Genomic DNA, 136963 nt, shown 5'->3' on the forward strand with positions numbered 1-136963 from the left:
TGAGTACATTCTTCCAATAATTGATTTCAGCATTGTATTGAGAAATCAATCCATTATCCACTCGAGCAATAGTTTTGCTTCTTGAGACATACTTCATCATTGATTGCTTGTGTAGTGAACTATTCTCATGCTCCATTAAAAAGTTACTAATATGTTTCCAATCTTTATATCCATTAGAAGAACTGTTGCCTATAGTAATAGTATAGTTAAAAATACGACAGCAATAACAATATACAGATTTCTTCAACGGCGAATATATGAGCCAACTTCTTTCTACACACTCTCCATTCGTCAATTTGCGGGTGAAAACATTTCTAGTCAAGCTTCTAGTTTTTGTTTTACCACATACATCTGAAAAACTTGTAAAAGTTTCGGAGAAGTCACTATTTTTATTCTGGAAAAACTCTGGTCCTTTGAGTATCCAAATATCGCGTTTTTCTTCAGTTAAAATATCATCACAGTAAGTACCAGGGTCGTGAGATATATTTTCTATAATATGTGTATTTGTAGTAAAATTTGGAGTTGATGAACTCAAAACACTAGTTGTATCATTAAAAGTGGGTCCAATTTCTGGACTTTCAAATTTAGAGGTACCTTGATAAAACGAGGTCGAAAACTCATTCTGCCTGTTAGTTTCCTCGAGTGTAAAAAATGAAGTAAGCTTAGGCAATTTGTTAATTTTTTCTTTTTGGATCGCAAGTCTTTTTCTTTTTTCTGAACCACTCAAATATGTCCTTTTTGACATAATTAAATGAGACTACAACTCTATTACAGACACTAATAAAATGTTATATTTTATATTTTTATTATAGTTAAATAAACAAAACGAAACGGACAAACGGCGCACTTGTACTGACAGCCAGTTTTATTGTGTATTTACTGAAAACGTTCAAAATAAAATTCCTATTCAATTCACTGCTTTGACATAATTAAGATAAGATAAATAATCTAGTACATAAACATAATGCGGGCGGGTGGAAACTGATATAGATTATTGGCACTGCAGTAATTGATTTATATATTATATAAAACTTGTTGTAGTTTCTTGCATTTGTGTGGGTAACCCCTCCCGCTCCCGACCGAAACAAACTCCGCGAGTCGTTGCCGATAACCGTCGTAATCGTATAGGATCGGTAACGGCGAAAACATTACAATTTAAAATTGTAATTTCGATTTGGCCGGGGGCCCCATTTGGATGGGGGCCCTGGGCACGTGCCCCACGTGCCCATAGGGTAAAGACGGAACTTTTAACCCCTCCACTACCACTTGAGCATGCCACTGGTGAGTGAAACACACAAAAATGTAGTGAAATAAATATGTCTGTTTAGTAAAATTAATATTGAGTGTTACAATAATAATAATAGCAAGTAGGAGCGACACCACGGCAGCTATAGCACTGTTGCATGCGGGTTCTTTCTAGATAAACACTAGTTTATATGAGCTACTCTCAATAACAATGAATAATAATTAATAACTATTAAGTAACAACACAAAATATTGTTTACTGTGTAGTGTGTACTGTGTGTATCTGTGTAGATAATAATGAAAATGTAGTTTGACAAAAAACCATTAAAATATAAAACAAATGTGAAGGTATAAAATTACTCATTTTAGGTATTATATAAATGTTTAAATTGAATAACACACTTTTAAATTTCATACTACACACAATTTTAAGCCTCGTTCACACGGTGACACTAATGAGTATGACACTAATGATAATGTGTGTCGTGACACTAGTGTCGTATATCTAATTTCGTTGATATTACGACACTGGTGTCATGCAACTGTCACCGTGTGAACGAGGCTTTAGGGATTTGCGATGATTGTGAACTACATATACTACCTATAATAGTATAATACTATATTTTAGTTATTGGCTATTCTATACACTTTACAATACCAAAAATATTTAAACATATAGGCTTAAAAAGTTATATACCAGCAATAGTCTTCCGACTCATATCAGAATCTAACCTCGATACGAGTCAGTACATAACTACAACATTTTGATTTATATCAATTTTTTTTCTCTTCAAAATCTTGGATTTTATACACTAAAAAAATTGTCATCCTCATAAGTTATAACAATATTCATTTTTTTATTCAATATAATTTTTGAGATCAACAACATATTATAAAAATATAATTATTTTTTAAGAAAAAAAAAATTGAAACTAAATTAATATTCATGTCTTTTTCTTTGTCATTGATATAATTTAATCTTCTTTGGTAGCTACCATTGGAAATCGTACGACACGTAACTCTGTGCCATAATCACATACAATACTGTCCGATAGTGTTAACAATTGAGTAACTACATTGCAATCAGAGTCTCCTAAGCTAAACACTTTCACTGGTTCTCCTGTTTGCACATCCATAATAACTATAGAACCCTGAAATCATAAAAAAAAAATGATTTGCATAAAATGTTCAACTTTTTGAAAAAATCACATTAATACCTGTTTAGAAGTAATAAGTAAATTATGTGTTAACATCGCCAAATCATAACAGTAGACATTACTCTGCATATAAAAAATTTAATAATGAAAATAAATCTCAAAGCATTATCAAAAATAAAATATCTCACAATTTGAATACTATTAAGTTGGTGACCATGAAACCTATCCCATACACAAATTTTATCATCTTGACCAATGCTAATAACATAGCTAGCTGAACATGTTATTCCTAAGACTCCTCCATCATGACTTTGAACTGTATACATGCATGTACCTAGAAGTTAAATAAACTAATAAGTAATAATTACAAATATCAAGTATATTATTAAATATTATTTATTATTTACAAACCAGTAACTAAATCCCATACACATAACATTCCATCTTGACTACCGGATGCAGCCATGTGAGGATTTACTTGATCAATAAATAAACACGTTATTGGCCCATAATGGCCATGCAAGGTATATAGTAACTGTCTATCTTCAATTCTAAATACCTAAAATATGTAAATAATTAATATAAAATATTCTTAAATATTCCTCATTAACTCTAATGTATGCCATTAAATAAATAAATAATGATTGTTTTTTAATGATTCAATAATAAAAGGGCACTGTTAGTTGTCTTAACAATTGTTTATTAAAAAAACTATGACTAATGAATGTCAATATATTTAAAAATTATTTTCATTTATACTTATTTTCTTATTTAAAAGAGCACACAAAACTAAATAAAACTACACAAAAATATTTTCTTCAAATTATTAAAAATGATTTGGTCAAGAGGTAGGTAAATTTTGTGTTAGAGAGCAAATTTTACATATACAAGATAGACAAATGGTGTGCCCTGCCTATGACGTGGCATCATTTTTCAATTCCTTATTGCTCAATGAACAGTGCTAGTAAAAATGTTAAACCAGTACTATTTTTCTTATAGTTGAAAATCCTTTCAAATTAAAAAAAAACTTATTTTTCATGTTTTGTACTCCTTTAACTTATTTTAACATCTTATATTTGATTTTACCAACCTTAAGCATATGATCTTGGCTACCAGTAACAATGTAAGCTCCATTAGTTTCAAGGACAGTAACTGGTTGATTATGTGCCTTTAAAGCTTCTATATGAAGACAACGTACAGTATCGTTAGATGTTTTTAAAGTGTGAAGAGATGAACCTATACTTCTCGTTCGTACATGTTCTACAGTAATAAATAAATATTGTTTAATTATAATTAATTTAAAAAAAATATAATATTTATTCTAATATATTTACTTCTAAGCGAGAAATTAGTTTTAGGTTTCTCTATAGATTCTCTCAAGGTTGATTCACTAAAAATATCAAGCTTGAAGAATTCTAGAGACCCATTCAACCTTACAGCTACTACATATTTATTGATCAATTTAATTGCTGTAAATCCATCATTTATGTCTCCTTGCCACATACACTAAAATTTTTTTTTAAATAAAAAATCATAATTTTTAATAATTTAACATTTAATGTCAAACTTTAAGTATCCCCTTGTACATATCCCAAAACTGCAATGAACCATCAGCACATCCCAGAACAACAACATTTTCGTTACAATCAACACACCATATCTGGGAGTTAACACAGATCTCATTTTCAGAAATCTTTTTGGATCGATTTTCCCATTCATTTTGGTCTGAATTAATAGTATGTCTTGCTTTGTTCTTATCTTGACTTATCATATCATAATTAGTGTTTTCAATAGAGATCACATTTTTACACCTTGCACATAATCTGAAGACAGTTTGTTAGATATGTATTACAATTCATTTTATCAAATAAAATTAAGTCTTACTGTTCTACATTTTTAAAAGACTCTTGAAAACCATAACTAGACATAGAATTAGAATCAGAATTTTTAGAATCATTTAAGAAGTCGTCAGATAAACTTAATTCTTCTGTATCTTCATCATTAGCATTGTCCAGATTAGACCTTAAACAAAAACAATTAATATAACGATATTTTTTTTGTTTTAACAGTAAGTTTATACTTTAAATCAGAGGTCATCAAATAGGCGGTATGAGACTTGTGGACAAAATGTATTCCTTAAATTATAATTTTTAATGGTTAACTAAATTAGGTTTTCATTTTGAATTAATTTTTTTAGGTTAAATATGTACATTGAATTTTGATGTCCTTTAAAATCCTTAATGTGACCAGTCAAAGGTTGTTAGTTGGTAACCTCTGTTTTAAAATGGTATAATATCCAGTTCAAACATTTCAAGTTTAATCTAGAGCCAGATTTAGACATGTGGCTGCACCCTTAGGAATAATATATTATGGAGGGATCCCAAATAAATGATCTGAACTATATATCATTTGAAAATCAAATGAAATTTATTATTGTCTGTATACTGTAACTGTAGACATACTACATACTAACTACTTGGTAATTTTAGTATTTTACTAAATAAATTATGAAAATAATCAAATTGCATAAGTAATATCAGATTTGTGGAAAATGACTACAAACGTAATAATAGGCAATAATTATAGTTTATACTAAAACTTATGTTAACTAGTAAACGAATCTAATAGTTTTTGACAAAGAATTTTTCATTTACAATTTTGACACACGATTCCCGTTCCACAAATGTTTATTTAGAAACACATTTTGTAATAGTATAGTGATGATGTAGGGAGCAAAAACTTGTCTTTTTAGTTCTTGAATCAAAGTACACCACTAATTGTTATATTTTTATTTAACAATAATTATGCGTAATATAGAAGTGAACTATCATATGTTTGGTGAAAATTTAATTTTAAATGAAAAAATAAGTTCCATATTACTTGACACTTTTTTTTTAGATTTAATAAAATTATATTTACACTATTAGCTAGAACAGCTCAATAATAAAATAAGATAATATTTAAATATGTTCAAATATAAATGAAATACATTTTTCTGTATTTTATCATTAAATAATTACAAAACTGTAAGACCTAGGCTGCAGCCCTTTCAGCACCCTTCACCCTAAATCCATTTAATAACAAACTATACCTTTAAGTATTACATTTTTAAAGGTTGTTATGACTTATGAGAATTAATAAATAAGTTAATGTCTTAAGCTCTAACGATTTTAGTTAAATCGGTGTTCCTATACTACCAATAAAATATTTTATGTCAGTTTAAACTTTTGAATTTTTGATAGAAAACAATGAGTTGATTCTTAGTTAGTTTTCATTAAAATAAAATCAAAAATATTAGTATAAAAAAATAAAGATAAAATTGCCTGACTGTTTTTTTACGAAATTTACCTATCAATGGTACTAATCAATTCACCGGTTAATGCATTCCAAACATTAATACAACCAGCAAGGCATGTACTAACAATAATATTTCCATAGGTAGCAATACATTCAATTGATTGTGTGTGCCCTTTAAATTCAATTGGAACTGCTTCTAATATAACCTGAATAAGAATTTAAATCTACAAAACTTAAATAAAATGAAATTAAACTATATTACAAACTATACATACTTGTATACCAGAGTCATGTTGTATATAACTCACATCATGGCTCCAACCAGCTCTCCATTCAGCATAGTTACGACTACAGACACATCGGTACAACATTATCAATGTGTAGACTAGCACTAATATGCTAATTAAACATAGAACAGCAATCAATATTAATTCTGATGGTGAAGTAGGTATAAAAGGTTCAGATGATTGATCAATAACATTGATGTCTTTTCTACTTTCCAGTGGCGCTACTATATGAGTATCTAAAATAAATTATAATTCAACATTTAACAACAACTTTTTTTAGTCCAAACAGATATGATCAAAGTAGGAATATGAGCATACCAACAAAATCAAAAGGGTCAAGAGCAGCAGCAAAAGACTTCCAATGGGATGGAAAAGATTTTTCCGCATCATTTAGAGATTCACGCAATGACATTGCTTCCTCTGGTGTCACAGAATGAGCCACGTGTATAGGTTGTAATACAGACACATAGGATCCAGCGACACTCATATTATACATGCCCAATAAAAATTGCCAGTTATACCAAGAGAGTCTTGGCCAATGGGGCCATTTTTCTGCATTTAGAAGTTGCACATAATATGGTAAATCATGTTCTTGAGATTGATTAGCCTAACATTGAAATTACAAAATTAGTAATAAGACATAATATCAACAAAAATAATGATGATTATTTAATTATTGATAAAACACCTTTAGGTTAGACTCATATTCTTGTTTTACAGTATATCTAGCTTTGTTTTCAATTATAACAGCTCGTCGACCCTCTTCCCATGCAAGAGGAAAATGTATATTAGATCGTTCTTGAATATATGGTTTCTCAGTAGTTACAGATTTTCTTAGATCAAAAAATTCTTGCACAGTTTCTGTGTTATATATAATACCAGATATCCAAAACACCATAACCATCATTAACACTCGCTGAACAATTCTTGTAGCTGCCCAAAGGTATAGGAATCTCAAACGTTTAGATATTGGTTTGCGTCGGGGATCTTCTAAAGAAGCCATAATTTGCAAACCATTCAAGCGTGGATGAGAAGCAGATTTTAACATCACACCACTTCGACTTGAATGTTTTAATGCTGGAGGATTAGATTTTTGCATTTTATTGGCCAAATTAGCAAATGAAAACGGGTAATATGTCTTTTGGTAAGTAGAGTCATCTACCGATTTCATATTTAATGATATGAGAGCAAGAAAAAAGAACATTTGAAAAAAGTAGTCACATAACAAACCTACTATGGCAAATATACAAAATTCCTGGAAATGTTATTCAAAATTAGATATAAATTAAAATATTGAAGTATAAAATTACATTACTTGAATTGATGAAACAAAAGTCAATAATCCACCAGTTAAAATAGTAACTTCAATTAAAAGATTTTGAGTTATGGCCCATCCTTCTTTACTTAAACCTTGGGCCAATCGTATTTTTACATCTAAATTTGGTGCTGTCGAACCAACTGATTTTATTATGATCAACATATTTTCTAGACCAACAACAATAACTAAATAAGGAAAAACCTAAATAGTCATATAAAAATAATATTTTAAAGTAAAACAATTTAAATTAAATTAGTATAACAATATAAATTAAATTACCATTTGACTTTGAATATTTATAGTAAAATCTAATCCAAATAAAAAACAAAGCCCCATAGTTGTTAAAAGAGTAGATACAACTGTAAAAACAGCTCCAAAACTAATCCCAACCTATAATAAAAAAATGGTTTGATTTAAATAAAATTAAATATATTGTAAAATAAATAAATATTATACCTTAGAGACAAATATGTCCATTTTTTTAATAGAGTAATAAATGTACCCAAATAAAAGCATATAACACGAGAGTAAAAAAAATATTGTTTCATAATTTATTTCTCCAGGATAGTAAATATGTAAAGTTGAAGTGTCTGAAAGAATTTGATTTGATTTAACATGCACGGGGTAAATTTGTTTCAAATGAGTTTTCAATCCTTGTATATACCTATGTTTAAAAAAAGGTTTATTTTATTTTAAAATACAATAATTTAAATGTTATTACTTATTAGATAGTTACTACCTACAGAAATCATAATAATTTTGTAATAAATTGGTTGTAATAATAAAAATTAAAAATTATTTTTAATTACATTTTTAAGGTTATACCTTATAGCTATTAATAATTTGTTTTAAAATTAAGTAATATATTATTAAAAAGATGATTTACGGTGGTACAAGTTGTTTCATAAATATTGTAATAGCAAATTGGACAACTCTTTGTCGAGGATGTACAGAATATCTCCTAATTCCGGTTTCTTTAAGAGGCATACCAAATAACAGTTCTGGAATACTAATTTTTATATGAGATGGGCTCTGAAAAACAAAAGGTGTTATACAAAAATGGGTTATAAAATATAATATAAATTAATGTAAATATATACCTGATAAGTAAAAATGGTTTTTTCAATGCTGCTATCAGTGCGGAACTCTTCTAAATCTTGATGCCACAAATTACTTGGTGATACAAGTAAACAACTGAACTCTGGCAATGTCTTTACATCAGAATTAATGTTTTCTATGTGTAGACAGACATCGTTTAAAGAAATTCTAATGAATAAAACATATTTTATTTTACAAATATAAGAATAATATTCAAAAATTATTTCAAATGAGTACTTGTTATCTAATTGATAATTTCTAATGATATCAACTAATTTGAATGATTCAGCTAAAGGGCCTCTGAAGGCATCTGACAAAACTAAATTATCCAACCATGGGGTTACCATTGATCTCATAACTATCTATAGAGAACCACAAATATAATTTGAAAATAAATATTTCAAATTTAAATAGTAGCTTATGAGACTAGGTTATTTAAAATAGGTTACTTGTTGAATATACACACTGGGTTGTCCATTAAACCATCGATTTGTAACATTATCTGGCTTATAAGAAGGTGTAATGGTTGATTGTACTACATTGCTGAACAAAGGTAATCCAAACAGTGATAAACTAAAACAATGTATTTTATTACACAAATTAAAATATTATTAGTACTTATATGAAATAGTATTTCAAATTTTGATAAATTAAGTTTAACATTAAAAATACTGTGGAATTAATAAAAATTTAACAAAAATCAACACCTAAAGCGTCTATAATCATCAATTCTTTTTACAATAAAAATATTGTTTAAGTTCAACTTATTTCATATATAAATATGATTAACATGATATATATATATGATTAATAATTATACTATAAATTAAATGAATAGGTAATTCATACTTATAAAATTATCAATTATTATAACTTGTTATTACTGTGAATAAAGGAAGATTATCCATTTTAGTTGAGAAAAGAAATGTTGAACAATTACCTGCATACAACAACAATTACAGTAGAAATTGTTAATGAAATGACGGGATGAGATGCACAGAACAGGCCATAGGAGTAATATAACTGTGACACTTTGTCTGGTAGACGTCTGGGCACAGCCAATTTTGTCCAATTTGGGTCTCCCATTTTTTGTAAGGATTCTGCAAAATGTGTTTTGGTGATTTAAAAAACACTCAAGAAGTGGGCAATTAAAAAAAAACAAATATTGCCATACAATGTTCACGTGCACATTTTATATAGATGGTTAAGACAACTGAAGACTGAGCTCTGAGCACAGTTAGTAGCAGCTAGTCGACATTGATTGTTTATTAAACAGTTGAGAGGATAAAATGCGTTATATTGTGTTCTATCCTGACCATCTCGTACAAGCTGTAGCAATTGGTGACGTTACTTGGCATGTGTTATCCAATCACTATAATATAAAAAATATATCAAATACGAACATTAATCCACCGAGGATAAAAATGAAACGTCGACGTTAAACAAATATAAGCCAAACATACTCGTTTGTTATCTGTAAAAAAATAAGAAATAATAATAGAGAAAAAACAATAGAAATTCAAATCTCGGTCTTTAGAGTTTAGACTCTACAACAGTCTTGAAACATATTACTTTATGTCTATAGAGTAGCAACGTTAACATTTTAACAATAAATTAATTTTATATATCAATTACAAGCGTATGAGTATGATATAAAAAAAAAATAATATAATAATAATGAATAACCAATGTCCAATACAATTTACCATAGGGCATAGAAGACATGCCGTCACCAACCATTAGAACGACGACGTGATACTCATAGATAAGTATAATACTGATATATATATATATATTGATAACAGACATTTCTTACAACGGATTATGCGTAGCTCAGTCCACCAGCTGACCCCAGTGCCACGGGAGAACTGGGGTATCAGTGTATCACCCGGTGCTACTGTAGATATAACCAAATACAACTACTGACTCTGTACAGTGGATAATGAACTTGTTGCTTGCTGTTACGAGTTTACGACTGTACTAGTTTTTTTCCAAGTGATTAGTGATTAGTGATTAGTGATCACTAGGTTATAAGTCAACGGGAGACAGCTACTTGGTGACTGGAGTATGCAGTTTCTCAGATGCTGTAGTTCCACTGTGACTATATCATCCTACTCTGTAGGCTGAACGAAATACTCAAATCATAGTCAGGAGCATAGATAAAATATCTATTTTATAGGTCTATGATATAAATCCAACTTTGCCTATGATCACTTATTGGTCAGGAACGCAGTTTAAACACAGAGGTGAAACATATTCTGCGGTTTAAACCCGGAGCAAAATAATCAAGTCGCTGCCTATTGTTCCAAACTATATTTATTCCAAATTGCATTTGTACGAACTGAATTTTATTACGCAATATATTTTTCAAGTTAAAAACAAAATATGTTTATTAGAACATTTGGAACAACTGTTATTTGAAATACATTGGTTAAAAGTATTAGTTTAACCATGGCTAAATAATGATAGAGTCATGACCATGCACCACATGGTTAGAACAATCAATCATAGGAATACAAATACTGAAATACATGTTATAATTATATCACTTGTAAATGATAAAGTTTAAAGAATAAAAAAAGATTATATCACCAGGACTGTAGCCAGGATTTTTGTTTGTTGGGAGGGGGAACAATATTTTATTGCTAGGGACAGGGTTCAACCGGCTATAGTACGCAAGTTCGATATTTCGGAGGGGGGCTCAAGGCACTGAATGCCCTAAAGCCCCTCCTCCCTCAAAAGCTACGACCTACGGAACCGTATAACACCGACTATATGTCTACATTATGAAAAGACTATTTTCATAAAGTCTGTGGTTTTATAGGTAGGTACTTTTATCATGCAGTTGGTCAGCAACAGAGACTCAGGCAGCCAGGCAACGAACCCCAACGAAACGATGCCAGACAGGCTCTGCGAGTTTCTAATATCTGAAAAATAGCAGTCTCTGAAGGCATCAAACAGCCCAGTATAGCCTACCTATATACTGTATACTTTTAAAGTTTGTGTTTATGATCTCTGAACAATCAGCGGACAACGAGCTTAGATGAAGCAGATTATCACATGTACCTACTCACAAATAGTTTAAGAATTAACGAAAATAAAGTTTTTGGTCCATATTATGTTTTAACAAACATTTCACATTTTCACACCGACCACCTCAGGCCTCAGCTAAGTAGCTTAAGTGTTATAATGGGTTATTGACATACCTACCATAATTGCTATTGGGCTCGGAGTGATCCATCCCTCATGATATTTAACAACCCATTTCCCCATAATTGTAAGGTACGGATAGGCTTTCTCACTCTCAAACTTGGGATATCCGTGTTGGTTGATTCTTTGGGTCTCAGCCGTTGGAATCGACCTAGCTGCCTATTTTTTATATTAATTCATTGAAGATATTGAAATTAAGGAGCAGTTAATACTGAAAAATATTGAATTATTAGATTCACAATGCAGTGTCACCACGGAGAAGTATGCGTTGTTTCATGCAGTAAACATGTATTTTCCATTTGATACAAACTACAATTAATGCAATATAAAATAAACTAACATTGGAATGAATATTTTGGAACAATGAGCCTTGAACAAAAAAATTTGTAAGGGCTAGTGGCATAAATAGATTGTGGAACAATTGGTCGTTGGGACAAATGTACATTTTGAATATTAATTAAAATTTGAACAAATTGACTTCGGAACAACTGTATAGGTATTTTGTGGAAGGTAGTGAATACTGAATACTGAATAGTGAATAATGATCCACCCAATTCTATTAGGCCATTCGTATCATTCGGACAATCGTACCCAATACCCATTATCACCACCAAGTAATCTAATGCCGTGATCGCCACTCATCGACTCGTATTATTCTGTATTCATTATTATTATTATTATTGCCGAAGTAATAATAAGGTATTTAGCGTTAGTAAAAAAAAAAAGTAACATAAGTAATAATAGTAATAATAATTTTCTTTACGGTAGTACGGTTGCCAAAACCCATTAGTTTTAGTTTTTGTGCGATATTTCTGTGTTCTGTCCACAAACAATAGAACACAGTGCCGTGTTTTCGTTTTTGTAACCCAATCGTTTTTCAATTTGTATTCGGAAAGATTTAGGTAGTTATTTTATTTGTGTTTTCATTTATAGAACATTACACTGACGAATTCACGGGGCGTAACACTAACGTAAACATACAATTTTCGTTGCAGGAATGTCCGACGGGGACATGATCAAAGACGGCGTGGATAAGTTGGCGATTCACGACGACGATGAAATCGATTCTAACTACAAGCCGCCACCAGAAAAATCTATTGAAGAGCTCTTGAATGCTGACAAAGAAGACGCGAGCTTGCAAAAATACAAAGAAAAATTACTGGGTGATGCTAACAGTGGGAAAATCATTTTTGGTAACTATAATTAATTGCAATTATTGGGAAGTGTATTGTATCTAGGTAATTAATAACACATTATTACAGTAATATATTTTAATAATGAATGTTTTAAAACAAATTTTATTGCAAAGTATTCCGCTTTATATACTTGTATAATAGTTCATATTTTTGGATTCATTTTTAAATTTAATCTAGGTTATTCCTTTAAAAATAAGTTTATACTTATTTCAATACCTTCATTTTGTCTTGAAATAAATAATTGTTATAAGTATATTAGAAATTTCTGTGGGTAACTACAATATAAAATAAATATTTTTACCAAATTATATTGCTATTTAAACTTAGTATAGTTTGAAATTGTTTTATTTAATTTAAAATAAATATATTAGAACAATAAGATCTACAATATAAAATTTATTTTTTTTAAACTCCAACAGTTTCTTTTATACAATTTATATTTCAATTCTTAATTATTGATGTAATATAGCAGTTATTTAACTTGTATTTAATTAAAATTTAACCCTGTACTAGTCGCCTAGTTATGTATTTTTTGATTAGTTGCAATAGTCCTATTAGTATTATGTCCCAGTCAGTATTATAGAATTTACCATTTAATTTACAAAACTCTGGGATACATAATATGTAACTCATGCAACTGATGAAGGGTTAATACTTTAATAGGTGTAAACATGCTAAGTTGAATTAAATTTTATTTCTAGATGAAAATAATCCAAATAAAGTGATCGTCAAAAAATTGGCATTATGTGTTGCTGATAGACCAGACATGGAACTTGATTTGTCCGGAGATTTAACAAATTTAAAAAAACAGGTTATTATTTTATTTTAAATTTTAAACCATTTACCATTTTTGTAGCATTTTACAAATATAATTACATTTTAGGTGTTCATAATAAAAGAAGGAATATCATACAAAATTAGAATAGATTTTATAGTACAACGAGAAATTGTTCATGGTCTGAAATATGTTCAAAAGACTTATCGTCTAGGTGTACCAGGTAATATTGTTAAATTGGCTTGATATAATAGTACTTAAAATACCAGAGATCACTAGTAAATACTTTTCGAGAGACACTTTAGAAATTCAGGTTTTGGGAGCCAGGGGGCCATACAAATTATATGTTTAGGTTTATTCAAAGAAAGTTAAAGTAAAATTAATAAAAAACATCATTTATTAATTTACCCTCAGATAAAAAAATGTCCTCTTTTTGGGATGAATAAAGGTCATCTACAGGCTGCATGTTACCTCCTTGACACCATTTGGTACCTTTACTATGTACAAAACAATTGATAATTTTAATTCATGTTTAAAAACTGTATGTTAAATGTTCAACTTAAATATTTATATGATTCATTATTATTTTAAAAAAAGTATATTTTTTATTTAAATTTTGTTCAATTGAAATTGTAACTGAATTAAGAGTAAACAATTAGAATTTAAAGGATACTAAAATATCTGATTAAATAAATGTTTAAAAAAAAAGTACCATTATTAATGATGTAGTGTATACAAAATATGTTGATACATATAAAATTGAATTTTTTTATGCAAATAGAAATTTTAACTGAATTCCAGTACATGTCAATAATTATCAGTATTATAACTAGCAGTTTAGATATCCAACACTACTGAAGTACATGCCGTATAATATCCAATTACTTTTATTACTATTCAAATATAGTCATAGTTATAGTATTTGAATAAACTATCAAAATGTATAATGACATTGCTTCAAGAGAATTATTAATTATATTTGTAATGTTACATTTTTTTTGTTTCACTTTATTAGATATGATTATTTTATTATTATCTAAGTGTGGTATTCTGCATAATAATGATATTATCCCTATGCCTTATTAGTTATCATTTGGATATAAAAAAAATGCTCAAATTTATTTTAATTTTAAATGTTTCCATTGAAATAGGTATATTATTAAAATTATATTTTTTTAAAATCAGCACATTCACCATTTGGGAGGGGTTTATAAGTATAACTATTGTACATATATTTTTTAACAATAACGTCACAAATCAATGTAGCCATGTATTCATTATAAACAAAAATTTAAGGTTCATTTTAACATGTCATAGATGGTGAAAAAATGTATTTTATTGTTTATAATTTCTAGTTATTTATATAATTATCAGTTATTATTTTTATTAATTTAGACTACAGGCATAAAGAACTATAATCAAAATTTTAAATTATTGATCAGTTATTAATATGTTATTTGTAGATTAATTTATTTTTCCAGATTAGTTAGTTTTGTACTTATTAGTTATTGTGACTATCTGATTAAAAAAAAAACCAATCCTCTTTGTTTTTCCAAAAGGTAGCAGATTTTGAGTATGAGTACCTTCCATAGTTTTAGCCTTTTAGGGTCAACAAAATGGGTTGTTCACCAATAAATTTACCTGTACTGAAGAGTTTTAAAATATTTGTTTACCAAAATACAATTTTGCATCATAATTGGATATTTGGATCCACAAACTTGAGTATTAGGTATGAGATCATGTTCTTGGAAGATCATAACATCTTTTTCGCTGTATTGTTAATCTCGGAGCAGTATAGTAGACACTAAATAGGAAATTTGGAATTTAGTACATCATAATAAAATTGACATGTTTAATTTTTAGTCTCATGTAGTCAAAGTGAGTCGGTAACCAATAAATTCCATTTATTCTTTAATTTCCAATAGTAACATCTATAACTGGGGGAAACTGTTTCGAATTTTAAAATGGCCCTGCTGAGAAATTCACGATTTAAAAATTTAGTATTTATTTATGGTTAATTTTTATTTGTTTTGCTGCAAAATAGTTTGAGGTAAACTAATCAACATTTTCATTAATAATTTATACAATTGATAATATGGTAACTTTTTTTTAGTTGACAAAATGACTCACATGGTTGGATCGTATCCACCAAAGATGGAAATTCAGAGTTATACAACACCTGCTGAAGATGCTCCTAGTGGCATGATGGCACGCGGCTCATATACGGTCCATTCTTTATTTACGGATGATGACAAAAAGGAACATTTAAAATGGGAATGGGTATTTGAGATTAAAAAAGACTGGAAGGATAACTAATTTACAGGGAATTTACAATATCAGTTATAAATTAAAATCATAAATTTATAACAATTTAATTACATAAACAAATGATTAATAAATTTATTTTCATTCATCTTTTTCTTAGATTTATAGATAATTTTAATTTTAATAAAAATCCAATTTTTATTCGTATTATTACTACTATTATTTTTGTAATCTTCGATAATTGAACATTGCATGGTTATTTATAAATATATATATCTGTAATTTTATATATGTATGCATAAATACTATTTTGTTTAGACTACTACGTCTTACTATGGTGCCAAAGTTTTAATTTGATCAAAATTCTTTCTACTTGCTCTGGTCTCTAATAAGATTTTCATTCAATTATGTTTACTTAATATTTATAGGGACCATGAGATTTTTATCGAACAATATAATATTTTAGTTTTTATTTTAACATCACTAAAAAATTAAATATTGTATTTTTGTGAAAGGAAAATTAATTTTTTATTGTAATTTTTTTTATACCTCATCGTAAATAATTATATTCAATTACATTCATAAGTTTCTAAGTGTTATGTAATAGATCAAATAATAAATCATTATTGAAATATAAACATTTTTTTATTGTTTTCAAATTGCAAGCTAATACTAGTTATAAATTATATAAATAATAGTTGTGATTACATTGTCTCTGAAAATAGATTAAATTGTAGGAGGAAATATGTAATTTCTAAAGACATAATTATTTTTTTAATCAAGCGGAATTAATGTTTTTAAATTTCTTCTACTATTAGTATAAATTAATTTAACTGGTTTTATTTTCATCTTATTAATAAAATAATAAATATGTCAAAATCAATGTTTTAAAAAAAATATTTATGTATCATTGAAATGAAACAATATATTTTATTATTAGTGGCGACGTCTATCTCGATCTCTTCTGTCATGTTTGTGGGTTCGACTGCGACTACGACTACGTGAACGATGTCTACTGTGGCGGCTACGTGACCTGTCGATGTGTAAATAAACCATTATTTATAATTTCTTAGTATAAAAACAAAAAAGTACCTAGACCGTCGGTGACGTTCATTTCGATCACCACTTCTAGACCGGTGACTTCTTTTGTCATCTCGTTTACAACGCTCTTGTTCATCAAATTTACGCCGAGCTTCATGTCTTTCTTCATAATTTTTCTATTATAAGGAATTAAATAATTTATTTTTACATTTTAAATTTGTTAATAATTATATTGTCTCACTTCAAGTTCTGATAGTTTTTCTCTTATTTTAATAAAACCTAAATGTAATTTTCCTCCAAAATGGTCAGCTAATCTTCGATCGTTATCATGAATACCTAAATAAGCTGAACATACATCACACACTCTTAATTTTTGCTGTTGATAACTGCTAACAGGCATAGAATTTCTATAAGTATCTTCTGCTTCTGATTTTTTTTTACGTAGATCTTCAATCTTTTATCAAAGAAATGTATTTATATATATTAATCTTGTATCAAAGTAATGTATTTATATATATATTAATATTTTATAAAAAAAAGTTATATCTAACATACTTCTCCCATCAACTTGAGACTTTCATCAACTAAACCTTGGGCACCCAATTCTTCAGCTTTGGCCAATGTTTGTCCTATCTTCTCAGCTAACTCATGAACAGCATTGGCTTTTTCAGCTACTTCAGCAGTAAGTTCTTCCTGAGTTTCTAATAGTCGTTTTCGAGCTGCTTCAGTCCTGCGGTCACAATCACTAATAAACGCTTGTAAATGTTCAGTAGCCTAGAGAAAAATAATAGAGGATTAGTTATTTTTAATTGATACTCATTTATCTAAAAATGATAAATTACTTCATCAACTTACATCCACATCATAATAATGATCAAACTTCTGTTGAGCTTTTTCAAAATCTGCTCTTAATGCATTATCGTGTATTTTTGGACACTCTCCAATGTCCATGCGCTGAAATAATATAAAAATTTAATAATATAATACATCAAATAACCTAATATGGGAATTAAGGATTTACATGGAAAAATATCAGGTTGACCTGGAAACATGAAAATATACACAATATAGGGAAAATAGCATTATATTAATTAATGACTTACGTATCGAGTACTTAACAACCTCAAAACTTACACTTGCTCACTCTAAGAAGATACATGGCCTGAATGAATTATGTTAAATAAATATAAATAATATAACATAACATTAAGCAACAAAATATAATTAATGTATTGTAACAGATAGCTCTGTCGTTGTCTCAAAATTTTTTGACTTACAGACAGACGACCATTTACAATTTGCTCACCGACATTGAAGCATTGATGGCGAGCATCTTCCCCATCTTTGTATCATTGTCTTGAAACGAATCAAAACACAATTCGTTTTTGACTATTCCTAGAGAGGGTGACAATAATCAGGATTAAGAGTAAAACATTCGCATTCAAATAGACGTAAATTAACTGAGTTGATGTACGTACTGTCTTCGATGAAGCTACATTTTCAGAATAATTTCGGTAGATAATACCGATTGATAACTTAGAGATAATAATTAACTACTCACAAAAGATTTGTCGATATCATGGTAGGCTTTGTAGATAAGTTCTTTTTAAGAGTAGTGAACAATATAGAAGTCAAAGAAAATTTACCCTACAATTAATTAAAAAAAAAAAATTATACTAAGGCTATGAATGAATTCCCTAAGTTTATTTTACCTATATATTATTTACAAATGCAAAATTAATGTTATGTATTAAAGAATGTCTAATTGAAATTTAAATATTTTACTGGTAAATATATTATATTTATGAAGAAAAAAGAGTTAAGCATTTTTATGTTTTAATTATTTGGTACTAGGAAGCAGATTTTTTGAACTTTAAAAGTATTCAAGTATGTAAGTAAATTCAGAAATAATTATTTTAAGTAAACAATTTTCATTAAAAATTCTAGTTTAAAACTCGAACATACCTTACAGTATTTGAGTAAATTGAATAGTTGTTGATAAAATTGTGATTATGGATGAACAAATACGTTTACAAAAAAATAACAGTAATAAAATTCTTGTTTGACTTATTGTCAAAAAAATAACTAACTACCTAAACTATAGTTATGATTTTTGAGCATGTATTCTTAAAATTATAAATGGTTAAAAACATCATCCGTGAAATTTATCAACAAAAAAAATAAACATTTCTTCACAAACATTTATTAATAATTATAAAATATAGATGATATCAATGGTTCGAGATCTGAATTGATACTTTCTTATCTTAGTAACTATGTACGGATAGCTAAATACCATTTAAGATATTATAATTTATGGACATATTTAGGAAATTTGTGTTCATCTATATTAATTTATTTTGAAATTCTATGAAAATTTCTAGAAAACCCTTCAATCTGCACTAGCTTACGAAATATATAGTTAAAACCATAAAATTAACTCTTAAACATTCAAAGTATGCACTAAAAGTTTCATATTTTCAATCTTTAAGGTAAGTTTTGAGCATACATTAACATAATGTATGGAATCTGCTTCCTAATTATTACAAAGTATTAATTTGAAATTAACAACTAAAAATAAAAAATCTCATTGAGAATATATCAAATAAGTTGTTCAAGTTTAATTGAACATTTTAAAATATAGGTTTTTATTAGTATAGGTAATAATGTAATATTAACTTAAAATTAGTACTATAGTTACATAATAATAATATCCTTAGTCATTATAAATAGTTTCATTATTATTATTATTATTATTATTAGGTTATTATTGATTGGATTATTAATAAGAAAATATAAATTAACAATATCTTAAATCCCATAAAACAAATAAATAAATGAAACATTGTTTGTTTTAAGTCATATATAACAATTAATATTATTCAATTAACTCAAAAATAATTGTTTATAAACTTAACATTTTTAAATTTACATACGATTAATATGTTATTGAGGAAAAATAAGAAATTATTAATTTTAGTCAGCAATATTCTACATAATATCTATTATCTACCTATATACAATTGTATGAACATATTTTAAACAATATTCATGTTTTTTTCTCCCTAATAAAGAATATGTAAACATAATTAAAACCCAAAAATTATTTACTCACGTTTTCTGGAAGTATTGAGTTAATTTATTATGACAAACTTAATTATTTCTATATAATAAATACTATAAGCTTTTACATAAAAACGAACACTACACATGTTAATTATAAGGTAATGAATACAATACAAATTAACGAACATAATATATAGAAATACTCACAATAATAGATGATTTGTCAAGACTTTGATAATACTACCTACTTGTTATATTAAGTTAAGTATAACTGTGTTTAAATACAATTTAACTGTTACCAAAATGTTTAATCTGATAAGTGATATGAATAATAATATTAAAAATTACCTATCAAATTAAATCCGAGAAACAAATAATTAAAATTGTTGTAACTGCACCTAAACCAATTTATTTAATAATATGCCAATTTTACAAACACATATTTATTTTAATAATGTTTTATATCTAGTTTAATTTTTATAGTTGACTCATAAAAAATGTATATATTACTTTAGTAGGCACCTAAAACGTTTTTTATTTATTTAAACCTGACAAGCATAAATTAAAATATAATACATTATCAATACTTAATTAAAAAGATAGTTGGGATTGCAAAATTAGTTATTCTATACTAAAAATGTATTATTAATATTATAGGTAAAATTATATAAATATGATATTTGTAACAAACTAAAAATATAGATAGACACATGGCAAAGTTAATAAGTTTTATCCTAGAATCAAAGTACTTAAAGAAACAAATATATTACATAGAATATCACAAATATTATTTAAGTAGCTTATGGCGACAGAAACTTTTTATAGTTTATAAAATGTTTAATAAAAAAAATGTCACTAAAAAAAGTTTAAAAGAAAATATTGAACTAATTTAGTTCAGACCGATCAATACTACTGGTACAATATTAGTAATACATCCTATATATGTAAGTAAAAAATGATGCATATACAATAAAATAGTCAGTGCTCATAATACAATTTTGCAAAAAATATGTAGTGTTTAGTTATAATATCCATTTTAATCAAGTTAATACTAGTAAAATGTAAAAACTAAAGCGATTGATTTAATAAAAATATATTGAAATTGGATATAGTATTGTGGATGAGTATATTTTGCATTTCTAATAAACAATAATACATTAATAAATAGCACAAATAAAATAACTGGATGGACATGCAATAATTAGTTCTGATTTTAAAAATATGTCTCAATTTATTTAATGCATTTCAAAATGTTTTTATATAGTAATTATATTATGTGACATATGTTGTAATTAGAGCACTGTAGGTACATAAGATGATTCTAGGATATTTTATCTATGTGTATAATATTATACATGAAATATTTTAATTTAATTAGGTACAACAATAATTGTGTTAAAAAAAATATTAGTATGAAATCATTTACAAAAAGTATTAATAATTTAAAGTTATTTTAGTGCACATAGTATACATTATATAAAAGAGAAAAAATGTCTTTTTATCAGAATTAACACTAATAGTAACAAAATGTTGTTGTATATTAACAAATACTATACCCCAAACGTTAACTATTGTAAGTTACTAAGAATAACGATTTTATTTGAGAGAGAAAACAAATATTGCTGTAAAAATATATTGTTCTCTGTTTTAATTTAAGCATATGTACGATGAACCTAGGATCATGCTTTTGAATTTATATAGTTTTAGAATAATGTTTGAATACACTTATTTTTATCATATTATTAATATTATAATTTATTTTTGACCAAAATGGGCTTTTGTTACGCTCCCTCGGTATTACAAAATGCATTTCATATATCCTCTGATATATCCTGATAGGTAATATTTATATTTTTATTGAATATTGGAGAGAACAATATTAACAGCTCAAAAATAATCAATTATTGAATTAAAATTAGTAGAATAAATAGTATGTCTATACTTACAGTAGATGCCAATATGTCATGAGGACAGCAATACAATAAGAAACTTTTACAGACTTTTGGATCATTGAACTGCACTTGGTATCTACTTGTTTCCCCTGTAATCATTATTATTAAGTATAGAAATATGAATTAGAATGATTTGAGGTTTTGAAGTTACCGTTTCTGCCAGTGCCCATGAGCTGGTCCAACATGGCTCTCATTTGGTCGTGCGCGGACATAGTTCACAGGACGCCGTACCAGAGGTCTAGATTAGTATTTTAAATTGTCAAAAAAAATAATTAACAGATATGTACCGGATACAGACTTAGGAGGTGAATTAAAATGGCGGTGTCAATTAAGTGAGAACTTTGAATTTGTAATTTGTACTGACGTGTTTAAGGTAAGGTAGAAACAAGTAACGATACTTGGGATTTGGGAATTTAACGTGTTAACACACTATAATTTACGATTTTGTGATGGTAAATAATCATCAATCATCAGTGGAAATTACACGATTGTTAAAAAATGTTTGACTTACAGTGTGACCAACAGATAATCCGTGGTACTACAATGTAACATGGTGCAATACTTACCATAACTAAAAAAGAGCGGGCGTTCAAAATATTTTAAAGGATAAGACTATAAACATAATAACAAATGATACGGATTGCCAATGTAGAACCATCTTTCTCTTCTTCATAACTTAACAAATATTTACTCTCTTGTCTATTTTCTTATTTGATATTGATTAGTTATTTAAAAATTAAAACTTTAAGTGATAAGTCTTTATGACTGAATGTATGTAAATGTTACTATTACCATTGTAATAATGTAATGTAACCATTGGGGCCATTGGGCCCCGCCATAATAGATATAAATCCACAATAATACACGGTGAATGTATATTATGTCTCACTAAACTCAGGAGTCAGGAGTCTTGTTTTTAGTGGTAAGTGTCCCGAAGACTGATTAAGTCTAATTGTTTTGACAATAATTTTAGAAAACAGCTAAACACGCAAATACACCTACGTTTGGTTTCCCGATTAAAGTATCATCGTTATGATTACAAAATGTTCAGACAATTTATTTAAATTTTACAGTTAATTCATTGTCACTAGTATTTATTTTAAATTTATTTGACAACAAGCTTCTTATTATAGGCATTACAATAAATATGATCACTTTTTTATCAGCACAAAAAACAGATGTAGCTAATTCTAATGGTTTCAAAAGTAATATAAATCTCTGCATTTTTCCCAGTCATTTTCGAAAAACTTTGGTTTTTTGGTCATTTTTTTTGTAAAATATAATTGATCTGCCATCATAACAACTATTACTGACCGTACTTATATATTCGAATATTACGGATATTCGGATATCATAATATTACTGTTGATCGTGAATATTCGAATTTTGTTATTTAGATTATCCGGATATCATATACCGATTACCTATCCGAATATTTAAAAAATCCGAGTATATGTTTCAACACTAATAAACGTCATACGACGAAGTACTGCCCATCCGTTGTTGTAAGCTTAATTATTGTAATATTCGTCGCAAACCAGAGTATATACTGATGACATACACTGCTCGACTTGGAAAGTTGGAAAAATAAAATAGAGGGGGGGGGGTAAAATCTGTTTACTTTAAAAAAAAAACGTTCCCATCACTTCTTAAACGTCACTGAGTTGTGGGAACTATGCCCTCTTACTCCCTAATACCCCTAATTAAATCATATCAACAATATTTATAAATAATCAATTTAAAAATAAAATAAAAATAAATATAATAAGTAATTAGTAACTACCTACTGTACATATTGTATTGTAGTTATAATTTATAAATAATATTAAACTAAAAGTGATAGTAAAAGTAAATAAATGAATAGTTTAGTAATAATTAGTTAATATTAACTAACTTATGGATCTCCGGTTTGTCATAACCGGAGATCATGATGGTATCTCTCGCATTTTGATAAAAATTCAGAATAATGTCCAGTGAGTTCCCCTTAAAAATAATAGTACAAGGGGTACTTCAAGTACTCTAAAACTTGAAAAATTAGTTGAAGTACTCCGTTCCACTGCACAACTAACATGTACTTTCTTTTAGATTAAATATATCTATTCAAATTGATAAGTACGATTTTTTCTAAGTATACACAAACACCTATTTATTTTAGATTCTGGGAGGCACCGATAACATTAAATAATATTACAATACCAACCTCTAATACAACAAAATACCTCGGTGTAAATTTCGATAAAAAATTGAACTGTTCACACCATATCCGCTGTACAAAACTCAAAATAAACACCCGCCTATGCTTACTTAGACAAATCTTGCACTCAAAGTCTAAACTAGCACTTCACACAAAACTTAACCTCTATAAACTCCTTCTAAAGCCAATCTGGACTTACGGTATTCAGATTTGGGGATCCGCCAAAAAATCAAACTTGAAGAAAATCCAAATATCCCAAAATAAAATTTTCCGCCTAATCACTAACGCTCCATTCTATGTGACAAATCAAACTTTACACTCCGACCTAAAAATGAAAACAATAGCACAAACTGCTACAAATTCCTATACTCGTTACCACAACTCTCTAAAAAACCCTTCCAAACAACCTAGCAAAAGATTTGGCTTTACCTATCCCAGGAAACCCCCCCAAAAGGCTGAAAAGAAAATGGTGCAGCGACCTTCTTTTTAATTAATCCCCTACACTTGTATATATATATGTATTTAGCATAATGCCCTAAGGAGTGTCGTCAGTTAGTGGGCGGCTTCTCCAACTCAAATCTTCATGTCAATTTATTCGTATTATCATTTACGCTTATTGTGCTAAATTGTATAGATTGTGTAATTCAAATAAAGAAAAAAAAAAAGATTCTGGGTGGAGCGATGAATGTATTGGACTTTACAATGATATGGTGTTTTTTTGTGTCTGTCATCACGGTTTCTTGCAGTAAAAGTGCTTCGATTTTCTTCAACGGCAACTTTTCTAGTAGGAAAGTGAATCTAGTTTGTGCATTCAAGAGGTCAATAATTTAAAATTCCCAATAGTTTTCAAAAACAACAGGAAAAAGAAACAAAAAATTAAGAAAAAACGGGAATTTTTAAGCAAAACCATTATTCGAAAAAATTGATTTTGGTTTTTAATGCAACTCTAACAAAAATGACCGTAGGGCGTAGATACATGCCTCACGATTTTTTTTAATAAGCATTTTAAGTTCAAATTTTGAATTTAACATGATGTTGTGGTTAAGAATGTACAATTTTTTCAATTTTTATAGCTAAAGATTGAAAATTTAAAACAAGGTTCCGCTTTAGGAGTTTTTTTCATAACCAAGAAATCTAAAAAAAATATGAATACAGTTTTTTTTTACAGACATTTTAAGTTCAAATTTGGACAAAATGACATATTAACACAAATAATAATGATTATCATTTTTATCATTTTATTGTAATTCGGTTCCAAAACAGTCTAATTTTACATTGGTATATTTGATATTTTTCCAACATCACTGATAATTTAAGAATAATATTTATTCAACTTACCGGCTACCATATTAATAATAAGTAATAACAATACAAAATATCCTAAACTGACATACTGTCTCCGCTGAGAATCGTTTTTCGTATACAATGATTTGATATCATTGAATTCAAATTTAATACCATCCATTACAGCGATCTCTTAGACACCTAATGTACAGCACAGTGACATCCACTTTCTCGCTTTTTGGTTTTTCTAAGTTAATATTACATTATAATATGATATTCCTATAAAAACCATATAAATATATTATTATCTATTGAGTAGATAATCGTTAAAATATCATATTATAATGATACGTTCATAATATTATTTAATACTTCCCGCACATATTTTATTTTATAGACATAATTTTTGACTTAGGAGTTCTACACATAATTACAAAATATAACTATACAAAATTAATTTTATTATAATATATACATATACATAATATATATAATATATATTTAAATTTATACTTATTGTATAAAACTTATACTTATAAGTTATAAGTAAAAACAATAATACAAATACCTATAATAGGTTACATACAATATTTGTTTAATTGTTTGTTGATTGAGAATTATAATTTCTATAAAGACTATTATATTATACTTCGAACCAAATTTGTAAGAAAAAAAAATTGGAAGTGTAATAAATTATATTTTTTAAAGCAGTTGATACTGTTGTATTGAGCGACTATGTTGTATGTTGTACATGTAATCAGTTTTTCAACGTCGTGCCAAAATGCGATGTGAAAAAGTGGTCACATGTTTATAGTTTTTCATAATTTATATTGACAAAAGTAATAAAAATAATAATAATTAAAATAATAATAATAATAATAATAATAATAATAATTCTAAATCGTTTTGGCCTATTGATGATGATGGTTTATTCGCTACCGTCGTCAATCCGACTACTCCTGATTCCAGACTTTCCCGTCCATGGATATATGTCTGGACATGGCTGACATGTGCGCATATACCTGACGCCTGACTTGTGCCACAGGTTGCACACTTTTGGATTGTTGCACTTCTTTGGCCTCTCCTTTAAGATAATAAAAATAAAAAGTTTTAAGAATAAAATCTATAGATAATTTTTTAATTTGTAGTAGACATTATAATGTATTACAAGTTAATTTAACACATAAGTAAGTCTATAGTGCTCTAAGTCATGTATAAGTATTAAGTAGTAGCAAGAAGATAACACTTATATTATAAATCATAGACTACAGATACACCGAATAGTTCGTTAATAGTTTTTTCCCCATTCATCGAATAATACACGTTGAATGTAGAATAAGTACACGACGAATGTAGAATATAATCAAGTTTTATTAATTTAGTTTAGGATATATAAAATAAAAAATAAAGTATTTCACACTTACCGATAAGTCACAGTGGAACGGTGTGAATGACTGTAATCTTGAGATTGATGTGGGATCTCTCACCCATTGGATGGCTTGCCAATTGGTGACGATCCAAACTTCAGGCATGCTCACGATATTGTCTAAAAATTTGATGAAACCCTCTTTGTGATGAGGTTGAGTAAACCAAGCCGCATGATAAAACAGTCCAAATGGAGCCCTATAACACGAAATTAATAATGTATCATGTATATTTAAATTATAATCTTACGTTGGCCAAAAACTCTCCATACGAAAGAATAATATTTTAAATAAAACAGGTGTTCCCCTTTTGGTTCAAAATTAAGTGCATGTCCCCCAACAATACAAAAACAAAAAAATTATATTTTTTTAATGTAATTATTTAGCACGTAGTTAGTATGTATTTGCATGACTAAACCCCTTCTTCGCTCAATCATTCCCATTTCGAAGCGAAATATTTGGATTTCTAACTTTTTTCCTTCGCTATTATAAGAATGCGGACTTAGTGGTATAAACGGAATTTTTTCAAATTGGTTTTCAGATTTTAGTGAAACGTTGTAACGTCCATTATAATCCAGTTTTTAAGATAACTTTACCTGTTACTAGTGAAATGTCTGTCAAAGTTCTTCATTAACATTTTTTGTACTCCATCTGCATCTGATGGATTACTACAAGCGTCTCCCATTGAACATCTGCCTCCGTTCAAATCTTGCCACATAACCATAGGGACTTCCCATACTCCTATATCATGAAGTTGTTTGTTATTTAATTGTAATTTGTACTCTATAATTGTATTTTACCTGGGTACGATCTGGTTGGACATGGTGGTATCATACAGTCATGGAACAATTTATAATCAAGTGTATATGGCCAGCTAGGAGGTTTGTTTTCGTAAATTGGCATTGAAGAATCATAAGTAAAGTTACTGTCATACAACATTTTGAACATTTTATTGCCTCCCACCTATAATTAAATTTCAACATGACAAACGTCCACTTATGTAACTTAAACGTATAATAATAATTTTGTTTCAACATACAGCTAAAAATGGTGCTCTCATTCCTCGAATGTCTTCTTGTCTGACTCCACCGTAAGCGGACAGTATTTCTCTTTGCCCAACAATTTCTTTTGTCCATTTCTTTTGCGAAAATTGTTCACCAAAACTATGAGAAACTGAATGCGAGGCGATCTCGTGACCACCAGCATATAGATTTTGTACTTGGCTGTAATCTGTCCACTCATGCGATACGTAAAAAGTAGCACTTATCGGACAGCCATTGGGATTTACTCTGCCTTTTTCAAATAAATCGGTGTAAAGTCCTTTGTTTAGATCGTTAACTGAATCATCAAAAGTTAATAAGACAATCTGCGGAGTTTCTTCTGGTGCAATATCGCCTATTAAATATTTTATACCATGAATAGTGTAATTTTTATACAGGCAATCATTTCCAGGTGTGAAACTTACCGGGTATTTCTTTGCCTCCACAACTACAGTCTGGTAATTGGCAAACGTCCTTTCGACATTTCGCAGCAGTTTTATCGGGTTGCGGAGTTGGATAGATTGGATCAGGCCTGTAATTCAATTTTAGAATGTAAATATTAAATTTTGATCGTTCATTTGTATCAAATATATTACCGAGATGGTGCGTATTTGTAAACATCTACAAATTCCGAAGCCTTACTGACAATGGATGTAGATGGCTTTAATGTCGGTCTTGTTCTCCTGTTATGATTATATTCGTTAAATGATGATTGTGTACAAAGTGTATAATTTAATAGTAAAGATAAATTACAGTAAAATTTAACTTACCCAACTGCAGGAGTTCCTCTATCGATATCATTACTGCTTGCTGTCGTATATGTTGCACCTCCACGCACTCTGCCTCTATTAAATACAAAAACATGTATTTAAAACTATCAAACGCTTTTTAATTAAATTACAATTAGTGGCCATATATGAGGCACTATGTTCGTAATTTTAGTAGTGACTGATATATACAGTTAAATGCGTCAAAGCTCACGAATGCAAACATTTTTTAAAAACATTTTTATCAAAAAGCATTTATAGAGTGCAGAGTTATTTGATTATTACAAAAACATGGAGTGCAACAAAAAACCATAATGAATAGGAAATTCAGAAAAAAACGAAAAGCTTATAATTCCCTCCACCATTCAAAACTTGCTTTTGCAATTTGCAGCATGAAAGTTTTGACATTTTATACATTTATTATTTAAAGTCAATACGAGTCATTGAATATCAGTAAATTTATCAACTTGATTTCAAATTTAGTTATTCACATTAAAATAATAATTTGATGAGTAATTTTAAAATTGGTGCCAGTACAAATATTGCCAAAACTAAAACTATAATTAATATGACACATAACTATAGTATACAATATATTATAAATATTAATTACCTAAGTTAATTTAATCTACGATTTAGATAGTGGGTAATCGTGGGTAAAACTATAGGAAACTACTTCAAAATTCACTAGGTATTAAACAAAAATTTGAAAAAAAATATAAAAACAAAAAAGATAATCAGACTTTATTATCAGCTGATTATCAGCTTTTTAACTAGATATTTAAAAAAAACTTGATTATTTAACCAGTTATCCGATAGCGGGTTCGACAAGTAAAAATAGTGTAGTATAGCCATACAAAATTTTTGTTGGAATGATACAATTTATATTATAATACCTTACCCAGGTTTTTTGCAGTGTGCAAAATGTGTACATGTATAATTAGAGTTATTGAGAAAGGTATTATCACTGTTAAAACCCAGTTTAATTTTTATTCATTTTATCATTTCAATATTATTCAATGTTTAAATTGTAGGTATGTTGTAATTTATTTTAAATTTAAGAATTAAAGTATGTTTTATTTATACAATAGAATACGTGTAGATACGTAATAAGGAATTTTTGATATTTTCTTTTACTTTTTAATTGATATCGAGAAAAGAATAATTTGTTAGTTAATACCTACGCTATACGCCTATACAAGAAAACAACGAATCACCTCATTTATTTAAATTATTATAGCTGAATACATGTCATGTTTTCAAGATATGCTAGTTAAGTGGTTAAGTGACATAAAATTCATAAATTAAAAACACAACTGTCACGGATAAAAGAACAGTTGACAATAAAACTATAAAATAAATCATTGCTTTTACTCAAATTTACGTTACACCAATAATATTTTTTAATCGTACCTAATAACGTTATATATATTTTATACACATCATTATGCATTGATAGTTGTTCGAGGGTATAAAAACATATTTTTAACATTTTTATAGTAGCTAGCAAAGCTAAATATTTGAATTTATGAATTATTTCTGATAATATCTGATATGTATTGACCCTCAATAATCCTCCATACCTTGATGGTTTTTCGTTGCACTCTCGGCATTCTGTTACTGTTTTGCTTGTGGGTGCTGGCACCGTGACTGGCTGAATACTCGGACCGCTCTTGACTCTTGAATAATCATTAGTATTTTTTAATTCTGACGACCTTAGTGGGGCTTTAGTGGTTGAGGACGTTGTACTAGTTTTCTCTACTGAATTATCATCGATATAGCCTGTTCCCTCATTTTCAACTACAACATCGTACTCTTGATCGAAATCCACCGATCGAGTAGTAGTTGTCGATGTTGTTGTAGTTGTACTTGGTGTGGTGGAAGTAGTAGTTGGAGCTTGGGTGGTTCTGACTTTGAACGGTGTAGTCTTAACAGTACCACGATGTGTGGTTACATCATATTGTGTGGTGTTGTAAGGATCTACGATTATTCTAAAGTCTGGAGGGGTAGGTTTAGATTTCTGGGTAGTGGAAGTGGTTGTCCAGAAATAGCTGCCTTGAGGCGACGGGGGTCGTAAAAACAATGAAGGGGTTGATGGGTAGGAGAGCATTGTTGAAAGAGTAGTTGGAGGTAATGTAGATGGCGTGGATGTTGATATGGGAAATGTAAACCTTGAGGGGGTAGAAGTCTGCACGGGGAACTTAAACTTTGAGCGGTCCGGTACGAAAGGACTTACACCGACGACTGTTGACCTGATTAAAATTATATGTACAATATTAAGAGTAGGTATGTACAAATAAAATTAGAAGTAAAGTTGGTAAGTTTAGTCATTGTATGTTATGTAAATAAGGCAGTGAAAAAGAAAATAATTTTGTTATGAGATAGTTTTTAATAGTTATGATGAATCTGCATTCAAAGATCATTAGGTCAATATCATTGAAGTTTAGACTTGTTTAAAAAAATATAAAATCCATTCCAATTTAAAACCGCATTATCATATGTACAATTTTTTTTTAGTCATTACATTAACATTATTTTTACATTTAATTTACATAAACACTATATAGTACAAAGACATCATACGCCCACTAATTTATGCATTGTATAAATTATTTTAATAATAATAAATCCACACGGCCTTATTTACATGTCGTTGCAGTTCTGTGGTTTTATATATCTTAAAATAATAATAATTTGTTTAGCCACTTATCTAACCAAAAATATAATTACCTAACCATAAGCGAAATTAAAATGAAAAAAAATGGTTTCTCACCTGTAGGTTGCTTTGGTCTGTTGCTCTCGTTGAGCTTCTTCTTCAGTGATCTGTAAACAATTCAATCAGTCGTCACATAAACATTAAGAATAATTATTTTGAAATATTGGAGTAAGATTAAGTTTATTTTAAGTAGTAGATATAAGTGTATAATGTTAATTTACTTGTGGTTATTAATCTTTTTAATAATGTACCATGACATTATATAATAGTACTTAATAGTTATACATAAATTAATACTTGCCTTAAGGTTATACTCTGGTACATATGTATTTGCTTGGTATCTTTGTGTAGGTTGTTGCAAAGGTGCCGCAATTCTAAATGTATCTTGTTGAGGTTGAGACTGAAGCTGAAGTTGTAGCTGAGACTGAAGCTGTGGTTGATGCTGAGGTTTTAATCTATTATTATTGTTGTTTACTGACGACAGGGTAAACTGACCATAATCTATAAATAATTTTTTTAAATAGTGATGATAATAACTGAACCTCAAAAATCAATTAATAAAATATAATATAATTTATGAGAAACATTAACTAACTCACCAACATCTTTGTAGATTTCAGAATCATCATCATAATTACTATAGAAAGCAGGATCATATTGTGTTCCATTACGGTTGCTAGTGGAAATGATGGTTTTAGCAGTGGTCATTGGTTGAACAGTCTGTTCAACCGCATAGGACGGAACAGAAATCTGTTGGGGTCTACAATTCATATTGAAATTAGTTTTTAATATGACACGCCTTCTATTGTAAGTGTCACAGGTTTAAATTGTAATAATTATACTACGATAATTTGTAAAGATAGAAGTTTTAGTAAAGGTATACGTTGAATTAGGCGTCCTTTATTATTAAAAATCATCAAAAAATATTTTACCTTTAAATTTGTCTACTTACGTGATATATTTTATTAAAGAACGCCTAAAATGTGTTCATGTTAAGTCATAGTAAAAGTCTCACCTTTTTAGAATGTTTGGTCGGATAGTTGGTCTTGGCTTATATTTAGCCGATACAGTTGTTGTGTCAGTCTTAGTTGGCAATTTGTATTTATTATTTTGTTTGTCAACTAAATTTAAATCAACTGTAGTTTCATGAATAGCCATTTGCATAACTTGTTGGTCTTGGGGTTTATTTTTGTCCTTTACCCGAGTGTAAGCTTCTGCAGCTGAATCATAAGGCTTTGGTCTATGTGGTATTTGAGTAGATTCCAAATTATGTGGCTTATGTAAATCGTTAGTTTTTGAAACGTTTTTTAGTACAGTATTTTTAGATATACTTTCTGAAGGTTCATCTCCTTCTCCTTTGAATTTCATATCATCTATATTAGTTAATTTTTGAGGTATTTTGGGTTTCTTTGGCGTTTGATCATATTCTTCTTCGTCGTCATAGTAATACTCATCATCTTGTAAGTCATCTCCTTCACTATATTCTTCTACATCTTCAAGTCTACTTTCTTGACTATTTTCTTCATCATCTTCTTCTTCATCGGCATTGCCTTTATTCTTGTCTACGTCTGTTTCCCCATTGTTATTTTTATTTTTTATCTTTGTGAAATTTGCCGGTTGGTAATTATGAACTACTGCTAAAGGATGATGAAGGTTGGGATTAATTCCTTTAGGTTTGGGAATAGGTTTTGGCTTAGGTTTTGGTTTAGGTAAAGGCTTTTGCTCTTCTTCTTTAGAATCAGGAGATTCTTCTTGGCTTTCTTCTTCTTCATTAACATTTTCATTTATATTTTCATTATCATTTTCATTTTCATTTTCATTTTCATTTTCATTTTCATTTTCATTTTCATTTACATTTTCGTATTCATTTTCTTGACTTTCATTTTCTTCATTTTTGTATTTAATATTATTATTCTGAGTACATTTTTTACCTTTACATCTCACTCTAGTTACTAACTGTTCAAATTGTTCATCAGCATTTAGTGGTTGTGGGTTTTCTTCTTCATATTCATCTTGGTTCTGATTCTCTCGATTATCATGATTCTCTGGATAATCCCCTTTATCTTCAATTTCTTCATTTGTCCCTGGGTTTTCGTCGTCTACCTGGTCATAAACGTCGTCATTTTCTTGATAATGTTGGCGATAAGGGGGCACTCGATATCGTGAAGTAGGACATGGGATCATAAGTCCCGGGTATATTTTTGATTCGTACAGGCATCGCTTACGTTGTCTCGAGTTGTCTGTGTTAGTTATAGGTACATATGACGAAGGTCTAGGAACGATCCGGTAGTCTTTTGGTAATTTGCGCAAAGCATAATTTGTTGTTGACATCGTCATCTCAGTTGGTCTTGGTCTTGTCATTCCGCTGTAGCTAATGTTTAATAAAAACAACGGTGTCATCATACAAATTACACAGTATCAAGTTGTTCCTTTCACCATTACTATCAATATTCAATATTATTTTATGTAATATTGATGGTAATTGGTATTAACAGTGCTTAAGTTGGTTCTACAAAGTGTGATAGTCGTTACCTCTGTCGGGTCTGTCGTTTAAGACGTTGTCTACCATTGTTTTTGCTCGTATCGTTTCTGTTGCAACATGCGTATATATTATGTACAAACAAAATGTTTAGTATTAAAAGTTCTGTAAGTGTTCATTAGTTGTAAGTATATATATAATTATATAATAATCACTAACCTGTAATTTTGATTTGGGATTTGAAATTGTTTGTTTTTTTCTACACCTGCAAATTGCTAAAATATAAAAATACACGTGTAGTCATTAACTAAAATCTATAAATCTGTGAAATGTCATTAGAACTTTAACGATTAATAAGCAGTGATTTATTTTAATTTGTTACCGGTATAATATTTCTATGTTTAGAAATTCCATCTCTGTCTCTAGCTACTTGACCCAATGTGGAAGGTTGACCTCTATATACTCTTTGTTGTCTATCACTGTCATCTTCAATTGCTCTGAAGTCTTCTTCTTCATATAATTGTTGTTGTTTCACAAGTTGTTCATTGACTTGTTGGTCTTGAACTTGATGGCGTTGGTTAAATATAGATGGAGTCGCTCTCTGAGGTTGCGCTGACGGATGCCTTTGACGATCAGACGATCGAGCCAAAGCTAGTGCGTTTTCTTGGTTATCAGATTGGGTAGCTGTAACCTCAGCTCCACATCCTACATTTCGAGGCCAATCGCATGTTTGCAGCTCGTGACTATAATAAAATACAAGATTTGTATATTTGATTACTATTGTTAAAGGTGTTTTGAATTAGTTTTAAGAATATGATTATAAAAGACAAGATAATATGACTTTTTCAATATTTTACCCGGTAATTCATTACTTCATTATTTTACTTTATTAACAGTTGGGGATATTATGTTGGTGTTATAAAACATATTACTATGGACATGCGATTCTCAACATTTTTATAACTACGTACTAACTACACAGTTTGAACATTGCCACGCATCACATGACCAAAGAACCCTTTATTTTGCTTAGGTATTAAAAATGTATACGTTAAAAACACGTACTAAATTTTATTTTATTAGGTTGGTACCTATTATTATTATGATAGTAATAAGCATTTAATGTGCAAAAAAAAAATGAAATATGTACGAAAATTCTTAAATTTCTTAGAGCACCACAAATTGAGAACCGCTGCTATAGATTATAGAATACACAAAATGTTTTAAAATAATTATAGGCATAGGAACACCGAAAATGAAATCTAATGGAATTTTTCGAAATAATTTTAATATTCATCGACCGAAATATCAACATTTTGTACAAAACAATTTTCAAATATGTTTCTAGTTTCCAAAAACGTTTAACTCTATATTATGGTTGTACCCAAATGGCTAAATGACTATATTATAGTATTACATTACATGTTATATAGAATATAATTGTATAATGTATGAAAATAAATGAAAGGAAACAAATATAATATAATACTATGTAGACATATACATATGTCACGGATGACGTGATTTTTCAAAAGAAGCAGTATGAAGTGATAGAAATAATACAATCAAAAGAAATAATATTATTATGTAATTTTTAATGCAATATCCTATGTATAATGAAATATTACAGAAGTCTAATAACTTTTGAATTATTATGGGTCGTTAAATTTTATTTATTTTTAATTGAAATCTATAATCCGATCATAAACGAGAGCAGCAACATAATCACGTCATAACATTCATGTAAAATACGCGCAACCGTTGTCGTGTGTCGTGTGTCGTGTGTCCTATATAGTACCCCTATAACCGAGGCCAGGTGTCGTTAATTGAAAAGAACTTCACACACACACGCAATCTGATATGATTTTTTAAATAATATCGAGTTTGGTTAATGAACAAATGGTATTTAAAACTAAAAATAAAAACATTGCGTCACATAATATAATATGCCTGATGTGTGATGTGTGAAAGTGGTATATCACATTTATACATTCGTATCTGATACAATAAAAGTGTTGCGAAATAGCAACTATAATTTTTGGGATTCTGGAACCTGGGAGTGTAAATAGCATAATATTAAATACAAATATAAGTGCCTACTGCTGAATTGTTGTATTATAATTAAATCTTACCTGTACATCAAACCTCCAGTACATGACTCTAAAAGAGCACCTCCGAATACGCAAACATAATACTGGGAACAATCATTCGGATGTGGATAGTATCCGAATTCTTCTGGGCATTTGAATCCTTCACCTTGTTGCTTTTGTTCTTGACATAATCCTATAAAAACAAGTTGATTAAGCAACATAATTTTTTTTTCTGCATAACATAATTTATATTATGGTTATAATCATAGAGATAAAATATTGTTTTAAATGTAATTTTATTGTGAAAATCATATCTTTAATTATTGAGTATCAAGCGACTAAAAAATATTAAAAAAACTACAACCAATAAATAATAATATTATCATTTATCAGTATAAGTTCAAGCAACACACGTGCAGTATGATATTTTAATACTCTTGTTTAATTATTATTTCTCAACACCCTTATAATTTTATTTATTTTTAAATGATCCAAAACAATAGCTTTAATAATATTATTCCGGTTTGAGTCGATGGTTGATGATTTAAAGCAATTTATTATGATATTTGCTACTACGGATCTGTGATCTCGTGTAACTTGTTTTTTAGTGTAGCAACCACTTAAAAATAACGTTGTTTCATTAATTTATCTTATGATAACCTTACGAAATGTAGTATAAGTTTATTATTAAGAACAGAAATAACCTTTTTTAAATTAGTACCCAAAACATAGGTATTAAAATTCTCTCATATGAATTTCTTACTTTTCATAAGACTATAGACAATGTATAAAATATAAATAGATATTTATACGGTTAAATTATTAAAAAAATACATTATACATCTAAAAAATCAAATTTACCGTCGATCTACAATAAATAATCAACATTTCCTCCAAAAATTATAAAATATTAAAACTCACAACACTATATTTGAGATAATACATTGAATATTTGATAATATTGATTGTGAAAAATTCAAAATTGTGTGTAAATACTAAATGTAATCATAAACTAGCGATACGAATGAAATTCGTGACTCATGAGACACTTCGACGATGTTTACGACCTGTATGGGATCTAGGTTTTTTTATTTGTAAAAGGCAAAGTAGGCATCCATCGTGTGTGTGTGAGGTTGTGTGTATAATAGTTTTTCATAGACGATAGGCCGAACGTTGTGGAAAACAGTCACTATAGTCCGTTATACATTATTATGATAATAAAATAACTGTGGTTGACGTTTATATAGTGCTCCAGCAGCCTGCAGTGGAACGCGATTAAATCAGTTACAAAACTAGGTACTACCTATATATACCTAGTCGAAAATAGCAATTTATTGTCCTCTGGTGCAGTCGACTATATAGGCACACAGTGTTTAGCATATTATACGCGTGTTGTGTCGCCTGTGGGAGTAGACAGCGTAGAACATAATAATAATAATATAACGTTTACATACATCGCGCGTTATCATTGTTGTGTGTAGCCGACGTGTAGGAACAGTGTAGGTATATACATATTTATATCTAAACGCACTCTTGCGCGTGTGTGTATGTGTTTGTGTGTGTGTGTGTGTGTGTGTGTGTGTGTGTGTGTGTGTGTGTGTGTTGTACGACGTGTGCCGTAAAAAATATGTATATAATATTATGTATAAATATAATGTATTTATGTATATACTATAATATGTGATAAAAGTACCATACGCCGCCAGTACGAAAAAAAACTGGTCCAGAGAACTAATGTCAAAACTCGAAGGCGAGGTCGCTATAGAGTATAGACATAGGTATGTATATATAATATAATATTATACACAAGCGGGTGTGGTCGGCCTGGATTATCTTACGTCACACTCGCGCGCGATACTCTGATATTCACGCAAACCGCGATCATTATTAATATAACTGAGAAAAACACTAACTAATAACAATATTATATTAGCGTTTGTTACTTTATTATTCATAATTTGATCGTTTTTTTTTTAAAAGTGTATGAATTTGGGGACGGTAATTTATGGTCATTGTTATTATTTTTTTTCCCACTCGTTTCAATACAGTAGTAGCTAATTGTTCATTAACCCAGGTGAACAGCAATAATAACGAGAAAGACAACGAAAAATCGTAACGATAAATGATAATGTCGGAGATAGTTTGTCCTCGATAAATTCTTTAAATGGCGGAAAAGGTTGTGATTTTTTATAGGGCTCACGAAACCCAGGTCAATATTTCTCCACTGTTCTGTTATAAAACGAATTCGATTATCTATCATGTGAATGTGAAATGTGTAGTAATGCGTTACAGTTTTATAAGATCTAATTTAAAAATATATATATTTTAATTAGTTATGAAGGTCAAAACAGTACTTAAATAAAATGTCCCTATTATTTTATTATGCCCTATGACTTTGTATATCTGAACAAAAATAATCATAGAATATCACAATATTTCATAAAGTTAATAATGGATTGAATAAAAACGAATTTCATTTTATACGTACCTAATAATATGATATTATTAAACTTTACTATTTTTAGTTGATACCTGCTAATAGACGACGTGAATACGAGACTCGGGTACACATATATTTTTCGACCTTGTAGAATTAAACTATAATTTCAATTATTGTCTAAATTATACTTATGTTTAGTCATTATTGCAGTAGAACCAGAAAAACAAGAAATGTCCATAACTCATGGAGTAATTGGGACAAATCATTATTTGAAAAACTCACAAGAGTATAAATTAAAGATTCAATCGATTAAAAAAATGTTCTTATAAACATATTAAAAATGTAGTTTTCTCAAATATTTACATTCAATTTGTTGTATTTTATTTCATATCGTGGTAAAGAAATATCTTTACAACTAAATTAAATATTCTTTGATAAAATCGATTTTGTAAAAATGTATTCTAATAATTTCTTAGTTTCTATATTATCTAATAGAACCTTTTCTTTATTTTAAAAGAACTGTTAACTGGCTTCACGACTACTACAAGCAAAATATATATTATAATATAATATAAATATTGTGTCGGGGGGAATGGACGGCTTGGCACGTTCTTAAGGTACCCGGGTGGTCACCCATCCGTGAGTACCAGAAAAGTTTGGCGTGACTTAATAATGACGCAACGCGTCACTTTCATGATCAGCCGCGCCTCATCGGCCCTCAACTTTTACTTTTTCTATAATAAAATTCGACATTTATCGTACAATATGATAACTTGGTAATTACTATTTATGTTTATATGATGTTGGTACATGGTACAAAAAAACTATTACTAACTTATTTATTTTATTTGTACCATAAGAAATGTATTTTATTCCCTAATAATTATTTTTACCATTTGTATTATGTATAAGTACATACATTTATTAACTATACAATACACTCATATAAAGTAAGTTTCGTTCTTTCCTACGTTAATTATTAATCAAGAAGTACTTACATGTGTTAACAATATCGAGAATTAATAGTATGTTACCAGCATTATGCAAGTAGGTACTATAGTCGTATCTAAAAAGAAAATAATAGTTTACTATAAAATAATATTGTAAATAGTGCGCAATATATTGTCCAGCTATCCTATCCTAGTTTGGCTTTATCGTCACAGCTGATCGTTGGTTAAAATGTCAGTTATCATTAAAAGAAATCAACAGAGTTCGAAAAAAATGTACAAAAACGATCAAGGTTTGCCTAGAATTTGCATTTAAATGTTATATTACGTAAAAGACTAGCTATTATTGTATATTATATTGTTTTTCATTATTATTTTCCAACGAAAACAACGGATCTTCAGAACATAGATCGTTACTATCGATATTATTTTTCAAGGATAAATCCTCCGTCGGTCGTCCCTAAAACTAAAGTAGGATGTATGTGTACAATATAAATATACTATACGTATATACGGTCCCCGAAACCCGATAGATTCTTTGGGCGATGGTCATATAATGAGTAATAACATGCTATAAATTTTTACTTTCACTGAATTATATTTATTTGAGTTGGCTAGCGTCCACTGGGTTGTGAAATTGTGTTTAAGTGCCGCGTAATATAGGGAGTTGCACATCGCAGACGATACATTGCACTTTTTTTCACATTAAAATACAAAACAGTGAATAACTCAAACCATATCGACTTCATCAAAATAAATAAATAGCAATAAGTACACTACGTCGGTTATGCAAAAATAAAAATTGATGCATGCATTAAAAATTAATTTTTAATTATGCGTTGAGATAATATCTAGGTACTAGGTACATCATACACACACAAATACTAATGATTAGTACCTATATTTATTTATTTATCTAAAATTGACGTGTGTAAAAATCCTATGACAAAAGTAAAAAGGTAAGTTGTTAACACTGGAATTAAAAAAGCTAAAGGTAAATCTACAATAATTTTATTCGCCAAAAACTCGAAAAATTGCAAATCATTTTTTAGTTAAAAATTCATATTTAAGATTAAAAAATGTAATACACAGTTTCTTAGAAGTTTATTTTAATGTAATTTAAAAAAAAAAAATTAGTATATAGCGATACAGGTACATTTTGTTATGAGTGATTGAATTTTAAAATTGTCATCCCTCTTTTGGTTTGTGCTCTTTCGCTACTTTAGTGATTCAACATATTTCACTTTATTTTAAACCACAATCTAGATTTCCACCTAAAAATTATATTTGTATTATATGAAATTATGACTTGTCGGCGAATTAGAACTTTTTCCATCATTACCGGAGACCGGTTTGCGCGTCGGCGAAAATAGTAGTCAGCTAATTGGGTGTCGGCAGATCGCGCCTCAACTATACACACCTATATAGTAACTACTATTCAAATAGATACTTCAAAAACAAATCAAATAATGCATTTTAAGATGGCCATTATTATTTGCAACTTGCAACTAGCAAGTAACTACTCGACAATTATCATCACACAAGCAGGGCCTGATTTAGGCATTTTGTGGCCTTAGGCTAAGTGTATAGCACATTGGACAAATAGGTATATTATGCTCTTTTTAAAATGTTTTTATGTTATCTAACAGTGAGTGCGTTAAGATTAAAAAATATTATATTTTTTATTTTGGTTGTACCAAATTAGTTGTAAATTACTCGAGGTGTGTTATAAATTGTAATTTACTCGTATTAGAAATCTGGTTCTATAAAGATTAGCATCAGGAAATTACTATAAACTTGGTAATTTAAACTAATAGTTTAGAATCCTTATATAATCCCTAAAAATGTAATTACGTTTGGGCATTAAATAATAATTTATTATTAATTTCGTCGCCTAAAATTAATGAAAACAAATAGATAGATTTTAGGTATCTTAGGATCTTGTATTTTTCTTGGTTTTAATTTCGAGTTATTAAATCGCTTGATTATTGAATAATCTTACAGAAGCAATTTATCTTACCAAAATACCGAATTATATTATTGAATGCAAAACAGAAGCATATCGTGATGATAATATTATTGTTCGGTGGGACGTTCAAACGTGAACAAGTTAGTCTGCTAGCGCGGTTTCAAGTCCGCGACTTGCGGCTGGAAGATGGAACAATATTGAATATATTATGTGCTCGGTTCGAATCCGTGAAGATTATCTGCTGCGGACTGAGGTCCCGACCTCGGCCGGTTATTTTCTCGCTGTAATTAAATACCACCTAGGCACGTCAAGACTTGGGTAGGTACAATGTCTTAAAAATGGGCTGTGAACGAATAGAAAAATAGAATATCATATAAAATATTATATTCACGATCACTGTGAGTGCTGAGCGTCGTGGCACGGAGAGGTAACTCCTTCTGTCCCGTATGATATTAATATTGAATATGCATACACGTGTATAATATTATAAACCGTAGTTCGTAATAATAAATATTGCGCAACGGTCTGTCCGTGTCGTGTGGGTCGATCTACTTTTCATCAGACTAGCTTTTCGTACAGGTACACATACATAATATAAGTACATGATTTAATGAATATAATACCTCGCTATACACAGCGTATTCTACGGATGGCGAGTGTAATAATAATAATAATAATAATAATAATAATAATAATAATAATAATAATCTTATATATATATATGTATAATGTTACGTTTTTTTTTTTCATTATTATTTAATTTTTATTTCTCTTTTTGCTTTCTTTTCATTATCTCTCTTTGGATCGTCGTGACTGTACCGCCATACCGCCACTTCTATTGTCTCGTTGTAGGCGTGTGTCTAATGTGCAAACGACGCGGACGCGCGCGCCATACGCGATAATATAATATAAATATATTACTAAATTACCCCGCGGCCCGCGCTGCCTGCAAAACGCACGTAACGCCATCGTCATTAGATACATATTATTATGAATTTATACCTATTATAGCCGTATAAGTGTAATGTATACAATCGTGTGATGTCAATATGTCATACGTCAAAATCTGTCACGAATCTCGCGGTTATTTTATCGATAAAAATAAAGCAGACAAATATGGTACGCAGTTCAAGATACGATCGCGCATACCGCAGCTACATTGCTTTACATACACTTCAATTTTTATTTTTTAACACAAAACCTCTAGCAATGGGTAATAATTAATAGGTATAGTAAGCTGGCGTGTACGATGGAAAGTAGACTCCACGGCGATTAATTTAATATTTTTATACTTGCTTTTTTTACTGAGCTATATAGAGGCGTCGACCACAGTTAAATATAACGCTTTAATTATGTATTTGTTATTCCGTTTTTATTCGTATTATTAAATATTACCCCATCGGAGAAACACTGAAGGTTTAAATTTTTTACTTGGATAATATTGTGCAACTTACTAAATGGCGTTCGTAAACGCTGAACATATTCTTAACTACCTACATAATACACTTGTGGTGCATTACTGTGGACAATACAAGAGGCATAATATGCATACGATTTTTATAAATATATTTTCCGGAAACCTTTCAAATGTTCAGCAATAATTTCGAAACATCTTTATTTACATTTTACACTGATATAGATTTAAATCATTGTTGCATGCTGTTGAAACGATTATACGTAATTTTCTTTTAGTCAGTCATTGATATACCTATTATAATATTCAAAATTTAAATAATTCGATAGTTTATGACATTGCCTTACGCACGTTATAGTGCGCTATAAAAAGTTATAGAATTTAGAATTATGTATTAATATATTATAATATCAGTACGTATAGTATGTTAAATATTGATGGTTTATGTATTATGAATAAATGAAAGAATAATTACCTAATCTAATTTTTTTTTAAATTGATATACCTATAATATAATCGTTTTTTGGATACTTTTTTAATCTGATTTAAATAGAGTTTAGTGATTAAAATTGCGCCAAACACGAATATAATATTATAATCTATAATAAGATATACAATTATACATTGTGAAGGTAGGTACCATAAAACATGATTTAAACTCCAATCAAATGATAAAATGTAATAATTATATACCTACTATAATGGACAATGTGTTTATTGGTTATTTTATACTTATTATATATTATATATGTACTATAGATATAATTAAAAATTATTCTATAAAACATTTATGTAATGAATTTTCTAAAATAAAAAGAAACTGAACACATGTTAGTCCAGAAAAGGTTGCGGATCTTAAACTGTCAACTGTCAAGATATTTTATCTCGTCTTACCAGTATATAATAATCGTTTTGACACATTTTTTTCGGAAGTAAATCGAAACAACAAAATCTAAAAAGCACGATATTAGCACCGTGTTATAGTAATGCATGTATAAAGAATCCAATACCATACAACGGCCTACCTATACAGCAAACATATTTTACACTTCCGCCGTTCTGTCAGTATAATATAATATTGTTATATAATATAAATCTATAAAATATGTTCGTCCCAAATTACCGTCTGACCCGTAACAGTAGATCCGCGTTAAAAGAATAATATTATAATATATTCGTTTATAGAAAGTGAAATTAATTATTCGCAACCCGAAAGATATAGACAGTACATTTTAGCAGTTGCAGTGTGCGTTTAGAATGTGATTACTGATTACAATAAGAGCTGTGGCGGCTGAACCGCAATGACGCGACCTTGGCACGTGCGCGGGGGAGACACAAACTGATCGACCGATTTCACGGTGGATGATTAATACGTTGTTATAATCTATACCAAAAGTAATAGTATTATGTATGTATACATTTATATTTATGTTATATTTCGATTTACTGCAATGAAAACGAGCGACGCGCTTTAGTAGAATTTGCGCTTTTGGAGCGTGTAACCTATTGTTATATATACATATTCGTAACACTACTGTCGTTGTTAACATTGTGCACCGGATATTATACTTGTATTATGTTTGATTTCCTTGAACCACTAAAATATTTTGTCAATCTAAATAATGTATAACAATATAAGAAATAAATGTTTATATTAGGTCATAATACTGCACAGTACGACAATACCTACCACAGTTTTGCACCGTGAAAACTCTTAGAAATCTGAACATCCTATAAACCGATATTTGGGTATTAATTCGAAACCTAGACCTTAAGATAGTTTAAAATTACATTTTCTTGCATGACTACTGACATGGGCCATATTAACCCGTATATTACCTAAAAATATTATCATATTGGTTATAATAAGCAGTAAGCACTCCATTGTTTAAAATTTTAAATTGCGACATTTGAGCATCTGAACTCTGAATTCCTATAAAGTACCTGCAGAAATCCGAATAAATAACATTTAGGTGTAATATCTCATAATAATATATTGAATATTCACATATATAAGTACCTAGGTACCATTGTATAGTATTACACATTTACACCAATGACCAATATTATTAATGGCTATTACAGCTTTGTTAGGTAGTAGGTACATAATAGCTAATATTATCATCTGCGATTATATGACTTAATACGTGTAGGTATTTTACATAATTTATACCTAGATAATTGTCACTATAGAAAACGTTTGCTGACACATTTGTTTTGCTTGCATCTAAATTCCAAATACACTATAATAACTTGTGTGAATAATGTTGAATTCATGAGGCGAACCTTTACAGTGGTATACATAATATATATCCTAAAAAATGCTGCAGCACACGTTTAAATACATACCTATATTATATTAGTCCTCGTTCATAATCCATTTGTAGGTTATTGGTTTTTTTTTTTGTCACAGTGTTTTTATTTATCACCTTTACCTATACATGTATATTAATAATAATGCAACGTCAGTATGGTTGTATATAAGAATACAAAAACCAGATTTGTATGCGTATTTTAAATGATCGTCGGTGGATTACGCAATTCACATTTTTAACATGAAATTCGGTTTGGTATAGGTATACCTATACTATAATATATATAAGTATACATATAGCCCACATAATATATATCACGCCAAACTCATTAGACCCTGTCCGAATCTGACTTCCTGTACATGGAACTCATGGAAGCGTCTTCGGCGGTGTGTAAAATAAATGTTTTATATAGTATTTATGGCTTATAATAGATGTATTTTATACATGTTTAATATATCATATTATATTATATATTATATTTTGGTCCAGAAAATGTATGGAAAGGCATGACCACCAATCACCATCATTAGTCATTATATATAATCGTTATTATTGTACTGATTTCGTTTGACATTTGGCCGACCTGCAATAACCATCATCATATATACATATATTATAATATATAGGTACCTCGATTCCGCTTTTAGCATTTAGAATTTAGATACTACTAACTATCACTTCCGTACCCACGATGTAGGTATATATATATTGATTGATGATGACTGATGAGGATCTATAAATATATACCACTGTGGTAGAGTTCTGAAGTATTTATAACTATATTATATAAGGCTAAACAAAAATATTAATTGTCTAATACAATTTTTATAAAATGAACCTACTTATCTATATACATATACGCAGGTATGCTATATGCACAGAGACACGTGAGATCGTATAGTCTTGTGAGTCGAGGGTTCGAACTTTCTGGTTTATTCTCAATTTATAATTGGTTATACTATAGTAGTATAGTTACAATAGTTTACATATTTTATACAACGCGCTCATTTAAAATATTTGTAATAAGTTGTTTATATAATATTAGCAGTATAGTATGATATATAGCTATTATTTAAAACTATAATATTATAGTGAATTTATTATATGTACATATTATTTATTACGGGATATTCCATCATCATTCATCACAGTTTGCAATAATACATGTAGTGAATAAATAGGCTACTGACTAGTGACTATATAGGTTAGATATATTCGTGATGTATACCTACTGTATATAGTAAATACCTACTTTTGATTTTAAAAAACCTTATTCCTTACACATTATAGGTACCCTATATTATATAATTATCCACCACGTATACCTATATAGTATCATAGTATATTTTATAAAATACTATATTTATGAATTCGTATACTTATTAACAGTAATAATAATTGAAGCGTGATAGTGAAATATGACCGCGTTAAAATGAGAAAAATGGTCGGACTCGAGCGTGCGTTAAAGTCTCCAAGCTATGGTATATACTTAATAATATTATAATAATATCGTAATATGTATGCACATACGCGCGAGTATATACCTACCACCATATTGTTTACAAGCAAACACTCCTATAGGAATGAATTATTATTACACTCGGATATTATGGTATAATATTGCATTATATTATTATGATACATTTATACAGCGTATTGTACAGCGTGAGACGTAATTTTAACCAAAAATAATAAAATTTATATTAATCAACAGCTGCATGTAATAATCACTATATGTGCACTGTGTTATATACCTATTGTACATATACACATATATATGTTTATCATGTACTTACCTTATACCTATATAATATGGTGGTTATTATATGATTACGTATTATATTTATAAATGATATATATATATATATATATAGAGAGAGAGAGAGAACTGAGTGTGGGTGGTTGAGAGTCAAATGATTGATCGCTCGATAAGTGAATTATACCAAGGTCGGAAGGAAAGTTGTATTGAACTGCAGCATAAAGTGAGACTAGTTGTACGTATATGGGTCAAATCAGTGTTGGCCGCAGGAAATAAACATAATAATATGTGTACCACCTATATGTATACTTGATTTAACTAGAAGCCAGCAAGAGACATTTCACGTATACCATCACTGTCGTTTTCATCGCTCAAATTAATGTTTGTGTTTTTATTCGAATAATATATAGTAAATACGTAATATGGAATTATACATATCATATATAATACAACTTATAAGTATGAATGATATGTAAAATAATGTACTTATAACGTGTAGAAATGAATCTTGATTATTGATATAGTTATGCCTTATGCGCACGGGCGTGATAGCATACATAATAGTACCTAGTCTAAACGTTTTGAATAGTTGTTGCAACCGTTACAAATGTTAACAAAATGTAGAAAAGAGAATATATTAGATATCTACTATAATATTGAAATAAGATTTTGCAACGAATTATTCCTATAATCACATGTTATTTGTTCGATTAAGTTTAGACAAGTAAGCAGCTAGGGAAATGAACACACTAAGTATTTAAGAATGTACTATATTTACCAAGGAGCATCGATTTAAACTTAAATCACATAGGAGAATCAGTATATAAAACTTTATTTAATAATAAAACAATCCACGCGTGTTAATATATAGGTATGTGTCAGGTGTGTTTGACTTATCGTAGTTATTATATACATATTTTTAAAAGCACCTCTATTTGACGGAGTAGCTGTGGTATATGGTCCATATCGCACGCGTATACTATGTAATATATTATATTTGAAGACCTCTGCCTGGCTCTGTGAATTATTATAAACCGTGCTGCAACAAATTCATTATATGCGCAGTGATCAGTTCGACCGCTGACGGTCATCGATAACAATCGTGTTGAATATATAATATACATAATAGCTAAGTAGGTATATTGTATTTATTATATGTAATTTTTTAGCTTAGTTTTTGGAACAAACATGTGAAATTAATGTAGGACACCTGCTCTATATTATACATATACGGTATATATATAGTATATACCATATACGCAGTTACTGGTGCAGCAGTGACCATCGCCGCGGGCGTTAATTATCTCGTAAAATAATAATGATATATATATTATATATTATAATATGCGTATATGGAGGAGGTCTGTCCGCTCAGCACGTTTGTCATTGTGGAAATCCACCTGTAAAAACAATGCGGCGGCAACACGTCGTCAAATATCGGTCGGGGCGACGACTCCGAAGGTCGTGTGCGACCTCGACGATTAACCCATTGTCGCGTGCGCTTTCGTCGTCGTCGTCGTAGAGAGACCGATATCGCACCGATCTCACGCGGCCTAGTAGAATAATAATAATAATAATAACATGACAACCTACCTACTGTTATTATTATTACATGCGTAATAGGTAACAAATGAGTATATTGAAAACGTTCGCGTCATTGCAAGTGGCGACCGCCGGATCAGGGTTATTCGAAGGGGTTGAGCGGGCACGCGCTCGCATAAATTATATATTGTTGGATTATTTTTGTTTTTTTTGTTTTTGTTTAGCGGCCGGTTTATAACTACTAATTGATCACGTATCTGGGTCAGATTTAATAATAATATTATTAATATTATTATTAGTATCATTATAAATATATTGCAATAATGCTCTGGGAGACAAGAGAGACAGAGACGTACAGAATTCGTTCACGGCGCATCTTGCAGTATAGGTACCTATAGGCGGTATTATAGGTATATGATATAATAATATTATAATTTATAAGACATCATGCATACTATATTATAAAATACAGTATATAATATACAGATTATAATGCACGCAGACTGCGTCATAATAATATACAAATGCATATATATTATTATAACAGGTACGATGATGGGTAATAAGCGTTGCATATAGTGCATATACATATTTACGTCATATATTATGAATTATAATATATTACTTATATATATATATATTATATAGCCAGGTAGGTATACAGTATCCAGCTATATACATAATATTATTATATACGTTGGCAAGGTGAACCGCGTCTCGAGGGGCGGGTGTATACGTGTTCGCGTATTTTATAACATTATTGGTACCTATACGTATTACCTATTACACTATGTATCCGTATATTTATATATAAACCTCTATACTCGTAATACGCGCGCGCGACCAGTACCCTATTTAGGTATACCGGTCGTCAGAACACGTATACACCCGACATAATAATAATGAGTATAATAACGTACGTTTTACTATATATATATATATATAATATGTTTGATTATATATGTAGGCACAATCATTTTAACACTATAATATATCTATGTACCTATTATATATTATGTTGATTTGGGATTACTATATACGCGCGTGAGCTTGTGATCGGTATTATATTCGGCACGGACGACGGCCGCGGTCGCTTATTATAAACTTGTTGTACTGCCTATATAATTATTATTCGCTCGTGAGGTGTATATGTTGTGAATAACATAATATTATAATGTATCCAGGGCGATTATTTTAACAGTTTAACGTGCTACACTCAATGCAGTCCGACGGGCGACGAGAACGCGCCAATTCTGCGCATCCATATGATGCGACACCCTGCCGTAGTGCAACAGGTCTTGATGGCTGGGTGTCACGTAAGGATTGCGCAGAAGAACCGATTTTATTCGGGCCACGGCACGTTCTCTCGTTGAACCAGTATAATAGCTGTGTATTACCACGTGTGAAATTACAATCAGTTTTAAATGAGTCAAAGATTGGTGAGATGAACAAATCGATTTTTAATTAATTTGTGGTTTTCATCATTATATTGAAAGGGGGAGTATTATTACTTACATCATAATAAGTTACCTACTTTTTTGTTTAGATGTAATGTTTTTTAGATCGAGTACACTACACGAGTTGGAATATGGAATTAAAAACGATTTAAGAATTCAGGACAGTCAATATTTCTGATAAAAATATTGTGTACACCAAGTATAGACTTCATTAACCAAATGACTTTGTTCCAGTGTTTCGAAGATTAGAATAGATAAAAGGGGAGAGAACGAAGAATTCGGTTCTCTGGGTCGGAACATTTAAATGAGGAAGAATCGTAAGAATCTTTTTAAATTTAAGACTGATTGGGTATTGAGACTATATTATTGAGCCATAATCACAAACAGAACGTACCAAAGAACAATATATCATATGGTTTTTAATGCATGTTTAAAGTTAGCACGATTTCGATGAATGAAACCTAAGGTTTTGTTTGATCTGTTAGAAATGATGGTGATGAATTAATGTAACAGTCAAATTTAAGAACAAAAAAATAGTATAAAGGTTCTAAATTATAGTCCCCATAGTTCGATATAGTATTTCACCACAAGGCATAGATATCGTAATAATCATATTTTGAAACCACTCGAGCTTTGGAAAATGTCATTAGCTGGCATTTATTAATATTAAGAATAAAAGTATGATTAGTACACCAATCATAGAGAGTACTTGGATCAAATTGAATTAAATCGGTATCGCCTTGACAGTTGACTAGACGAAAACCGTTGATATCATTGTACAGCAAAAACATTAGTTTAGTGAAATTTTGAAAAAGTTATGTCATTAATCAAGATAAGAAAAAACAACATAGGTGCTAAATGCCTAAATAGAATGCTTGAGCAACTCGCGATGTTTGTTAATTTTTTCCCCGGCCGAAGTCGGGTACAATACAGACAATAATATTATTATTATACGGACAACATATTTATAATAATATATTTTTTTAACGGTCGACTGATCGGAGGATATAACGTTATCGTAATTCGTAATAACAACAACAACAACAACGGTCGAAACAATAACGATGTGGCAATAATATCACTAGTAGGTATATAATACAAATATATACCTATACTGCACACAGCCACATATAGGTCTTAGCTTTCTGCGCACAGTATATTATAATATAATATAATTGTGTTGTATATGGGTATATACCTAGGTACTGTGCGTGGGCCACTGCCGCGGTTCATTCCGCTGTCTGCGTGCAGTCGAGGTTAAACGATTAGCAGCATTCTTGAAATGCTCAGCCGAGTGTTGTTTCCCATCGGCGCGGCGGCGGCGGCGGTGTCGCACGCGCGCGGTCGCCTATTACTGCGCGGTTTACTGTGTGTGAACGCGAGCGGATTTCTTTGGTTTTCGACACGGTCGATTTACCGCCGTCGAACGACATCTCGTAACGATATTATAATAATATTATGCCGAAGCCCAACAGTCGTTCTGCCGATTCCGCAACGTTTCCCGTACACCAATAATAATAATAATAATAATAATAATTACAGTTTTAAATTATTATTATTATTATTATTATTATTTTTATTTTTACATTGCAAGGGTTTATCGTTTATACCTATACACGACTATAATATGTAACGTTGTAGACGCCGTAGATTTTAATATCGCCGATATTGTCGTGTCTACCATAATTGCGAGACTAAAATGTAAGTAATACGTTTTATACAAACATATTAGACGTATAAATTAAACAAACAACTCGCATTATAGTTCGGTACGCATATATTATTTATGTGGGACATCAGAGAAAACAAAAAAAAATCTTGACCATCTGTACGATGGGACTTACTAGACGAACAAAATATATCAAACATCATTAATTTCTTAAAACATTCAAAATTGTAAAACCTTATCAGTCCAGCCTATATACTATCATACATTTTTTTCTCGTTTTTATATGTATACTTGGCTATAAACATATAATCTTTAGATTTGTGGCCTTAAAATTAATGAAAAACAGATAAACATCTATATATAATTGCTATGGCATTCTTTGAGTACCTAGGCATATTGCAGGATTTCACACATTTCTTTGGAAACTGGAAAGTTAAAAAGATTTTATTAATGCTACTGAGTTACAATTCGTAATATATAAACGAGTTTCATATTTTGGAAATAAAAAAAACAATTTTTATTTTTGCATATTTTTCATTTTGATTTTGAATTTTATGTCTAAGGTATACGTATACTTTTGTTTTACTCATGACGTTATATTTAATTTTTTTTTTATTACTGAAAAATATTTACAAAAAATAATAAATACTTAATAAATGGTGAGTGTGTGCAAGTAAATAGTAATTACAAGTTACAATACTTGATTTAATTGTGTGGTTAGTGTGGTCTACTTAACCTTACCAAGGTTTAGGTTAGGTTAGTGGTTGGTCTAAAGGTGGTGTCCATTGACAGTTTGACACTACTCGATGGTTCCAAACTCCAGCATTTTTAATTTAGCATTAGTCAAAAATTATAATATTGTACTTCTTGGAAAAATATGAACGCACTCAGTAAGCATTTATAGACTTATAGTTTACACGTTAAGAAAATTTAATTAAGTGCACTTGTATTGATTTTAAATAGACTAAATAGTTTTGTCATTTAGTACAGTCACTACCTATATTACTAGAAAGTTTAAGTGTCTACTTGATATACCTATTTCTATTTTAAGGTGTTATTATTGCCTCGTGGGCAGTTATTGTTATATAGGTATTGTATTTATTACATAAAATGTATTAGGCTAATAAATTGTTCGTTTATCTGTTCCGAACGAACATTTAATTAGCTTATGCTCGTAATTTTGAAAACAATAGTTGTTTACATTTTTATTCAAGGTGACCAGAGACAATTCAATTTTGTTTTTGTCCCCATTACAATAGATTTGTCAATGACAGCTTTATTCCAGTTTTTTCAATCTTATGATCATTTTAATTATTGATACATTTAGCTTATATAATAATAATACTGTTAGTAAGCAAATACACGTACAGTTGTATTTTTGAATTTTTTGAGCACTGTGTATGATTAAAAAAATTCTGATTTCTGATTAAATAACTTTTGGGTTATATTTGTACCGAACAAACATTTAGAATCAAATATTAATACAAATTGTCGGCGATCAATTAATTTTTGTGTAAACATCAGTACTTCGTTATTGAAATAATAAATTGTGCACTACATCAATATGGACTGTTAAGTACACTGACAGTGCAAATTCCTTGGCGCTCGGAGGCATTAAAAATAGAATCCTTGGAAATTAACTGTTAACACAATTATGCATTGTACAGCAATATATAAATGTAATGCAGTAACAGTATTATTTGTGTACATTATGTTCAACAAATTACACTTATTATAACTTGTAACTCAAAGCACAAAGACCGCAGGGACTGTTTTGCAACTCCACTCGTAGAGAACAAGTGGTCATAAACCATACGTTACACTATCTTACCTACTATCACGAAATATGTCTAAACGCTCCGGTGTGTCAATATTTACTGACTTTATATTATTTTCGTTTCACTTGAGGGTTCAATAATTGTGAAATTCCAAAATAAATAATGATGTACAACATATTACTACGTATATATTATGTTATTACATAGATATGCAATTAAATTAAATTTTTACTTTTATGAACAATTAGCTTACGAAGGTTTTCTGATGCGTTCAAATGTGAGATCACGTATTCACGTTTGTCTAATAAAAATAGGTAGGACTTTCCTAGGTCAGGAAAAAAATTGAATTGGCTATAATAAAAAGGCAATACTAATCGGTACAACTAGGTATACTAATTATTACTAGTAGATATTAGCCGACATTATGAAAATTAAATCGATTTTCTCTTTGGCAAAGATATAGGTACTTATGTATAATATTATTAAGCCAGCGAAGCGTAATAATAATTAAAAATCGTACATGTTGATATAAATCATATAATACATTTACAGGAAGAGTATTTTAGCCAACAGATATTTGTTATACAGGTATACAATATACCTACATAGGTAGGTAACCATAATATATTGTACGGTTAAAATAACAAACGAATCGTGGGACGAAATACTAATTGGGCGCATGAAATTGAAATAAAAAAAAAAATGTGAGCTTAATGGTTTCAATTCACGACGCGGTTTGGCAAAGAAGTCACGTGGTGAAAGCGCACGCCAGTCTGTGTGTGCGTCCGTCCGTCCATCTGTCCGTCTACGTCTTTGGTCTGTGTTAGTGTGTGTGCTATCGGATTTCTCATCGGTTATGTAAAGCGAACGTCTCGTGATCCGTTTTCAACAATTATATTATTAATACGACGCAATTATATTTGCGAACCACTCGAAAACCCAATCTCTTACATACGTACCTATATATTGTTATTATTTTTGCTTCCTCGCTTTGATTGTCTTAGATCATCCTCTGAATACGTAGGTACTACTTTAGTTCCGTAACTTCGTTTTTTTTATAGGTATCCTAGCTCCATGCCACATTGTCATATGAATTTGATTCGATTTAACTATTGAAACGTTTGAAACTATTATAATATTATACTATATTATATTGGTCAGCGCTTAAATGCTTGATTTAATAAACATACAAGCGTGTTGTGGATGTGCTTCCATCATCGTCATATTATACGTCGAGCTGAGTGGCTGTGGCAGATGTATCACGTTATTACGTAACAATTGAATCGGGTTTTTTGCAGACGGGCCAAGTACATAATATTATGGGACAGAGGTCATATTTATGAATATTTTCGAGTTTTCGACTAATTTATTGCTGAGAGTGGAAAATTAATTTATGAATCAAATACTTCGATCGTATTCCATAAATACACAGATACACTCTATTATCATTTAAATTTGAAATCTTCATAATTCGTAGAAAATAATATTATGCACCAGGATGATATGTGTTAAAAATAATAAGATTTATAAATATTAACTTTCCAATATATTATATACGTCTGCTAAAAACTGCAATATTATTTGATTATATATTTCACATTTCGGTCATTTCAAAACTTCGATTATACACCAGTGATGATATTAAAAAAAAATAAATACTATTCAATAGATTGATCTATGTCATTAAATCATTAAATTAAATTACATTTCATAAACTATCAACATACACATACGACATACACACACACACATTTCTCATACATATATATATATAGGTAGGTAGGCAGGTACATATTATATTATAATAATATGGTCATTAGATATTTAATTTTGATTTAAAAGATAGTACCATTGAGTACATATACAATATATTATACTTAATGATAGTAACTACCTATGCTAAATGTACGCTCACTGTACAGTTTATTTAAATTAAGTTTCTCTAAACAATGCACGTTTGACTGTAATTTCCTACAGAGAAAATTTGTTGCTTATACCTAACACAATGTTTTATAATAGATCTACAGATAACGATGATCTATAATCGGAAATAGTTTTAATATATTCATATTTTAGATTCATTTATTCCTACAGGTATAGCACTCGAAAACCGACTCATAATCTTTTAGAAATGTATTTGTAAATGTATTTGAATTAAAGGAAGGTTGCATTGTTTTGGACGATTTGATTATCATTAAAAATTATCGTTATCAATAGCCAATAGGTACACATAAGAAATTAATTTTGAATATGCACAAAATGTGTAATAATTAGAAAACTACTCGTTTGAATTTTGATTTCAATACATCAAAATTCTCAAAAAAATCATCCGCATATGTTCCATTTGAAAAACAAACGTTTGCATGGCCACAGGACACTCCTTAGGTGGTACAAAAAATTTCAAGAATATGAAAATATGGTCTTTGGGTATATTTAAAGATTCAAAAAATCATATTAAAGAAAAAAGGGGGTGAGCATACTTGTTAGATCACTGTATATATATATATATATAGGTACCAAATTTCCTTAGTCAATGTATACTGTACAGTGGTGTAACTTATTCAAGCTGAACCTATTATATATTATAATTATAATATGTACTATATTATAGTGATTACTGATGAGCTATTTCATAAAAAAAAAATCTTTATAAACCAAAGATTATTTTAATTTTGTTGATATTATATAGTTCTATATTATAATATAATATACTATGCAGTAAGCGTATATAGCGTTACGAACGTCTGGCTAGTGAAAACGATTTATCAATAATAACAACATAGGCACTATTATTATATAAAACACTGTACCTACAATATATAGTTTGTAGAAAGTGTGTTTTTGAAAATTTAAATGAAATCCTAAACTTTGTTTTTGTTTAATTGGAATGGCGATAATTATATGTAGATACACGGGAATTAAATTAATGCATGACTATATTTCAATTTTATATTCAACGTTGATATATTACAATGATAAATATTTTATTTTTATTTTATCGAGAATATTTTAATTCCTTAAAATAGAGAACGACACGTCAATATAGTTGGTGTGAGTAAAGGAGAGGTAGGAGCAGACGCTTGCGGAGGTGAAGGACTAGGATAGCTTACCCATATAGTTGCTTAAAGAGGACGAAGAAGATATTTTATCTTAATTATTTTTTAATGGAATTGTGTAATTTTATTCCAACTATAACCTTTATGCAGGCTATCTCGGTCATTAATTCATATCAATACATTGCACATCAAATTTGTAATTTACATACCTAGAACTCTAGAAGTATTAAAAATATTTTTTGTTTGTTACAATTTCTTAGATCCAGTTAGGCCTCATATACATGAACTACATAGGTTATAATGTTATATAACTCAAATAATAAATTAATAAATTAAATATTTATCAAAATGTTGCTATATTCGTTAATAGAAGAATTGTAAGGGTATTGTAATGGTTTCCACTTCTTATAACTTCTAAGTAAAACAATCTAATATATTTTGGTTTTGTCCACATAGTGAATACTTGACAGTTACGAAAGTACATAGGCTCGATTCTGAGGGAGCTCTAGTGTCCCCCCCCCCCTCAAAATAAAAACAAAACAAAACCTCTTTAGAGGCACCCTCAAAATTTTTTGTCAACTATACGTACAGGTTATACTTACAGTTTTAGTTGTAAAATGTAATTTTCCGTATCATGGAGTTTAATTTCCCTGTCCCATCCTTTCCAGCCTGTTTATCTCAGTTGCACCTATACATGCGAAATGCGTGAGTATATGCTCATGCCTTATCGAAAAGTTCTGCGCTGTCCTTGGCATTCGTTTGTCGATTCCAAAACCAATTAACGCATAATATACGTCTGTTATTGTATAATAGTGATACCTTTTTCTGATATTTTTTTACCACGCGCACGGTATAGATTGCTGTTTTAAATTAGTGGAATACAATGACTGCGTATAATGTTATAGTAAAAATGCGGTAGGTCCTCGGCAAAAGATATACATTAATATAATTTTTGAATGACAGGGCAACAAACACATCACGCGAGTTCTTCATCGCCGTAGCCGTCACCGTCGTCTATGTCATTTCGATTTATATTATTATTGTAACTATACCTATTCAATTTGTCATTGATATTATGGCAGTGCTATTTTTTTCATCTTCGTATAAGTCTTATTTTCTTTTTAATCATAACAGGCGATGTAACGATTTCCATTACCGTCAATTCAAGTTGCATTCTGACGCACGGCTACAACATAATATCGTATGTATATATATGTATTTATTGTACGTCCTAGACTCAGTTTGACACATGTTCTCGCCTATTATATTATTATTCATTGTAATATATCGTATACATATTAATATACCTATATATATTATGTACACCCATATCCACGCGTGTCAGCCGATCGGACATCTTCACGCGTGTGCCGACACACAATGATCGATAGAATAGTCATAGATTAGTCATAATAACAATAATAATAATATGACGATTGACGAGCAGTGGCGAATTAGACCGTGTGAAAACGCACCAATAATCGGCTTTTAATTATCGCTGATCGTCGATCGATCTGCGCATCGACAATCGCGTTGTGCTGTTGAATAATATGCTATAATAATAAAACTATGTAGTACACCGTCGTATTGTTATTCGTTATAATATGCCATCTACAATAATATTATTCGTATTATAATATCAATTCACGTGTACAAGAAATAATAATATCATTGAGTATATATTGTACTCAATGGTAATATGTATATGCTGTGCGCTCATTGTTTGAGGACTCGAACTGACGATGCCGCCTTAGTCGTCGACGTAGAAGCAATAATAATATTAGGCGTATGTATTAGTCTAAATTGGCGTATGGAGGTAGCTGCCAAGTGTTACAATAATACGTATCATAGTATTATATACAGGTCACATGCAATGGGAATACTAGGTATAGTACAATATAGTCTTATATTGAAGTAGGTTTATCGCATATTATAATTAATACATATTATATACTATAGTATAGTATAGGTACATAATATTATATTGTATAGCACCTATGAAAAATACACCTATACCAGCTACCTTTTGGCCTAGATATACGATGAGAACCATCGATACATCACGCATAGGTACGAATCGTTATTTTTTAGTTTTACATTTGCATGGCATTTTAAATATAGGTACTTCAATATTAATTATTTTCAAAAATCCAAAAAACATCTTTAGTCTGATTTAAAAATATTATCTAGATCACATTATAATCACGGGTTGGGTTATATCATCATTGAGTTCGATGATTTTTTTTCTATATGAATTAAACAGAACATTAGTATTATTTTCCATAAATTATAATATTTAAAAGCGAATAATATGATTACGTTAACACGTACAACAAAACCCGTGTTATAACTTATTTGAGTACTTATACGGTGTTTCTTCATGTAATTATTGTTAGTATTGCGTAAAATTTAAGATTTTAATTTCCCACCAATTATAATTTATTATCTACAGACCGACAAATTACTTCATTATTATTCTTTACACCACTACGTAACCTGAACATGGTCAGGTACTTCTAATGGTATTAATGTTTACAACATTTGCGAACTATTTTTCATTGAATAATATGTAGTTTATATTTTTTTGTGGAATACATTTTATATCGATATTGCTAGTTCGTAAATCATACTACATTAACTTGCGACGTGATTTTGAAATAACAACTCGTTTGTCTTAAAAAAAATGTTACCAGCACGTTACGTTTTGTGTATTCACACCAACTATAAAACGTTATATGAACATATGGTTAAGTAATAGGTCAAAAATCATTCACTGAACGGTGTTAAAATATGTTAACACTATATAATATAAAATTAAACATATCAAAGTAGCACATTACTAATACTAGTGAAGCTAATAATAGTTAATACTGGTATAATTGAAAATGTTATTTAAAAAAAATAATTAATAAACAACACTCGATAGTCGATGTAATATTATATTACAGTCTCAGTCGCAAGCAATATAGTTCATTGAACAGTTACCAGAACTTATTTCTAATTGTTAAAGTAGGTATATATTTATCGTTTCATTGTATTGAAGCATTTCAAAGATATTGTTATACATGCGGATAAAGGGAAACTTAATTGATATTTTAATGACAAGACATATTAATCATTTTTATTTGTTGATGATTATAGTCAATAGTCATGTTACATTTGTTGCGTTTGTATACATTTATCCATCAATCATTTAAGTTAAGATAATAGATAAATGTAATTTTATATTTACCTGCAGTTAGTTTAAGTGGTAAAGTATAGTATTGCAATGATAAAGCAAAATTATGCACTATATTATAATTAAAATTAAACGTAACGTAACATGGGTGTAACCAGTTAAGTCGATTATCAAGTACGTATATTTTAATGCAACATTTAAATTAGAATAATATTTATGAACGGATATTTTGTAATATAAAAGAATTTAGTAAAAATTAAACATTTATGTCCGAAAAACAAGTATAAATTGAATTTATAGGCAACTAAAATAGATGTGTAATAGTTCTATAAAATATTTTATTTTATATACATAAAATAATGATGCCTATTTTTCAATAATTAATGCATTACAAGTTAAAATAATATTTATAAATAAATAGTAACTCAATATTAATTTTTTGAGGAAAAGAATATTTATTGCATAATATACATACCTAGTTGAAATACTAATTTCGTGTAGCTAACATAAATTAGATTATATTATAGTTCCAGATTATAGTACAAAAGTCTATTATCCTAAATTATAATATTGAAGTATGGTTTTCTTTAAGTTTTGTCATTAAGAATCGTTATTCGTTATAATAATATTTAGTGTTTAATAATTGATCAAATGGATATTAATAAAAAATCATTTTTGTACAGACCATATGATAAATTCTTTATAAAAAAAATATAGGAAATAAGTACTTATAGGTATAATTCACAAATTAAAACTTCTAGAACTACAATGCTAGAATAGTAGAATGGTCAGATCAGCTCACTTAAAATGCTTAGAAAAATAAGTAATCCATATTTACTTAAGAACCATCAGTGTTTGTACTTTGTACACATTAGTGGACAGGTTTATCATTTATGTATCAAGTGTTCCGTGTGTTTAGCAATAAATCAAAAACAATGAGTGTGTATGTTTTAGTTTTAAGTAGCATACCCATATTTTATGATTGTTAAGTTGTGTAGCCATATAGGTATATTATATACTTGTATATAATTAATATAATATTACACGGATACCGAACAGCCAGTGTTAATAAATAATAATGATTAAGTTTTAGACTCGCCTATGTGATTATGCATATTAAGCTCGTTATGTGAAATTGTGTTTGCACTCTGCATAAGCTAAAGAGATTGAATTATATTTGTTCGTAATTATAAGATTGAGTAATGCGGTTGGCAATGAGAAAAATAACACGGGCCTTTATTAAACACATTTTTATCCGCAACAGCATACACAGATATAATATTAGGTACCTATATAATAATATACAGTATTATTATGATGGACTGTACAGGCCGTACTGAAAATCAAGCCATTTTCACATTCTTAAATTTTAGTGTATATTTATATTGTATATATATTATAATAGAACAAAATATTATTTTATTGGTTTTTAAGACTGTCGGAAGCACAAAAACACCCATCACGCATAATTAGCAATAAAAGTATATTATAAGTTGACAAGTTGTTTTAAATAACACTTTATTACAATAAAATTACTAAAAAGAGTTAAAATTATAAAAACAATTTTTTTCGCAGAGATAATAAATTTTGTATACAAAAAAAAGAACTACATAAAGTATTTATAACGCTTTAAATTTCCGGCTGTCCTTGTTTTTCCACCTCTCGTAGGTATATCGTTATTAAATATTATACGCTATCTGTGTATTATTATACTATGTATGTTTATGATATATAAAATCTTTTTTATTACTATAATGTGGTTAATTCACGGGGTAATCGATTTAAAGTAATAAGACACTCATTATTTTATAAATCACTTAAGTTTTTAAAATGTATAGTTATCTTTTACAGTTGTGCATAATTTTAACTCATTACAATACATTTTTGGAATAAAATCAAATTTTTTTTACTATTTATTCAATTTTTACCCTTTTGAATGACAGTATACATTTTTAATTTTATATTTAGAAGCAGCATATTATTTTGAGTATTTCGATCTATAAAAATCAACTTTAGGACAAATAATTTATTAGTTATAAGTAATTCAAATTTAGATGAGTGGAGTAGTGGTATAACATTTTGCGGAGTACCAGTGTATCACTATTGTACTACTTTTTATACATCGAAGTACCCCAAAAATATTCTACTATGAAATAGGGAATAAAAAATGTATGTGTCATTAAAAAAGCAACCTATTTAGTACTACCTACAATCTATATCGGCTACCGGGCGGCATTTTTCTCCGGACAAGTCGCGGTGACCGGAGAACAAGTGCTGCTATCCCCCACCCCCGGGGCATGGCAGAAACCTACGGGTGCCCCATTCGAAATTCTGCCAAAAACAAACACACACGTGTTCCCACCTACCGTTCCAAAAAATATACAATACAAACTACTATACAAATCCTACTACAGCTAATGGCCTCAGTTGCCGAAGCTTAAGTTCAATAAAAAAAAAAAAAAAAATATATGCTTATTTCCTAAATATGATTCATGTAAAAGTAAAATAAAATGAAAAATACAACAATAATATTATTGTAGGCACCCTCAAAACTTGGGTGCAGTCGATAGATAATATTATTATTACAAGATAATCGTAGAATGTAAATAGTGTCTCCTTCGAAATCCCAAGTAAACACCATGGGCTACTTTAAAAATTAATAATACAAAGTATTTTCATATGCAATAATAACAGAGTATTATTATTTATTAGTATATATATACCTATATGATAGGTATATTATTATTTATTATTACTTGTGCAGTATTATACTATTATATTATTATTATGTCATATTTTTTACTGCACTGTCAAAAATCACTGATTTACATAATAATATCGTCTGAGCAGAGTGCGTTACGTAGTATAGCCGTATAGGTAGTAGGTAGGTATAACGTTCGTTGGTACGTGACAAGTGTCTAATATATATAGTAATAATTCCGGTCAACACGTTTATTTAACTGTGTATAAGTCCTGCTTGTATGTATACACAGATAATAAGCATATTGGCACATACTATTATTATTGTTATTATTATATTTTCATACATGTCATAACTCATAATACAAACATATTATTTTAATCTGAAGCGCGCATTCACTTGAAGGGTCGTATGTTACTGACGAACTTATTACCTTCTAAAAATCTATATTATACAATAATAATAATAATAATAATAATAATATTAATAAACAACTGACTAATAAAAAATAGTGATCGTAGAATAACCGATTTCAGGTTTTTTTTTATAAATTTCATTCTTCGCACTTTTTCCGCCAATCAAATAAAGTCGTGGGTGACTTAGGGCACTCCTCGTTTACAAATTGTTGGATTAGTTACGCAAAAACCATTAGGAATAAATATAAATATTTAAAAAAAATGTAGTAATATAGGTAGGGAGATACTCTTTCATACATTTTAATGCAAATATAAATAAACACGACTTACAGTCATAATAAAACAAAACAACAGTGTTCTATACAATGTTTACGAACTTTCTAAATAATTTTGACCCACCCTCACCATTAATCGTATACGGTTGACCAACACGGTGACGATCTGAAGAATAAAAACGATTCACAACAGATTTCTGAGTTTTTGAAAATCCAATTTGATAATTCACTTGTAAACAATTATTATGTTGCTTCGTAGATACTTGAATTTAAAATCCGTTCTGCACACAAATAGGCAGGACTGCTAAACTAGATCTCGATTCGAATTGATATTCGTACCCGCACAGGCGTATAATATTATCATAACATACATTTATACAGGTATACACAGACATCATGCATAATAATATCATGTATTAATGTTATTTATAATACCACAATTTGTGCGTATAATAATATATATATACATGCCTAGCCGTCGGGTACGATCTTCGTCGCGCACTGTCCGCACGAGTCGATTAGATCGCGTCCGTATTTCCATACAGCAAATTTATACGAATATTATGTGTAGTATACGACGTGCGTGCACCTATAATAGTGTAATATCTGCGCACAAATTATACGTATCCATCAATAAAACACACGCGACCTTTACGTGGTAGTTCTCGTGCGCAGGTTGTGTACGTTTGTATTTTATAATATTATTGTGATTATATTATTATTATTATTATTATTATTGCTACGTTATGACGCCCACTCGCTAGGTCGTTGATCTCGACCCGGGAATGTACACATTATTATTATTATATTATTACCTATATCGCTTCTACGTGTACGGGTGTACACATTATACGAGTTGTTTGAACTCGGCGAAGGCGGCGAACTTCGCGTTTTGCCCTAAAATTGTGTTGGCCGGCCCACGCGGAGGGTTTGCCGTTTTGTTTCTGCTCATTCGAGTGATTCATTATTATTCGTATTTTTTTTTTTTATTATGCCAGCATTTATATTGTTATGCATCTCGTCGTCAGCTGTTGAATTTTCGATTCCCAGATCCGTTACACAATCGCAAAATATATCAAACTCGTTTTTTTGTCATGTCAAATTTCTTGTGAATAAATTACAAGAATATGAAGATCGTGCGGGCAGGGTATAACATAATACATGCAATACGTATCATACGATTTAACTCGCTAACTTTGTTATATTGTTTGGTCTGTGGCCAGTTCCAGATGGTGCCAGTCAATTACGATTTTCAACCGTGTGTTTACATAATAATGTGTGCTATAGGTATGGTATATTATTATTATTTTAATGCGGTATCGAAAATATAATCTAATTCTCGAGTGCTTATACAATAATTGTTATTTCAGACGTTATGGATTTTTACAGGATTTTAACATTGCATTATTATAATATCCGATTCATAAAATATGTAGGTACCTATAGTGTCTAGTGTGCCTACGGGTTTCCTTATGACCATATACTGTATAGGTAGGTATAATGTAGGTTGTGGGCAAATTCATTTTTTTTTTTTTTTTAGATGTTCGAGTGGGAATCATTTTAACGGTCACATAATGGATAATAATAATGCATTACATGCATTATATGATAATGTTTTAACCGTATAATATACATGTTTAATTTTTTCGAGACTTTTTACGAGTGGTCGGAAACCACGCGAAACATGACGGCTAATCAACAATTTAATAAATCGCACTGCAACTATCTCACGGAGTATTATATTTATTATTGTCGCCTCCGCCAAGTACCAGAAAAAATATGTTCGACCGTAATCCGTAGGCGCGCGACAAGGGGCTTAAAACATACGCCATGTATTTATATTATTTAATGGGATGTATAATATGCGAAAACGCGTGCCATTATTTCATTCCGCACTCTTGACCTTGCCCGTTGATTCTTGTAGTTATTTCAGATTTTGAATAAGTGAGCAATAATAATAAAATCTTACGGTTAGACAAGGTAGACAAATACAGTGAAATACCTTTATAAAACCACTGTATTCTGTTTTCTGCAAATCCAAAAACTTATATACGTCGATTCTGGACCACAGAGTGTCGGCGATTCAATTCAATTCAATACCAAATATGATAAAGTCATGCTACAATATATAATAATAATAATAATAATTAATAACAATAGTGTATTAATCATTAATAAAATATGTTGGTAAATATTTTGAATGACGTACCACGCTTGGGGGAAAAATTATAATGAAATATTATTTTCGTTGTGATTAATTATTTGTCGTGTACAAGTTAGCATATCGTTCTTCGCGATCATATTTTTAATTGTCCACGATATACTAATAGTACAATACAAATTACAAATTACAAATATAAGATAATATTTGTATATTTTTGGTCAAGCGCCGCAGCATGGTCTCGTACTCAAAACATAATGCTTTTTAAAATTCAAACCGAAAACGGCCGTCGGTACATAATATTAAACTGCAGTGGACCACCTGGAGGAGGTCTTAAAGTTCTGCACGGGTCGATCCGTTCTACGACTACAATTACTGAAAGGTACAAGACGACTAATACGGCAGAAATGTTGTATTATTATTATGTATATAAAGTATTTTATGTTAAGCACGCGTATAACTTGTACAATTCTATTACAGTATATTAATATTCATTTATACGCATATTTAGGACATGTGCGCATGACATTCGTGCGATCCGGGGCACATCATAAAGTTATAAGATGTTCGACCTTTAACACAGAGACGGGGCATTAATCATTTTTGAATAGTACACAATATTTATCAACACGGTACCGTCTTCTCACACAATTGGCATGACATTTATTTATAATGACGTCACGCGAAACCGTATAATCATGCTCGAGAGAAAGCTCTATATATAAGAATTAAGAATTGTTTTTTGGACACCCGCACATAGTTTGTTTTTTTCTTTCGAAAACGTGATCGTATTTCGTAATCGCACATTATGATAATACGTACCTTTACAGACTGTTAATCAGCTAATGAAGACAAATTAGAATCAACGTGTACTGCGGTTTTTTTCTGAGTTTCGTGTTATACTTAAAATCACAGATGAGCAACTGGCGAACATGTACCTACCCCTTTTATGCAGCTCACGGCTACGCTTCGTTTTAAAATTAAAAGTTTTAGAATTTTTATCTGGGAAAGTGAGAATATTCAAAGCAACATAATGAGGAATGATCATTCGAATACAATCAGGTCCACTGGATATTTAGGTTTTGAAAGCTGCCAGTAATTTGGTAATTTGGAGTTAACATTCCTATGATATAAAATATAAGTAGACATAGAGTACAATATGTACCTACAATATGTAATGTATTAGTAGGGTTAGACTATATGGTTTACTTTTTACAATTTATTTCCGATACTTGACTCATCTTGAATTTCTTAAATTACTTTGAGTAGCCGAGTAGGTACGTTGGATATCCTTAAAGATAGTATTAAAGATTCGGTATTGCACTAGTTAAGGGATTCAACTTCTGACAGGAAATGCGTGTCTGATAGTTTTGTCATATTATATTATGTTGAAAAAAATTATTGCAGAAATAAAAAATCGACAGAATTATCCAAGTTGTTTTCATCTTGGCTGTAAGCTTATGGATCAACTTGGTGATCTAGCCTCGTCTCGTGTGTGAGCACAAACCTTTGGATTTCGTCTTCTATTGGAGGCAGAATCTGTGGTGTTTTGACAGCGTTATATTACATCGATGTTAGACTTACTCGTACAACCTCACAGTCGATAGGCTTTATAATAGCTACATGCAGTAGACGTTTGTTTTCGACTGTTAGCTCGGACTAACCAACTATGTTATCGCATTTTTACTTTAATCTGATTTTTTTCTGACGAACTTGGTGTTTCCTGCAGTTTAGACGAAAGTCGAATTCCAAGATATTTAGCTGAATTTTATTGTGGGATTGGTGATTGATTCAGTACTAAAATTGTATATGATACCTATTATGTAATTGCATTTAAATATTTTATATCATCAGTCCGCTATATGCAACAGTATACGACAGTATGTATACATAATAATATTATAAATGTGAATGCCAGATAGGGCAGATAGTATATTATTGCGACGGGGTTGGATTGTTCTGTTACACAACATGGCACGCGCGATACATACCTACCTACCTACCTACCATTTTGTTGTTGTATGCGTGGTGTTATTATCTATGTGCATGCGTGCTGTATAATATGTAATATTATTATTACATAGTTATTGGTTTTACAGCGTGTAAATATATAATATATGGCCAATTCATTAAGACTTTCCAATGGAACCAACGATGAACGATAAACCATAAACATAAAAAAATAAAAAGTTTTGTCATGTATAGGTATGTACAGTAGATATAGGTATCTCGACGTTTCGGTGGAACCCTTGACCACGCCTCAGCCCCAGGAATTAGAGCAAAGTCCTGTGGTCGTGATTACCTCCAGGCGATTTAACTGTTCGAGTTTTATTTTTTTTCTCCTCCATTCTCTCGCTGTCCAGTCTGACAACGCGCTAGGTACCTATATATATATTACACAATGATATACTCCAAGCCTTATCAGAATCATTTTTTTTTTCTTATACCAACATACTATACACCTCTGAGTGCTGCAATATACCAAAAGAAATTCCTAGACAAACACGTGTACGGTCATATAATGTAAATCAGTTTGTGATTTTTCGCACATACGCTTTCACCTTCGTACAACTGTTTTCATGGCCAATATAACATAGCCGTACTACAGTGTGTACACGTATTATATTATATCGTTATGCCTGTGTGAAGAAATGGCCGCAGTTATTTCTTGGGATCTAATTACGCCCACGCACTGTATGCATTTGTGTTAAAAATATGGAGTACCCACGTTGTATAACGCACGCGCATTAATATGTAATCGGTTACGGAGCACAGTTGTAATGTTCTTTTATCTTTCATTTTTCATTTCCTAATCAATTACAATAGGTAACATAATATTTTCGTATCATTTAGGCATACGAGAAATTACGGTGGTGAACTTGACGAGCAAAATCATTAAACAGTAGTTATTTTACGATAAAGAACAAAATGATATAAATTCTTCTAGTTGGCCTTGGAATTTTAATCGTGTAGAAGAAGATTACTAATATATAGATGACACGATGTAGTCGTGTAGACATGATTACGGCTGGAAAAACGACCAAAATAAAGAAACGGTCTAAAACTTTTCACATTTTAAACATTTAATTTAAAACCTTATATAATATGCTACTATAGTAAACTATAGACACCTATTATTATTGCACATGCACAGTGCATCAGTGCTATAATATAATACAACTTTTAAATTATATAAATAATCATACTATATTTCAATTATTTGTATTGTTTTACTAGCAAAAATTGCCGATTCAAAATTCGTAAATTAAAAATAGTAATTGTATTTCAACGAAATGGTATATTATTATTTTTTGGTATGAAAGTATAGGATTTTAAAGTCATGTTATTCCGTTATTACATAGACGATTTAGGTTACTGGGAAAAATTAAATAAACTAACACTATAGAACAACGAGATTATTATTTTTTTTTTACGTAAAGGCTTTGTATAACATAACAAAATAATTGGTAATTAAATATGAAATACTAATGATCAGTAACGCTGTTACATGTGCGGGAATTTTAAGACAAATCAACTTGATTATAATATATTACCTAGATTCACAAACAGTTTTTATTATATTTTTAACTTCCTGATTCTATAAATAAAATATAAATACACGTGTGGATATAAAATATAAAATGAATATCATTAAAAATTAAAATTCTGTCTAAAAAGTACCTGGTTTTATACATATTTCAATCTACTTTTCCTTTAATGTTTTCCAATTAGATGTAAATTAATGATTTATTATATTTTTATTCTATATTGTTTTACGATAACTAGTTAGGTAAGTTTGGAAGTAGAAACTTATTTCATTTTTTAATTATTAAGCATTAGTCATCTTATTGTGTGTACTATAAACGAAAAACTCCTAATTTGTTTATGTAGTTTATATAATCTAGGTACCTACACCTTAATATTATATATTTATATCAAATTCTAAATGTGCAATGCGTTCCTTAAACAGATATAATAATATATATTTTAATAGTTAATCGTCCACCGGTGAACTTTCAAAGAAACTAGTATATAACCAACATTCTTGTGGTCATCGCACATTGAAATCTGGTGGTTACTGGTTAACAACAGATACTAGTGGAATGTGGATTTCAGAGTTTCTAGAACGTTTATTATTTTTCTTTTGAAGCTGGGAAAAATACCAAGAAAAAATTCAACCATTTTATAAAACATATGAAGTGCTTACTAATTGTATACATAGGTAAATAACAATAAATTGTGAAAAGAGTCAATTGAAAGTTATATTTAACTTAACTCATGGGTTGTCAAAGATTTAAATCGTAATAATACTCGTATGGTAGTAGGTATATTATAGTATATTGTTTGATATTCTGAATGAACTCTATTGAACTTCTTAAATATTTTTTTAGTATAATCTATCAAAATAGGAACTCTTATACGCAAACTTGTCAATCATTGTAGATACATCGAAAATTTTTTTATTAAACATTTGGTGTACACATATCATATTATGCTCAGTCATTATTTTAGAATAAATGTATTACTTGTCGAAGGTCTAGCTCTATATCATAATTTTTTGTTTCTAACAATTCCAAATGTGTATACCCAACTTGTGTTATGTGATAAGTGTGTTTATAATCGATTTTAAACGATTCAACAGGTACACTTTACGACTGTAATTCATCAAACTTGATTCGAATTTATGGCAAAAATAATGTTATACAATTTTAAGCGTTGGCTATTTAATCTATTATTGTAAATGATGCGAGTTCAGTGCATGATTGTTATTTTCCGCGCACTATAACGTCTATAACATCGATGATGTTTCAAGGTCGGCCGTCGGGTTTCAACCTTTATTGGAATGTTCAACCGGTTCTTCCGAGGTGACATTTTCTCTATTATCGTATAATACCCGTTTACGTCTTTCCTTAATCGATTAATTTTACAAAAACAAGAAATGCTACAGAAAGGGTGAAGTTAACGTATTCAAACATTATGCAAAATATACACAGCAGCGCGTAGCATATTATTTTATAGTGTTAAATGTGTATTGTCGACAGAAGGATATGTGCGCCGTGCCTGTAATGCTGGGCGCCTTCTGTGTGTATACCTTTATTTATGTTTTTATGGATAAAGCAGTAGTTCATACACTCGGGGTTTGTGTAATTTGGCACTAGGTATTATGTTGGTATACTTATATAACGCGACTCGTAAAATTGATTAAAAACGAAACATTTTGTTGTGATAAAAAACATTAAGCAATAAGAGGTTCGGCTCATTCTTAATATTTTCGGTTTCACTGGATGAGGTCGATCTGCAGCTTGTATTATATAATATAATAATGGGCAATATAATTTTTAGTTAATAGTATAATGTAGTATTTGTTTATAAATGTATACAATTTATACTGTAAAGCTAGTTGACACGCGTGACAAGGTGTTTGATATTATATATTGCCAGTAATATAATATGATTTAACAACCTTGATAGATATACCTATTATGTGAGTAGCATGCTCGTGAGTGACTGACTGATATGATGTATTTAGATCACACTGTACAATATGACCATTTCATTTAATAAGACAATCAATTTTAGCAGAAGCAATCCTATGTAAAGGCGTGAGTCGTCGAATGTTTTACTACTCTCCTTAATGGACCTATTACCCTTGTCACTATAACTGAAAACATGTCCATCGACCATCATACGAAATTTGTATTAAAATATAGAAAGAACAAAATTAATTTCACCGAAAACAAACGGACGTGAATTTTCACTTGTTTCTCTAACGAATTTACTCACGCCATCGTCGTTGTGTTTTACTTTTGTTTTTCAAATATAATAGACATAGGTTTTACATATAGGTGTCTATCGCGGTGGAGTAAAAACCACAAATTTCGATTCCGTACAATGGGTCCAATATAGTGTACAAAACTTTCCACGGGATATGACTATATAATATGTTCATTGGCCATTGGATTATGATTTATGAGTTATGACACCCAAAAACACTGTACATAGTTACCTACGAGTATAAATATAATTTAAGGTATGTATCTCGTGAACAATAGTTGTTTCTTTCACTCCATACATTTCACATATTATACGATTTAAATAGGTTTTTTTTTAAATCGTGAAATCATCGTGTTCACATAAATAACACAACGCGTGGTGGTATAACTCTATTATTACAGTGTATTCACTATAATATAATATTATGTTATATTCGAATGAATGGTTATGAAAATGTAATTTTGTTTGTATATTATATACACAGCATTTTTGACGCCATATAATTAGTCACCGCGCGAAAGATGAGTGCTCGCGGGGTGCGCGGTGCACGTTATACCAAATTATATAAATGAAAATCGTTTGAAAGACATGACAATTGCGAATCGTTCTTAAATCATTTTCCGTAAATGAGACGTTCATAAATGGATCGAAACCGCGTGACGGAAGTGTCTTTCTTTCCCCCATACTGTATATTTTATCCACGGCCCATTACGTTAAAAATATATATATATAGTTTATATTGTAATGTTGTTTATACTCTATTTTTATTATATTTTATTATACTCTCCGCAACACCGTTAACACCGTTATTATTGCCGGCGTACATGAACTCGGTCTGTATCACACGTCGTCGTTTCACTTTCCATTGCAACATCTTTTCCTATGTATCGTATTTATATTATCATTATTATATTACTTTCGATTTTAGTCTCCATGCCCGTAAAAACAAGATCGACTAGTATCATCGTCGTCATTTAAACCTCGGATTTGATTACCTTTCGCGTTAAGAAAAAGAAAACAATAAACACTTACCACGGAGTACACAAGCCAGCAACAGCACGACGACGGCGGAGGTCTTGTGGCTGGCTGTCATAGTTGACACGCGCTCGCTGAAGGGGTTGACTTTTCGTACACTATCGAGTTCAATAGGCGGCCTCCAATGGTATGTTGGCTGGACGATATTTTCGACTGCGAACCACTACACTATAGGTGCGGCCGGCGGACTTTTATTGGAAAACCCGTACACTCGGTGCGCAAGTGACATTTAGTTTTCGGGCGAACAACGCGTGTGATTAAAAAAAAAAAATTAACAAAAACCGATCGAAAATACAATTTTTTTTTTTTTTTAAACACTCGTATCAAACTATTTATTAATTGTAATATAATATATTCTATGTATAAATATACGTGTAAATATATGTATACGAATTACGGCTAAAGTAAAAAAAAAAAATTCGAACGATTATTATTAATTTTTTCTAATCACAAACTCGCGTCGACTCGTCCTAAACTACTGTTCACACGAGAGTGAAGATTGGACATAGACACTGTTGGGAGAGAGACGTCGACGCCGTCGTTGCCACCGTCGTTTGGGGAATGAGAGATGACTGGTGGTGAGAGAGAGAGAGAGAGAGAGAGAGTGAGAGAGAGAGTGAGTGAGAGAACGAGTGAGGAGGAGGAGGGACGCCGCATAGGCACTGCAGATATTATACAGAGGAGAGGGTCACTTTCTTATTCAGCCGGACTGCCATGTGCGTGTATGTGTGTAAATGATTGTAAATGTTTGTTTGTGTGAGTGAGTCTATGTATTTTTATGTATGTGTGTGTGTGTGTGTGATTTGAGTGGAAACGAGAACGCGCCCCGGTGCGACTTGCACAAGACTTGTATAGCGCGACACAAACTGCACCGCTCGGCACCTTTCATTTATCTGCCCGCCTATTTTTGTTATGTTTTTTCCAGTGATATTAGTATGGGTACTATATAGTGCTGCAGGTTTCGGATGGGTGGGTGATTTTGTTCTCCTTACCCGGTTACACACGGTCTGCATAATATACTGAATACGTTGCTAGGTATACCTATATTGGCTATTATATGTGTATAATGTACATATTATACAATTTTATTGTTTTTGCTAGGGCGGATCGGTATAGGTACCTGTATAGCTCATAACCATACATTCCACCAAATACTATATATTTATTATATTATCCTCGATCTCGATAATACGGCAATAATATTGTTCCTGGATTATGTACAATATATAATAATATATCGACAGTAAGGGCGGAACCACAGCTGCAGTTATGTATAGCTACGCAATTATTGTGCAATATGCTAATATTTATATTATCTAGATATATTTTTATTATAGCTGTGTACCTGTGTCAGTTTCTGCGTTATTTTTATGTTCGTGCAGGTTAACTTTTTAATAATACTTTTAGAGAATATGAGCTAGTTTTTGTAACGTTATTTTAATTAGGTCATATAATTTATATCTCATCCTAATTATGAGTTTATGACAACCCTATTAGAGTGTATTATGTTTAAGTTGTTTATAGTTTATGTAGATGATAGAGTATAGAGTATGAATATAATAAGGTATTTTCGAATCAACCCTCTTGTGCTTAATTATATATAGTACCACCAACATATCTTATTAACTCAAGAATTTCTAGGCCATTTGTTTTTGTTAAACTAATTCAACAATGTATTACCTATAGTATATAGTATTTATTTAATATAGTATTTTGTTTTGTATTGTTTTTTCGTGTACGCAGTTGAATGGATAAACATACTATGGTGATTTGAATAATGGACAATAAACTGTATTACGATATTGAGCAATAGATAAATAAATAGGAACCTATCGAGTTTCAAATCTGTAACAAAATTATAGTATGTTTGACTTGTGTGGCCCTCGACTTTGGCAATTGTTATAATATGTTGTTGTTAAATGGATAGATTTTAGGTGTAATTTAAGTAATTAGATATAACAAAGCATAGCAACAAAGTATATATCTTCAAGGATGTAAAATTGCTCAACTAATAATAGTTTTCAGTTTTCATTGGACCTGATTAAATATTGTACATTGTATTACGGGAATCCTTTTGTAGACTTTTTATTTTCTGTTGAAAGCATACGCAATCAACAAACTGATTGAATCCAATTTAAATATGTACCTATATATTATATAGTACACAGTCAGACAGTCTTAACAGAAATATCTATACAGCAACCGTCCATAATAATGTGTAATTCAATATTGCAATTTAATTGTAATTTGTAGGTAGGTATCGACTTGGAAGTTTGAAAGATTAATGTAAAAATATAACATTACGAATTTTTAAATTAGACCGATCAAATATATAGATTAACCACGAATGAAATAGTTCAGATGTAACCGACCATTAAAGTTTCTCACTCTTATGTAAACTATAGAAATCGAAAACATATTGTACACTTATAAATTATAATATTGATAAAAAAAATAATAACTGAAATGAGTTATTTAGTATTCATTACGTTTGATAAAAAAGTAAAAAAAATGTTTATTTAAAATATACATAAACATGCGAGAATAATTCATTTGAATGGTGAAATAATGTAAAGGACGACATCATGCAAATTAATTTCACGTCTACTACAAGAAGAACTCGTTTCGCTCAGTTTTTAAATACAGTCTACCTACCTAAATATAGGTACACATGAGATATAGTAACTATGGCATTAAATGTACACAAACTTTGTGAATTTCTATAGATTTCTCGTTATTTTAAAGAAGACAACCTTCCAGCTGAGTTAAAACTTGTGGTGATTTAGAGATTGTTTTCAGTTATTTTTATAATATATCATATCATTATAATAAAAACAATTTAACGAGAAGTCTATAAATGTTGAAGTTACGTGTTGTAGTAAGCTATAATATGTACGAGATTCTCGTATTTTATATACTTCAAAGCAAAATTAATGTAACAATAAAGTATAATATACCTACATTTCGGGACGATAACTTTCTTTAACAGTAAATTATTAAGTTTTCTTTTACATAACAATTAACAATACGTAGGTATAGTACATATATTTAAATGCTTAATGTGCGCATCCGTGGTTTTCCACGCATAGAGATTTTAATTATTATATTGCGTACTTATATAGTATATTATACATATGTGAATTTGTGTGGTTGAACTCATTGCTTGATTATTTAAAAGAAACACTGGAAACGAAATATTAAATAAGAAATGAAACACGATTGTTTATGACAATAATAACTGTGTAATATTTACTTATGTATTTAGGTATAGGATATATACTCGTAATTCTATAGGCGATTGAGTGCTGGCTGTAGAATATAGGTAGGTAGATACCTGCAATACGTTGAGTCTTTTTCCCGATTGTTATCTATTTTACTTTTCTGGAATTCATATTAAATTATAATAATTATGTTGATTTAATTTTATATTCCGAGTAGAGCGTGAGAACTTAATTGATAGATTTCTTAATATTTAGGTTAGTATACGAATGTCGAATATTATTGTTATCATTAACATATATAGGTAACATAATTAACTACTAAATAAGTGTGATACAACGTATACAAGTTTCAAAAGTATTTTTATCCATAAAAATATGCTTTTTCGTTCTGACCGACTAATTCTCTAAAATATCATATAAATTATAATATACACAGTTATACATTACCTATTATAAGTTACCTACATCTAATAAACAAAAAAATGTTTTTAATTATTTCTTTAATCATGGCAGGCATGGTTGGAATTCGTTAAGGCTGTAAAAAGTTGTAAAATATAGGTAAATGGGTACCTATTTATTATGTATAATCAATATGAGATAATATTTTAAAAAACTTTCCACACTTTGTCCTTTAAATAGTTTCATTTAAGTATGTATTACTGTAGTATCGATTAGTGGTGTGCACGAAATTGTAATATACGCCAAGGTCCACGATTATAATTGTATCTGTATAATCGAAATTAGAATGTGAAATTTAAGGAGAATAGTTCAAATATTATAGCTGACCCTTAGCGGACGCTAATAAAGAATAATTTATAGATTATTATTAACAGTAGGTTTTTTCTACTATATGGTCATATTTGCACAAGCATGACCTTTAGATCATAATAATGTATATCCTGTACAAATTTAACCTTGAATTGGGAAAAAACTAGCGAAAAAAATAATATAATATATAATATTATATTATGTGTATATATAATAGCTATCAAGGAACCGGATCACGGATCGGTGCAACGCCTTTTTTGCCACCAGAAAAATATTTAGTCTAACGTGGGCGTTGCCCATATACTTACACATTATATTATATATACCTATACTATATACATAGTACCTATAGGTACATACACCCGAGTACCCGATACACGGATCAACACACTGTCGGTTGCATAATTTTCCTCAAGACACTATTATGCGGACGGGTAATCCGTATCGTTGATAATAATTCATCAAATTTGATTTTGACTTCGCATATACATAATCAAATATATATTCGTGAGACGGCGCGTGAGTGGCCGTATGGCGCTCGGTTTTTTTTTTTGTCGCTGTTTCCTGCTTTCGTCTACCCGTAGGTACCGCTTACTTAAATGTTGGCCAATACTTGATATTGTAACAGGTGTTTTGCCGATTCGTCGGATAACAAAATAATATTATAACCTAGCCCAACGTCATGTAATTTGATCACGCGAAATCCACCGAAGGCAATAAAATAACTAATAACTGCACGTATACGTATATAATATATTATGTGGTACGAGTTAAAGGCATAAAAATTAATTTGAAAATTCGAATTTTATAGCAATAATGATAGCTGGAGTGTGAATGAAATACTGACATAACTTTGAAAACAAGAGCAGAGATTGTCTTACATAATAAGTAACAATATTTTAGTTAGGTATACGATCGACAATTATTATATAGCTAGATAATGATAATACCGAATAATAGGTATAGGTACATGCGTCGTGCAGGTATGCCAGAACATGGTTTCTCATAAGCTTTTCTTACTGGAATTTAAAAAAATAGATTAGCGTAACTTTTGTCGTTTTGTTTTTATTCAAAATATATTTATCGTAGACAATTGAAAGATTCCACTAGTACTACTTAAAATATAATTGTCTGTACATAACGAAATTTAGAAAATATTAAAAACAATGTTAAGCTTTTTAACCACTTTTTGTACTTGATGCAAATTTTGACGAAATTTATCTCTATTGCTGAAATTTGTAAATTACTTTGAATATTTTGTAAATAGTTAAATTTTTCTATTTAAGACTTGAAAATTAAATACAAAATACTAAAGTAGGAACTCATTAGTTCTTACAAATTGCAAAATATCTCAAAAATACTCGAACTTATGAATAATTTATTTATTGCCATTTCAAGTTCAAATTTTGACTAAATTGGATACTTTAACCAAAAATAATGATTTTAGTTATTTTGACGCAATTAAGATAATATTATTCATAAATACTATACCTCTCCATGCTCAACGCTTTCTAAAACTACTTTCTTTTCAATTTGGACCTCTCAAAAAACTAAATTCAATTTTCTATCAGAAAAGATGCTGATGTCGAAAATTGGAGCATTTTTATTTACCCCAACGTTGATGACAGACAACAAATCGTTGTAGCTAAAATAGATTTAATCGCTACGATCAGAGTCTAAAGCATATTATAATGGTTTGCTGAGAATTATGACTTAGCTCCTCCTAACCATGTTTCTCTAGCCACCACTGTGTATCAATGTCAAACCATAGGCGTCAGTCCCTTATATTATTAATGAACATTCCTATATAATATGACACTACAAAGTGTGTATTATGTTCTTATGTGTGTAAGTCTCTGTGCGTACCGATAAGACCGCTTAACGACAAATAGGCCCTATATGATGGAAAATAACTCTGATCGTTGAGTCGTACCGGAGTCGGCCGGTCCGGTGGATAATTTTTTGAGTAAACAGTAAATAATAAGTTTGCTCAGCTGCAGAACAAAGTGATCAGAGTTTACTATTGCGTGTGACTGCGTTAACCCAACACCGCAGGACACCCACGTGAACGTGGTCACCTTGTAATGCGGTAAGCACGGTATCACTTGTTCAGCGGGCGCATACTCAGCTGCATTGTCAATATATTATAGTGGATCGCGGATTAAGGTCGTGCGGTCAATGCTATACCGGCGTTGCACCCCCCCTCACTGTGATTATGCCCGCAACCACGTGTACCGCTGTACCCAGTGGCGTTGTTCGTGGCGTTCCTACATATACATATAAGCATTAGGACATTAGGCAGTAAGTTGCAGTGGCGACTATCCAATGGTTCATTTGTATACCTGCACCATAGGTTTAAGACGTTTAAGTACTGAGGTAAATATAGGTAACGAATTATAAACCTTTAAGTTTAATGAACTTCAAACTTTTGATCAAGTTCTATTAATATAAGATTATTGTTTAACGTAACTACATCTAAGTTCAAACCATCTATATGGCTCTATCCAAAATGCTCAATTGAATTTGTATTGCAATTTACTGTAATAATTACATAATACGTTTGAGGTTAAATAGTTATTTTAATTTTAAATATCTAAAATTCATCAACATATAAATATCACGTAACATATTATATCACTGTGCATAGGTTCGAGAAATAATTCAATTTAATATTTTGAAAATGTAATTGTGTTCAGAATATAATAATAAAAGTAGCCAAGTAGGTAAATATTATATATTTATACGATACGGAGAAAAGGTTCAAATCCCTACGATTATTATTTTTTTTTGAAGTACAACACGGTAGTATTAACTATAATTTTTGAAAATAAATCTTTCTTGGGGGATGAGGTGACCGAGTGGTCTGACGCGTCCGCTGCGACGCAGTCGGTCGCGGTTCGATCCTCGGCTACCGGGCGGCATTTTTCTCCGGACAAGTCGCGGTGACCGGAGAACAAGTGCTGCCATCCCCCACCCCCGGGGCATGGCAGAAACCTACGGGTGCCCCATTCGAAATTCTGCCAAAAACAAACACACACGTGTTCCCCCCTATCGTCCAAAAATATACAATAAAAACCTACAATACAAATCCTACTACAGCTAATGGCCTTTAGTTGCCGAAGCTTAAGATCAATAAAAAAAAAAAAAAATCTTTCTTTTTCGTTTAAATATCAGATTTCACTCAAATTCAAAATATAATCTATATCTATATCGAATGAGTAATGAGCCTACGGTAGTACGGTGGTAGGTGTCACCTGAAATCGCTTTGCGGTTGTAAATCAAACAATTAATTTGTTAACTCCACTCAGAATCTAAAATTCAATCATTTCTAATTTATTAATAAGGGTTCAGTCTCAGATATCCCTAAAAGAAAGTTGAGGATAATATAGGAAACTTTGTATATCCATCCAGATGTGCTACCCACCGCATAATCCTCAGGAACGCGAGTGCACATGTCTTCAGGCTGGAAGTGATTGAGACACGTTTCGCCACTGTTGGTTACTGATCGAGATTCAAGACCGGAATTTCGTCGCACTACACAACACTGTATACATACGCAATCGTTGACGAGAAAAACCAAAAAAAACGTGAAACGGTTGGATCGAGAATCGGACAATGGAGACGGACATGGAGAAAGCGCCTGCGAAGACCGTTTCATAAGGCTGAGTGACGGAAAATATTGCGGTTACCCGCTCGCCACGAGTATTCTGTAAACAATATAACTAGTGGTCGCCTCGGCCGTTCTTACCCCGGCCGAACCGGGCGGGTTTAGATCTCGCCAGATTTCACCAACGGATGTGTTCGTATCGATATTCGAATAACATAACTAAATGAACAATCCACGTGTCCTTGAAGCTTATTCAGCTGCTTGGTTTTATCATTCTTAATCAAGTAGCTGGAGTGAAGGTTATCAATTTTTCTTATCACCAATCCGATATTGTCTAGTTGGATGAAATTAATTTAGGAACACACGCCACAAGGTGTATGTTTAATTTTTGCATTTTGGATTGTTCTACATTCAATATTTTTGGGAGATCAGTAGGTTGATAAACATTTAATTATATTCACCATTTGACATCGTTATATAGGTGAAAATGGGGGGGCTTGGGTGGGCTGAGCACCCAAATATTTAATCAGCCTCCCCCCCCCCCCCCAAAATAGACAGACCTTAAGTTGTGTGAGGCTGAAGTCCCCTTACAATTATGTTAAAAACATTTGCGAACCCTGAAATTTTCATAGATTTCCACCTGTAGACATCATAACATCATATCAAAAAGTTAATATCAATACCCACTCTTCGAGTTTTGTGAGGCTCTGGACGAAATAAATTTTGTGAGTCACTATAATTTATTGAAACAACAATCATTGTCATGATAGACAAAACTATCATCTCATAAGTTATAGTAAAGTAGTAATACCTTAAAAATTCTAAACCCTAAAATAAGAAAAGAAGTAATAATGTTGTTTTTTATATACACGTATAAGTTATTATATTAAGCGGTAGTCTATATTGTCTGTATTGTTTTTACATAAATCCATGCTATTAATATTATAAATGTGAAAGTCATCGTTATGTCTATCTGTATGTTACTTTTTCATGACTGAACTACTGAACCAATTTTGATGCATTTTGGTATAGAGTAAGACGAGACTTTGGACAAAAGCATAACCTAATTTTTGTCACGAAAATACATCTCGAAGGGGATGAAATAGGGGAGGAATATGGAAATCTAATATATTTTTGTTTATACAATTGATTACAATTTATAATGATTATAATATAAATTACTAATTAGTAAGAATTATTATTTTTTAGTAAGTGACATTCCTAATTTTCAAACCGTATCTCTCCTTCGCCTTGCCTTGGGTTACAGAGTATCGGGGTCTTTAAGGTATAAATGAGGATTAACACCTCGACGTGTCATTTAGTGTTCCGTATATTTAATACATAGGTAACAAAATGTTGGTCACACGTTACCTAACAGTTGAATATATTCAACTCTACACGACGCGACGAGGTGTGAATCTACCTTAATGGGTATAAGGCGTCAGGTATAGGTAACCAGGTGGTTTACCTTGAATAAGCTCCTTATTGGCAGCAAATGTCCGTTTTGCATTTTTTTTTAATTAATTACGGTATTTTTCAAATTTCCAACTATTTTGTTTCAATATAAAATGATTATTATTTTAAATTTAATTCTGGTAATATATTGCTCGCTGACCAAGTGGTTTAGTTAAACGTTAATCTCTTGAAGTGATTAAATAATACCTATAGTTAGGCCATCAAATGCATACGTGGCTTTCTATACTTTAAAGATTTTAACATACCTACCCAAAAACCATCGCACAAACGATGGCACATTGGATTCAATCCACCTTAGATTAGATAAGTAAAAACGATAAACTTTAGAGTCAAAAACGATACACTTACTCTAATCGCTGTGTGGATTGCCTATATATGATAATGTATACGGTTCCTTAGAACGTCAATCCTTATGACCTCAGCGAGTCCGGTGGGACTGTATTTACTATTTAAATCTATTTGGCATGGGCAATGTTGGACGGAATTGCTAACACGTATATTACTATTATAGTGCTCGTATGTACATATTATATTTAATTTAATATCTTCTACTCAAATTAAAAATGTTCTGAAGTTTTCAACTGTAAAGTTTCCGATAACCTTATCGGAATTTAATTTTTTGGACCACTTAATAATTTGTACATACCATAGTCCATAATGTTTTTAACTTCTCATAATTAATAAATAGTATTGTAGTATTATAGGACTCTTGTAGATAATAAAACACAAACTCCATAGATTATAATTAAACCAAAAGCTATTATGAAATACAAGTTTATTCAATGTGTTATAAAATTACACAGGTAGTAATTTATTATTTGAAAACAATTACTTTTTTTATATCATGTACTTGACGTTCAAGCATCATTACAAAGTATAATTATTTAAATTATTAGTCAATTAATTATCTACCGAATTATGTATATTAAGAAATTTGAATATAATATATATGCACACCTTCAATAGTCAACGTCAAATATAGTTGCCATGTGTATATTATATTATATTATACTATTTATCGTTAGACTTACGCCCATCGACTTTAACTTTCATATCTTGTACAATGGGGCGGATTGCACTTTAAACTAATTACCTCCAAAAGTCTAAATGTACCTTTATAATAGCATACAAATTAATTTTAGTTAAGTGTGAAATGTTAAAGTATTAAATTTACAGATTTATAGAATTATAATGATTGCATGAGTCAATGGAAATTAATATAAAAATATATGCTGTAAGTGCAATTGACTATTAATTATATTATAATAGTGACCACTAAAAATTATTTACTACACATGTTTGCGTGTATATACCTAAATTGTATTTCATCTGAATATCTGATCATGGAAACATATTGTATAGTTATGTAAAAACCTGAATAAATTATACAATTTAATGAGTAATAACCAATTATATGAGATAATTGGCTATTTTATTATATTTGAAAAAATTCGATGAAAGCTAATAATAGGTCTATACTTGGATGTTTAGTTGATTTATTATTTCTCAATAAAGGAAATTATTAATAATATATGTAAATCATAATATTTAATTTAAATAAGTATGTATACATATTTTATTTAGATTCTTAAACCAATCTGTATTCTAGCATGTATAAAAAAGAGTTGTATGTGTGTGCATGACGAAATAAACAATTTAATATTAATAGTCCCTTTCTATATAGCTAGTTTACACGTCACTAGTTTATTGGTCATGTACAATGTACTTATTACTTACATATATTACATGAGAAACTATTGGTCAAATCAAAAATACAAAAATGTTAAAAATAATTGTACAAAACTTAATTACAGCTCCCAATCATCTGAAAATGAGCTATAGAGGGTTTTCTTCACCACATTTACAGGTATTACTTTATAAATAAAACATTGATAATATAGCTGTTACACAGTTATTATATTGATCTCAACTCTTGAATGTAATATCAGTATAATTATAATATAAAAATAATATAATTGATAAACAGCCGACAGGCAGAGCCGCATTTAGGAGGGAGTAACGAGGAACTGATTTTGAAGGAGTGGCTAATTTTTAAAATGTTCAGGTTCTTAACTATAGGTATTTACTTATTTCCTATAATTCGTATCATATTTTTATATTTTGTACCTTGTATAATAGTACCTTAATTTATTAAAATGTGCTCATTATTCTTAAAGCATAAATTCTTTAGCTGTATTAAACATGAAAAACATCCACTGTAAATTAAAATTATGATAAAATAATTAAGAGTCATAATCCAGGAAGAAAGTTAAATTTTTTAAACGTTTTTAACAAATAAGTTAATAGTTCAAGTAAAGTTGTTCTAAAAATCGGTTTTTTTGAACAATTGTAAACAATAATTAGTTTTATTTAATTCGCGAGTAATAATTAAAAAAACACAAAAAATAATACTAAAGCCAATATATATATAAAGGCTTTAATTTCTATGGTTTCTAATTAAAAATAAAAAAAATCTCCTAGTCAAAGGGAGCTGTTATAGTTATTATATTACATTTATAGGTACCTCATGACAAAAAAATAGTTAATAAGCACTTTAGTAGGTTCCTATTATGTATTGTGTAAATCAACTGTAGTATATTATAATATTGAGACTGCTTTAGAATAGTGGTGCCAGTGAAATCATAAGTGTACGGTTTTTTAATACGTAAAAACTCCCCTGAAGGGTATTTAATATTTATAATTTATATTTTATACTTCACGTAACTATCGCCTTACTTTTTTTTTTTATAGTGGGTAACATAATCACAAGTGTTCCGTATATACATTCACCGAACTCATAACTCATAAACACTCCATAGCAAAATTCAATAAATAAAAAGTCACGATTAACGATTTATACAATCAGAATGTACATAAATGCATATTTTGTGTTGGAAAAGAACTTGAACAATTTCTATGAACTTCGTACATATACGTGCACTGTGCGTCCGTGCCTAATGCCTATATACATACACTGCGTAACAATTCCATACAAAAGTCAGGTAGGTCAGTCGACTTCATGTTAACAACTACCTTGAGGGTTTATTTAACGAGTACTTGTAGGCATATACTGCCTATGCGGCTATGCCCTATGCGATAGTACGATATATTATAACTTAGACACTATTTAATTTAATTAAGTTCAGAAGTATTTTGATATGAGCACATTCAGAGTATAGATTGATTATGTATTTTGTCATAAGGCTTAAATCAATGTTTTATTATTATTATTATTATTTTATTCAACTTTAGCTCTGGCGACATGGATCATTAGGTTTATACATTATATTTTATAACATTTCGATTACAATTATAATATATTACATATAATTATTTTTTTGCGTTCTTGTTAAATGTATTATTTCTTCATTTCGCGATATATTACTTATGGCTTTGATTATAGAGTATAAAGTATTTTATTTTAAATTGTGTTATAGTAAAATATTGACTGAAAAATAATAAAATTCTTATTTCTTATAAATAATATAATATGAATGAGTATATTATATGCATATGAATTAAATGTTATGACATGAACAAAATGCAATAGTATTTCTAAATATGTGCAGTATATTATAAAATATATCTTGTTAGTTTTCAATAAAATAAAATAACTGGGTGTCTGGGTGAAGTTCAATATATAATGTATTATGTATTATGGTACCAATTACGATAAAAATTGCCTGTGTCTTGGTGAGGTGCGGTCAAACCTTAGATTCTATTTGCATTTCTTATACCAGTCTAACCCTTTATTTATAAATTATATTGTGGGTACGATGGGGGATAATGTGTTCGTAAACCTAAATGTAATATATTATAAGCCTAATAATTTGTAGATTTAAAAAAAAAATCAATTTGAGTTTTTTTTATCCCGCGTATTCTGTTGTCCGCGGGTAATTATATAGATATTATATGACAGCAGCTCAGGATAATTTTTCGAACAGTTTTTCGCCCTTTTCAAACAGCGTACGTTCGATGCCCTAGGCGGTTGCTTATTTTGCTACCGGGTCGTTAGACCGGCCCGACCTACATTTCTCTTTTTCTTTCCTATCGTCACTTTAATATAATATGTCTACAGTAGTATTAGTGTATTACGTACAATCATAACTCAGTTAATTTTTACAAATTATTATAATTTTGTTATTTAAATAGTCGGTTATTTAATATAAGCACACTTATTTAATTGGTATTAAATTTATCATTTATTGTAGGATTGCATTAAACCATACCTACTCCAATCAAATTAATTGATCAATACCGATTTTTATAAAGTTTGATAATATTGTTCGTATTTTATATTTAACCGCAATGCTATAGGTACAATAGTTATACCAAACGATAAAAGTGGAGAAATTAAGTGGCGAGGAGATACATGTTGAGCGTTCGACTTCAATAGGAGATGGGGTCATATTGCAAGTAATCAGTTTTAAAATTAATCTCATGAATAATTTATAATCCAAAATTATATTATTGCATTTTCCATTTTTAAGTTATAAGGTACTACTTACATTAATATTATAAGGTACTATACTAAATGCAACTTGGTAATAAAGATAGACAATTCCCAGGAACAAGTGAAAAGTCTTTGTAATCGTACTGAAGTTGTGAGACCAAATTAAAGTTAAAGCATCTGCATCACAAGGCTAAATTAATAATGGTATGCATATTATTTAAATATTCATATTTTTCGCTAAATTTCCATTTAAAGAAGTTAAATATGTATAATATTATATAGGTACATTGACTAGTAGAATCGATGTTATGTTGATGGAAATTATGGATTTTTTTTATTGATCTTGATTAACATCTGCGACAATGGTGATATACTGATATACCTACAATTTTTCAAATATATGCAATTACATTTTTTTTACATTTAAACTTAAATTTTACTACATAGACTTGTTTCCCTCAAGAATCCGAGAATCTGGGTGGTGGTATCCGCGTCCGAGTGCTGTGTCTAGTGTGTTGGGTATGTCGAATTGTTCCCGTTCATCAGCGTATTTTAGGCACTCGGTGACTAAATGATTGACCGAGAGTTCAGTTCCTCAAGAAATGCACAGAGGTTTTTCTCCTTTGTTCATGAGGTATCCATGAGTTTGATGGATTTGTATTCAGATTTTCTGTAAATTTAAATTTAAAATAAAAAAATTAAGGTTGCAATAATTAATAAAAAAAATTAGCTGTTTTTAAGAAGAAACTATTCGGTCTATAGAATTTCCGGGAGCACCAACCGTACTTACTAATCATTATGATGTACAATTTTATTGATTGTGAAAGTCACTTTTTTTAGCAAAATATGACCCAAACTCCCAAATATATGGCTGGCTTACCAATAACTATACCACAGAATAAAATGTATGTAAAAGTGACTACACGTATTAGACATTAGTTAACGAGTGACAACAAAGTCAGACAACTTTATAAATAATAATAATAAAACATTAATCTGATTTAAGCAATATACTCAATGTTTACCTACTTGGATATTGGAATATTATAATTTCAATATGGCTAATGAGTATAACATCAGTTCAAATAAATACATTTATATATTTTTAAATATTTAAACGATTGCGTCACTTTACCTCTAAATATTGTAGTACCTACCTGTAAACATGTATGTGCCTGTAAACAAATAATAGGTACATTATCAACGAACGCTTAATGAATAACACCAATATTATATATGTAATTTCCATGATCATTAACTAATAACTACGTCTCGTAAGTAGATTTGAATGTTTCTTGACAATACCGCCGTGGATCAGAAACGAATAAGTAACATTAGATGCATATTATAGGTATATTATTATCTTAAATCGTGTAATACAGATTATAGTTAGAATTTTGGAGGCCAGATATTATACTGAAATATACTGAAATCGAATGCAGCAAGACCCGGAGGGAAATGCAATTGATTGGTGCCTACATATTTATAGATACACAGGTAGTTATTACAGTTAAGCATTATTAAATAATATTTCGTAACCACTAACCCTGTAGAATGGACAAAACGTTTAATATGCAATGAATAAATATTTGCTAAACCAAAAAACTGAAAGTACTTAGATATACACATAACCGGTTTATCAACAAATAAATTGTTACAATGGCTAATAAGTAGCTAAATTATTAATGATAACTGATAAATTGTAATAAAGTTCTGATTATGAGAAATATGTATGTATAATTTATAATAATTGTTATTTAAATTGTATAAAACAATTTGTTTGTGTATTTATTTTACATCCTGCAATATTATAAAATAATTATAAAAATAACGTCAATGATTTAATATGATAATGATTATTATTATTATTATTATTGTTATTGAAATATAATAGTATGTTTACTAGTTATTTATTTTCATAAAAACAATTTGATTGTACAATTCATTTCGCAATACCTATCTAACTACCGTAACTTTTATACTACCTAAACATTTACATTTATATTTAAACTTTACTTTAAGTCTTCAATGACCCTCGATCTTATGATTTATGACATGACGATTGGGCATCTCGAAAATATCTTTGTACTATACATTGTCAACCATTAACCAATTCTTTAAAAAGGCCAATGTCATAAAACGTTTACAGGACATATTGTATTATTATATGAACTTATCAATTCGTAATCTTTAAATCTAAGGATAAATGAATACGTTAAACGTTTATGACTACACAACTAATTTTTTATAAATATCATGAATAATATCGGTTATACAAAAAAAAAAATTGAATAAATTCAAAATACATCTATAAACTGCTAAATGCGTATTAATAATTTATTACAAACAACTTATGAAATATTTTAGAAACAATAAATTTAAAAGCCCATGTATAAACGATTTTTCGTAATTTATTTATAGTCATATTTTCAATATAACCTGCAGTTCAACCTTATGAATTTTTCTAATTTTTGTAATAAATAGTATTTCTCATATTTTTGATAGTGTGTCAAATTTATGTCTTATAATATTTTAGCGCCAACCTTGTAAATATATTTTTAATTCACAGCTGATCTTAATAATATACTATACAGTATACATGTATAATGAACACATTATTACTTTAATATTTATGTCCTTTATATATTTATTTCAGAGTGTTTTTAATTTAATTTTTTTTAATGTGAATAGAGTCTTTATAGGCGACAGCGGACTGTTCAACGCTTAATATATATTTTCATTTTTATTTTTACTAGATGTATACATATACTGATATAACGTTCATTATTTTATATGCATTTAAAATATTTTAATTCCAACCAAAGTTAAATATTAATTTAAGTATTCACTTCTGTCTGTGTGTACTGATGCACACTCGCGTGTTTTTTTATTCCGTCCATGTATAGGCGTATAGCTAATTAAAATGTATATTTAATCTATTCGTGAACGATGATTGTTATTATAATAATAAGCCAATTACCTCGAAATAAATTTGATGTGAAATCTTAAATAGGTAGTACCATACTAAATAGTACCTACCAATACTTAAAGGTTAAATGTTAATAATAAAGTACCTATAACTAAACAAAAATAATGTATCTGTGAAGTTTATATTTATAGAAATCAATCAAATATTCCAACCAAAAACTTCAAGCTGTATAGTTGTGTGTATAACGTAATGATATCACTGCTTCTTTTTAATTCATATTTCATAGTATATCAGTATTTTATACTATAGTTTATAAGTAGATACATCTAAATTTTACTCTACATCTCGCCCAGGAATAAATGAACCAGGCATAATATAAAATACGGCTTTGTACCGGGTATCATGGTGACACTTTAGTGTAGGTACCTCGAGTCCGCTGAAGTTATTATGACTTTGTACTGGGTGGGGGAGGGGATAATTTGTTAGGTAAATGTGTATTACATTTTTACATTTTCGAGTTTTTTGATACAATGAACAATTTTTTTAATTGAATAGCTAAAAAAAAAATATATATTTTATTTTGAACATTTTGTTATGTGTGTAAATATGGTTATAAACGTTTGGGGAAAATTTTGATTACCTATCAACGATTATTAGCCCGAAACCCGTTTTTCATCTTTTTTTCCGACTACCTTAAAAAGTACTGAGCATTTTCACTTGTTAAAAAAGTTTAAAAGTTTTTAAAAGTTAAACTAGATCCAATCATCTATCAGAAACCATACTCAAAATTTAAAATCGAAAAATTATTATTTATTTTGACTACCTACTTATCGTGAATATAATAATAATAGTCATATAAATATAAAATTAAAATTAAAAACAAACACCATTGTAAAATGGATAAAATACTTTCATCTTTTTTTTTCAAATTTTAAAAGTTCGTGGAGGATATCCTCATGGCCATTGAATTGGCTCCTAATTTTAGATAAATATAAATTTAACCCTTGAATTGGCTCCCTAAACTGTCAAATATTATTATTTAACCAGTGGTTCTCATATTATACTCGATTAGTTTTACGTCAACCTAATATAGCCTAAATATAAATATTTATTGAATTAATTCTTAACGTCTTAATCGTCTTAATCTACTATATAGTAATACGAAAAATAATCTATTGACAATGATTCAACATTTCTGACAGAAATTTGGGCTGAAAAAACGGTCAATAGTAAATTCTTGGGAGCCAATTCAAAGGTATTTATGAAGGATATAATATTGACTACCTTTACTTAAGAGCCGATTCAATTACGCCGATCCTCATAAATCCCAAAAATACCCTTACAATAACTTACTACACTAATGCTCAGTTGGCCGGCAAATCTTTGCGAGCTAATTCATCTGAAATGGATGATTATCCACCTATTTCGGATTGGACATTGCACTAGATATATTTTTGAGCGTGGTGCAAGGAATAGAGTCTATTAGAGTATAAACTATAAAATTACCTGATGTCTCTAAGATCGAGTAATTTTTTAATACTTATATGATACTGTCAAGACTTAAAAAAATACACAGAAATAATAGAAAAGTACTTATATATTTAAATGTCTTTTTTCATTTTATATGTTTATTTCTGGTTGTCATTGATTTAATAAAATAATTTTTTTTTCTGTAACTAACACAACCGTATATATAAAAGCAAAAAAAAAACTATTCAAGTTTGGGAGCCGAAACGAAATGCACGTGTGAGCCAGCGTACGAAAAATGAAACAAAAAACACTCCCCGAGTCTCAAGGAATATGTGCCTGCAACATTTTGTGGCAAATTGGTTCAGTAGTTTCAGAGTCTTATAAGTTATAAGCCTCGTACGTCGTACATGCGTACTTTCATTGTTGTATAAATAATAAATATATAGAATAACTATATTATTATATAATGTAATAATATATTATCATACTCACGTAGAACACATTCGAAATACAATAACAATAATTATTATAAAGTAGGTATATATTATTATTATGCGATTCGCGATTTATTCAGACACGCGTTTACATTTATAATATAAGTAAGTACTAAAACCTTTGCGGGTTTCATTACAATAAAATCATTGATGTATTGTAAAGACGCAATGGGCGATGAGAATCATTTCGGGAGACATTATATTATATCGTTACGACAAAAAAATCGTGTATAGAAATCGAGATAAATAAATTGCGTGACGACTGGTGAATGTGTCCGAGAATATAATATAATAATACAAACGGCGTCGTAAGCCGTACGGAGTGCAGTTTGTAAATAATCATCGACCGCACGGGACACAATGGGATAGGCACCTGACCGGGCGAAATATTCGTTGATTGCACTTATCCTTTGTCGATAGCCATACCAACTTTTTAGCTCTCGCCATTGGTTTCCGTTCAAGCCTAAAATACAATCAATAATAATAATAGTACATATATATAGGCAGGCGAGGATTGTGTATATCTGGAGTATATAATAATAATATATACGTGGGAATTTGTTATTGTACAGACGTGGCATTGGCCGTGGGTAATGAGTATAGTGACCATCTCATTAAATTTGTCTGTTTGTGCATTAGACATTATATTATTAGGTATTGGTACATGATTAGGTGTGGTCGGCGCGAATCCACATAAGACATAATTATCTAAAGAGACATGTCTATACATTTTACCACGAGAATTTCAATTGATCGGACATTAGGACTTTTTTTTCGAAGTTAGGTACACATTATAATTTTATACTTTGACTATTCATACCTAAAACCACAACAATATTTGTAACAATATGTATGCGTATGACAATAGATAGCGAACAAATATAAACATAAAAGCCGTTCATAAAAAATATCATATTACCATATTAGATCAAATGTAATCATAAATACGTAATACTAACATCTTGACTTACCTTAACTTAGTGGTTAGTATTATAAGAGTTAAATAAAAAAAACTAGACTTATTGAATAATTAATTTGATGGATTATTGAGGGGTTTCCTGATGCAGAATAACATCCGTAACATGTATTGATAACTTACTCGTAATGGCGGTAAGGACTAAGGACATTTGCATACTTACATCACAAGTGTATAGAAATATATCATATTTCCTTGCATTGTTTGTATAGAAATAATATCGATTGAAAGATCTAAACCACTCGCTCCTATTATATCATTATATTATATTTGGTTCAACTGACAAAATAAGGATCAATAAAAGGCGGTGTAGTAGAAGACTGTTATTTCCAAGGCGTAATCCCCTGTGAACTGAAGTGTAAGGGTCCAAATATAAGAGAAAAGCAAAATATAGAGGAAGGAAGCAGTGACCGCTACTGTACCTGATTTAACAGCATTATAAGGAATTGGTGAATGCAGCTTGGACATCTTTTAAAAACTGGTTCATCACTTGCTATGCAGAAGGCAAGTAGAATATACTTCATTTTATTCTTGTGGGTGATAAAATGAGTAATAATAATTAATAATTAATAATAATTAGCCATAGAGTATAAGGGTTGAACAAATAACCTATAAAAACCATGACCATCCAAGTCTCAAGGAATCAATTGATATAATTCCGGTATAGTTTTTGAGCCTATTAGCTTCCATTTTTAGCTGTATAACTCGACATCGTTAGTGAAATAAATATAAAATAAAGCGCTATACGCCTATACATAGCCAAATATTGAGCTGTATGCCTGCATTTCCTACATAAGTGTATCTTGTTTTTAGTATACCTCACTACCTTAGTTCACTGGAAAATCAGCGTCGGTGTACCTCGCTTTGTGATTATGAACTAATAAGACTGAGATGGCAATTCACCTATAGCACTTGGCTTAAATCGAAAGTACTCTCCAAGCTTTTCTAATATCTCTAAGAACAATTTTAAATGTTCACAAAATCGGTCACGCAGTTTTTGAATATATAAGCTATAAACATAGATACATTCAACTCTCATATTTGTTTAAAGCTATAATTTCTTTATTCGAGGCCATAAAGAGACGATTTTATGCATGCTTTTAGGGGTAAAACTGTATAAGGCAAATGAGGATCTCCCTAAGTAACCAATAACAACGATTTATAAATGAAAAAAAAATCAAATTTCTTCTAATAATAAGTCAAATACAATTTTAATTGGGGGACGAGGTGACCGAGTGGTCTGACTCTTCCGCTGCGACGCAGCCGGTCGCGGTTAGATCCTCGGACACCGGGCGGCATTTTTCTCCGGACAAGTCGCGGTGACCGGAGAGCAAGTGCTGCCATCCCCCACCCCCGGGGCATGGCAGAAACCTACGGGTGCCCCATTCGAAATTCTGCCAAAACAAACACACACGTGTTCCCCCTACCGTTCCAAAAAAAAAAAAAAAAACCCACAAACCATCAATACAAAAACCTACAGTACCTACAAATAGCTAATGGCCACAGTTGCCGGGCTCAGGATCAATTAAAAAAAAAAAAAAAAAAAATTTTAATTATTATTATTTCTATTGCTATTATACTCAATAAGATGTAACTATTTTTAAAAAAAAGGTTCTATTTTCATTGTAAAACTCAAAATCATTGTGTGAGGAACTGAGGACCTCTTCCAGTCAAATTTCCAATTTTTTTTCCGTAAAACCCTAAATCGGACATTAATACATAAATATCCTCCAAAACTCAAGGAATCTATTGGTATATTTTTAATTTAAACAGCCAAGTCATTCAAAAGTTATACGATTCGAGTACGCTCGAAAATTACATATATTAAGATATAGGTACCTAACCATTAAACTGGAAAAGAAAGTAAAAATGTAAAAGCCCAATATAACCAATAGAACGATACAGCAATATTTTAATTATTATTACATAGGCATTACAGAGGCGCCGCACATAAATGGTATTATAAGAAGTAGACTGTAGAGTATCATTATTAATAAAACGATAACTGCAGCATTTACTATTTTATCTATGTCAACTTTTCATACGATCATAATATTAGACAGACATATGATTGGTTTTTAGTACGTAAGTATACTAGGTACGAATGACTTGAAAATCATATAACGAAACACCTGTTATGTAATTTGCAATGCAGTTCTTTGACGTTTTAGTGAGTACAAAACTATAGATGTATTAAATTACCCAATCACAAAAATAATAATAATAATTTTGACTAAATACCTATCATAATATCATATTATTGTTTTTATTTGTATAATTTTCCAATAGGTCTTTAAATAAGTTGTCATTATTTTGGAAAGAAATATTTATGCATTGAAAAAACGGTACCTATTAAATAAAACGTGACTATACAGGGTCATTTAAATTTTACATTACAAAAATATTGAAGATTGCATTATGTGTTGTGTAATTCTCACTATTATAATATTATATGCATAAACTGTTTGTATCCAAATTCAATAGACATAAGTATTTTAGTTACCTATACGTATATATTAAAATACGCTTCGTATTAACATTAACTTGCTCAATTTTAGATTGTGCATAGTGTACCTATACTGGCTATACTGTATATAGCATATTATACACATGTCACATAGTGCATACAAAAATATAGACTTCAATTTCAATTTTCAGTAATATAATATATAGATACCTATATATTTTTAACAACTTGCCAATTTCGATTTTCGATTACAGTCGTAATCATAATCGAAGTAGGTTCAACATTCAACATTCAACATTCTGATAAATTATACGGTTATAATGTTGTATAATACATAAATATCGTTAATTAAATTTTTAAATATTTTAATTCACAGCTATGCGTAATACGAAATAAATGTAATCAGATATGTAAGTGTTTAAAATGATTTGAAATGTTTTAAAATGATTAGTTACCATTTTCTATGACTAGTCGTTTATTGCTTTTTATATATTTCAATCTTTTAATAGTTTAATATACGTATTATGAGCTATGATAGAACATTTGTATTATGTTACCAACAAAACGAGTAGGTATCAACAACCTAGTATCCGCCATGAGTTCATTGCATTATAAAAATTATTTAACATAAAATGAATAGCATTGTTGTCCTTAAGAAATACAGCTGTCCTTTTGATTTTGATTATTTCGAATGGCAACCAGTCGCACAATTAATACTTAATGTCATATTATGCTATTCATTTTTATGCATATAAATATAGAGATATGCGAAAAAAATATAACACTTTCCACAAGTAAAAGGTAATAGCCAATAGGTATACCTATACACTTTCAAACTATTCGTTAGACTGTTAGATACTTTTTTTATAAATTTATCCAGACATTTTGGAAATATTAAAAATATGAATTTCATTGTATAATGTAACGAACACGAACTTTTATCATTCTGTACGTCCTTAATAGTTAAGTCATATCTGTTGACTGTTGAACGCAATGAGTGCGGTACGCAACATACGATTATACATCCAATGGCCAGTGTGGCGTGTTCGGGATTTTACAGCTAAGGGCAACGAAAGTTTTGCAACCTCTTCGCATGAGAACAACAACAACAACAACTACAAACATTATAAATTGCAACATGTTAATATTTTATCATGTTTAAGAACATCCAAATGTTTATAAACACAACCAGGTGGTATCGTGAATACAAAAAATGTGGTTATCATCACCCAAATTCAATTGTGATGGATTTAAATTTTCATTTGACCATTTGACTTTTTATAATATTTTTTTCAGAAAACAAATTTCAATTTTTTCGGAAGTAAACCCGTTCATTTCCGTATATTTCCCTAAAACGTTTTGTCTCTAGTCACACCACCAATGTAACTATGTCGCAATATATACTACATTCAACATGATATTATAAAATATACTTTATATTAATACATAATACATATTTGCATTATATTTTTAACTTGTGAAAACAAATATTAAACCAGTTCGAGTAATTATAAAAACAAATATGATATGTATGTCATTAAATTCAGCATAATATTATGTAAGTTTTGACGTTTATAAATTATACATTTTTGTCTGTGATACTACTGATATTCATCGTACTGAGACACCTTATAGTTCGTACCAATATGTGGCAATGTCTTATATTATACTTTTTAGTTAGGTATTACTTAGACAGTATTGAATTACTCAGCAGGGACGTAGCCAGGATTTTATTTCGGAGGGGGTCAAACCAAAAAAAATAAAAAAATTAAAGTAATAATAACTAATTTTAACCATTCTATTATTAATCAATCAAAAATTAAATTCGTAATGACTTACTAGTTACTATATTAGGTATGCTAGCTATGTTATGTACATATTGTAAAAAAAGTATCGTATAAATAAAAAAAATGTAGGTATAAATATAACATAGATATAATAAAATTTATAATAATAATTTTCTTTTTGATTTTGCCATTATATTCAACACTTCTTTTGGTGAAACTGATATTTCCCAATGAACTGATAAAAGAGTTAGACCTGTTAAACGGTCATTTCCAATTTGGTTTCGAAGCAGTGTTTTTACTCTTTTTAAAGTTGAAAATGATCGTTCAACTTCAGTTGTAGATACTGGGAGGGTTGCCAAAACTCGTAACAAATAGTTTATATTTGGGTAAAAAGTCGAATCACACGAGTCTATAATAGCCATAATATCTGTTGGGGTTTCTTCATTATTTTTCCACTTTTCACACCAAAGTAAATACTCACTTGCTATATATTTTTCACTAATTTTATCTTCAAAATAAATGTTGAGATTTTTTAGTTTTTCGACGTTTTTTTCTAAAGCGAATTTTGGCAACAATATTTCTATTGACGATAAAATATCACAATTCTGTTCAAACCTATTTTCGAGATGTAAAATAAAACCATTTAAACACGGTAAAAATATAGATATTTTATAATAGTCTTCTGGTGAATTACATGAATAATTGTCCCTATAATTTTGTTTATTCGTAGTACGCAGAATTTTAATTTCAGTATCAAAATACATTTTAGATAATTTCCTAGCCTCTTGAAATATTTGTGTAAACGATTCATTTGGATTTTGTCTCACATGTTTCAGCTTCTTTATAATATGTTTAGCATAATCAACAGCAGATGAAAGGTCACGTTTAGGGCTTTGCAAATAATGTGACAATGGTAGAGTGAAACTTAAAAGATTTTCACAGACAAGTAATGAAATTATAAAACAACTTTTTTCTACAGCTGCCAAAAGTGAACAAGCCTTTGCTGAAATTGCACGATCTGTCTCTTGAATATTTTGCAAACTAACTATAATCGGTTCAAAAAGTTCTACAAAAACATTAACTGCTTCGTGTAGTTCAATAAAACGTGTTTCACATAAGCCGACTAAACGTGTTTTTTTTGTTTCTGGAATAAGTTCTAAAATATAACTTTTAAGAGTTTCTCCCGCTAAAGCATTATTCCTGAATAAATTAATAATATCTTTCATCACACCAAGGCAATTTCTAACATTTTTTGTAGATAAAGCCGAAGATAAAGCAAGATTTAATCGATGCGATGCACAATGAACAAAGACAGCTTTTGGATATAATTGTCGTATTCTTGATTGTACACCATTAAACTGTCCACTCATGTTGCCTGCACCATCATAGCCTTGCCCGATAAGTTTATTTAAATCCAAACCCAATTTTTCACATTCTTCTAAAATTATTCGAGTTAAATTTTCTCCAGTGAGATCATATACTGGTAAAAAACATAAAAAGTCTTCACGGAGCTGATTATTTTGATCTACATAACGGACACACATAGATAGTTGCTCAGTACCAGATACATCTAAAGTTTCGTCACAAAGAATTGAAAAGCAACCGGCTTCATTTATTTTAGTTACAATATTTTTTCGAATAAGTTGGCCACAAATGTCTATTATTTCATTTTGAATAGATGGGCTTAGATAAGTAGAGTTTTTATTACTATTTATTAAATGATTTTTTAAATTTTCATCGCCAAAATTTGCTCGAAAACGAAGTAAAGCACGAAATTTACCGTCTTTTTTTGGTGGTTTTGACAAATTTAATAGTCCACTGTCATCATTACCTCTTAGAGAAAGTTCTTGTTCACCACAAAAAATAATTGTTTCTATTATTGGAATTAATGCCGCTCTATTTTCTTCACATTGTTGCTGTCTATATGAATTCAACTGTGTAGCAACATCACACATTTCTCCTGTATCTACTTTACGAAAATTATCTGCAGTTAAGGTACAAAATCGATGATAATCGGTATTTGAATGTGATGTAAATTTTTCGATTGAATCTTTCCATTTTATGAATGGTTTGCTAATTAAAGATCCAACTTTTTGATTAGAACCTTTGCCAACATAATCTTTACCAAACAACACACAGTATTTACAAAAGGCGCCATCTATTTCTTTAGAATACGCCAACCATTCCCATTTTTCTAACCAATTATATTGAAATTTTAGTTTCTTTTTATTAAATTCTCGAATAGGAAAAGTATAAAACTTAGTTGGAATAAATAATGAATTTAAAACATTACTTTTAAAAATATTGTTATTGGAAGTCGACGATTTATTTTGAAATAATTGATTTGAAACAGTTCCAATGTCAATAATAATAGTACTCACAACATTTGATGCATCAATTATTGAAGTGCTGCACACTGGTTGATTATGTTCTTGACTTTCATGTTGATTTAAAAGCGCACCAGTAAATGGTTTTTTTGGTTTAGGTTTAAAAAAATTGTCAAGTGCTCCTCTCTTCATATTTGATTATTATAAAACAAAAAACGAAACAGAAACGAGCACAGAAATAAAACGAAATAAAATTTACCGTAGGTACGTTTATATGAAAGTAGACAAACATCGACTGACGACAGACGAGTATGGTATAATATATTTTGCTTTAAATTGTATACACGATACGATTAGAATAACAATAAAAGATAAAGTTTACGATCTAGTCAGTTGATAAAGGACAATCATGATTATTATATTACAAATCTATCTTAACTTAGGTACCTACTAATTAGTACTGTGTCATTTCTTATCAACATGGTTATTATAGAGTTTATAGTTTATACGATTATACGTGGGTTTATAGTCATCTATACCTCATACCCAGCTATTTGGTATACGTTTAAAAAAAATTTCGTCGATGACATTTCGGGGGGGGTCCGGACCCCGTGGACCCCCCCTCTGGCTACGTCCCTGTTACTCAGAACATAGTTTTTAACACAAGTGCACGTGTGACTCGTATGTGTAACTATACGTATAGAACGTTATTCCGATTTCAAAACCTGAACTGTTTGTAGATGTGGTTGAATAAATATCATTTAAAGAATAAAATGTGCTAATTCTGTAATAACGCCGCGTGTATCGTTATCTGATCTCGAACGGAAACTAACATGGTTTTTTATGTCGACAATATATAATACAGTTTCTTATTATTATTATTATATATATATATAAATATTATAGGTAGATAACAATCGTTATTGTAAATAATAATAATATATATGTATTGTATTTAGAGTATTTAGGTACGTACCTATATTTATACGACTATAGTTTAAAAATATAATATGGCATAGGTGTTGCACCGCTGCAAACTGCATATTACAATAATGCTGTTGCGTAAATTATAATTTAAAACAACAATCGACAAAGCAGCTATAGTATTATTTAATTATTTTGACCTTTAATTTAATAATATAATAATAGCGAAAAAATATATAGGTACAATAAGAACGATAAGGTTATGTAGAAAATATATGCATGCGTAATGCTTATATTATATATAGCCACTGGTCCACAGCACAAATAATAAATTATTATTAAAATAATAAACGAAAATGTAATACATCAAAATATAATACATATGCCGTATGTGTACTGCTGTGTAATCGTATACACAGATAATATATTATATTGTATCTGTATAAGGCGCGAAATGAAATCAAAAGTTATAAGTAGAATACGCTCACGATTATGAGCACGAGATTCACGACTTATAAAAATGTTAATAATAAAATGAAATAGTTTTATAGTATAATAACAACTATTATATTCGAACGCGATCATTAAAACCCAGTTACAGTAAAAGTATTTTACGAGTTTTCATATTCGGGCATTAGTCGAATATTTATAACACACGTAAAACGCTTTACAAAGACATAATGATATTTTCGGTTTGTTTTCACTCGGTCGCTCGATGTTTACGATACCCACAATAGCTGATGCTCGCTTTAATATTACCATTAAATATCTTACAGTTTTCATTTATCAATGAAATCTGACTAAAAATTCGAAAATCTCTGATGACACGTTGAAACGCAGTTTTATTAAGTATATATATAGGTATACCTATTGTCAGTTATCCGGATTTATCCCATCAACAAGCATTGCAACCTGCAGATTAAACATCGATTAATTTGTTGTAAGTGTGGTTCAGATATTTAACATGATTTTTACAAACGTTTGTATTTATTTTGACATTTTATTATTTTTCGTGTTTTTATGTGATTAGTTTCGTCGACGTAGGTGTATTTATATATTATTTTGTTATAATATAGTTAGTGTTTACACTCTACACTGAAATCGTCGAAATTCAAAATGAAGCAATAGTAATACATTATACATTATCTAAGACACTTTGCTCATATTTTATACTTTTAGTTCATACAATAATAGTTTTGGTGTTATTATCAGCAGAAGTTTGTGATAAACCTAAAAACTAAATAGGTGGACAAATGCGTACCACTCTGCTGTACATTAATTGCCGACCATATCACTGTAATGAATGTATTATACTTTAATTCAATGATAAATAATTGCATACGAAAAACGATTCTGATCGAAGATGTGACATCTTATCATGCATACATGTACAATTGAAAATCACATTTAATAACTAAAAATAAATTAATAAAAATCGAAAATATCTTATGGCTATAAAAAGCGTAACTTTCCGGTGAAATTGTTTTTTTCTTTGATAAAGGTAGAAAACTTTTTGGGAATCTTCTATTGGAATTTTAATGTTAGCTATGAAAAGAAAAACTCATGAATTTATAACTGAAAAATAATTTACAATATTTGAAAATGATCTCATGGCTATAAAAAAAGTCAACATAGTTTGACAATTTTACCATATTTGAAAATGACTATATAGATAATTGATAAAAATTTCATATGTCTACGGTCATTAGTTATTGAGTTACGCCGAAAATATAAAATCGATTTTTCACTTTTTTTGATTTTTCCCGACGCCTTTGAAAATTATTGGGAATTACCCTGTACCCGAAATGTCAATGGCAGACAGAAAAAAATCCACACCATTGGAAATACAATATACTACATTCATCGCTACGCTCAGAATAGTCATATGTATATCTCCTGAAGTCTTGAATCTAAAATGATCACGTATGATTCACACCCCAAACTTTTTTCGAAATTATTGGAAATCAATAATAACATTTTATTATTTGTCGAGTATATTATTAAAAGTATACCATACCTATTTATCATGTATCGTGTGCACGGACATAATATACGGTCTGTTGGCTATTACGTGGTCTGACCTTTGAGTTTGAAGAACCATAAATATGAGTACGATAATATAAACACAATCGTACGATAAAATCTCTAAATATGATGTTATTATCTCGTCGTAATATCGAAACGTCAGAATTGGAATACGCCACACAGCGTGTTCATTGTTCGCTTGGTACCTATATTAATCTATTCACATCCATGTATAACATTAATAAAAAAAAAAAATAGGTAATATCATATTAAAATACACACTGAAAATTAAATTTCCCCCTGAGGTATACTCAATTAGCTTTGAGGAATAAAATCCAATACGATTTTCACAATATTTGTATATTATTTCGTTTTGTCGTTATTGATGCGTTCGTTCACAAAACGACAAACGTTTCCAATTATTAGTAGTTATCACATGGCTCGTTTTCACGTCTACCAGTCTCATACATAAATTATTATAAAACATGTGATTTTTATGAAAAGCACTTGTTGAGAACGACTGTTGATGAATAACAGTATGTGCCGAAGTGGTGGTATGTCCCGAATCACATCAAATAGTATAAGCCCGTATAATAATCATTGACCTCATAAGTCACAGCCCTCAGACAGTCAGACCTTAGTACCATGGTAGTGTGTATTGCACTTGATGTTGGACATAGTAATATAGTATATGTAATGTAGGTTACCACCTAGATTACCACTTATGTACCAGGTGTGTTAATATAGGTACTGTCGAATGTCTCGGTCGCGAACACGTTCGAACCGTTCGAGTGCTAATCAACCGTGTAAAAATCGCTGCCGTCACCGCCTCGTCACTTATAAAATAATAATATTCTTATGTCGTCATAATTTTAAAACCGTTTTAGTCCTTAATAGTTTTTAATCTCAATAACAACTCATACCGATTGCTCTGTACCATGTCGTATATGTATTATTATTTATCATTATTATCATCATCGCGAGGTATATTTATGTTTTTTTTAGCATTTACCAATTTATTCTCCACAAGGATTACACACACACACATAGATCCAATAGTACTAATATATACCAGAGGATATTTTTGGGGGTCATGACCCCTCATTTGCCATAAGCACTACCTTGCCTACTATTATTGGCTATTAGTACAGTTATAGTAAGTGCAGTAATTATTGACTAAATCTAAAAAAATAAATTGGTAGGTACATATATTTGCAATATTTCGTATGATAGTAATTAATAATATTAATATTAATTTTATCGATAATATAACACCTGCTCATACATTCAATATATACAAACAATTAAGAAAACGCCTGTAATTGGCTTCGTAAAAATTACGTTTGTGCTTTTTATTTAATTGATCGTTTCATAATATTGGAGATTAAAAAACTCCTCCATATATTGTATATATATATTATTTATGTGTGTGTGTAGATGCAAGTAACGATTAAAATGCAAGTTCAAAGTATGAAATTATTTAAATTTCAACAAATTAAAAACAAAAATTATTTTATAAGAGATTTTAATCTTTTGTCATTTTATTCTATCGCCGTTATTGCAGCCGGTGTTTTGACCTATAGTGATGCTTTAAATGATTTTGATTGTCGATTTCTTAGTATTATTTATTATGATACCAATTTTCTAGGTTTCTAAATTTCTTATTACTAAATACTTCTAAATCTGAGAAACGATCTTGACCCATAAGGATTTTCATTCTTAGCCAATTGTTCATATATTTAGTCGATAAAAAGAACGTATTTAAGTTGTGGCCTATACAGTTATATAGGAATAGTTACTGCAACTTGCAATAAATATCAAACAACAAATAAAGATTGTATGGTGATCGAGGTGATTGAAACGTTTAAGTCATCACTCATCAATCTATAATCAAGTTTAACAACTATGAAAATAAACATTTATTCGCGTCATTAATTTTCATTTTAACGAGATAAGCCTTAAATTTATATAATATTATAAAATACAGATACTAAATGTATCTACATTCTACATGCGGTTTATGATAATTCGTTAAGTATATAATATTATCATAATCCATTTAAACATAATATTCAATCACTATTAATAAACTCTCTTCTTACTTATTTTTCGTATAATCTGAGATAATCATTTTTGTTAGCTATGAACAATTTATTGGAGTAGATGAGAGACCATCTTGCGTCGTATGACCTTTAAAATAAGTTTAATTTCACTATAGTGCGTCCGGAATAAGGTATTCAATGAATGTACTAGAGCACAACAAGTACGACAATAACGAACATAATATAACTATGTAACACAACTACGCAACTAGGGATGGTAGGGGGTTATAACCCCCCACCCCCTCCCGCCGGATTCTTTTTTCCGCCAAATAACTGCTCTATAATAATATAATATGCAATACGTACATGGCTAATATTGAAAAATGTTTAAATAGTGCACTATATATACACGAAAACATATCCACGAATCCTCAATTTTCCTTACAGAGGAAAAATATCTAGTAACATTCTACGTTTTTAGTACCTATCTTTAATTCAACTCGATGTCTTTTGAAAATGCGGAAAATTAAAAATACATGTAACTGCTTGTATATTATTATTCATTGCATTGCTTCGAGCATCAGTTCACTACTCACATTTATTGACCCATATGAGTCTGTAGTCGGGCTCTGTTATTATAAAAGTAAAGATAAAATGCGGTTTCTACACCGTTGCGTTGTTATACGAATTGCGTAGGTATATAATTGTACATTCGAACTATCGTCGTCGGTGTTCTGTATTTTTAAATTTTTGGCTGCGAACCGTAGGACGCACAAGCAAATTCAATACGCCTGATTTGTCGATGAGACTACGCGCGCACACGGAATATGAGAAAACTTATAAAAAAATTAAAAAAAGGCACTCACTCGAGACGTCCGCCACTTCTGAAGCCCACGCTTAGTTACGTCTATTATGAGGTTTATACCAATACACATCGCTGTTACCATCAAGTTACCGCTGTTTGGTAATGATATACCATCGCTCGATAATGGCATGTAGTCGTTCGGACTTATACCCGTCTGCAGTGTAACGAGTGCCGATTTTTGGGTACCGGCAGCGTTCGTTAATAATACACAGGACCCTGCGGAGGAGGGGGGCATCGTCAAAAGGTCCACACAATTTTGATCGTGTTCGTGCGCACTGCGGCATTGCGCCGAAATGTAATTATCGTGATAGTTTTCTTTTTTTGCCGTGAAAGGTGCGCCGGTTTCCATAATCGGTTTGGTCATTTTCCCCCTCGAGAATTTGCCGCCGCCGGTGGCACATGCCCGTCGGGACGGCCTTGACCCAAAACTCGTCATCGTGGTTAGGTCGTCTTACTCGAACCAAAGGGAATTCGTCTTTCCTAACCGACGTACCTTCAACACGCGTCCAGGTGACCAGATATAATGGTAATAATAACAATATTATGTATTGTTACGTGTGCATACCTATTACCTACCTATATTACCTGTACCACTGTACACAAAATAAACCGTGAGTAATGTGTAATGTGTATACGTTTAACTCGCGGTGATCTCGGTCCACTCCAATTGGAGTAAAAACAACTTGACTTTTTCAATAATAATAACAAATAAATATGCGGTTCAATAGATGCACTTCGTATATGGTCGCAATGTCACACATATTTATAGGTATTCAGTGTTATACATGTGACACAATGTCACTATTAGCAGTAATAACTATAACAAGTAAAAACGTGTGTACATGACTAATTACTAATTAGTACAAAATCGTATTAAACAAAAATACAGGGTACCTACACAAGTTGGAAAAAACAATGTGATATCTAATAAATAAGAGACCCCAAATGAAGTATGAAAAAGTATAATACTAATGGGGAATTGTTAGTTGTTCGTTAAATAAAAAAAAAAAATTAAATAATGGTACCTACATAATATAAGAAAAAGTAACGTCGTTATGGTTACAATCTAGTTACTCTCACTCAGTCGTCTCTGCTCACTATATGTCATGCAATAGTATGCTATATTAATTAATATGTTCGTGGTAATATAAAAAAAACATTTTCAAAAGTACATTTTTATAGATTGTGTAAAAATGATCGAATGTTATTATTTCATCGAAAATTTGATATCCGATTAAGCATAGAAGTTAGATAAACCATAACTCGTATGTACTTACATAGTAGTAACATAACATGTTCATTGAACTATATCGTAACTAAATAGCACCAAATTACTGCAAATTCGCTATAAGTATTGAATATTTAAAATAAACTAGCTATTTCAATATTAAATCCAACTGACCAACTCTGTTCATTAAATCACTTATTTGAATTATAATGTACTGTGTATTATTATAGTGAAATGAAATTTTTTTTTATCCAACGTATTCATACAAGAGATGTGTTGTGTATAAATACATTTGTTTAACTGGTATTTTTCAAATAATTTTCCGTGCATAAGGGCGCACATAATATTTATTCAATATTTTAATGCAAAAACATCCCAACTCAAATCATTCGCACAATGACACAATATTTATCAAATAAATACATTTATCGCTACGCTCAGATCCCAAAATCGGCAACTCAGACTAATATGTAAGACATTTGAGGACTTCTATGTTGTGTCGTGTAATGGCGATCACTGACATCTGCAGTAGAACCTTAGAGGTTATTTTAAAGTTATTATTATAAAATAATATGCCATCCGGCATCCATTTTACATTATTACCTATCCATTGTCACTCACACAACACAATTGGATTTCTTAAAATTATCAATAAAGAAAACATTTTGACCTTCGTTATGGTGTCTTGATGGAAATAAGGAAAAAAATGTACCATAACAATATTTTATACACATATTATTATATAGTATACAGGTATACAATTCTCTTTGAATCATAATAGATTCGTTTGAATAATAATAAAAAAAAAAAAATCGTTTAAACGTTTGATTTTATTTAAGTTCGATGTACCAATGCATACAGGGCGTATCACTGCGTAATCCACGTTTTAATTCACTGTAATAATACATGAATTCCCCTCATATCGCCGTTCGCCATCAATTAAAAGCTTAACATTTACATAATTATTGGATTAGGCGGTTAGGGATTACAATTTTAAAATGTTTATATGAACAATTAGTTCCATATTTTTTAGTGTAAAGCAGCGAGGTACCTAAGTACCTATGCTCGAGTTGTCATATCTGTGTAAAACAAAAATAACAAATAAATGTTACAAATCTGAAATCTCAACTAATTGTGATTCTAGAAGTTCCGATGGGCAGTACAATTAATTTGCTATAATCTTTGTTCGGGTATCTATCAAACGTAATAACAATCGGGACGCAAACGTAGTGAGTCACTCTGTATGAGTACATAATAATAGACGCTATATGGATTAAAAAGTCGTTTAATTTTTTTCAGTCGTGACGAAATGTTTTTTATTTAGTTTTTTCTTTCTTTACAACCGTAGCCGTAGGTAGGTTGTAGGAAATCTCCGAAAAAAATGTGTATGGGGAAACGAAAAAAAAAACTAGTGCACAGGCGCATAGGTACCAGAAAGGTACACTTAACACGACAACACGTGAATAGTACATTTACATATAGCCCGATATAGGTATTCATGTTTGTGTAATTGTGTGAAATGCACTGCTGTAGGTATATTCGTAAACGGTGCAGTACGGTATGTATTGTTTGCACGAGTACGAAATAGGTATCTATGATCAAAACAGCAAAGAACGACCTTTACGTTTTAAGATATTTCAAAATCAATAAAATTTGTGAAAGGTGTAAGGGTGTAACACACACGCACACTATACTCGAGATAGCCATTGGCACAATTAGGGGATGCTATTTATAAAATATAGCAATCACTAGTCAAATTTGGTCATCTACGCACACCTTGTACCTACTTAACTATAGGTTAATACTTATATTGTATTGGTGCTCATTTTAAAATAGCAAACCACTAATTTTATTTTCAGTTGTATTATTTAATATCCCTAATTCACAATTCAACGCTCTGGTGAAAACATGTTATTTGTATGTTTATTTAGCTCAGAAATGACTATTAATACAATTTGGAAAATATCGTGTAATTTAATAGAAAAATAAAAAAATCTAAATATCTAATATGATTTATGCGAAGTAATCTAAGTCTTATCGCCTTTCTTCAACCTATCGTTGCGCTTACAGTGCATACTGAAAATTGAAATATTGAATACAGTAGTATGTATAGGCAATAAAATGCACATAGCATTAACTGCAATAAATCATAAGGTTATATAATATATAGTATATACTATATGTTAGAAACAACATTTTGAGACCAAATCCAGGTAACGTACTTACGTACTTACATTCCAACGTTTCCCCATAGATATAGCTTCGTTTTAGTTAATTATTATTAAGGGATAATTAGTTAAAATTATATTAAAATGTATTATATTTAGGCACATTAAAGGTATTTTTAAAAACTATAAAAATTAGCTTATTTACAAAATAAAAAAATGTTATTATTTTATGGTAAAAGGTACAAGCAGACAACTTTATTTTCTTTACATTAAAGTTGACTTAAAAATAGTTAAAATAGAGAACAGATTTTGTACTATTATATTAAAATTTAAAATATTCAACTTTTGAGGTGTTTCGTATAGGCAATTTTACTGCAATTTTTAATATGTTTACGATTTCCTCAAAAACCACGATGGATATAAAATTGTGTAATCTTATATGATTGTGTGCCGTACGGGAAGCCACTATGATGGGCTACCATAATGTATTAATTGTTTTCGGCCAAAAACTTGTAAATTAGGCTGAAAATCGATGTGCTTGTCAGCAAACCCACCCAAACGAAAAATGTGTAATTTTTTATGCATTTATTTAGCACGTGATTTGCAATATACAATATACATTCACAATTTATATGCATTTGGTTCAGGCGCAAGTCAAATGACATTAAAAGTGGGATCAGGCCCAGGGGGGACTGGTCAATGTGCTATACTGTGCTATACTGTGCAATTTCAGAGTAGACCGATCTCCTAGTATGTTCCCAGGGCTACAGGTAAAAAATAATCCATCTGGTACAATTTTATTATTTTTGACGATTTTTTTATACCATATATTTGAACACCATACACTACCGTATACCCACGTGATAGATAATGCTCAACTAAACTTTATATACTTATAGCTATGGTCCGGATTTTGGTGGAAAATGCATTATTTTCGGAAAAGTTCCAGGAAATGTTTTTCAAGTTCAAAATCCGTTTCATCCATCAGATACGCTTACTTGTCGTTTTTCGAGTATTTTTCTACAGTTTTAATAATTTTTAGTGCATATTTCAATACATTTTTAGATTCAAATTAAGTAGTAGTTTTTGTTCCGACTATTTATCATATTTAGGGACTCAACTAACCCAAACTTGAGGGTTTTCCTAAAAAGTAAACCGATGGAGCTTTGCCTACATCCACATCATTGTGAACACAGATATATAAAAATACTAGATAGCCGACTTGGAAATGATTTTGAAGCCCACAAAATGGCCGAAATTCTCTTATCTAAGAGGTAAATGTTTACATTTTCACAACACTGATACACACAGATATGTATGTATATCAGCTGTGCTGATATATGATATTTTGTAAACATTCACCTCTTAGATAAGAGAATCTCGGCTATTTTGTAGGCTTCATAATTTTTACATTGTAGGAATAGGGAGTCGTCCATCTAGTATTTTTATATATCTGTGATTTGAATCGTATATCTAACCGCTATCTAACTAAAAAATTGAGCAGCTATGATGGCCAGTTCTTCACATACGCGTTAGAATTGACGGCAGTAGATGTCGCTGCTGTTATGGAATTTATTTTAATCAAAATAACAATAAATTATCGGCCCGATGCCCGTCGTCGACAAGTTAGCAAATTTCTTGATTTGATGTTTTTCAAAAATTATTAACCTTCATTACTTGAAATTTGCATCAAATGTTTATTTTACCATTTCAACCCCAAATGTGCCAATGATCTTGGTTAATATGCATCAGAATCGCCAGTATGGTAGCCATGTCCGCCAGCATGTTAATAAAATATAAGAACATGTAAAAATAATTGATAATATACGTACAATGAATACTGACAAAATAAAATATAATATTACATAACGAGTACTGAGTAGGTGGTGGAAAATGGAAATCATCATAATTTCTAAAAAAAAAAAATACACCAGTTATGTTTTATAATCAATTTATTATTCAAACTTTGACCACAGAATAATTTTTCCTGTATATAAATTTTATCACAATACTGATACCTCACACATTGACAATATACCTATTGTACAAAAATGTACTGTTTACTATATAGTCAATAGTCATATTAAAATAAAATATAAATAATAATATTATGATCAATATGTTAAAGTAACTGATCTGAATTAATTGAAAAATTGTATAGATACAGTGTATACTTAAATACTATGAGAAAACTGAAAGCTGAGCCAAAAAGTAGTAAAAATCAAACATTCTTTTAAAACAACATAAAATAATATTCTAATAAATCTCACAAAATCCCTAACAACAACCATAATACTGATTCTACAATACATTTAAAAATAATTAATAAAATAAAATAATAACAGAACAGAAAACCAAGAAATATATAAACTAATTAGGAAACTTATTTTAAAATTAAATATTCACTAGAAATTCACTGTCTCAAACTGGTGTGAAAAAAACACACCAGGATGTTTGCACCACATAATTTACAGTGTCCACTATCCCGCAACGGGATAATATTGGGGGATAATTTAACACCGGTTTGGATCAATAAATTTTTTGTCATAGTTCATACAGAAAAAAGATTGTTTTCAGTTAAATTTAAATTGGACAAAAATTACAAATAATTCAGATATTTTTAAAAACAATGTTATTTCCACGCTTGATTTCTCTCAATTATTTTTTTTTCAGCATCTGAATACCGAAGTATGCTTAATATAGCGTTTAAATGTCCAGTGGTATTCGAAGGATCGGTGAGATAATAGTAAAATGCTGATTTTAAGAATTGCAATGTCATTTCAGCATCATGTAATGGACGTTGACGTTGTTGTTCCAATTGTTGTTGGAGAATAGTTTCATACATTGCCTATATAACACAACATAAAAAAGAATTTTTTATAGATGAAGTTAATAAGAAGGTACTTTTGTAAAGCGTTTAGTTATCTCCAGTTGGTTATGACCAGGATAAGCCAGTGCAGAAGTAGTTATGTACACACTTTTCTACAATATTGTGTTTATCTACATAAAAACAACAAAAAAACATACACTAAGATCCATACATTTTGTTCACTTACTAATGGGAAAGGATAATAACAAAAGAAGCGCGTAAAATATATTTCACCTGAGAAAATAAAGCTGTCAAATATCAATTATAAATTAATCTACAAATATTTCATCTATTCAGTATATATTTTACACAAATAAATCTACAGATAACAATCAAAAAAATATCCTGTTTTTATGTATATATATATTAATGAATTACTTGTCATTGCCAAGAACTTTTATAATCAATTGTCTATTGCTCTGACGTTATAACAAAATGAGAAAAGCAAAGAATTGTACTAGAAAAAACAGTAATAAAGCTTTATTTTGTAATACATATTGGTATATTACAAAATAAAGAATTTTCACATTTTAGCTTACAAAAATTGAATTATTTGGTTACATAAAAACATTAAATATTACGTGCAATATGATAACTTAAAATTTATGTTGTGAAACTTTGATAGTTATTTTTTTTATGTACTGTTGTAATTAAATAGCTCGTAATCAAAAGATTAATGTGTATATTTAATAACAAAAATCAAAAAACTTATGAATTTTGTATTTATTTAGTATTATATAATCATTATATTCCATAAAATGAATTATAAAATAATGTATGTCATTGACTTGACCTACTGTTGTCCTATATGGCTATATCGTCACCAAATAAAAAAATAAAAAAACAATAGACAATAGAAATAAAATCAAAAATAATTTATTGTAGAAATCCAATCCAGTATAGGTCAATGTACAACTCGCTTAAACTCCCATGCGTATCAAAATTAAAATGCCAATAAATTTGCACATAAAGGGGATCTGAGAGACGAACCTTTTTCGTGCCGATCATCCAAAGGGCAATGGCCTCAGGTCCGGATAACAAAGCGCCACCAACACTTTGGCTACGTCCCTAAATTTTAAACATATTCTAAAAAGATTCTAAACAAATAAATGTTTACTCAAGACAAACGTGTACAGTAATAATTCGTAAAATTAAATTGCTACATGTTAGTGAACACAAACACAGGAAGAAGATTAAAATTAGAATATTTTAATAGAATGTAATACCTATAGTAAAGTAAAATAATAACAAACAATATATTATCTTACTTTGGTCTTTTTTAGTTGTAACTTAACATTACTCAGCTCATCAACACAGTCTTCGCCTTCCTGACCATTAGTAGTCTCAGTATCCTAAGTAAGTATAGCAGTATATCAATAAAAAATCCTCTAGAATACTGAGAAAATCAATAAATAATGACATACCTTTTCTAGACATACAATTTGTTGAGTTTGTGTTGGGATTACATGGTTTTTGTCTGAATCGGATTTGTGTAATGAGTTTTGAATATTTTCAGTAATACCACCATAGAAATTATGATGTGTTTGATCAGTTTCAGTCTTCTAAACATCCATATAAAGGTAAAACAAATATTAATAAACCGTATTTAAAATTTTTTTTTTTTGAAAAAATTTACCTTATCTAATTGTATTATTGATTGAGTCTGAGTAAGAACATCACAACAAGTCTTCTTTACATGATCAATAGAGGTTTGATCAATAGTAGTTGTAGTATTATCTTGTACAGTTTTAGACCATTTAAGAAAATCATTTTCCATTTCAAGTTCTTTGATTCTGATATATGCTTCATCAAGTAATGGTTTTAATCCATAATATCTTAAAACACATATATATCACATTACAAAATTGATATGGCTTCAAATGCAGTTCGTATTATTTTTATATCATTACTTTATTTGTATATAATAAAAATAGAGAATAATATCTTAGGGTGATAAGCAGAATTTAGTTTATTCTTGTAATTTATGTGTTTATTAAATAATATATACAAGATGATTTTTTAAGCATGCTTAGTCCCATTTTTTGCTTTAATAGAACATTTATTCAAATTGTTAATGCCTTTTGTACTTTTTAAGGAGTGTCCTGCGATGATACATTTCTATCCTTCAAATGAGAACCCCCCTCTTTTTTACTGAAAATCATTCAGTAGATGATTTTCTTGAAAATTTGGATGTACCTAAATCAAAATTCTAACGAGTAATATCTGAGTTATTAAAATGCTTATACTAATGATAATAAAAATGGTTTAAACAAAACTATAACTTGAACATAATGTTATAGGTAGTATTTGTTATACTTGAACCATTTTTACAAATTATGTATATTAATCAATAGTAATTACCAAAATTTTCAAATTATCTAAGCCTTTATAGCTACTTAACCCATTACCTTAGACATATTATCCTTAGTACACAGTTATATAACACAAAAACTACTCGTTCAAATTTTGATCTAGATATATCAAAATTCTCAAAAAAAAAATATGTTTAATAATTTAAAGTGAAAACCAGAAGTATGTATTGTTTCAGCATTATCCTCAAGTGGTACAAAAAATATCAAAATATTCAAAAATATGGTCCTTAAATGTATTTAAATATTAAAAATCAGAATTTAAATAGGTGCTTACTTATAGCGTATAAATAGGATGAGCATGCTTAAAAATCATCCTGTATACCAGAGTCTACACTAGTTATTTTCTTCTTAATTGGTCTTTTTGAAAAACCAAAATATTGTAGTCTTAAACTCAACCTCTTTAGCGAAAATTAATTTTTCTAGTCATACTATTATTTAAAATACCCTATATATTACTATAAATTAAATTATTTTGTGCTTTGTTAATTCTTCTTTTGTCATTAAATTTGTAAAAAATGTTTGTTGTTTTATATTATGTAACAATATTCATATCATTCTTGCAAGTATAATTATATATATAATATGCATGATGAGAGTTTCAGCAAAATAAACTCTTTGAATCAAAATGGGAGTTAAATCAAATAAATAAAGAGCAGATAGTATATTTATGTTTGTAGACTATAATATGAAAAATACCATTTATATTATTATTAGTTATTACTAATAAACAAGTCAGAATTAACAACTCTTACTTTTCATTGAGTTCTCCTAAACGTTTCAATAGTTCTTCAATCTTATCATTATGTTTCTCACGTAACTCATCATAAGCATGACGTAATTTTTTAGCTTCATCATATTCATCACCATGTCCTGAATCTGCTGGTGACGGTGACGGATTTAAAAAACTCCTTGAAAGTTTACTAAAATTAGAAATATAAAGACCAATTAAAAAGTTCCATAACATTTTCAATTCAAAAAACTAATTACGTTGAATCAGGTTCAGGGGTTTGTTCTTTGCTGGGTATGAATCTAGCAGTGTCTTCATCTTCATCACCTTCAGCAATAGAATTGTTAGTAGTTTCATATCCACATTTTACTTTAAGTTCAATATTTTCTTTCTTAAGACGGTCAATTTCAGTATCTTTATCATTGAGTTCACTGTGAGCATCATTTAGCAATCTCTAAATTATTCAATAACTATTATCAAATTATTGAATATTATTTAGTTAAAATGATTTTGTTTTACTCTAAGATTTCTGATAGTTCGACTAGACCTCTGTGTAGGAGTAAGATACTCTTCACTGCCTATATTTGAGGGACAATAGTGTAAATAAGCCTTTTTTCGGCTGGAGTATGTGGTGCCATTAAGAGCAAACATAGAATGGCCATTATCACATTGACTGCTGGTTGTACTGCCAAAACTTTTTTCTGATGCACAATCGTCATCTTTTTCATATGTATTTAAAATTTGCTAAAAATAATAATAATAACTTAGATTAAAACACAAATAAATCAAGTTTAATAGATTAATATATTATATAAATTTATCTATTATTATTATATGAATATATTATTATGTTTTAATATTATATCTATCAAATTTAATGCATTTAGCACATACATACAACATAATACAAATACTGAAATACCTACCAGTTTTATTATTATTGTTATTACCATGGGGGGCTCGGGACTTTAGCATTTGTTCATTTTTATAGTTTGACATAAAATTTGCACCAGAGTGGTATGGAAATATATGCATGTTGTAATACGTTAAATTATGAAATTTTAAATTGATATTTTACTTTTTTTTAACAATTTAAAAAAAAATGCGTAGGTATATCAAGTTTTTTTGATTATTTTTGATTTCATACATTTTTCTGCTTAATTATGATTTATGATGACACATGCTACTGACAAAAGCCTAGACATTTTAGTTAATTTCTGTTTTTATATTGTTTTTGTTCACGGTAAACCTAAAAATAAAAATAATTTTTCTTCTTCATATCATAATATTCCCTATTAAATTAACACAGAAACTCGTATTTGCTCACTCATTTACTAATTGGCCAATTTAATTAAATTTTTTTTCAGTTATTAGAAATTTAGTAGATGTGTACTAAAAAAGTTTAAATGATTTAAAATATTTTAAAAAGGCTAATTTTTTAATTGTTTTTTTTTTTATATTTCTAAGCGTACAAAGTAAACGATTATTTAAAAAAAAATTATGTTGATAATTTTTGTAGTGCTTTTTTTGCTCATTTTAATACTTTTAAGTGTCTATAATAAAGTATTTAATTGCTTATTTTGATGATTATAGGTGCATAATGTCCCAAACCTTGGTTATTACTAATGACATACAAGAATAGTGAATATTTAGTTAATACTAAATAGTATTCCAAACATGGACCTAAGTTTCTCCATTTATAATAAGTAATAACAAAATATGAACAGTATTACTTTATAAGTAGCAAATATTGTGTTTATTTGATAGTCTCTCGATTTGATTAAATATTAATTTTTATGTATGAATTTTTAGTTTTAATTGTCCATATATTTTATTCTTGATAGTAATAATTTATGGTGAATATCAGGCTTTCACAAGCTTGGTAAAACATTTTTGCATCCAAACTAAATTTATAAGTACTGACTATCATTGGACTTCATCAAAGTCATACAATTGGTAACATTCCAATGTTCGGAACATTATTTTCTAAAAGCATATTTCTGAACATTTTAAAAATAGAACTTCATATAAATAGCATAATAAATATATTATACGGCTTATCTTGTCTTCATTATATTAAAACCCTATTGTACAGTAATCTACTACTTTATAACAATACAATAATTTATAACCAATTAAAATAATTAAAAGTTATTTGTTAGAACCTAACTAGTCTAGCACTGAAGCCTAATAACAGATAGTTAAAAATATGTACATACTAAATGTAGATAGGTAAAGGTAGAAAAGTGGCTGTTATTAAAACAATTGTTTTGGGCAAAGGCTCATTAAAATATGACTAAAATTTTAATTTTAAATTAATTAATATTTTTTTTTTTTATTGGTTCAAGAATGTTATTATTTATAATTTTAGTCAAAATATCAATTGTGTACTTTTACATCCAGACGTTAAAAAAAAACGTATTTTATGATGCTAGGTACATATTATTATCTGCAGAGTACACATGGTAAATAGGTATAATGGTATGATACTTATGCGAAAAAAATGTATTTAATTAAAAAATTTAATAAGATGGTGATTATCTGAACACTTTGGAAACCAAGTACATATAATAGTAGATATAATTATAGAGATTTTAATTTGATGATTATTAAACAGATAAATATGATTTATAAAATATAAAATAACTTAACAAAAAAATACCAACGGGCAACAATTCATAATAATAGTTCTCTATCTTTAATGTTTATCAGATAATAAAAAGAAAACCAATACATATTTGATATATTTTTTTTTTAATTAGGGAATTTGTTATTTAATTTTTGTATTTGATACGACTAAGCAGATTATAAAGTTGATAAAGCTAGTTAAAAATATAAAACCATTAATAATAACTTACTTATCATTGAAAACAATAAGTATCATTATTTTTAAATACAACCATTATGATTATTTTACTAAAAATCAACGTCTTATCCTATATACATATATATCAATACATGATATATCTATTTTTTTGAATAAATTTTATCTGTAAATATTTAGGCACAATAAAAATTTGTGATAAGTGATAACATATACCTATACTTAATTGACAGGAAAAAGTTCAGTTGAGGAGAAAGCCTCCCCTTTGAAGCATACCTAGTATATATAAAAATGATTTATTATTATGCTTAGTTTTCAAAAGTCTCAAAGTATACATATTATATTGAGTAAAAAATTTAAAAAAAATTGTCTATTATCAGTGAATTAAAACAAAATGTCAATAGTATTAGGAACCTTTTTTAATAGATATAGATAGGTACTTTATTTATTATGTACCTATAGTTAATATTAATGTGAAAAACAGTATTTCACTCACTAGACTTTGATGTCTTTGGATCTTTGGTGTCTTATTCGAGTGCCGTAACCAATTCGGCTTTGGAATACGGCTGGGCGATGCATTATTACTGTTTGACATCCTGAGATCAGACAACATCAACAATTTTTTAATAAAAATAATAAATATAATCGGTACCTAACTGTCGCCATAAAAATTAATTCACAAGTCATAATATTATTAGGCAGACGACGTGGACCAACCTTGGGTAATTTGCGCAACGCTCTACATTAAGACGGCGAACGCTGAACAATATAGAAAGGAAAAAAGGGTAAATTTTTTATGAATGTTTAAAAACTCACATGAATGTCACGGGACTGGTAATGGTGTCATCATCACAGAATTATAGTACACGACGAAAACGGCTTAGTTCGGTTTTCATTCGGAAACCGGTATCGATCGGCATAATTAATGCATAATAATAATGCAATTAGTTTATTTAGATTTCAGTCAATGCTCGGTAGTAGGCCAATTTAGGCCCCGAACGCGGATCGATTGACAAACCACAAATACCTATTCAAATTTGAAAACCATTATGTAGGTTTACTCGGAATGCCGGAACCCGATAACACATTCAAAGCTGATCGAAAATGGGAGTACGGGACGATGTTCTAAAATAGTATCAATTATCAATTTCGAACCGGCTTAATAGTTCGTAATGATTTATAATTGGCATAAATAATTAATCACTAGTATAATAATAATATTTTCGACGTTAAAGACGTGCACACTACGGCAATACGGTATAACACGAACTATAAATATTCGTCACGCTTCTACGATAGTGGCTGATCCAATAAAATCCACAATACGTGACGCGACGAGATAGATAACTAGAATAGTAGAATACTATATAGATAAGACGGTAATTGGTTGCAGTAGACGTGGAGCTGTTGTTGTTGTTGTTGTTGTTGTTATTGTTATTGTTATTGTTGATGCGCCGATGCGGTAAAGCCGGTAACCTCGTCGGCACCCGAATCGTCGTGCGGAATTTGATAGGCGACTGCCGAACTGTGACAGTGCGACGACTCCGGTCCGTCCGCCGTCGGTAGTAGTAGTTGCTGTTCCTGCCGTCGCTAGCACTCGTAGTGGCGGGTATACAAATTACAATTTGCCAGAGACACACGTCCGGTGGGCAAATAAAATAATTATATAAATAAATATTATGCCAACTTAATTGTGCATTTTACGTTGAAAGTAATTGTAAATCGTTATAACCTACTAACCTACCGAACGTTGTAGTATTATGTAAATACTATATGTATGGTCTCGAGACTCTCGGTAGTCGATAACATAAATACATAACATTAATATATAATATACAATATATGCACCTACCTAAATTATATATAGAGAGTAATGAGTAGTCAACTTTTTATCAACTATTACCAAAATACTATATTATATCACCTACATGCATACATATTGTTATAACTATTAATTTATGATGTATATGCAGTATAGGTAATACTTCCCCGAACTCGTGTTTGTTCTTGTACCACTACGCACCTGAATAGGGTTTAGCTTTTCCAACGAACAGATGTTTTTTTGTTTGTGTTTATGTTAAAAAAACGTATTGAGTAGGACAGTAGGTAATAGATATTCATTTTTACATCAACAGACGATTGCATAAAAAAAATTAATTGTATGTACTTAAAAGTATACGTTTGAAAATGTGTATAATATCATGAAACTAATTATAACAATTACGTGTATGACTGTCATACATTCGTAGATTCCATGATGACAATTTTGGTGATTGGTAGGTGTGTGGTAGCCGGTAAGTACTTACCACTTACCAGTTGGCAGTTCTACATATTGTACCTATTACAATTTATAGTGCAGTAGTGCTATTAATTATTATCATTCATAGTTGCGAGCTGCCACTCGTTTGATATACAATTGTAGATTAAAAGCAATAAATTAATAATATACCATGAATATTACCAAGTGGAGATACGTAGATACCTATATAAGTATTAAGTACCTAGCTCTGACTGCTGCTAGACTGTTCGCTATTATCAAATAAGTAATAATATAATTGACAAAAGTTAATACCTCCTTAACACGTTATATTAATAGTATATCATTATAAAATGTTACACGCACTACGCAGACACGAAGCATATAAATATAATATTATAATTTATAGGTACTTATACTAAAAGATCATATTTTGATATATTTTATACAAATCAAAAATAACGCTTACATACGATTTATAGGAATATAAATCAGAACATTTTGGTGCAACATTTAACATAGGTACATTATTGAGTATAATGTCATATTAATATTTTATTCGATTTATTCTTTCTTCAAATTTTTTGATTTCTGTAACAAAAAATATACATTACAACAACAATCATTCATGGATATTAAATAGGTATTAATATACCCAGACAGCAAGATTGTAATAATAATATAGGAATATCAAATAATATCAGTATTAGCATTGATTATAAATAATAGTATTTATAATCAATGGTATTAGGTATTTAGGTGGCTAGGTAGAAGGTAGTACTATTATTGTACACTATTTTATGGTCATAGAACCAAATTATATAATTTTGACATAAACTTACATTTAAAGAACGAACTCCCCAGTAGGCATTATTTAAATATTCACCAACTAGATAGGTAATTGGAGCATATAAAAATGTTCCCGTAAAGAACATCACTCTCAATGGCAAGTTCAGTTTTGCAAGAATGGGGTAAACCCACATGCCACTCTTGTAAAATACATAGTTAATCCTGTAAATACATTTTATTATTAATTAGTATGTACATTTATGATATTTAATTAGATTATGAATAGTAATCACCACCAAATACGTAAATACGTTGCTTAAGGGCCCCCTCAAGAATTATTTGAAGCCAACTCAGATTTTTTTGGGTAATTGTATGTGCACTATATATAGTACTGTACATAATATATACTTAAATTTATTTTTGTTATAGATACGTATATTATGATAATCAAATAGTTTTTCGAGATTATTGATTTATTTATATCTCAGGAAGTAAGGAATTGTCCATGTCAGAAATACTAAAAAAAAGTGAGTATCGTAAAGATAGGTACTCAGCCCGCCGGGTTCACAAAACTACCGAGTGCACATATTATTATGATACTCAAGGCGTTCGTGGCATGTCCAGTGAAATTGGTAGGTCAATCAACTTGTTTATACCTAGTGTATACCTAGAGTGTGGAGGTGATTCCCCGTCACTCTCGACTTAAGCATAGGTACCTATATTTTTCTCGACATTGTTTTCATTGCAGTAGTATAAATATTCATTTCACCAGCTTTGTAGGTATAATATTATATTCAACTATCAAAAAAATTACATAACTTTTACCCCTACCTTTAATCTAAGGGCCTAGTATTACGCCTATGGTATAAGGGCAGTGAAATTATTGCATTTATATATCGTTTTTAGATGCTTATAATATTACATTCATTACTTGGTGAACTAATCCATTTTTCTTAAAACAGATAATTTAGTTATATTATTTTTATTTCAATAAAATGCTATTTTTATGATTTTAGTATACCTAGTTTTAAAAGTTAAATAAAGTTAAATACTAAATTTACTTTTAAGTTAATTGCTGTTTTAATTCTTTGTATTTATTTTAAATATTTTATTGTTATTATTTATGTTGTTTTATATAATCGTTAGGCTGTAATAGTAAAACTAAAAGCTAAAAAAAAAGTTAAATACTCACTATAAAAAGCAAATTAAGGATACGTAGCAATACCCATTTATTTGTTTGATACATTTATAACTCACAAATTTTGAGCTGAGAAATGAAATCAATTAAGTGATTGCCAGACGATTTGAGAATTTAGCAATAAACTGGTTTACTTCTAAATTGCAAATAAGTACGTGCCAATTACAATATTTACAACCACCTTCTACGGTCCACAAATGTTAAAACAAGTTTTTCCATAATAATAGTTATTGTAATTATAATAATTTATTGTGGGATAATAGACAGTCCATTAGACATAAACATCGATAGCATAAAATATCACTTATTGAGCAATGCAGTAATCAAAGCAATGTTTGTATATCATTTTTTTTCTATATTACCTATAAGTATATTTAATTTTTAAATTATCATCTATAAATTATTGTATAATTTTTTAATTTTTTAAAATGCTTCAATGTAATTTAAAAATGTATAGGTAAGTGCAATTATTTATATATATTAATACAATAATGCAATCAATTCAATGTGTTTTTTAATGCGATAAATTCGCCCCCCCCTAGTACCTAATAAAGTAATAACTATAGTAATCTTTTATTAATGTAGTTTAAACGCCAAGCACCCAGTGGACCAATTTAATTTATTTTTAATCCATAACATGTTTATATCACAATTCATTATATGTAGGTACTAGGTAGTCAAATATTAATTCATTTAATTCCATTACTTATTAATTTAAAAATATGTAGAACATTGCAAATTGTAAATTATTATATACCTACCTAATATAGTAGTATCTACCTATTTTATTATTACACAATTTTGAAGGAAGGATATGGAGGATCTGGATCGGAAGAAGTTTGATTTGTTTTACCACTATGGGTATTTACTTATTTCTAGAAACATTTCTTGAAAAATTGTTTGTTAAATAAATAGATACTTAAATAATTTAACTTATGTGACATGGTTTGAATTTTAATTTGAGAAAAAAAACCTTAAAAATAATTCTACTCAGAATTGTTCTTAACAAGTGATGGAAATATGGTATCTATATAAACACAAATTAAATGCTGTTCATTGGTAATTTCATCACTTATAACAGCTGGGCTGATTAAGCTTTATTAATGTTCTTTAAAGTTCGAATACGGTGTTAACGAACAGAAAAATTGTAAAAGTTGTCCAGAAAATTAGAAAAAAAGTGCTTTTTTGATTGATTAACTGATTTGTAAGCCTAAACTATGATAGCCGGAGACTTGAAACATTATGGTGCCTATCTTCATCCCATCGTGTATAAAGGTGCAGTAAAGAAGGATTTTCCAAAATTTAAGTTCAAAAGATGTGCTAATTCACACAAAATATATTTGAGATTTGCGAGGGAAATTGACAACTTTTTTTTGTACATACCTAAATGGTTGCTATTAGTTACTTGGGCAGGTAAGGTAAAAACATGCATTAATCATCGTGTTTATGGTCTTGAAGAATGAAATTATATCTTAAAACAAATATAAGAGATGATTACTTGAATGTATGTTTGTAATTTATATATTCAAAAACAACTTGGCCCGATTTTGGGAAAACTCAAAATTGTTAGAGATTTTCTTATCTATGAACATAAGAGAAGTTTAAATTACATTCCATTAATTTCAAGATTGACAAAGGTGAATTATCTATCTAGGTCGAATTAGTTCACAAAACGAGGTACACCTAAGCCGATTTTTCCGTGAACTGATATATGTACACTAAACCCAAGATACACCTATTATATACATAAATTTTATATTTTTAAAAAAATGTTCATAGGTGAAGTTAAGGTATACAGCTAAAAATGGATGTTGGTTTATCTGAAGTTAATTGACTCAAAAAATACTGGACCATTTTCAATAAAAGTTTTGTCAATAAATTCTTCGGGACTTGGAACGTTGGAGGTAGTTCATTGCTTATTTTTTCAATCCCTATAGGCTATAGGTAGCTAAAAGGTAGCTCAGTAGCTCTCACATGCATTTTTTCATCTCACAGACATTTTTGATTTAAATTGGTTTCCATTGATTATATAATGTTAATGTTATGTTACCATTATAATTAGTAGAAATTTTGGCATTTACATTTTTTACAATTATAGGTTTATTTATAAATGAACAAATCTTTGGCACGGGAAACGCCGGGTGGGGTAACTAGAAAATAAATAGTAATGCAATCAATAATCATTTAGCCAAATTCAAAAGATAAAATGCATCTATTCAAACAAAAATTAATTTTATAGTTAAAATCCATTGATAGTTAATTTATTATTTTTAATTTTCGACTTCTTCAAACTGCTGATGTGTATAATTCATCCTACTTTTTTATTTTTGATTATTCTGATCATAATATGTATATAAATATATTGTTTTCAAATAATTTCTATTCATTTTAGTTGTACCAAATAGATATTGCCTTTCACCACTTTTCCATCTCTCATATTTACATATTTTACATAGGTACAACTGTACAAGTTATGTCTAGGTACCTATTTTTTAGATCACTACTTTCCAAATGAAATCATCCAATATTCTATTTTCGAATTTTCTTATACGACTTGACCGATATAAATAATAAGACATTAATAAACGTATTAAATGTATTACATAAATATTGAAAAATGTCGCATAGATGGCACTAGATTAACACATCTTTAGTAAAATTTACAAATTAATAATTATCATTGCCTGTTTTCAGTTTATTAAAAAATATATTTAGTGAGTATAGTGACTAGTGTTAACCTAATAACGCTTGTATAGTCAATAGTCATGTTACATTTAATTTTTAAAATTTTCTAAATGTGTATGAATCGCAGGTATTTAATATATACTTACTATAAAAAAAACCAAATAATACTTACCAAATCAAATAACAAAGTTTAAAAGTAATAAAAACAGACAATCCTGTTATTCTGGATGGATATTCTCTGTAAGTCGTGATCATTTCCAATATTGCAAATATAAAAATATGCGCATGTGTTACATGATTCAGCCAAGACGGAAAGTATTTATCATAGTGCATAGGCATAACTAAAGATTTGTCAGCAAACCACATTGGCCAAAAGCTTACAGTAATAAACTGTAAAACAAAAATCAACAATTTAATTAAGAATACATTTTCAAAATTCAAAATGTTGAATTCGCTTATTACTTTTATGATATTTATACAATATATATATATATTTTATTATTTATAAAAAGTGTATCAATTTATACTGCTAACAGATTATAAAACAAAATACTTATACCTAAACTTGTATATTAATATATTGTATATTGTATTATTAAAAAAATAGATATATTTCGATTCGGGGCTCAAAAAATTGGCTTCGCGCTGTCACTGGGCCGTCCTAATTGGTCTTCTGAAATAATGTAATGCACCATTATTTACATAGTTCATTTTAAATTGTATTTTTATATAAATGTAAATAGTTTTTATTTACGCTCTGCAGTGTTTGATATAGAAGACTGAACGAATAAATTATGTCATGATACATTGATATTAATTAATGTTGTAAAAGAAGAAGTTCACAATATCAATCTAGATAACGCTGTAAATGTACCTATTTGCTGAACTTAAAGATCACCAGTAGAGTACCTATCCACTTTTATAAATTGTATTATTATTATTTTTTTTTTTTAGAGAGAGAATTGCGCTTGTACAAAAGTTTTAAATAAAAGATTTTAATGACTTTTGATATAAGTAAATATTATGTGCTATTTTGGATGCATTACATTTTTTAAAGCTAGCTTTATTAAAGTTAAATAAAATAACATAGTAATATAATGGAAGTCTCACAGTTTTAAATAAATGTATGTATTAACATTTATTTGCTGTAAGTACTTAGCCGAACTTAGACGAAATCCAATAAAATATTATTAATATTATAAAAATATATATTCTTAATATAAATACAATTAATCGGGCCTTTTATCTGATGATAAAAATGTGCACAGACTTCTTCTCCAACAATAAAAAATGAATCTGGACTTTTTGTTCAATTTTTTTTCAAATTATGCATTTTGATCGATTACCCTTGTATAAGCAGGACTTTTATCTTAAGTTTTCATTTATTTGTATAGACTTGTATTGTAATTTATAAATATATAACTGTATATTACCATCGACAGTGGAAATGCGAAAATTGTGAAAAAATTGTGTTTACTCCTTTTCAACGACTCTGACGTAACAGCAGAGCAAGTGCGCACGGCGATGTGATCGACGAACACCGCGTACAGGTAAAAAAACGTTTGGATAACCTGTGAAAAATAAACGTTAACTTTTCTAGTGCTGTCAATCATTCAAACAATTAGTTGATTCTAATTTCTAGGTAAATTGACTATACATAATATAGTCCAAGAAGTGCAAAATGTGTACAACTATATAATCGGAATTCCATTTTGACCTTTTTTCGACAAAATTTGGGGTTTTTTTTGTTTATGTACAAAGGTCCCTATCATACTTGTTATTTAAATAATTATAAAAAAAATTGAAATGTAGGATATGTAGCTAAGTACAGTGAACTATCGTAGGGCATTAGGGTTAATTGCTTTGAATTTGAATAAGCAATAATAATACATTATTTTATGTAAACAGTCGAATCTGAGCTCCATTGTTTAAATCAAAAATAATTCAAAACTTTTATTTAAAATAGGTGTTTAATTGTATACAATTGTTTACAATTATTTTTATTAATCTCTAATCCGATAAAATCTTTGTGTTAAACTTCTTTAACCTTATATGGACTACCCAACTATCGAAAGAAAAAATAATAAAAACACCCAACACATTTTTGAAGTGGTACAAGTCCTCAGTAATTTTAAACGCTTAAGCGACATGATTTGAAAAGCCTTATAACATATTGTATAGGACAACATTAGTAATCTAATTACCTAAGCCTAACACCTTAATATTGTACTCTTGTTTGAGGTTTCAACTATTAATAATTACGTAACAGTGTTAGTGTGTTACTGTAGTTGCAAATTCGTGTTGGTGTCAAAGTCAAATACATCCTCATGAACTTAACAGCACAAGATTATTAGTTAACATTTAAACAAATTTAACAAAATTATTAGTAAGTACTATGTTTTTAGAGATTGTTGGATAACTTTCAAAGTTTGTTAGACTTAATTTTCATCACTAGAAAATATTACACTTTTACTTTGCTATCATCACGTTAACAGCAAAAAGTGTAAAAGATTTTTTTTTGCTTAAACCAACGTTCAAATGATTTGTTTGACTTTATTCAGGACGTTTGAATACTTTTCGTTTTTTCGCTACTATCATCATGTTGTTATAATACCTAATATTAGCACAACATATTATTAGGAAAAGATAACTAGAATTTTATTCAGTAGGTTAAATCAGTTACATAACGATAACAAATATCAATGGTACCATAATATTATACTATTGAATAATTTTGGATGAGCTTATAAAATTTTATAATATCTAAAATTACATTTAAGTTACACCTTGTAATACCCATTAATATTAGAATAAAAATGTTTTATTTAAACTTAAAATTAATAACGTTCAGTTATTATTTTTATTTTTTATACTGATATTTAATATTTTGGTCTTATAGTTATTGTAAATAAAAGTTATATGAATTCATTATGGAAGCTACAAATTAAATTTGAAATTTTCTTATTTTAACCAACTTAACAAATGAATTAAAATTCAAGATTCAAACTTAAAAAAAAATACTAAGTAGACGATTATTATCATTTTAAAATCACAAAAAAACTGATTCTTCTAAAAAAATGATATGAACAGGGTTTGATTCCAAAAAATTGCAACCGTGAAGATAATAGTGCAAAGGCTAAAAAATAATTTACGGTCAAAAATCAAGTCTTATAAACTTTGAAAGTTGTCTAACAATCTAAATTTAAAAACGAACTTGAAGTATTAAATGTTAACTAACCACATATTGGCCTAGCCAAAGTACCAATGGCAGAGGAATAAAAGAAAATAAAGACACATATAGAGGGTATTTTTTAAGTGGCGGCTCAATCACTGCAGCAATAGATGAGTAAACCTTAAATCAGAAAATTCTGGAAATTTCATTTTGAAATTCCCAGTGATCTGCACTGCAAGGTTATATATAATACTATTTATATACAATACTGCACTATAAAACTCATAAAAGTATATTTAATATTTCTTAAAATTACAAACACTGTATTCAGCTGGACTCATTATTCTACACCTACAGAGACGTAAACGGATTTGCAAAGAATCAAACTTAATATAGAATGATAAAGAAAAACAGTTTAGGATAGCATAGTATATAAAAAGTATACTTACCATATTGCAGAAGGTTAGATATTTGAATTTCCCTCCGATGGCCTCATCTAAGGGGTTAAGATGGGCTGGTATGTTGACGTAGGTGTAATAATAATATAGTGAATAAGTGAAGAGTACGGCACCCGATAAATGTACGCCCTTATTGATGGCGTCCATGGTGCAGGTTTTGGCTGCGGCGGTCATAATTAGTCGTAACGGATTTTCTCTAATATAATAATATTATACCTATTATGGTTAACGAACAAAAAAAAAAACTCTCCACCGAAGACAATTTCGTCTACATGCCAACTATGTTATGAACCAATAAATATTATACATTTATATCGCAAAAACGGATAATTCGTTTAAAACCGTATTTCAAGAGCACGTATATCAGTTAATCGATAACCTGTACGTGTTTGATAATTTTTGTTGTCTTCTCCTGTCCGTGGTATATCTGACCGAGTGAAAACGACGAAAACATACTGACACGACCGCGCGGGTCCACCCGGTTGATGGTATACGATCAGTAATCAGCAGTTAAATCTATACAATATGCATTATTAATATTATCATACCTACTTACCTAGTGTATTATTAACGAGACACTGACGTAATGAATATAAATATACCATGCACAGTGTATAGTGTATACCATAATATACGGTTTCGGCATAGATAAGACAAGCCGGTTGAACTTTAGTCCGTTTACCGCAGTACGCCAAACTGCCGGATAAATTAATAATAAAACCATCATAATATAATATGTTGGTAAATATTATAATAAAATAATCACAAAAAAATATGTCGATAACAACCCACGAGGTGGTTCTTTTAACAAGCATAGAACACTCAATATTTCAATACTGCAGCGTATAATAAATACACGTGTTCTCTCTTTTTTATATAGTATTTGAATAAATTAAGTTACCTGTGCAATCCTCGCATTTTATGTATTGCACTTACTTTTTTAACAACGTTTGTTGATTAGTCTAAAATCAATTTGAAATTTTTAAAGTTTTAAGTCACTTTTTTTTAAAACGTCTTCTAATTTTGTTCATAAAATTAAAAATACTTATATAGGTTTTTGGTATTATTTAAAATTATAAGTTGTTATCAATAAAGCAATAGTGAAAAATAAGTGGAAATATAAAATGTTGCAATTGCATAATACTTAAATTAAATTTTTCAAAAACAAATTTTCCAAAGTGTATATTCTTTCAAAATAATAATCATTCACACTGTTAATAATCACCCTATATAATATTCATGTTTCTGTGAGAGTTTACGGCTATAATCAATCAAAAGTTTACAACATCTTTTAGTATCAATTTGACCTCTAAACAAATTTTATGTCTATAAAAATATTCCACATAAATTGTTTACGTATCCACATATTTTACGACCAATCAAATACAATATCACCTAAGCATCTAACCATAACATTATTGATATATTACCTCTACATAACTAAATATTATTAATGTACACACAAGTGAAACTAGACAATTTTATTAGGACAGGTAAAATGATAAATTTGAAAAAAATTCTGATTTATTTTAATTCTAATAAGTTTTTTATTTTAATTCTAAATTCTATTAAGTCACATTGTTATCCAGTCAGTATTAGACCAATTCTTGGCCTTGTATACTACTTATTATAATATAGTCGTCATATAAATTGTGCTATATTTCATCATGAAGTTTAATTTTTAAATTCTCAATTAATTTTAATATTGGTAGGTGCATCCAGAAAATGATCCCTTTAAAAGTAAACACTACAAATCATGATTTAATAAATATTTATTTATGAAATTTAATAATTTATAACACTACATTTTTGTAGTAAATAATGATGGATACATATAAAATATTGAAAATTACTTTCATTTGAATAATATATCATTGTACAAGGATTTTAAGTTTATGTAGGATTGTAAGAGGTAACCCTAATGTCGAACCAGACAATTTATCTCATAGTTACATTAAAATGTTTATAGAGTAAATCTTTAATACAATATTACTTTAGAGTATAAACTTTAAATAGTATCAACGATTTAAAAAAAATCGTCGTTATACTCAGATAAAAATCAACCTAAATAATTTTAGTGATTATTGTTGACTGATAATGGAATAGCCCTGTATAATAAAGAGGGACTATACTTACCTTAAACAATATAATATAACATATTCATTTAGGAACCGCTATGCTTAATATTTACTATTTTTACTTTTTTTAGTCATATTAAAACTAATATATAATAGCTATAAGTCTAATATATTTGACCATTATACTTTGGTTTAGTTAGGATGATAATCAAATGACAAAAATACATACCATTTGTTTATATTTTATTTTTATTTTTTGTATTCTATATATAATATATAATAATTATTTGTCATAAAGGTACTTGGGCAATGGAATATTATTTTATAATATAGTGATTTAACTAGATTTTGAAGAGATTTTTTTTTTTATAACGTGTTATCCATAATATTTTAACCAAGTTTTTCATTGCCAGCTCATTGGAACTAGTCACGTATACACGAGGAGGGGCTTAAGTGTTCAACCCCTCCTCCACTTGGTATTTTTTTCACTGTATGTAATATTTCCACCCGCCTTCCACAATGAAGTTCTATACAAACTAAGCAATAATATAAATAAAAACGAATTTCTGGCTTATATTATAATATAATGTATCTAATATATTAGTAATAATTTTTTACGAGCAAAGCCAGGAACAAATTTTTTGAGGCGCCAAATTGATAGCCCCCCCCCTCTTATAAGTTGTAGTTCAGGAAGGCCTCGTGTAAACCCCCTACGGCCACTATTGAAAATAGCTGTGTCCGCAACTGATTGGAACGGTAAATATGAGAAAAATTGGATTGTAGCCAAAAAAAAAAATGTCCAAATGTTTAAATAGATTGGCAAAATATTGTTGCAAAATACTTAAAAATATGCCTACCTACTTCACTCTATGACAGTTGTGTTTTTCATACATAAGATTATTATAATATTTTTAAATAACAAACAACGAAGAACATACCAACCTACTTACATTGTATACGATAGATACCTTCATGAACATTTTATTTATTTAATTTGATGAATTTAACATTCGATATAGTGATATCATCTTTATAATAATAGGTATTAGATAACTATGCCTATAGATGTAAATTTATGTGCAAAATCATTGTAAAGTATTTTATTATTTAAGAATACTAGTTTAAAATAATATTTGTATTCTTTACTTTAAGGATAAATTAAATTAGAATAGCTTGGAATGGCAGTGCCTAAACGGGCTAAACTCATGAACATATTGATTTTACAATGATGTGTGTGTAATTTGTTTATTGTTTATTAATAATTTATTTGTGTCTGCAATCGCCTTTTGGGGAAGTAAAAAAGCTTTGATTTTCAGCTTTCAAATTTGTATTGACATAACTTATTCACCCGTAAGTTAACGAATTCTCATCGAAAGATTTTCTTATTTTTTGTTATTCAAGAACGAATAACTGTAGATACAGTATTCAGTAAAAAAACTTCGAATCTTATACATACAGACATGCAGTAGAGTCCGGTCGTACCAAGTCTGGAAGAGCGGTACTCTACTGTATGGCTGTAGGTACTAGGTATATACAATTTTTGAAGTATTTTTACTGAATGCTGATTAATTTAAATGTTTTCATACATAACTCAGCGTTTCATGGATGTAGTAGGTAGGTAGGTAGGTCTGTAGGTGTACAATGTGTACATACTATAATATATTTCATTTTTCATATCCTTATTTTGTAATTCTTTTGCTTATTTCAAAACCACAAATGCATTTTACAATACAATAATTTTTATTACAACCTTGTATCTTAAATAATAAATATAATGTCTGAATTAACAAAGGGCAGAAATCGGTTTATTATTAATTTTCACTTTAGTATTGTAAAGGATATCCTATGTACTGTATGGGTGTATTATCCAACACTTGTCAATTATTTTCATTACAACGTCCAATGGTTTCAGATAAGCTTTTTTTCACATAGGACCGCTAGTGCTAACATTTTTTTTTAAAAAAACTTAGTTTAATTGTACCATATTTGAATTTTTGTTATGCCAGCCTGATATAATAAATCCTTGCACAAATTCATGAAATATAATGAACACATCATTATTCCATTAGTAGGTAGTTAAAATATTTATAAATCATTTTATCATAATATAAAATAATAAAATTAATCTTTTATAAATTAATCAAAGAAAAAAAAAATCTTTAATTTATTTGGTATAATATTTATAAATGAAGCGATAAGTGTGATCAATAGGTCAACCCCTCTCCCATCTACCTCACACCTCTCAACCGTCAAATGAATCATCAACTGAATATTTGTATGAACAGTATTTATTCCTTCTAAACACCATGATAAAATCAAACTTATTATGATTAAAGTACTAAATTAATTACTTTTTATGAATTAGTATTTTATTTTATTATATTATTCATCATGCAATCACGGTGTTTAGAAAATAGAAAGAAAAAATGCTTGCAATTAAAAAAAAAAATCTAATTTACTTAATTTATGTACTGTTATTTTAAAATTATACCAAGCTCTAATTTTGCCAATTTTGGTTTTAAAGTACAAATGTATGGATCAAAGTTATTTGAAAAAACCCGATAAATCCAAAAATGATATTCAAAATAGGGGGTTGCCATTAAGAAAAAATTAAGTTGTGTAGCACGTCATGCGAAAAATACATGAGCTTACAAAATTGTAAGTCATAGAAATGTATGATCCATTAGTCTAGTTGAATGTCCCTCAAACAGAATTGAAAATTAAGTATAATCAGTGATTAAGAGTACCCTGTTTCTGCGGACACACAGTTCCTATTTCTTTTTAACTTCATTTATTTCATTCATTTTATTATTTTAGATGTCTTGCAGGGGAAATTTTTTTAACAGTATACATTCTTGGTATAAAGAATTTATTTTGTTCTACGTCAGGATGAACTATTTTTCAGAGAAAGAGTTTGTTACGTATAGTGTTTATATGAGTTGTTTTTGTGAATTTTGAGTCAAAACTTAAGTTTCTTTCAAAGTGAGTTAAAAGTTCGTTTTTTCAAACTATTTCTTACCGTCCGGATTCTGAGTAATGAATTTGCCACCATTTCGACTTTGCTCCTCGTTGCTTAGCTATCAGTTAATAGTTGTCAGGTCTCATCACTCTTATCCAAAGAGTAAGAGTCCTGCAGTGGCGTCATTTATACCACACAAGATATAAATGTTCGTATTTAAAATCAAATAATATTGTGGTTTGACCAGTGGTGTATTGGTACGGATACGCGGGTATAAGCCGTATACCCGTCAGCAGATTTTCGATTTTCGGCGTATACCCAATGTAAAATATCATTTTACGGGTATACGCTCTTAAAATAACTCGAAAACCAATTATTCATAGGAAAAATTGTTATTTTAATATAATAATGAATTTTAAATTAAATTTATTAATAACATTTTGAAAAATAGATGTTATTAAAATATTATGTAATATTACCAATATGGAGTATGAATGCTCAGTCCATGGTTCTCAACCTGTATTATGTCATTTATAACGCGCGGCAAATGTGTTTCTTGCGATGTTATGTTTTTGTAACCACTGATGTTATTAAGTGTTTATCAGGCTATGGCCAATTAAATGGTTTATGGTGTTTATTTATAGATTTATTTATAAATTATTGTTACTGCAATAATGGGTATTTTCCTTCTTGAATCTTGCTATTCGAGTTTACGACTTATTGTACTTATCGTAGTATCGTTTGACAAAGAAGAATGAATACTAGTCGGTTCCATTGATGATCAGTGTTAATTTTAATATTATTATATTAGTAAAAATACTGAAAATTTAATAAAGAAATAAAATAAAAATAATATAATATAAGAGATTAAGTCACCTAATTATTGTAATGATTATTGACTACGAGCGAAGCGAGAAAATTTTTTTTTGGTAGATTATACATATTTTATTAGTGCGTATACCCATAAATATATTTACCAATACACCACTGGGTTTGACCCACTTCTTAAATTGGCTGGCCTGAAAAATGGATAAATTGGATAAATAAACAGTTATAGTTTGTGTGGCACTGCGGCCTGCATAAAAATATGTATGTTAAAAATAATTGAAATAACTGTTTAAGACTCAGAAGACAAGTTTAATCATTGGATGGTCTACGGTTTAAACTATATCCTTGGCTGATTCTTGTGTGTCATTTGTCACTTAAGCGATTGCGCAGTCAATGTTGGTGAGAAATTTAATCTAGAAACTTTCTTACACGGCTCCCTACAACATTACAGTCGTTATACATTATTATAATATAATCTATGATTAGCATTATCTATATATTTACACATATTTATGTTTTTCTTCAAAACGAGCAAACCGTTTTCAAAAAAATTAATGTAAATAATTGTATGGATTCTTCAAATAAAAATATCGTGCACAGTAAATAATTATAGTGATTGATAAATGACAATATAATATAATGTATAGAATATAGATCATAGAGTAGCACCATGGTAAGATACATTGATTATGTTTGAATTTTAAATGATTTTTTTTTTAAATTACTTACTAAATTAAAAATTAAAAAATGTTTTTATTTTAATACGTACCACGGACTAAAATATTATAATGGTCCGTCAAAGACATGGTGGCCGGGTGATAGCAGGACAGAGGTAAATGGTTCTTCAGTTATTATCGACTGTTGTCACTTGGTATATATTACCTTATATGTTAGTCGTAATTAGCAGGTATCTAGTGTTTTATGTATAAACTATACAGAGTATAACTAATACCTATAATATCCTATTTTAAGTATTTTATTGGCACAATAATACATTTGTCCTAACCCATAATTTACCAACGATTGGTTCAGATGTACAGGTACTATAGATAGGTACATATGATAGCAGAAATCGTGTATTTGCAAGTTAATATTATGTGTACCTACAACCTACCTGTTCTACAGTTGAAATAGAGCCTATGACCACTATAGTCCTAGAGTACAAAGAATATACAAATATAGTAATTAGCAAACAGATTACAATACTTCCAAGTTAAGTACTGATATTACCAGTAATTTCCTACTTCCAATTTTATTTTTAAGGTATAGGTATCTATAGTATATTATGTATAGTAATAGTATATTATATTGTATCTATATTATCGTACTATGTCATTGAGTGTCCAACCAGTTTTACCTTGTATATATTATTTAGAGTTAATATAAGACATTCTGCTGGAGGAGAAGTACTGGCGCCATAGTTCCTTCTCCAGTCCTCGATACCATAATAAAAACAAACAAAAAACATTATGAAAAGGTGAGGGGTACAAGATAAACTAAAATGTTATTTTCGTGTATTTTGAAATCTGTACGAAATCATAAAAATAAATAAAAAACTTTTCAATCTTCAGAAAGACAAGATTTAAACTTTTTTTATTACTTTATGCAATTTATAGGTATAACTGCTTTAGATGAAAAATCAATAGAATCACCGTGGATTTGGATATTATAATCACACATTCACATTTCAGTATTTCGCACAACATATTTGTACATTTACTTAACTAATAGGTTATAGGTAATAGTTTATACTTATTCATATTAAAGTAATGTAATATACAAAAGTACTTACAACAATTTATGTATGTAAGGTTTTTTAGAAATATAAAGGTTAACCTACCTGGTCAAATAATAATATTTTTTTGTTTAATATAGAGTTGATATTGGTTACAAAACGAGTGCGTCCCTCAATTAATTTTTAACCTTCTGCATAGGCCGACAAATTATATTGAAAAGTCCGAATATGTCCTATTTAAGATAAACTAATTGACTAAACACGTTTAAGATCTAGGTATGACGATAGAATAGATGATTTAAATGTACAATTATAATACTTTATTTATAGTTTTTATGACTGTGACAACTGTGAGGAAACTGCATTTTATTTTGACTTCACGGATAATAACTAACTGTACTGTAGCACAACTACAACTTACTTATTTACGGTCAATAAGTGCTTTTTAAATATTAGAAATATAGACCTCAAGGGTCACAAATTTCAAGGCTTTCAATAATTATAACGTGTTCATAAATGATATTCAGTTATCAAACTCGAGTGAATGATGTTATTATATTTTCCGACAATCATAAATTATTTCGTGTTATAAAAACATCCAATGATTCGATGTACAACTATTAAATAAATAAATCGACATTTTTCGATATTTTATATTGGATTCGATAAGCTTAGATGACGTTGCAGATCAGACTTCAACTGCATCGACCTATCTGACCGTTAATAGTTATTAGTAACAATAGCTTATAATAATAACTTATCATAATAACTAATAACTTATTACTAAACTCAGTCAGTAGGTTCAATACATCTTTGACTTAAGGCACCCGGTGTCAATGTAATTTTTTCCACAAAAATACGCTAACGGGAATAATGACCCTGTTCTGTAGAATCAACTAAATTTAATAATTTATTTTACTAGTAGAGGGAAAATATATTCTACAGGCTACATTGAACTCCGATTTTCAATATTTTAATATCAAACTTTATAATATTTCTTCAGAAATGATACAATTTCAAGCTTATTTTTACAAATTATATTGTACCATTATTTTAAATTAAATAAACAATTTGGCGCAGTTTACATGCACCCGTAGACCGTAGTACAGATAGTATAGTAATATACTAATATATAAATTACTTTATATACTTCACGTATACAAATTATGCGTTGCTCGGCGCATTGATTAGGCAAAATAGGTACATTACTGATGTACAATATTTTCCATAATTACATTTTAACTCATCTCAAGTACCCTTCGTTTGCCGACAGAATCCCACAATCCAAAACAATCTGTACCCCGCTGCAACCATCTGAAATCACATTTCTCAGCTCCAATCGTATGCGCAAAGTAACTACATTTTCTCCCAGAACAGAGTATAGATATGAATATAAAATACATATTATACTACTATATTATGTACACAATCAAAGAAAAGAATATCTGAACAACTAAAATACAACAAAACAATCAACTAATTTAATAAATTAGAAAAATTAGGGTAAATACTCAAGGGCCGGTCCGGTCCTCAAAATGCCCGGGCTGTAGTGACTTTGGGCCGGGCCGGGCCTTCAAAATAAAATCAAGGGTTGGACCGGGCTTTTTAAGGATTTTTCTTTGACAATAAAAAATCATAATTTAAAAAATAACGCCAGTTATCATTGTCATCATTAAAATATTTCATGTAGAAATTGTACAACTTAATTTTTAGGGACGGGATATAAGAAGGGTTGTTATCTATATATAACACCAGTTTTAATTAAGCTCTTATAGGTATTTATTAATTGTGTATGTCTTATGTATATATGACAAAAAGTCCTATAATAGTTAAAATATAAAATACGTGGAATTCCCGAATGCATGCTATAGGTTTCAAAGTTCACACTGCATTCCTTCCTTTGAAAAATCAAATTAACATAAAGACGACCAGAAACACATCTTTTCAACACTTACATAATCAAAATAAACATAATCGATTATTATTTTTTTTAATAGTATACCGTCCGTTCCTTTAAATTTCGTGATTAAGGACTGTATATAAAAATCGCCGGTCTTATCTTTAAGGCCGGAGCGCTTGCCGCTTGGTCTCTATTATTATAAACAGGGTTGGGATTTTATAGCACTTAAATTTGCGTAAATATGCGCTATAATATGACCTTAACTATTGCTAAATATGCAATAAAACAAAAAAATATGAAAAAAAGGAAATTTATTAATTAATCAATAATCACTAACAAATTAGAAATTATTATACGTAGTTTAGGTCTCTGGTCAGAATCCTGAAGGGCTGTAAAAAAATTATCCAATTAATTATTTTAAAAAAATTTTAAATAAAAAGTGAGAGATTTAAAATGTTTACCTTGAGTGTTACATTGAATTATTAAATGCTTGGCCTGTAGATTATCGAATTTGAATTTACGGCGGTTGTCTGCCAACAAAGTCTTGTAAGTCAAAATAAACGTTAGACCTCCACTGATACAATTGGTGCGTATTTTAAGTATACAATATCTCTACATATAAGTTCACCAAGTAATTCACCAATATTTGTATTTTCTTCACCATCCAAGATATTTGAAATATGTTTTAATTAAGAAAAATCACTATTTTTTTCTAAAACGTTTTTTAATTTGAGATATATAGGTTTACCATGTTCACCATTTAGAGTTTTCGGTGTTTCTTCGATATTTTCAATAATATTTAATGATGTGGCTAAGGACAGACTTTTTGCTTGCAATTTATCAATGGCTACAGATAGAAAATAGAAAATTAAATAATAAAAAAAAAAAATTTATTTAATGTATGCCAAGTTATTTTCAAGATTAGGTTTGTCTAAACATTTTTTTGTTTTTTGAATACTAATCGCTTCATCTTAGTCGAGTAATCCAATAATATGACGAACAGCTTGTGTATTCTCCCAATAATAGGTACTAGGTAGCTGCACGAGTACGGGCACACGAGACGACTGTATAAAATGAATTGACTATACAAAGTTGAT

General features: G+C 29.5%; 7 protein-coding genes across 15 annotated transcripts; 1 reads left to right on the plus strand and 6 right to left on the minus strand.

The window, feature by feature from the left end:
* Window positions 1-2213: 2213 nt before the first annotated feature.
* Window positions 2214-10212, minus strand: LOC111037605 (sterol regulatory element-binding protein cleavage-activating protein). 4 transcript variants are annotated; one of them, XM_022320268.1, is made up of 22 exons: window positions 9866-10159; window positions 9577-9774; window positions 9343-9502; window positions 8852-8975; window positions 8640-8764; window positions 8405-8570; window positions 8191-8336; window positions 7761-7968; window positions 7584-7694; window positions 7302-7505; window positions 6675-7241; window positions 6305-6593; window positions 5975-6222; window positions 5751-5905; window positions 4287-4424; window positions 3970-4225; window positions 3737-3908; window positions 3493-3662; window positions 2814-2961; window positions 2591-2736; window positions 2463-2525; window positions 2214-2396 (listed from the first exon to the last, which is right to left on the minus strand). In XM_022320268.1, exons 3-22 carry the CDS (start codon window positions 9486-9488, stop codon window positions 2220-2222), a joined length of 3759 nt encoding a protein of 1252 aa, XP_022175960.1. In that variant the 5' UTR covers window positions 9489-9502; window positions 9577-9774; window positions 9866-10159; the 3' UTR covers window positions 2214-2219. The 4 variants fall into 4 exon arrangements, with proteins under 4 accessions (XP_022175960.1, XP_022175962.1, XP_022175959.1 ...); XM_022320267.1 differs by having other exon boundaries at window positions 2220-2396; window positions 10109-10212; XM_022320269.1 differs by having other exon boundaries at window positions 2220-2396; window positions 10089-10165.
* Window positions 10213-12219: 2007 nt separating this feature from the next.
* On the plus strand, window positions 12220-16486 carry LOC111037602 (rho GDP-dissociation inhibitor 1). Its single transcript, XM_022320262.1, has 5 exons — window positions 12220-12514; window positions 12608-12805; window positions 13510-13619; window positions 13692-13806; window positions 15697-16486. The coding sequence occupies exons 2-5, from the start codon at window positions 12610-12612 to the stop codon at window positions 15897-15899; spliced, it is 624 nt and encodes a 207-aa protein (XP_022175954.1). The 5' UTR covers window positions 12220-12514; window positions 12608-12609; the 3' UTR covers window positions 15900-16486.
* Window positions 16487-16587: 101 nt separating this feature from the next.
* Window positions 16588-22363, minus strand: LOC111037601 (putative RNA-binding protein Luc7-like 1). 3 transcript variants are annotated; one of them, XM_022320259.1, is made up of 8 exons: window positions 22206-22363; window positions 22059-22145; window positions 21902-21996; window positions 17745-17843; window positions 17445-17663; window positions 17131-17343; window positions 16941-17065; window positions 16588-16881 (listed from the first exon to the last, which is right to left on the minus strand). In XM_022320259.1, exons 2-8 carry the CDS (start codon window positions 22117-22119, stop codon window positions 16785-16787), a joined length of 909 nt encoding a protein of 302 aa, XP_022175951.1. In that variant the 5' UTR covers window positions 22120-22145; window positions 22206-22363; the 3' UTR covers window positions 16588-16784. The 3 variants fall into 3 exon arrangements, with proteins under 3 accessions (XP_022175951.1, XP_022175952.1, XP_022175953.1); XM_022320260.1 differs by lacking the exon at window positions 22206-22363 and adding an exon at window positions 18196-18284 and having other exon boundaries at window positions 22059-22076; XM_022320261.1 differs by lacking the exons at window positions 21902-21996; window positions 22059-22145; window positions 22206-22363 and adding an exon at window positions 18167-18536.
* A 3751-nt stretch (window positions 22364-26114) lies between these two features.
* On the minus strand, window positions 26115-72122 carry LOC111037594. 2 transcript variants are annotated; one of them, XM_022320249.1, is made up of 18 exons: window positions 71786-72122; window positions 35944-36094; window positions 34194-34554; window positions 34031-34086; window positions 33865-33921; window positions 32348-33703; window positions 31932-32092; window positions 31634-31833; window positions 31390-31439; window positions 30200-30868; window positions 28620-28694; window positions 28446-28532; window positions 28275-28381; window positions 27849-28204; window positions 27610-27772; window positions 27406-27550; window positions 26810-27008; window positions 26115-26469 (listed from the first exon to the last, which is right to left on the minus strand). In XM_022320249.1, the coding sequence occupies exons 1-18, from the start codon at window positions 71844-71846 to the stop codon at window positions 26314-26316; spliced, it is 4410 nt and encodes a 1469-aa protein (XP_022175941.1). In that variant the 5' UTR covers window positions 71847-72122; the 3' UTR covers window positions 26115-26313. The 2 variants fall into 2 exon arrangements, with proteins under 2 accessions (XP_022175941.1, XP_022175943.1); XM_022320251.1 differs by lacking the exon at window positions 30200-30868 and having other exon boundaries at window positions 71786-72121.
* Window positions 72123-83031: 10909 nt separating this feature from the next.
* On the minus strand, window positions 83032-97955 carry LOC111037596 (zinc finger MYM-type protein 1-like). The gene is made up of 4 exons (XM_022320252.1): window positions 97814-97955; window positions 96131-97630; window positions 90509-90669; window positions 83032-83076 (listed from the first exon to the last, which is right to left on the minus strand). The coding sequence occupies exons 1-4, from the start codon at window positions 97953-97955 to the stop codon at window positions 83032-83034; spliced, it is 1848 nt and encodes a 615-aa protein (XP_022175944.1).
* Window positions 97956-108954: 10999 nt separating this feature from the next.
* On the minus strand, window positions 108955-117385 carry LOC111037599. Of its 3 annotated transcripts, none has more exons than XM_022320255.1 (10): window positions 116624-117385; window positions 116304-116403; window positions 113503-113727; window positions 113244-113437; window positions 113009-113164; window positions 111521-111719; window positions 111309-111446; window positions 111153-111236; window positions 110875-110952; window positions 108955-109863 (listed from the first exon to the last, which is right to left on the minus strand). In XM_022320255.1, coding segments are annotated over exons 1-10 (1392 nt in total). In that variant the 5' UTR covers window positions 116626-117385; the 3' UTR covers window positions 108955-109647. The 3 variants fall into 3 exon arrangements, with proteins under 3 accessions (XP_022175947.1, XP_022175946.1, XP_022175948.1); XM_022320254.1 differs by having other exon boundaries at window positions 109401-109863; window positions 113009-113176; window positions 116624-117380; XM_022320256.1 differs by lacking the exon at window positions 110875-110952 and having other exon boundaries at window positions 109401-109863; window positions 113009-113176; window positions 116624-117376.
* Window positions 117386-118359: 974 nt separating this feature from the next.
* LOC111037600 (androgen-induced gene 1 protein-like) lies at window positions 118360-126928 on the minus strand. Its single transcript, XM_022320257.1, has 5 exons — window positions 126358-126928; window positions 124170-124307; window positions 122909-123126; window positions 118907-119075; window positions 118360-118655 (listed from the first exon to the last, which is right to left on the minus strand). Exons 1-5 carry the CDS (start codon window positions 126538-126540, stop codon window positions 118629-118631), a joined length of 735 nt encoding a protein of 244 aa, XP_022175949.1. The 5' UTR covers window positions 126541-126928; the 3' UTR covers window positions 118360-118628.
* Between the last annotated feature and the right edge of the window lie 10035 nt (window positions 126929-136963).

Source organism: Myzus persicae, unplaced genomic scaffold (assembly GCF_001856785.1).
Source record: "Myzus persicae strain clone G006 unplaced genomic scaffold, MPER_G0061.0, whole genome shotgun sequence".
Lineage (NCBI taxonomy): Eukaryota > Metazoa > Arthropoda > Insecta > Hemiptera > Aphididae > Myzus > Myzus persicae.

Excerpts from the sequence above, each read along its gene's own strand:
- LOC111037596 (XM_022320252.1), bottom strand. The coding sequence starts at position 97,955 with ATGAAGAGAGGAGCACTTGACAATTTTTTTAAACCTAAACCAAAAAAA. Across the intron at positions 97,631-97,813 it reads TGATGCATCAAATGTTGTGA|AAAAATGGGAATGGTTGGCG; the intron begins GTACTATTATTA and ends ATAATTGGTTAG. Across the intron at positions 83,077-90,508 it reads TCCGTACGGCTTACGACGCC|TGGATGTTTTTCATGTTTAA; the intron begins GTTTGTATTATT and ends TTTAATTTACAG.
- LOC111037599 (XM_022320254.1), bottom strand. Across the intron at positions 113,438-113,502 it reads GAACTATCAGAAATCTTAGA|AGATTGCTAAATGATGCTCA; the intron begins GTAAAACAAAAT and ends TGAATAATTTAG. Across the intron at positions 110,953-111,152 it reads TACAACTAAAAAAGACCAAA|GGACGTAGCCAAAGTGTTGG; the intron begins GTAAGATAATAT and ends TTTAAAATTTAG.
- LOC111037594 (XM_022320249.1), bottom strand. The coding sequence starts at position 71,846 with ATGACAGCCAGCCACAAGACCTCCGCCGTCGTCGTGCTGTTGCTGGCT. Across the intron at positions 31,834-31,931 it reads TGAAATCTACAAAGATGTTG|ATTATGGTCAGTTTACCCTG; the intron begins GTGAGTTAGTTA and ends AATTATTTATAG. Across the intron at positions 27,551-27,609 it reads TCCAACCAGATCGTACCCAG|GAGTATGGGAAGTCCCTATG; the intron begins GTAAAATACAAT and ends TTCATGATATAG.
- LOC111037601 (XM_022320259.1), bottom strand. The coding sequence starts at position 22,119 with ATGTCCGCGCACGACCAAATGAGAGCCATGTTGGACCAGCTCATGGGC. Across the intron at positions 17,664-17,744 it reads ATCATTATTATGATGTGGAT|GCTACTGAACATTTACAAGC; the intron begins GTAAGTTGATGA and ends ATTTTTCTCTAG. Across the intron at positions 16,882-16,940 it reads GAACGTCACCGACGGTCTAG|GTCACGTAGCCGCCACAGTA; the intron begins GTACTTTTTTGT and ends ACACATCGACAG.
- LOC111037602 (XM_022320262.1), top strand. The coding sequence starts at position 12,610 with ATGTCCGACGGGGACATGATCAAAGACGGCGTGGATAAGTTGGCGATT. Across the intron at positions 12,806-13,509 it reads CAGTGGGAAAATCATTTTTG|ATGAAAATAATCCAAATAAA; the intron begins GTAACTATAATT and ends TTTTATTTCTAG. Across the intron at positions 13,620-13,691 it reads TAACAAATTTAAAAAAACAG|GTGTTCATAATAAAAGAAGG; the intron begins GTTATTATTTTA and ends ATTACATTTTAG.
- LOC111037600 (XM_022320257.1), bottom strand. The coding sequence starts at position 126,540 with ATGACCGCCGCAGCCAAAACCTGCACCATGGACGCCATCAATAAGGGC. Across the intron at positions 124,308-126,357 it reads ATCTAACCTTCTGCAATATG|GTTATCCAAACGTTTTTTTA; the intron begins GTAAGTATACTT and ends TATTTTTCACAG. Across the intron at positions 119,076-122,908 it reads AAACTTTGTTATTTGATTTG|GATTAACTATGTATTTTACA; the intron begins GTAAGTATTATT and ends ATGTATTTACAG.
- LOC111037605 (XM_022320268.1), bottom strand. The coding sequence starts at position 9,488 with ATGGGAGACCCAAATTGGACAAAATTGGCTGTGCCCAGACGTCTACCA. Across the intron at positions 7,695-7,760 it reads TGGACATATTTGTCTCTAAG|GTTGGGATTAGTTTTGGAGC; the intron begins GTATAATATTTA and ends TTTTTATTATAG. Across the intron at positions 6,594-6,674 it reads AATATGAGTCTAACCTAAAG|GCTAATCAATCTCAAGAACA; the intron begins GTGTTTTATCAA and ends TTTCAATGTTAG.